Below are 142109 nucleotides of genomic sequence, written 5' to 3'. Positions count from 1 at the left end.
CAATCTTGGCTCATATGTCATTTCTAAGTCAAGAAAGATCAGTAGGCCGGGTGCAGTGGCTCACGCCCGTAATCCCAGCACTTTGGGAGGCTAAGGCGAATCACAAGGTAAGGAGATTGAGACCATCCTGGCCAACACAGTGAAACCCCGTCTCTACTAAAATACAAAAAATTAGCTGGGCATGGTGGTGCGTGCCTATAGTCCCAGCTACTGGGGAGGCTGAGGCAAGGAAACCATTTGAACCCAGGAGGCAGAGGTCACAGTGAGCCGAGATCATGCCATTGCACTCCAGCCTGGTGACAGAGCAAAACTCCGTCTCAAAAAAAAAAAAAATCAGTAAATATTGCCTCTGATGTGCTGGAATGAATAATCATCAGTATGAATGCACTTGACTTAAAATAATGAAAGTATCAAGCTTCCCTTTTACTTGTACAGTGTCTTTCTATCCTCCACTCATCCTCATTTCCTTAAAATTTAGGGCTGAGACTATTAAAATAAGTCAACAAGGCCAGGCGCAGTGGTTCTCACCTGTAATCTCAGCACTTTGGGAGGCCAAGGTGGGCAGATCACAAAGACAGGAGTTCGAGACCAGAATGGGCAATATGATGAAACCCTGTCTCTACTAAAAATACAAAAATTAGCTGGGCATGGTGGTGGGTGCCTGTAACCCCAGCTACTCAGGAGGCTGAGGCATGAGAATTGCTGGGTGTGGTGGCAAGCACCTGTAGTCCTGGCTACTCAGGAGGCTGAGGCAGGAGAATCGCTTAAGCCCGAAAGGCGGAGGTTGCAGTGAACCAAGATCATGCCACTGCACTTCAGCCTAGACGACAGAGTGAGACTCTGTCTTAAAAAAAAAAAAAAAAGCCGGGCGCGGTGGCTCAAGCCTGTAATCCCAGCACTTTGGGAGGCCGACACGGGCGGATCACAAGGTCAGGAGATTGAGACCATCCTGGCTAACACAGTGAAACCCCATCTCTACTAAAAAATGCAAAAAAACTAGCCGGGCGGGTTGGCGGGCGCCTGTAGTCCCAGCTATACCGGAGGCTGAGGTAGGAGAATGGCGTAAACCTGGGAGGCGGAGCTTGCAGTGAGCTGAGATCCGGCCACTGCACCCCAGCCTGGGCGACAGAGCAAGACTCCGTCTCAAAAAAAAAAAAAAAAAAAGGCCGGGCGCGGTGGCTCAAGCCTGTAATCCCAGCACTTTGGGAGGCCGAGACGGGCAGATCACGAGGTCAGGAGATCGTGACCATCCTGGGTAACACAGTGAAACCCCGTCTCTACTAAAAATACAAAAACTTAGCCGGGCGAGGTGGCAGGCACCTGTAGTCCCAGCTACTCGGGAGGCTGAGGCAGGAGAATGGCGTGAACCCGGGAGGCGGAGCTTGCAGTGAGCTGAGATCCGGCCACTGCGCTCCAGCCTGGGTGACATAGCGAGACTCCGTCTCAAAAAAAAAAAAAAAAAAAAAAAAAAAAAAAAAAAAATTTGTCTTGTTGAGGAAACTGACACGTTATATTAGTTGATAAGTTCTTAATGAAATAGAATCAAATTTGATTTTTTCAAAGAAAGAATGTCAACTGGTGATTATCTGAATAGGAAAAAAAGAAAAAGAAATAAAAATAAGTAGAAGGCCAGGTGTGTTGGCTCACGCCTGGAATCCCAGCACTTTGGGAGGCCAAGTCAGGTGGATCATCTAAGGTCCTGAGTTTGAGACTAGCCTGGCCAACATGGTGAAACCCCATCTCTAGTAAAAATACAAAAATCAGCCGGGCATGGTGGTGCATGCCTGTAATCACAGCTACTTAGGAGGCTGAGGCAGGAGAATCTTTTGATCCCAGGAGGCAGCAGTTGCAGTGAGCTGAGGTCGTGCCACTGTACTCCAGCCTGGGCAATACAGCAAGACTCCATCTCAAAAATAATAATAATAATAATAAGTAAAAAAAAAAAATGGTCTCTAAGATAAAAATAGTAATGACCTGCCTAATAAAAGATAGTTTGAAGGAATAGTTTCAACAGTCCTGTTCAACTCTTAAAACCAAAAGTTTGGCCGGGCGTGGTGGCTCAAGCCTGTAATCCCAGCACTTTGGGAGGCCGAGGCGGGTGGATCACGAGGTCAGGAGATCGAGACTATCCTGGCTAACATGGTGAAACCCCGTCTCTACTAAAAATACAAAAAACTAGCCGGGCGTGGTGGCGGGCGCCTGTAGTCTCAGCTACTTGGGAGGCTGAGGCAGGAGAATAGCGTGAACCCGGGAGGCGGAGCTTGCAGTGAGCCGAGATCACGCCACTGCACTCCAGCCTGGGAGACACAGCGAGACTTCGTCTCAAAAAAAAAAAAAAAAAACACCAAAAGTTTACTCATTTTTGTTTTCTTTGTATAGGAAAGAAAAGCATGAGAACTATGGAACATTCACTGTATATTATAGGATTTTCATAATAAACCACTGATTTGTGTATGTGTGTTTATCTAGAGTTAACGAGATATAACAAGGATGTTAGTAAGCCATAGTTAGAACTCCTGGGACAAGAAGAAACTTGACACTAATAACCTGGGGGAGAAAAAAAACCACCTGTGCCAAAGTGGAAATATCTAAACCTGAATTTTGGGAGGCCTATGTCTGGAAAAAAACTATTACGGTTGTTTTTCAGACTGTGGGACAAGTTGTTTTACATTTAACTTTAAACAAATGTGAAGTAAGTTGCCATTTATTGAGGAACCTGTCCATACAACAATCATAAACAGTAATGTTAGTTACTATTAGTATTAGTCAACCCCCTCAAATACTTCTCACTGAATCTCAAAGATACTAAGTAACTCCCCCACCATTACACCATCCCACAAAGGAGAGAGCTGGAGTTTAAACCCAGCTATAGGGGACTCAAAACCCCTCGTTTTCCAGTATGACTAAACTATCCAAGCTGTCTTTCTGGAACCCCAGAGTTTCAGGAAGCTACCCTCAGGAAGAAGAGGAGGCTGCAATATGGTGGGCTCTGCATTCCTATTTGCTTTCATCTGAAATTTTCTACTTGTGCCCATTTTATAATTTGTTTGAAGATAATGGTTCTACTTGATAAAAAGAATTTTTTTGAAAACCACTACAGTATACTCTGCTGTCTTCCGAAGTCTGATAATGAGAAATAACCAGCTAAAATAGCACCAATAGTGTATTCTGGGATATACTCATTTCAAAATTTGATGGCATTAAAAACAAACCTGGGCCGGGCACGGGGACTCACACCTGTAATCTCAGCACTTTGAGAGGCCAAGGCGGGCGGATCACGAGGTCATGAGATCGAGACCATCCTGGCCAACATGGGGAAACCCCCATCTCTACTAAAAACAAAAAAAAATTAGCCAGGCTTGGTGGCGGACGCCTGTAGTCCCAGCTACTTGAGAGGCTGAGGCAGGAGAATGGTGTGAATCCAGGAAGTGGAGCTTGCAATGAACCTGAGCCGAGATCACGCCACTGCACTCCAGCCTGGATGACAGAGTGAGACTCCATCTCAAAAAAAAACCAAAAAACAAAACCTGGCCGAGTGCGGTGGCTCTCGCCTGTAATCCCAGCACTTTGGGAGGCCGAGGTCAAGGTGGGCAGATCACGAGGTCAGGAGATCAAGAACATCCTGGCTAATACGGTGAAACCCCGTCTCTATTAAAATACAAAAAATTAGCCGGGCGTGGTGGCAGGCACCTGTAATCCTAGCTACTCTGGAGGCTAAGGCAGAAGAATCGCTTGAACCTGGGAGGCGGAGGTTGCAGTGAGCTGAGATTGCGACACAGTGTCACTGCACTCCAGCCTTGGTGAGAGAGTGAGACTCCGTCTCAAAAAATAAAATAATTAATTCAATAAAATAAAAAATAAAAACCTATGATAAGATTAATGAAGATTACTTTGTTTCATGGTAATGAAATGCAGATGAAAAAGATCATTCTGGTCGGGTGCGGTGGCTCATGCCTGTAATCCCAGCATTTTGGGAGGCCCAGGCAGGCATATCACCACAGGTCAGGAGTTCAAGACCAGCCTGACCAACATGGAGAAACCCCGTCTCTACTAAAAGTACAAAATGAGCCAAGCGTGATGGCGCATGCCTGTAATCCCAGCTACTGGGGAGGCTGAGGCAGGAGAATCGCTTGAACCCAGGAGGCGGAGGTTGCAGTGAGCCAAGATCACAACATTGTACTCCAGCCTGGGCAACAAGAGCAAAACTCCATCTCAAAAAAAGAAAAAGAATATGAAAAAGATAATTCTGTAAATATCTCATGCATGCCCTGCCCAGAAAAAAAAAATTAGTTTTGCTGATAATACCACTAAACTTTGTGTGAACTTAGGTTTTCTTCATTTTCTAGGGAAAAAAAACAGCATTATTATGTCATTGTACTTCATAAATCATGTCAACATGATCATTAGGGTCAACCTGTCAGGTATTATCATCACTTCTTTTTTTTTCTTTTTGAGACTGAGTCTGACTCTGTCACTCAGGCTGGAGTACAGTGGTATGATCTTGGCTCACTGCAACCTCCGCCTCCCAGGTTTGAGTGATTCTCCTGCCTCAGCCTCCCGAATAGCTGGGATTACAGGCATGCACCACCAGGCCTGGCTAATTTTGTATTTTTTAGTACAGATGGGGTTTTATCATGTTAGTCAGGCTGGTCTTGAACTCCCGACCTCAGGTGATCCGCCCACCTCGGCCTCCCAAAGTGCTGGGATTCAGGCATGTGCCATCCTACCCAGCCATCACTTCTATAATACTACTATAGTCTGGATTTCCATTCAAAGTTTATAAATTAACCTTTATTTTGCAATTGCTAATTTACTACTTTTTTTTTTTTTTTTTTTTTGAGACAGTCTTGTTCTGTTGCCTAGGCTGGACTGCAGTGGCGCGATCTCGGCTCACTGCAAACTCTGCCTCCTGGGTTCACACCATTCTCCTGCCTCAGCCTCCAGAGTAGCTGGGACTACAGGCGCCCACTACCACGCCTGGCTAATTTTTTTGTATTTTTAGTAGAGACGGGGTTTCACCGTGTTAGCCATGATGGTCTCGATCTCCTGGCCTCGTGATCCGCCCACCTCGGCCTACCAAAGTGCTGGGATTATAGGCGTGAGCCACCGGGTCCAGTCACTAATTTACTACTGTTAAGTAGAACAAATTAAGAGATGCAGACCTTTATTTTTAGCTATTTATTGTTATTACACATATTGTTATTTTCATAATACAATTTTATTTATTTATTTATTTATTTTTAGACAGAGTCTCATTCTGTTGCCCAGGCTGGAGTGCACTGCAGCCTGGGCAACAAGAGCTAAACTCTGTCTCAGAACAACAACAACAACAACAACAAAACATATTTAGGGCCGGCACCGTGGCTTAGGCCTGTAATCCCAGCACTTTGGGAGGCTGAGGCGGGCAGATCACAATGTCAGGAGTTCGAGACCAGCCTGGCCAACATAGTGAAATCCCGTCTCTACTAAAAATACAAAAATTAGCCAGGCTTGATGGCACATGCCTGTAGTCCCAGGTACTCGGGAGGCTGAGGCAGGAGAATCGCTTGAAGCCAGGAGGCAGAGATTGCTGTGAGTGGATATCACTCCACTGCACTCTAGCCTGGGCAACAGAGCCAGACTCTGTCTCAAAAAGAAAACAAAAAACTTATTTAGGGTTTAGAAGTACAGATTTCCTAAAGGCATATATTATGTAGTGCTGAAGTCTAAACTTTAATGTAGGTTCTTATTAAAGTTACCTCAGTTCTTTTTTTTTTTTTTTTTGAGACGGAGTCTCTGCCGCCCCCGCTGGAGTGCAGTGGCCGGATCTCAGCTCACTGCAAGCTCCGCCTCCCGGGTTCACGCCATTCTCCTGCCTCAGCCTCCCGAGTAGCTGGGACTACAGGCGCCCGCCACCTCGCCCGGCTAGTTTTTTGTGTTTTTTAGTAGAGACGGGGTTTCACCATGTTAGCCAGGATGGTCTCGATCTCCTGACCTCGTGATCCGCCCGTCTCGGCCTCCCAAAGTGCTGGGATTACAGGTTTGAGCCACCGCGCCCGGCCTACCTCAGTTCTTTAATTCTGAGAACTCACAGACATCACTTTCCAGTGTGCAATACCAAAGTTAAATTCACTTTTTTCTTCTACACTAAAGTTAAATTTATACCAATGTTATTTTTCTATAGAATTATAATTTTTTTTCTTTTTTTTTGAGATGGAGTTTTGCTGGGTTGCCAGGCTGGAGTGCAGCGACACAATCTTAGCTCACTGTAATCTCTGCCTCCCGGGTTCCAGCAATTCTCCTGTCTCAGCCTCCGGAGTAGCTGGGATTACAGGCTCGCACCACCACGCCCAGCTAATTTTTGTATTTTTAGTAGAGACAGGGTTTTACCATGTTGGCCAGGATGGTCTTGACCTCCTGACCGTGTGATCCACCTGCGTTGGCCTCCCAAAGTGCTGAGATTACAGGCGTGTGCCATGGCGCCCAGCCTAGAATTGTAAGTTTTATAAAACTTGGGTTCCATTTTTGATTCCTGAATTATCCAAAAACAAAAGACAAGTGCTGTTATCTTCTAATGGGTGCAAAAAAGGGTTACAAATTTAGCTCAAAACATGTCAAGTGATATAGAAGAGTTCCTGGTAAGAAAATATACAACAGTTAGGAAGTGAAACAAAATTAAAAACTAAACTTTACATTACACTTACCATGTAGTAATTTAACAGTTATCTTTTTTTTTTTTGAGACGGAGTTTCATTCTTTTTGCCCTGGCTGGAGTGCAATGGTGCCATCTTGGCTCACTGCAACCTCTGCCTCCCAGGTTCAAGCGCTTCTCCTGCCTCAGCCTCTCAAGCAGCTGGGATTACAGCACGTGCCACCACACCAGGCTAATTTTTTGTATTTTTAGTAGAGATGGGGTTTCACCATATTGGCCAGGCTGGTCTCGAACTCCTGACCTCAGGTGACCCACCCACTTTGACCTTGCAAAGTGCTGGGATTATAGGCATGAGCCACCACGTCCGGCCTTGTTTGATGTTTTTCTAATGATTAGAGTTGAGTTTTAGGTTTTATGGAGGGAGATCACAAAAGTGAAGTACCATTGTCATCACACCATATCCAGGGTATTTGGTATCCATATGATTGTCATTATTGACATTAATCTTGATCACCTGGCAACATTTGTCAACCGTCTCCATATTTTTCTCTCCTGTACTCTTTGGAAGCAAGTCCCCAAGTGTAGCACCACACTCAAGGTGTGGTAATAGCGCTTGTGGTGGTGAATTAAGTTCTGTCACCTTGATGGCTAAGTATCTGTATGAATAATTTAGAATTCTTTTGTGAAGTGGATATTTATCTTCTCTTCCATTTCTGTATTTATTCAATACTTTATATCAGTATGGATTCATGGATATTTATTTTATACTTTGGAGTATAATCTAATACTATCTTTTTAATTTTTTTTTTTTTTTTTTGAGACAGGGTCTAGCTCTGTGGCTCAGGCTGGAGTGCAGTGGCGCAATCTTGGCTCACTGCAACCTCTGCCTCTCAGGTTCAAGTGATTCTCCTGCCTCAATCTCCAGAATAGCTACAATTACAGGCACCTGCCACCACACCCAGCTAATTTTTTTGTTTGTTTTTGCTTGAGACAGTTTTGCTCTTGGTCCCCAGGCTGGAGTGCAATGGCACAATCTCAGCTCACCACAAACTGCCTCCCAGGTGCAAGCGATTCTCCTTCCTCAGCCTCCTGAGTAACTGGGATTACAGGCGTGTGCCACCATGTCCCGCTAATTTTGTATTTTTAGTAGAGACGGGGTTTCTCCATGTTGGTCAGACTGGTCTCGAACTCCCGACCTGAGGTTATCTGCCCACCTCAGCCTCCCAGAGTGCTGGGATTACTGAGCCACCGCACCCAGCTAATTTTTTTTTTTTTTTTTTTTTTTGGTATTTTTGTAGAGACAGGGTTTCACCACATTGGCCAGGCTGCTGCCTAGGCCTCCCAAAGTGCTGGGATTACAGACATGAGCCACCATGCCCAGACTCTTTTTTATTTTGATATTCAGATGGTTACTACTGTGGCCACTGGGAGATCTTTTAGTTAGCTCCTGTGCCACGCTGACATGCCTTCATCAGTGCGGCTTTAAGCACTTTTCTACTTTCTAGTACTACAAATACACCAGCCACATCTTGTATAATCCCTACTCCAATCCTTGAGGAGCCATTTCTCCAAAGAGTCCTAGTTCCTTTATTGGAGAATGATATTGTGCCCAGAATTGGTTCCCTCCAGTGGGTTCTTGGTCCCACCAACTTCAAGAACCAAACCGCAGACCCTTGCGGTGAGTGTTACAGTTCTTAAAGATGGTGTGTCCAGAGTTTGTTCCTTCAGATGTTCAGATGTGTCTGGAATGTCTTCCTTCTGGTGGGTTCGTGCTCTTGCTGACTTCAGGTGTGAAGCCACAGACCTTCAGAGTGAGTGTTACAGCTCTTAAAAGTAGTGCATCCGGCCGGGCGCGGTGGCTCAAGCCTGTAATCCCAGCACTTTGGGAGGCCGAGGCGGGCGGATCACAAGGTCAGGAGATCGAGACCACAGTGAAACCCCGTCTCTACTAAAAATACAAAAAAAAAAATTAGCCGGGCGCGGTGGCGGGCGCCTGTAGTCCCAGCTACTCAGGAGGCTGAGGCAGGAGAATGGCGGGAACCCGGGAGGCGGAGCTTGCAGTGAGCCGAGATCGCGCCACTGCACTCCAGCCTGGGCAACAGCGTGAGACTCCGTCTCAAAAAAAAAAAAAAAAAAAAAAAAAAAAAAAAGTAGTGCATCCGGGCCGGGCGCAGTGGCTCAAGCCTGTAATCCCAGCACTTTGGGAGGCCGAGACGGGCGGATCACGAGGTCAGGAGATCGAGACCATCCTGGCTAACACGGTGAAACCTGGTCTCTACTAAAAATACAAAAAACTAGCCGGGCTAGGTGGCGGGGGCCTGTAGTCCCAGCTACTCGCGAGGCTGAGGCAGGAGAATGGCTTGAACTCGGGAGGCGGAGCTTGCAGTGAGCTGAGATCCGGCCACTGCACTCCAGCCTGGGCGACAGAGCAAGACTCTGTCTCAAAAAAAAAAAAAAAAAAAGTAGTGCATCCGAAGCTAGTTGGTCCTCCTGGTGGGCTGGTGGCTTCATTGGCTTCAGGAGTGAAGCTGCAGACCTTCTCAGTGACTGCTGGCACTCATAAAGGTAGTATGGACCCAAAGAGTGAGCAGCAGCAAGATTTATTGCAAGAGCAAAAGGACAACACTTCCACAGGAGGGAAGGGGACCAGAGCAGGTTGTCCCTGAGCAGGTGGCCTGCTTTTACTCCCTTATTTGGCCCCACCCACATCCTGCTGATTGGTCCATTTTACAGAGTGTTGATTGGTCCGTTTCATAGAGTGCTGATTGGTGCGTTTACAATCCTTTAGCTAGACACAAAAGTTCTCCAAGTCCCCACCAAATTAGCTAGACACAAAGCACTGATTGGTGTGTTTAAAAACCGTTGGCTAGGCCGGGCGCGGTGGCTCAAGCCTGTAATCCCAGCACTTTGGAAGGCCGAGACGGGTGGATCACGAGGTCAGGAGATCCAGACCATCCTGGCTAACACGGTGAAACCCCGTCTCCACTAAAAAATACAAAAAACTAGCCGGGCAAAGTGGCGGGCGCCTGTAGTCCCAGCTACTCGGGAGGCTGAGGCGGGAGAATGGCGTGAACCTGGGAGGCGGAGCTTGCAGTGAGCTGAGATCCGGCCACGGCACTCCAGCCTGGGCAACAGAGCAAGACTCCGTCTCAAAACAAACAAACAAACAAACAAACAAACAAACAAAAAAACCGTTGGCTAGACACAGAGTGCTGATTGGTGTGTTTACAACCTCCTAGACAGAAAAGTTCTCCAAGTGCCCAGCCTACCCAGAAGCCCTGCCAGCTTCAGTATTAGAAACCTAGATGTGAGGGCAGGAGTGGTGGCTCATGCCTGTAATCCCAGCACTTTGGAGGGCCAAGGGGAGCAGATCACTTAAGGTCAGGAGTTTAAGACTCACCTGGCCAACATGGTGAAACCCCATCTCTACTCAAAATACAAAGTTAGCCGAGTGTGGTGGCACATGCCTGTAATCCCACCTACTCCAGAGGCTGAGGAGGAGAATCACTTGAACCCGGGAGGCAGAGGTTGCAGTGACCCGAGATCATACCACTGCACTCCAGCCTGGGCAACAGAGTGAAGTAGTGTCTCAAAATAGAAAAAAAAAAAAAATTACATGGCCAGGCACGGTGGCTCATGTCTGTAATCCCAGCACTTTGGGAGGTTGAGGCAGGTGGATCATGAGGTCAGGAAATCAAGACCATCCTGGCTAACACGATGAAACCCCATCTCTACCAAAAGTACAAAAAATTATCAGGGCATGGTGGCGGGCACCTGTAGACCCAGCTACTTGGAAAGGTGAGGCAGGAGAACGGCGTGAACCAGGGAGGTGGAGCTTGCAGTGAGCAGAGATCACGCCACTGCACTCCAGCCTGAGCAACAGAGCGAGACTCCATCTCAAAAAATAAAAAAATAAAAATAAAAAGAAACCAAGGCCTGGTGCAATGACTCATCTCAAAAAAAAAAAAAAAAAAAAAAAAAGAAACCAAGATGTGGTTGCTGGGTATACTCATTGCTTCTGGGGTGTCAGTGCTTCTAGGCTCTCCAGTAGACAGAGCTAAAATATATGTATGTATACTAACCCATATATACACACAAATCTATAATTATTTCTGTAAATATCCATCTCTATAGTAAGCTAAACATGAGTTGTAGTAATCCAGTAGCCTTTTTCTTTTTTTCTTTTTTTTTTTTTGAGATAGACTCTCAGTATGGTGACTAGGCTGGCCTCAAACCCTGGGCTCAAGGGATCCTCCTGCCTCACTCAGGCTCCTGTGGTGCACTGCCACCATGCCCAGATGTGGTCTTTGTTTTTTTAATGAGAGTAATCATATTCTTTTTTTTTTTTTTGAGACGGAGTCTTGCTCTGTAGCCCAGGCTGGAGTGCAGTGGCCGGATCTCAGCTCACTGCAAGCTCCGCCTCCCGGGTTTAGGCCATTCTCCTGCCTCAGCCTCCGGAGTAGCTGGGACTACAGGCGCCCGCCACCTCGCCCGGCTAGTTTTTTGTATTTTTAGTAGAGACGGGGTTTCACGGTGTTAGCCAGGATGGTCTCGATCTCCTGACCTCGTGATCCGCCCGTCTCGGCCTCCCAAAGTGCTGGGATTACAGGCTTGAGCCACCGCGCCCGGCCCAGTAATCATACTCTTTTTCAATCTGTCTCTTTTTTTCCAGAGTACTTACTCCAGTGGATCCAAGTTTGTGCTATTAATATAATTACTCATGTGTTTAACAATTGTTGCCGGCCGGGCGCGGTGGCTCACGCCTGTAATCCCAGCGCTTTGGGAGGCCGAGGCGGGCGGATCACAAGGTCAGGAGATCGAGACCACGGTGAAACCCCGTCTCTACTAAAAATACAAAAAATTAGCCGGGCGCGGTTGTGGGCGCCTGTAGTCCCAGCTACTCGGGAGGCTGAGGCAGGAGAATGGCGTGAACCCGGGAGGCGGAGCTTGCAGTGAGCCGAGATCGCGCCACTGCACTCCAGCCTGGGTGACAGAGCGAGACTCTGTCTCAAAAAAAAAAAAAAAAAATTGTTGCCACTTTTATTTTATTTTATTTTATTTTATTTTATTTTATTTATGTATTAGTGTTGTGACAGAGTCTCACTCTGTCGCCCAGACTGGATCGCAGTGGTGCGATCTCAGATCACTGCAACCTCCACTTCCCAGGCCCAAGCGATTCTCCTACTTTAGCCTCCTGAGTAACTTGGATTACAGGCATGCACCACCATGGCACGCCTGTAATTTTTGTATTTCTAGTAGAGACGGCATTTCACTATGTTCGCAAGGCTGGTCTTGAACTCCTGATCTCAAATGATCCACTTGCCTCGGCCTCCCAAAGTGGCCTCCCAAAGTGCTGGGATTACAGGCATGAGCCACTGTGCCCAGCCCTGTTGCAACATTTTAGTGAGGAAGAACTAATTTCATTTTCCCAGGAATCTTGAAATGTTAGGGAGGTAAGAGATGACAACCAAATCCTAGAGGAAAAGGAAAGCTGGAACCAGGTGCCATGGCTCATGCCTATGAGAGGCCAAGTCAGGAGGATCACTTGAAACCAGGAGTTTGAGACCAGCCTGAACAACACAGCAGAACCCTCCCTTCCTTCCTTCTTCCCTCCCTCCCTCCCTCTCTCTCTCTCTTTCTTTCCTTCTTTTTTTTTTTTTTTTTTTTTTTGAGACAGTCTTACTCTGTTGCCCAGGCTAGAGTGCAGTGGTGAAGTCTTGGCTCACTGCAACCTCTGCCTCCAGGGTTCAAGTGCTTCTCCTGCCTCAGCCTCCCGAGTAGCTGGGATTACAGGTGCATGCCACCACGCCCAGCTAATTTTTATTTTTAATAGAGAGGGGTTTCTCCATGTTGGTCAGGCTGGTCTCAAACTCCTGACCTCAGGTGATCTGCCCGCCTTGGCCTCCCAAAATGCTGGAATTACAGGTGTGAGACACTCATTTCTACAAAAAATAAAAGAAGACTGGGTGCAGTGGCTCATGTCTGTAGTCTCAGCTACTTGGGAGGCTGAGGTGGGAGAATCTCTGGAGCCCAGGAAGTCAAGGCTGCAGTGAGCCGTTATCACTCCATTGCACTCTAGCCTATATGATGGAGCAAGACCCTATCTCAAAAAAAAAAAAAAAATTAAATTAAATTAAAATTAAAATTAAAACAAAAAATAAATAAAGGAAAGGGGGCACTGCTCATTGCCCTTCCCAACAAATGTTGTTGAAAGAGGAGATGAGGGGCCAGGTGCCACGGCTTATACCTGTAATCCTAGTACTTTGGGAGGCTGAGATGGGCGGATCACCTGAGGTCGGGAGTTCGAGACCAGCCTTCAACATGGTGAAACCCTGTCCCTACTAAAATACAAAAACTAGCTGGGCGTGGTGGCGCATACCTGTAATCCCAACTACTTGGGAGGCTGAGGCAGGAGAATCACCTGAACCGGGAGGCGGAAGTTGCAGTGAGCTGAGATTGCCCCACTGCACTCCAGCTTGAGCAACAAAGTAACACTCCATCTCAGGGAAAAAAAAAGATAAGAAAATCATATGAGCCCAGGAGTTTGAGGCTACAGTGAGCCATGACTGTACTACTGTGTTCCAGCCTGGGTGACAGAGTGAGACCAAGAGAAAAAAAAAAAAGCACAGTTCCCTTTTCCTCATTAGAAGCTACTTTTCATTTCTTATAAATCTTTAAATTTTACTAATGTGTCTTAGTGGAAGAAGAAAGAACAGAATACGTCATGAATAGACATTGAGTTCACCATAAAACTCCCAAACAGAATTGGGGAACTTGTTATATTCTGTAACTCTGTTACATCAAGAGTTTTTCAGAGAAGTATGACTTGTAATAAATAGTTTGGAAATCTGAGTCTTAAAGACCTTTTCAAGAGCCTAAGCGACTGACTCCTCCTTCAAAGAACACTAAGATGGAGCATTCTGCAAGTAAATAAATATCCCTAATTTCTCAGATAAAGGCATTGCAAAATGACTGCTTCCTACCTTCTTAACTCCTTCCCTTCCTGGCCATACTGCTTTTCAGTCATACTAGTTTCAGCATTATTCCATGAACATTTTCTACATTTTCTTAATAAGCCTAGAATACTTTCATTTCCTCATCAAAGTTCTACTTATTCATTGCTTTAACTCAGATGTTATCTCTGACATGAAAATATCCTCTCAATCTTCCCAGATAGAATGAATTACCTGTAATGTATGTGCTTGTCTCTTCCATTAGCTAATGAAGGTTGGAAATGCATCTAATTCATCTGTGCATCTCCAGAGCGCATTGTAGAATAGGCATTCAATAAATGTTTGTCAACTAATTGACAGAGGAATTCCCATATTGACAAAAAGTTGTTTCAGATACTGTTTGGTGAACTTTAGAACTTGCTCCTAGGTAAATGTTTGAAAAATTTAGAGAAGACACTGCAGTGGGAGCCCAGATACCTAGGTTCTCTGATCATAGCTCAGCCACCATCTACATAGCCTTAGAAAAATCACTTCAGGGCCAGGCACGGTGTCTCACGCCTGTAGTCCCATAAATTTAGGAGGCCGAGGCAGATGGATCACTTGAGGTCAGAAGTTCGAGACCATCCTGGCCAACATGGTGAAACCCCATCTCTACTAAAAATACAAAAATTAGCTGGGCGTGGTGGTGCACGCCTGTAGTCCCAGCTACTCAGGAGGCTGAGGCAGGAGGATCATTTGAACCTAGCAGGCAGAGGTTGCAGTGAGCCAAGATCCCACCACTGCACTCCAGCCTGGTAATGGGGCAAGATTCCGTTTAAAAAAAAAAAAAAAAGTTGGCACTTAACTGTATAAACTAGCAGTTTTCTGAGGACATATCTTGTAGATTAAAAACAAATTGGCTGGCCGGGCGCGGTGGCTCAAGCCTGTAATCCCAGCACTTTGGGAGGCCGAGGCGGGCGGATCACAAGGTCAGGAGATCGAGACCACAGTGAAACCCCGTCTCTACTAAAAATACAAAAAAAAAATTAGCCGGGCGCGGTGGCGGGCGCCTGTAGTCCCAGCTACTCAGGAGGCTGAGGCAGGAGAATGGCGGGAACCCGGGAGGCGGAGCTTGCAGTGAGCCGGGATCGCGCCACTGCACTCCAGCCTGGGCAACAGCGTGAGACTCCGTCTCAAAAAAAAAAAAAAAAAAAAAAAAAAAAACAAATTGGCCGGGCGCAGTGGCTTAAGCCTGTAATCCCAGCACTTTGGGAGGCCGAGACGGGTGGATCATGAGGTCAGGAGATCGAGACCATCCTGGCTAACACGGTGAAACCTCGTCTCTACTAAAAAAATAAAAAAACCTAGCTGAGCGAGGTGGCGGGCGCCTGTAGTCCCAGCTACTCGGGAGGCTGAGGCAGAAGAATGGCATAAAACCGGGAGGAGGAGCTTGCAGTGAGCTGAGATCCAGCCACTGCACTCCAGCCTGGGTGACAGAGCAAGACTCCGTCTCAAAAAAAAAAAAAACCAAAATTGACTATCAGTCTTTGAAATGAACACTATACTTTACCTTTATGGCTTGTATTGAGAAAAGTATATAATGCTTAATAAAATAAAAACCTCAGCTGGGTGTGGTGGCTCATGCCTATAATCCCAGCACTTTGGGAGGCCCAGGCAGGCAGATCACCTGAGGTTGGGAGTTCGAGACCAGCCTGATCAACATGGAAAAACCTCATCTCTACTAAAAATACAAAATTAGCTGGGCATGGTGGCGCATGCTGTAATCCCAGCTACTTGGGAGGTTGAGGCAGGAGAATCACTTGAACCAAGGAGGCAGACATTGCAGTGAGCCGATATCGCACCATTGCACTCCAGCCTGGGCAACAAGAGCAAAACTCCGTCTCAAAATAAAATGAAATAAAATAAAAACCCCAACCCACTAGAAGACCTAAAAGACAAGGGAAGGCCGGGCGCGGTGGCTCAAGCCTGTAATCCCAGCACTTTGGGAGGCCGAGACGGGCGGATCACGAGGTCAGGAGATCGAGACCATCCTGGCTAACACAGTGAAACCCCGTCTCTACTAAAAATACAAAAAACTTAGCCGGGCGAGGTGGCAGGCGCCTGTAGTCCCAGCTACTCGGGAGACTGAGGCAGGAGAATGGCGTAAACCCGGGAGGCGGAGCTTGCGGTGAGCTGAGATCCGCCCACTGCACTCCAGCCTGGGTGACAGAGCAAGACTCCGTCTCAAAAAAAAAAAAAAAAAAAAAAGACAAGGGAAGACATGCTAGGTTTTTCCATGGCAGATTCCTCCAAGCAGAATTAGTCATTTGCAAGGCATTCCTATAATAGGTTGTGCATATCTTTTTCATGTTCTTATCACATTGAGTAATACATAGTTAAGTTTCTCCTACTACACCATGGAGTGCCTTAAAGAAAAGAAATGGCCAGGCGTGGTGGACCACGCCTATAATCCCAGCACTTTGGGAGGCCAAGGTGGGCGGATCACATGGTGAGGAGTTCAAGACCAGCCTGGCCAACATGGTGCTCCGTCTCCACTAAAAACACAAAAATTAGCCGGGCGTGGTGGCACATGCCTGTGATCCCAGCTACTCAGGGGACTGAGGCAGGAGACCTGCTTGAACCTGGGAGGCAGAAGTTGAAGTGAGCCAAGACCAGGCCATTGCACTGCAGCCTGGGTGACAGAGTGAGACTCCATCTCAAAAAAAAAAAAAAAGAAAAAAAGAAAAGAAATGTATATTACTCATCCTTGTATCCTCAGCAGCTTGCTTAAGACCTTGCCCATAGCAGATACCTAATCAATATTTGTTTGATGAACTAATAAGAAAGGTGGAATGTGAATTGAGCCTTGAGGGTTTCAGTAAGCAGAGAAGCAATAGAACGCTTTACTCAAGGGAGTGACAAGATCAGAACTGCGTTTGGAAGATTATCTGATTTACTTTTTTTTTTTTTTTTTTTGAGACGGAGTCTTGCTCTGTCACCCAGGCTGGAGTGCGGTGGCGCAATCTCGGCTCACTGCAAGCTCCACCTCCCAGGTTCACGCCATTCTCCTGCCTCAGCCTCCCAAGTAGCTGGGACTACAGGTGCCCGCCACCTCGCCTGGCTAATTTTTTGTATTTTTAGTAGAGACGGGGTTTCACCGTGTTAGCCAGGATGGTCTCGATCTCCTGACCTCATGATCTGCCCGCCTCGGCCTCCCAAAGTGCTGGGATTACAAGCGTGAGCCACCACACCTGGCCGACCATGATTAGTTTGAAGCAATAGTTTACAAGAGCTGGCTCATACCAGCCTGGTATGACTGGGCGATTGAGTGAGACTCGTCTCAAAAAACAAACAAACAAACAAACAAACAAAAAAGGTATACAGTTATGTTCTTTTGTAAGGAAGGATTTCCTTAGACTTCTCAGCAATAACACAGAAATGAGAAGACAAGTCATAGTTCTAAGGAAAAATGGAGTCCAACCTAGAATTATGTAACCAGACAAATTATCACATACAGAATCAACTGTTGAATTTTTTTTTTTTTTTTGAGACGGAGTCTCGCTCTGTCACCCAGGCTGGAGTGCAGTGGCCGGATCTCAGCTCACTGCAAGCTCCGCCTCCCGGGTTCACGCCATTCTCCTGCCTCAGCCTCCCGAGTAGCTGGGACTATAGGCGCCCGCCACCTCGCCCGGCTAGTTTTTTGTATTTTTTAGTAGAGACGGGGTTTCACCGTGTTAGCCAGGATGGTCTCGATCTCCTGACCTCGTGATCCGCCCGTCTCAGCCTCCCAAAGTGCTGGGATTACAGGTGTGAGCCACCGCGTCCGGCCAACTGTTGAATTTTTATAAAATTTTAAAAGCCAGTTGTTAAAACACTGTCACTGTTAAATTATTATGTAGTTACAATTAAATCAATTATATTAAAAACCAAAATAAATAATCAAAACTCATTACTTCCAAATTATTATTATTATTATTGGAGACGGAGCTTCACTGTTGTTGTCTAGACTGGAGGGCAATGGCATGATCTTGGCTCCCGGCAACCTCCACCTCCCGGGTTCAAGCAATTCTCCTGCCTCAGCCTCCCGAGTAGCTGGGATTACAGGCACCCGCCACCGTGGTTGGCTAATTTTTGTATTTTGAGTAGAGACAGAGTTTCACCATGTTGGCCAGGCTCATCTCAAACTCCTGACCTCAGGTGATCCGCCCACCTCGGCCTCCCAAAGTGCTGGGATTACAAACGTGAGCCACTGCGTCCAGCTCCAAATTATTTTTCTACATTGTATTGTTATCTATGCACTTGAGATTATTTACGTGTATTCTATCTATATGGTGGGAATGCTAATATGCTACTGTGCATCTCTTCCTGACTCCACCTTCAGTGATATAATGTTAGTAGCTTGAAAGCAGCCATGATGGAAATATTTGCACTATCAAAATGGGCAAACACTACAAATCAAGGCTTTCTTCCCCCTGCTTCTGAGAGTTGGTTGTTAGAAATGTACTAGCACATCGGCCGGGCGAGGTGGCTCACACTTGTAATCCCAGCACTTTGGGAGGCTGAGGTGGGCGGATCACGAGGTCAGGAGATCGAGGCCATCCTGGCTAACACAGTGAAACCCCGTCTCTACTAAAAATACAAAAAATTAGCTGGGCGAGGTGGCAGGCGCCTGTAGTCCCAGCTACTCTGGAGGCTGAGGCAGAAGAATGGCATGAACCCGGGAGGCGGAGCTTGCAGTGAGACTCTGCCTCAAAAAAAAAAAAAAAAGAAATTTATTAGCACATCATTGTTTTTTGTTTTTTGGTTTTTTTTTGAGACAGAGTCTCACTTTTGTTGCCCAGACTGGAGTGCAATGGCACAATCTCGAGTCACCACAACCTCAGCCTCCTGGATTCAAGCAATTCTCCTGACTCAGCCTCCCGAGTTGCTGGGATTACAGGCATGGGCCACCATGCCCGACTAATTTTCATATCTTTAGTAGTGGTGGAGTTTCTCCATGTTGGTCAGGCTGGTCTTGAACTCCCGACCTCAGTTGATCCACCCACCTCAGCCTCCCAGAGTGCTGGGATTACAGGCATGAGCCACTGCTCCCGGCCTAGCATACTATTGTTTAGAAGGCAACATTGATCAAAGGGCAATGAAAAGTTTGGAAAATAGAGTTGAGGAAATTTGCAGACAGTGGGGGAAAAAAGAAAGATAAGTGTGAAAGAAAAGATGAGAGAATTAGACTTACTTGGATATTCCAATATACAAAAGTAACAGGAATTTAAGAAAGAAAGAACAAAGATGGATGGGGTGGAGCACAGTGGGGTACGAGTGTCTGGAGGTAGAAGATATGAGTAATGCAAGAGAAATAAAGCAAAAAAAATTCCAGAACTGAGGGCAACATTTTCTAAATTGAAAGGGCTCTCTGTCTGGCACAATGAGTGAAAATGCACATCAAAGCATGGCATGTCACTTGCATTTTCTTTTTCTGTTTTTTTTTTTTTTTTGAGATGGAGTTTTGCTTTTGTCATTCAGGCTGGGGTCCAATGGCGTGCTCTTGGCTCACTGCAACCACCTCTTCCCAGGTGCAAGCGATTCTCCTGCCTCAGCCTCCTGAGTAGCTGGGATTACAGGTGCCTGCCACCGTGTCCGGCTAATTTTTGTAGTTTTAGTAGAAACGGGGCTTCGCCATGTTGGCCAGGCTGGTCTCAAAGTCCTGACCTCAGGTCATCTACCTGCCTTGGCCTCCCAAAGTGCTGGGATTACAGGCGTGAGCCACCGTGCCTGGCCTGTCACTTGCATTTTCAAAACATCATAGAAAGAAGATCCTCAAAGCTTCCAGAATTAATAATAAAAATAGGGTCATACAAAAAGTATACAGTTGTGTTAGCTGGGTGCAGTGGCAGGCGCGTGTAATCCCAGCTACTCGAGATGCTGAGGCAGGAGAATCGCTTGAACCCAGGCAGCAGAGGTTGCAATGAGCTGAGATCGCGCTCCTGCACTCCAGCCTGGGCGACTGAGTGAGACTCGTCTCAAAAAACAAACAAACAAACAAAAAAGGTACACAGTTATGTTCTTTTGTAAGTAAGGATTTCCCTAGACTTCTCAGTAATACAGAAATTAGAAGACAAGTCATACTTCTAAGGAAAAATGGATTCCAACTTAGAATTATGTAACCAGACAAATTATCACATTAATCAAGTGAGATCAAATAAAGATATATTTCACCCAGGAGGCTGAGACAGGAGGATGGCTTGAGGCCAGGAGTTTGAGGCTGCAGTGGCTATGCTGGTACCTGTGAATAGCCACTGCATTCCAGCCCGGGCAACATGGCAATACTTTGTCCTTTAAAAAAAAAAAAAGATATTTTCAGGCATGCAACATCTCAAAAAATTTTCCCCTTCACCACACCCTTTGTCAGAAAGCTACTGGAGGACATATTCTACCAAAGTGAGGGAGAAAAACAAACATGGAACCCAGGACAAAGGGGACTCACAGAAAGAGGTAAAGAAAATTCCCAGGATGATGAAGAAGGGAATTCCCAGAACAGCTGTGCAGTTTGTCTAGTGAGCAACAGTTAAGATTCACATGGGAGGAATATTTCCAAGAAAAAACAAAATAGATGTATTATCTGATGAGTTTGAGTGAACGGAGCCTATCGGTTCTGGCAAAGCATTTGGGGGTGGGGGGATTAATGATGGGTACATAGAAGCCTTAACAAACAAACTGTTAAGACAATCACTAACCCCAAGGAAAAGAAAAAAAAAAGTCTGATAAGAAAGGAGATATGGCTGGGGACGATGGCTCACGCCTGTAATCCCAGCACTTTGGGAGGCCGAGGCGGGCACATCACTTGAGGTCAGGAGTTCGAGACCAGCCTGGCCAACATGGTGAAAACCCATTTCTACTAAAAATACAAAAATTAGTAGGGTGTGCTGCTGAACCCCCGTAATCCCAGCTACTCAGGAGGCTGAGGCAAGAGAATCGTTTGAACCCGGGAGGCGCAGGTTGTGGTGAGCCGAGATCCAGCTACTGCAATCCAGCCTGGGGAACAGAGCAAGACTCCGTCTCAAAAAAAAAAAAAAAAAAAAAAAAGGAAATGTAATCATAGTATATTACACAAACGAACTGGGAAAAGTATTTTCTTTATCTTTTTTTTTTTTTTGGAGATCGAGTTTCGCTCTTGTTGCCCAGGCTGGCGTGAAGTGGCGCAATCTCGTCTCACCTCAACCTCTGCCTGCTGGGTTCAAGCGATTCTCCCGCCTCAGCCTCCCTGAGTAGCTGGGATTACAGGCATAGCGCCACCACATCCGGCTAATTTTGTATTTTTAGTAGAGACGGGGTTTCTCCATGTTGGTCGGGCTGGTCTCAAACTCCTGACCTCAGACGATCCGCCCGCCTCAGCCTCACAAAGTGTTGGGATTACAGGCTTGAGCCACCGCGTTTGGCCAGGAAAATTATTTTCAAACTCATAATAACATAAATTTAAAATCAGTTTATCCCACAATTTGGGAAGGTTAGGGGATGAGTGTGTGTAGGGACGGGGCAGGTAGAGTTGGTGAGAGGCCAAAAAGAGGATGATACCACACTTAGTGGGAAACAGACCCCCCACCATAAAGATAAAGGAGATCGCCCTCAGAAACTGCTCAAGTCCTGGATCCTCTCAGACGGATAATGGAGTGAGAAAGGGGGTCAGGAGGGAGGAGTGGAGAGGGCTAGTGGCGGGGGGTTGTTTGGAGCAAGGCTTCCGTGTTGTGACCCCTTCCCTCTTTGGAGGAAGAGGTATGGAGTGCCCCCCTCAAATCAGAGCTCCAGGAGGGGCCTTGGAACGGTAACGCGCGAGCTGGGAAACCTGAAGCCCTGGTGCCCTCCCCACGAAAGCCAGAGGCCGGCTGTGACCTGGGCCGGATTCCCTCCCTGTGGACAGGGAGGCCAACTCCTTGCCTGGGGACAGGACAAGGTTGTGGGGTTGGTCTGGAGCTGCAGGCATGGAGTTACCGCGGTGAGGGAGGCCTGCTTCGGCAGCCCAGAGGCCGGACAGGGGCGCGGGGACCCGGCTGCAGCGGCGGCGGTCGTCCTTTCCGCGGCAGCTGCTGCCGCCCTGTCGAGCGCCCCCAGGAAACCTCCAGAAAGCCCCGGCCGCCGCCGGGCAGGGCAGCGCCCACTTCCATCTGCCGCCCGCCCGGAGTCCCGGCCGCTCCGCCAAACAAGGAGAAAGTCCTGACGCTCCCAGCCCCGACCTGGGTCCTCGCCCTGCGACTCCCACTCCTGTCCCAGTCCCCTACCACACGGACCTCGGCCCCAACCACGACGGTCACCTCGGACCCCGGCTCTCGCTCCCCGACCCTCGCTCTCTGACAAGGAGTCTGGGGCGAGGTCGTGGAGCCGCGGGCGGCGGGAGGCGACCGCTCAGCCGCGGTGCGGGGTCCCGGGGGTGGGGTCGCTGAGCCCGGGCCGGGCTGGCTGGGGCTGCGCAGCCCAGCGTGCACGCGGCGGGCGAAAGCCTGTGCCCCACCTAGAGCGGAGCCCGCGGCATGTGCACCTAGGCCAAAGAGGTGACCCCGGGAATGAAATCTAAGGAATAGAAGGAGTTAACTGTAGAGTGCCGTTTTGGTTACATCGTAGTTAAATCTGTGCCACACACCAGTTAAACCGGTTATTTAGAAAGATGGCGGGAAACCAGTAGAAATACCTGAAAAAAATACCACATGATTGCACAGGAAAGTTACAATTCCAGAGAGGGGATGCATGGGGGAGGGGAATGCCATTTTTCTTTACAAGTCTTAGAGTGCTGTTTGGGTTTTAAAACTAATTAATTAAAATTGGCCGGGCGCGGTGGCTCAAGCCTGTAATCCCAGCACTTTGGGAGGCCGAGGCGGGCGGATCACAAGGTCAGGAGATCGAGACCACAGTGAAACCCCGTCTCTACTAAAAATACAAAAAGTTAGCCGGGCGCGGTGGCGGGCGCCTGTAGTCCTAGCTACTCCGGAGGCTGAGGCAGGAGAATGGCGTGAACCCAGGAGGCGGAGCTTGCAGTGAGCCGAGATCGCGCCACTGCACTCCAGCCTGGGCAACAGCGTGAGACTCCGTCTCAAAAAAAAAAAAAAAAAAAAAAAAAAAAAATTAATTAAAATTTTCCTGGTGGGGCGCGGTGGCCCACGCCTGTAATCCCAGCATTTGGGAGGTGGAGGTGGGCGGATCACCTGAGATCAGGAGTTCGAGACCAGCCCGGCCAACATGGTGCATTTTGTAAAAATGCAAAAATTAGCTGGGAATGGTGGCGGGAACCTGTAAGCCCAACTACTTCGGAGGCTGTGGAGGGAGAATGGCTTGAACCCGGGAGGCGTAGGTTACAGCGAGCCGAGATCCCGCCACTGTACTCCCACCTGGGCGACAGAGTGAGACCGTGTCTCTAAATAAATAAATAATAAAATAAAATTTTATTTAAAAAAGAACCGTAGTGACCTTTAGTTACCCCGAATCCTAGATTTCCCAGCAGGCTCCCCAATTCACTGGCTGTGAGATCTTGGTCAAGCCATTTTATCCTTTGGAGCCTTGGTTTGCTTATCTGTTTTTTTTTTTTTTTTTTTTTTTTTTTTTTTTGAGACAGAGTCTCGCTGTGTCTCCCAGGCTGGAGTGCAGTGGCGTGATCTCGGCTCACTGCAAGCTCCGCCTCCCGGGTTCACGCCATTCTCCCGCCTCAGCCTCCCAAGTAGCTGAGACTACAGGCGCCCGCCACCACGCCCGGCTAGTTTTTTTTTGTATTTTTAGTAGAGACGGGGTTTCACCATGTTAGCCAGGATAGTCTCGATCTCCTGACCTCGTGATCCACCCGCCTCGGCCTCCCAAAGTGCTGGGATTACAGGCTTGAGCCACCGCGCCCGGCCTGCTTATCTGTTAAATGACACTAGTAACACCCAACCAGAGTTGCTGTAAGGATTAGTGACAAGTTCCACGAAGTGCTTTGTCAGGGCCTGTGATGGGCAGAAACCAGCTGTTCAATGAACCTTATGAATGAAGTTATTTTAAATGAATAAGGGGGTTTGTAGCCAAAAGCGGCCTCTTGCCTACAATACCTGTGTGCTTAAGGGCTGGAGTTTATGTGATCCAATTTGAATGTGGGTTTTTGAGCAGACCAAGGCTGTAAAGGAAAGCAATAATAGAACTATTTGTGTGAACAACTTGAGGGCTTTTTAAATGTTAATTGGTACCTGGATAGCTCCCAGGTTGTGGACTCTTGAAGTGAGATGCAGAGAAAAGGGGGTGGAATTTGCGAAAGAGAGAATATGCTATATTTATTATCGTATTAGCAAATAGAAAAATTAGGGAAATGATTCACTTTACAAAAAGGGTTCCTTACATGAAAAATGGATCACAAGCCCCTTAAGAGGGAGTCGTCTCTGGTGCTTAAAAACAATGTATAAGAGAAAACCTTAGATATTTCAGTCATTTGCTGTGAAGTGACAATCAGAAGTTAAGGTAAAGGAAATTTTCATCTTAATATCCCACTGAACCCTAAAAAGTTGATGGAACTAGGATTTGAATCAGTTTGATTCTGAAGCCTATTTTTACTTTTTTTTTTTTGGTCTCCATTAAAAGGTTTTATTTAAATAGAAATTACAGGCCAGGCACGGTGGCTCATACCTGTAATCCCAGTACTTTGGGAGGCCGAGGTGGGGAGATCACCTGAGGTCAGGAATTCAAGACCAGCCTGACCAACAAGTAAAAATACAAAATTAGCTGGGCGTGGTGGTACATGCCTGTAATCCTTGCTACTCAGGAGGCTGAGGCAGGAGAATCACTTGAACCTGGGAGGTGGAGGTTGCGGTGAGCTGAGATAGCGCGACTGCACTCCAGCCTGGGCAACAAAAGTGAAACGCTGTCTCAAAAAATAATAATAATAGGCCGGGCGCAGTGGCTCATGCCTGTAATCCCAGAACTTTGGGAGGCTAAGGCAGGTGAATCACGAGGGTAAGAGACCGAGACATCCTGGCCAACATGGTGAAACTCCATCTCTACTAAAAATACAAAAATTAACTGGGTGTGGTGGCGCATGCCTGTAGTCCCAGTTATTTGGGAGGCTGAGGCAGGATAATCTTGAACCTGAGAGGCAGAGGTTGCAATGAGCCGAGATCACGCCACTGCACTCCAACCTGGTGACGGAGTGAGACTCCATCTCAAAAAAAAAATTAATAAATAAATACTACAAAAATGATATGCCTTTGTTATATTACTCAACAATATAGCAAGGTGTAAAGTTCTTTTTCCACTTCCCAGAGTTTATCAATCTGAATGATTTGGTGGGCAATCCTCCAATCTTTTTTTTTTGAGATGGAGTCTTACTCTTTGTCCCGGCTAGAGTGCAGTGGTGAGATCTCGGCTCACTGCAACCTCCTTCTCCAAGGGTTCAAGCAATTCTCCTGCCTCAGCCTCCCTAGTGGGAGGCACCTGCCACCACACCCGGCTAATTTTTGTATTTTTGGTAGAGAGGGAGTCTCACCATCTTGGCTAGGCTAGTCTTGAACTCCTGACCTGGTGATCCACCTCCCCCACCGCCAGGTCTCTCAAAGTGCTGGGATTACATGCGTGAGCCAGTGTGCCCAGCCACTTTTTTTTTTTTAATGACACATACACATATTTAAAATGGATTATTCAATATACTGTTCTGCAACTTGCCTTTTTTTTTTTTTTAAGATGGAGTCTGGCTCTGTCACCCAGGCTGGAGTGCAGTGGCGCAATCTTGGCTCACTGCAAGCTCCGCCTCCCGGCTTCACGCCATTTTCCTGCCTCAGCCTCCCAAGTAGCTGGGACTACAGGCGCCTGCCACCACGCCTGGCTAATTTTTTGTATTTTTAGTAGAGACGGGGTTTCACCGTGTTAGCCAGGATGGTCTCGATCTCCTGACCTCGTGATCTGCCCGCCTCGGCCTCCCAAAGTGCTGGGATTACAGGCGTGAGCCACAGTGCCCGGCCTGCAACTTACCTTTCTAAAATTTAGCAACGTAAAATAAGCCTATTTCCATCCCATTAGATATACACACTCCTTACTTTCTTTAATGGTTGCATAGTATACCATTGCATGGATGTACTATAATTTATTTAACCACTTTTCTTTCTTTCTTTATTTTTTTTTGAGACGGAGTCTCGCTCTGTCACCCAGGCTGGAGTACAGTGGCCGGATCTCAGCTCACTGCAAGCTCCGCCTCCCGGGTTCACGCCATTCTCCTGCCTCAGCCTCCCGAGTAGCTGGGACTACAGGCGCCCGCCACCTCGCCCGGCTAGTTTTTTGTATTTTTTAGTAGAGACGGGGTTTCACCGTGTTATCCAGGACGGTCTCGATCTCCTGACCTCGTGATCCGCCCGTCTCGGCCTCCCTAAGTGCTGGGATTACAGGCTTGAGCCACCGCGCCCGGCCTTAACCACTTTTCTTATACACCATTTGGGATCTTTCAAATTTTTTGCTCTTATCAACATTGCTTCAGTGACCATTCTTATATATGTTTGTGCACTTTTGTTAGTATTTCTGTACAATAGATTTGTAAATGTTAGAATTATTGGGCCTTAAAGTATGTATGTTTAAAATAGTGGTAGATACTGCCAAAGTATACTTAAAATAAAGCTGGTGGTCTTAACCGTTATGCCCCACTGCCCCTCAAGCAAAGTAGTGAATACATTTTAAAATAGCTGGCTTCCTTTGTGGTGGTGGCAGCTGTGTGGGCTCATAGGGGTGAGCTTCTCATGGAGAAGGAAAAAGAGAAAGACCGTGAACAAGTCTTTGAAGCAGAAAGCCCTTTTCCTTAGATATTTTGTGTTTATCCAAGACAATGGTATTAACTGAAACTGTGCAGGTTAACTTTGGGTTTGTGGCCCTCTTGTGGTTCGTAAATTCTCACTATTCAAAAGAACATGGTATTTTAATTTCTTTTAAATTCTCACTATTCAAAATACAAGGTATTTGAATTTCTTTCTTTTTTTTTTTTTTTTTTTTGAGACGGAGTCTCACTCTGTCACCCAGGCTGGAGAGCAGCGGCGCGATATCGGCTCACTGCAGCCTCCGCTTCCCAGGTTTAAGCGATTCTCCTGCCTCAGCCTCCTGAGTAGCTGGGATTACAGATGTGTGCAACCATGCCTGGCTAATTTTTGTATTTTTATTAGAGACAGGGTTTTGCCATGTTGGTCTGGCTGGTCTCAATCTCCTGACCTCGTGATCTGCCTGCCTCGGCCTCCCAAAGTACTGGGATTACAGCATGAGCCACTGTGCCCAGCCGGTATTAGAATTTCTAACAGTATATTACTTTTGTGATAATATAAATAAATAATTGTTAAAAGTGGCTGAATGATTTGTTGCTGTAAATCCAGAGTTTCGAACTTGTTTAAAGCAAGGTGCATTCACACTGTAAGTGTATTCTAGCTTGCCTTTAAAGGAGAACCAAATGGCTGCAAAGAGCACACTCCTTTGTGTTTCCTAATAAGTGTTCAAAGCTCCAAGGGTCGATCACCTTAGGCTTTGAAGAATATCGCCAACGTATCATTTGGCAGAAAATATGAAAATGAAATACCCTGGCTCTTCTAGATGTGGCAGCAATTATGTAAACTAAGAACGGCATTTTTGTTAGGTTTTGGGAGTTGTAAAGAACAGAGACACTCCCTTAAGACACCTCAAGCAATTTGGCATTATTGTAAATTGACACAGAGAATAACAAGAAGCACAAAGCTTCTTGTTGGATTCGAAACAGCTCAAATGAGACCTTAACTGCAGTTTGTGGATCCTCACTCCAGGGTGCTCTTATTAATGTGATTCATTGACTCTCCATTTTTTCTTAGGTACTGTGTTCCTTTTTCCTGTACTTTGTCCTGTATATCATTTCTATACTTCATAGTTTCTACATACTCATACTTATTGCTTCCTTACATCTTTGCCTTGTCAAGCTCCTCAATCTCCAACTAATGGTAATTCAGAGTCCAGAGAGGGAGAGTTAGATTAGTTCAGTTCATCTTTTCTTTTTTTTTTTTTTTTTTTTTTTTTTTTGAGACGGAGTCTCGCTCTGTCGCCCAGGCTGGAGTGCAGTGTCCGGATCTCAGCGCACTGCAAGCTCCGCCTCCCGGGTTTACGCCATTCTCCTGCCTCAGCCTCCCGAGTAGCTGGGACTACAGGCGCCCGCCACCTCGCCCGGCTAAGTTTTTGTATTTTTTTTAGCAGAGACGGGGTTTCACCTTGTCAGCCAGGATGGTCTCGATCTCCTGACCTCGTGATCCGCCCGTCTCGGCCTCCCAAAGTGCTGGGATTACAGGCTTGAGCCACCGCGCCCGGCCCAGTTCATCTTTTCATACCAGGGAACATTATAGGATTTTGGCCAAACAGTGGATTGGTTGCCCTTGAGCCAAGAGCTTACCTGTGATCCAATCAATAGTGGCAAATTGCCCAGGATCAAGTGGTCAGAATAAAGTAGCTGTAGGTTCATCAGTTTCCTTCAGGAAGTGTTTTAGGCATATTAGACACTGGGATTCTTATAATAAGTGGTGTGCTGAATGTCCAGTAGTTTCTTTTCAGAGAATGTTTATTGAGTACATACCTAATGTTTTCCAATGCTAGGTTTTGGGGAATTCAAGGATAAATAAAGTACCCATGGAATTCACAGTATCACAAAATACAGACATATGGATTCAAGAAATGTAATCCCAGGACTTTGGGAGGCCAAGGCGGGTGGATCACTTTTTTTTTTTTTTTTTTTTTTTTTTGAGACGGAGTCTTGCTGTGCCCCAGGCTGGAGTGCAGTGGCGGGATCTCGGCTCACTGCAAGCTCCGCCCCGCCGGTTTCACGCCATTCTCCTGCCTCAGCCTCCCAAGTAGCTGGGACTACAGGCGCCCGCCACCTCGCCCGGCTAATTTTCTTGTATTTTTAGTAGAGACGGGGTTTCACCGGGTTAGCCAGGATGGTCTCGATCTCCTGACCTCGTGATCCGCCCATCTCGGCCTCCCAAAGTGCTGGGATTACAGGCTTGAGCCACCGCACCCGGCCTAGATCACTTGAGGTTAGGAGTTTGAGACCAGCCTGGCCAACATGGTGAAACCCCGTCTCTACTAAAAATGCAAAAATTAACTGGGTGTGGTGGCAGGCTGGAATCCTAGCTTCTCGGGAGGTTGAGACAGGAGAATTGCTTGAACCCAGGAGATAGAGGTTGCAGTGAGCCAAGATCACACCACTGCACTCCAGCCTGGGCTACAGAGCAAGATTCCGTCTCAAAAAAAATCACAAACAAACAAACAAAAAACCCACAAATGTTGTAATAGGCAGTGGCTCATGCCTGTAATCCCAGCACTTTGAGACGCTGAGGCGGGCAGATCACCTCAGGTCAGGAGTTCGAGACTAGCCTGGCCAACAGGGTGGAACCCCATCTCTATAAAAATACAAAAATTAGCCAGGCATGGTGATGCATGCTTGTAACCCAGATATTCAGGCAGCTGAGGCAGGAGAATTGCTTGAACCTGGGAGGCAGAGGCTGCAGTGAGCTGATATCAAACCACTGTATTCCAGCCTGGGCAACAGAACGAGACACCATCTCAAAAAAAAAAAAAAAAAAAAAAAAAAAAGTTATAATACAAGCTAAATAGTACTGTAAAATTATACAAATATACATTCAAAACTTTCAGTTCTGGCCAGGCTCAGAGGTTCAGCCTGTAATCCCAGCACTTTGGGAGGCTGAGGTAGGTGGATCATCTGAGCTCAGGAGTTTGAGACCAGCCTGGCCAACATGGTGAAACCCGTCTCTACTAAAAATACAAAAATTAGCTAGGCATGGTGGCAGATGCCTGTAATCCCAGCTACTCCGGAGGCTGAGGCAGGAGAATTGCTTGAACCCAGGAGATGGAGGCTATTGTGAACCAAGATCATGCCATTGCATTCCAGCCTGGGTGACAACAGCAAAAATCCCTCTCAAAAAAAAAAAAAAAAAAAAAAAAAAGGCCAGGCACGGTGGCTCACGCCCTATAATCTGAACACTTTGAGAGGCTGAGGTGGGCGGATCATGAGGTCAGGAGATCGAGACCATTCTGGCTAACACGGTAAAACCCCGTCTCTATTAAAAATACAAAAAAGGGCCGGGCGCGGTGGCTCAAGCCTGTAATCCCAGCACTTTGGGAGGCCGAGACGGGTGGATCACGAGGTCAGGAGATCGAGACCATCCTGGCGAACACGGTGAAACCCCGTCTCTACTAAAAAATATAAAAAAACTAGCCGGGCGAGGTGGCGGGCGCCTGTAGTCCCAGCTACTCGGGAGGCTGAGGCAGGAGAATGGCGTGAACCCGGGAGGCAGAGCTTGCAGTGAGCCGAGATCTGGCCACTGCACTCCAGCCTGGGTGACAGAGCAAGACTCCGTCTCAAAAAAAAAAAAAAAAAAAAAAAAAAAAAAAAAAAGTAGCCGGGCATGGTGGTGGGTGCCTGTAGTCCCAGCTACTCGGGAAGCTGAGGCAGGAGAATGGCGTGAACCTGGGAGGCGGAGCTTGCAATGAGCCAAGATTGCACCGCTCACTCCAGCCTGGGCGACAGAGCAAGACTCCATCTTGAAAAAAAAAAATTCAGTTTCATGGAGCTTATGCTTTAATGTACATATGAGGAGAGACAATAAACACTATTATAGTATGTTAGATGGTGATCAGTGATATGGAGAAACAAAAAGTAGGAATGTAGAATAAGAAGTATTGAGGTGAGGGGCTGCAATTGGTAATAGGAGAGGTCTCCCTGAGAGAGTGACATTTGAGAATAATCTGAAGGAGGTGAGGGAATAAGCCATAAATTTATCTGGGGAAGAGAATTCCAGGCAGGGAACAGCCAGGGCAAAGGCCCTGCATTGCCATGTTGAAGGGATACCAAAGAGGCTAGTGGATCTGGAGTGGAGGGAGCAAGGGATCAGAGTGGGAAATAAAGTAAGATCTGGCAGGAGTGTGGTGCCGGGACCAGATCATATGGGAACTTTTCTGCAAATGAAAAGGTTTTTTTTTTTTTTTTTTTTTTTTTTTTTTTTTTTTTTTTTTGAGACAGCATTTCACTCTTGTTTCCCAGGCTGGAGTGCAATGGTGCAATCTTGACTCACTGCAAACTCTGCCTCTCGGGTTCAAGCGATTCTCCTGCCTCAGCCTCCCGAGTAGCTGGGATTATAGGCATGTGCCACCATGCCTGCCTAATTTTGTATTTTTAGTGGAGACGGGGTTTCTCCGTGTTTATCAGGCTGGTCTCGAACTCCCGACCTCAGGTGATCTGCCCGCCTCGGCCTCCCAAAGTGCTGGGATTACAGGAGTGAGCCACTGCACCTGGCCATGAAAAGGTTTTAGTTTTTGCTTTGAGTCAGTCAACCACAGCAGGGCTTTAAGCAAGAGAATGCTGTCCTCTGACATATTTTAACAAAATAATTTTGGCTGCTGTGTTAAGAATAGACTTAAAGGGGCCAGAGTGAAAGCAGGGAGACCAGTTGAAGACTACTGGAATAATCCAGGTGAAAGATTATGGTGGCTTGAACTAGGGTGACAGCAGTAGCTGTGATGAGGAGTGGTCATATTTTGGCTATATTTTGTACAGCAGACAGGATCGCTGATTAATTAAATATAGAGTCAGGGACAACTCCAAGGCTTTTGGGCTGAGAAACTGGAAGAACGGAGTTGCCTTTCACTGAGATGGGGAAGATTATGGAAGAAGATTTGTGGGAGAGCATCAGGCACTTGTTTTTAGACATACTAATTTTGGAATGCCTGTAAGCTTCCAAGTGCAGATGTTGAGTAGGCAGTTGGATATACTGGCATGAGTCTGGAGTTCAGGGAACAGTTATGAATTGGCGCTACTAATGTATCTGGAAGTTATATAGGTCAGTGTTGTCCAACATGGCAGCCATTAACTACATGTGACAATTTAAATTTAAATTCATTAAATGAAATTAAAACTTCAGTTCTCGGCTGGGTGCAGTGGCTCACGCCTGCAATTCCAGCACTTTGGGAAGCTGTGGTGGACGGATCACTTGAGGTCAAGAGTTTGAGACCAGCTCAGCCAACTTGGTCATGGAAACCCCATCTCCACTAAAAATACAAAAATTAGCTGAGTGTGGTATTGGGTGTCTGTAATCCTAGCTACCCAGGAGGCTAAGGCAGGGGAATCACTTGAACTCGGGAGGCGGAGGTTGCCGTGAGCCGAGATCACACCACTGCACTCCAGCCTGGGCGACAGAGTGAGATTCTGCCAAAAAGAAAAAAAATTCAGTTATCAGTTGCTCTAGCCACATTTCAAGTACTCCATAGCCACATGTAGCTAGTGCCTACTGTATTTACTGTATTGGATAGTGCAGATGTGGGACACTTTCATTATTACACAAAATTCTATTGAACAGCACTGATGTAGATGACATTTGAAGTCATGGGTCTGGAAAAGATCACTTACACAATTAATAAAGGGAAAAAGAGAATCAAAGGCTGAACCCTTTATGTTTCTGCACTTAAATATACAAATTGGTGGTGAGGGTGGGATGATGAGGTGGTAAGGGCATGCTTCCTTTTTAATTTTTTTTTTTTAAATGAGCTGTGCTTGCTAAGTGGATAAGGGGGCAAAAGACATTCCAGGCAAAGGGAATAGTGTGTGTTAATAGAGGTATAAAATGGTATGATTGGGGAACTGTAAGAATGCTGGCATTTCTGGAGCAAAGCCACATTATTTTGGTATAGTTACACACACACACACACACACACACACACCCAACTCCAAACCTCTTCTTTGCTTCAACACTTTGAGACTGAGTATGTGGTGCTGAGGCTAATCAGTTTAGGTCTAATTGGAAGGCAGAATGAGAAGGGGAAAAAGAATTTTCCTTGTCACTTGTAAATTGTGAATGAGAACAGATGTAAGAATTAAGTTTAAAGGCCGGGTGCGGTGGCTCACGCCTGTAATCCCAGCACTTTGGGAGGCCGAGGCGGGCGGATCACAAGGTCAGGAGATCGAGACCACGGTGAAACCCCGTCTCTTGCCGGGCGCGGTGGCTCACGCCTGTAATCCCAGCACTTTGGGAGGCCGAGGCGGGCGGATCACAAGGTCAGGAGATCGAGACCACGGTGAAACCCCGTCTCTACCAAAAATACAAAAAAAATTAGCCGGGCGCGGTTGTGGGCGCCTGTAGTCCCAGCTACTCGGGAGGCTGAGGCAGGAGAATGGCGTGAACCCGGGAGGCGGAGCTTGCAGTGAGCCGAGATCGCGCCACTGCACTCCAGCCTGGGCGACAGAGCGAGACTCCGTCTCAAAAAAAAAAAAAAAAAAAAAAAAAAAAAAAAGAAACCCCGTCTCTACTAAAAATACAAAAAATTAGCCGGGCGCGGTGGCGGGCGCCTGTAGTCCCAGCTACTCAGGAGGCTGAGGCAGGAGAATGGCGTAAACCCAGGAGGCGGAGCTTGCAGTGAGCCGAGATCGCGCCACTGCACTCCAGCCCGGGTGACAGAGCGAGACTCCGTCTCAAAAAAAAAAAAAAAAAAAAAAAAAAAAGAATTAAGTTTAGAGAAACAAATACTGCCTCCTAACAAGTTTTTTCAGTGATAGAAATCAAATGTGATAGTCGTTTTTAATTTTAGGAAGTCTTGTTCAAATAAGACCTAAAAGTTATTTAAGCTGGAACCGGATTTCTATCTGGACTGGGGCAAACTGAAGTTAAGTTGATGTAGCTAATCAGCTATGGCTTTGATGAGACGTATTCACACACACAACAATCGCCAGGCCCCATTCTGGAAGGCCAATCATTTCAGAACATGTTTTTTCAAGATGTCAGTTTGTTTTAATAGTAGGTTGTTATACCCAAACTACCATATTCTTAGTTTTCCTTTTTTGTATTTTTTTTTCAGGTTTACAAAAAGCAGTAACTTAAGCCACAGGGAAAAAAGCACAAAACTGTTTTTCACCAATTAAAAGGAACCCTTTCTATTTACATGTGTTTTAAACTAAGATAGCCTTAAAAAAGGTAAAGATTTCATTAGAATAAAAAAAGCTTAAAAGTAGAATCTATTAAAATCTTGCGTTATCATTCAATGCTCTTTGCAGTTAAAGATCATGTCATTATTTCCATTATACTTACCTCCTATTTTTCTGGGCTTATTAGCCTGGCTGTAGAAACTTGCTCCAGTTGAAATTTGGCAAGCTGACAAGGCTGCGTGCCAGAAGTAATTTACTATCCAGTGCGGTTTGCAAAGTAAAAGACGCTATAAATAATAGAAAAAGAAATGAAAAGTTACTGGTTCCAAATATTTTAATGTGTGTAATGTGTGTCACCTCAAACTTTTCAGCTTTTTGTTGTCAACATGAGATAACATGAAAGGTTTGAAAAGTACAGATGCTTTGCATTCGCATCAAACTGAGGGCTCTGATGTTCTTAGGCATCAAAGACCAGTCTGCGTCTATCACTTCTCTGACTTTGAAGTCTATGAGGGCTCTCTGTATGGGAGAATCAGGCAGGGTACTTAGAACAAGGCAGGGGGAGGGGATTCCAGGTGCCTTGCCTCTTATTATGGCTCGAACTAGGTACTTCCCTGGTACTTCCCTTTATCAAATAATAATAATGAAAAAACAACAACAAAAACCACGGAGTTGTCTGAGAACTTCAAATGTGACAATGTGAACATTCCAAGGAACAGTTCAAGTTTACTTTGAAGTTTACATTTAAGTACTTTGAAGGCAAGAACAGAAATTTTAACTTAATTTGCAAACATCTGGCAGACTTCTTTAAAGATTCTCTTGGCACCCTGAGACCCTCTCATTTTCCAGACTGGCTTGTGAGCACCACAGTAGGGACCAAGTGTTTCTCCAAACCATGGGGTGATCAGGGTACATCTTTCTGTGATCAATCTTACAATCTGGAAAAAAAAAAATTACATTAGAGCAAATGCTAACATATCATGGGCTAGAATGCAAAATTATCATAAACTCTTTTGGAAAGGGAAAAATACATCGATCATTTGAGTTTCAATATTTCTGACCCTGCCACACACATAGAAATAACAATTGAAGCTCTTGAAGAGAATGACACGTTCAAAGAGAGAGTCTGGTAAGTAATTTTTTCTTAATTGAAGTGTAACTTCCATAAAGTGTAGATCTTTTTTTTTTTGGAGATGTGAAGGGGTGGCCTGCCCCTCCACACCTGTAGGTGTTTCTCGTTAGGTGGAACGAGAGACTTGAGAAAAGAAATAAGACACAGACAAAGTATAGAGAAAGAAAAGCGGGGGCCCAGGGAACCGGCGCTCAGCTTACAGAGGACCCACGCCGGCACCGGCCTCTGAGTTCCCTTAATATTTATAGATAATTATCTTTACCATCTTAAAGATAAGGGAGTGGCAGGACAATAGGATCGTTTTTAGGGAGGAAATTAGCAGTAAGACATAAGAACAAGGATCTCTGTGACATGAATAAGTTTAAAGGAAAATCCTGTGCCTTGAGATAAACCTTTTAGCAACATTGTTTCATCCTATCACATGGGGATAAACCTTGGACAATACCTAGCTTTTCTAGGAACAAAGACACACCCTGCACGCCCAAAATCCATTAAACCTTGAGTTACCACAGCACATGTCTCTTGCAAGGACAAGGTTGGGGGTAGGGTCACAGATTAACAGCATCTCAAATACAGAACAAAATGGAGTCTCTTATGTCTACTTCTTTCTATATAGACACAGTAACAGGCTGATCTCTTTCTTTTCCCCACAAGATGGAGTCTCGATCGGTCGCCCAGGCTGGAGTGTAGTGGCACGGTGGCTCATGCCTATAATCCCAGCACTGCAACCACCTCCTGGGTTCAAGCAATTCTCCTGCCTCAGCCCCCTGAGTAGCTGGGATTACAGGCGTGCGCCACCGTACACGGTTAATTTTTATATTTGTAGTAGAGACGGGGTTTCACCATGTTGGTCAGGCTGGTCTCAAACTCCTGACCTCAGGTGATCCACTGGCCTCGGGCTCCCAAAGTGCTGGGATTACAGGCGTGAGTCAGTGAGCCTGGCCAGGATTTTGAGACATTGTGGGCTTTATGCAGTTTCTTCTTCTGTCTTGGGGTTTCTCCAGTAGATACTTTTTTTTTTTGAGGAGGATTTTCACCTTGTTGCCTAGGCGGGAGTGCAGTGGTACAATCTCAGGTACTATATCTCTTTTTGAAGGCTTCTTCTTAGTTGATATTTCAAAATATTTATGTGATGCTATTAGGTGAGTTAATACATAAAGGACTGGCCAGGCGCAGTGGCTTGTGCCTATAATCCCAGTACTTTGGGGGGCCAAGGCGGGTGGATCACCTGAGGTCAGAAGTTCAAGACCAGCCTGGTCAACACGGTGAAGCCTCGTCTGTACTAAATATACAAAAATTAGCCAGGTGTGGTGGTGGGCGCCTGTAGTCTCAGCTACTTGGGAGGCTGAGGCAGGAGAATCACTTGAACCTGGGAGACCGAGGTTGCAGTAAGCTGAGATCACGCCATTGTGCTCCAGCCTGGGCAAAAAGAGCGAAACTTCGTCTGAAAAAAAAAAAAAACCATAAAGGACTTAGACCAGTGCAATAGTAGCTGGGCACACAATAAGCCCTACGTAATGACAGCTTTTTTTTTTTTTTTGAGACAGAGTCTTGGGGTTTCACCATGCTGGCCATGCTGGTCTCGAACTCCTGACATTGTGATCCACCGACCTCAGCCTCCCAAAGTGCTGGGATTACAGGCGTGAGCCACTGCGCCGGGCCAATGACAGCTATTATTATGAGATGCAGAAGTGAAAAGAAGGCTTTGTCATTTCCATCATAATTATTTTTTTTTGAGACAGATTCTCATTCTGTTGCCCAGGCTGGAGTGCAGTGGCACAATCTCGACTCACTGCAGTCTCTGCCTCCCGGGTTCAAGCGATTCTTGTGCCTCAGCCTCCCAAGTATCCACCATGGTGGCATGTGTCACCATGCCCGGCTATATATATATATTCTTTTTTTTTTTGAGACGGAGTCTCGCTCTGTCTCCCAGGCTGGAGTACAGTGGCGCGATCTCGGCTGACTACAACCTCCGCCTCCCAGGTTCAAGTGATTCTCCTACCTTTGCCTCCTGAGTAGCTGGGATTACAGGTGCCTGCCACCACATCCAGTGAATTTTTGTATTTTTAGTAGAGACAGGGTTTTGCTATGTTGGCCAGGCTGGTTTTTTTTTTTTTTTTTTTTTTTTTTTTTTGAGACGGAGTCTCGCTCTGTCGCCCGGGCTGGAGTACAGTGGCCGGATCTCAGCTCACTGCAAGCTCCGCCTCCCGGGTTCACGCCATTCTCCTGCCTCAGCCTCCCGAGTAGCTGGGACTACAGGCGCCCGTCACCTCGCCCGGCTAGTTTTTTGTATTTTTTTAGTAGAGACGGGGTTTCACTGTGTTAGCCAGGATGGTCTCGATCTCCTGACCTCGTGATCCGCCCGTCTCAGCCTCCCAAAGTGCTGGGATTACAGGCTTGAGCCACCGCGCCCGGCCTTAGGCTGGTTTTTTGTACTTTTAGTAGAGAAGGGGTTTTGCCATGTTGGCCAGGCTGGTCTCAAACTCCTGGCCTGAAGCAATCCACCTGCCTTGGCCTCCCAAAGTAGTGGGATTACAGGCATGAGCCACCGTACCAGGCCCATCGTAATATTTTGTTTGTTTGTCTGTTTGTTTTTTGAGACGGAGTCTTGCTCTGTCTCCCAGGCTGGAGTGTAGTGGCATGATCTTGGCTCACTACAACTTCCGCCTCCCGGGTTTGAGCAATTTTCCTGCCTCAGCCTCCAGAGTAGCTGGGATTATAGGCACCCACCACCATGCCCAGCTAATTTGTGTATTTTTAGTAGCGGGGGTGTTTCACCATGTTGGCCAGGCTGGTTGCAAACTCCTGGCCTCAGCTGATCCGCCTGCCTCGGCCTCCCAAACATCATAATAACTCTTTTTTTTTTTTTTTTTTTTTTTAACCCGAGACGGAGTGTCGGTCTGTTGCCCAGGCTGGAGTGCAGTGGCGCGATCTTGGCTCACTGCAACCTCCGCCTTCCGGTTTAAACTATTCTCCTGCCTCAGCCGCCTGAGTAGCTGGGACTACAGGCACGTGCCACCACGCCTGGCTAATATTGTATTTTTAGTAGAGATGGGGTTTCACCATGTTGGCCGGGCTGGTCTTGAATTCCTGATCTTGTGATCCACCTGCCTCCACCTCCCAAAGTGCTGGGATTACAGATCTGAACCACCCCGCCTGGCCTAGCTTTTATATTTACCTTCAAGAATTATTATGATGGGCCGGGCGCATCAACAACAACAAGAATATATGTGTAAAAGCTAAATTTCGGCCAGGCGTGTTGGCTCACGCCTATAATCCCATCACTTTGGGAAGCCGAGGTGGGTGGATCACCTGAGGTTAGGAGTTTGAGACCAGCTTGGCCAACATAGTGAAACTCCATCTCTATTGAAACAATAATTAGCTGGTCGTGGTGGCGGATGCCTGTAATCCCAGCTACTCGGGAGGCTGAGGCAGGAGAATCACTAGAATCTGGGAGGCTGAAGTTGCAGTGAGCCGAGATCATGCCACTGCACTCCAGCCCGGGTAACAAGAGCGAAACTCCATCCCTCCCACAAAAAAGAAAGCTAAATGTCAAAATAAGGGAGGATTGCTGGGTGTGGTGGCTCATGCCTGTAATCCCAGAATTTGGAGAAGTGGAAACAAGAGGATCACTTGAGGCCAGGAGTTCAAGACTCATGGTGACAATACAGTGTTTGTTTACGAAAACAAAACACCATCCTAGGCAACATAGTGAGACCCCTGTCTCTACAAAAAAGAAAAAAGGAAAATTAGCCAGGTGCGGTAGGGCACACTTGTAGCCCCAGCTACTTAGGAGGCAGGGGTGGGAGGATTGCTGGAGCCCAGGAGGTTGAGGCTGCAGTGAGCTGTTGTCACACTACTGCACTCCTGCCTGGGTAACATAGTGAGACCCTGTCTCAAAACGAAACAAAAACATAATTGGCCGGCCATGGTGGCCCATGCCTGTCATCCCAGCTACTCGGGGAATCGCTTGAACCCAGGAGGTGGAAGTTGCAGTGAGCCGAGATCCCACCACTGCCCTCCCCACTAGGCAACAGAGAGGCTCTGTCTTTTTTTTTTTTTTTTTTGAGGCGGAGTTGGTCTGTCCCCAGGCTGGAGTGCAGCGGTGGGATCTTGGCTCACTGCAACCACCGCCTCCCGGGTTCAAGTAACTCTCCTGCCTCAGCCTCCCTAGTAGCTGGGACTACAGGCACGTGCCACCAGGTCCGGCTAATTTTTTTGTATTTTTAGTAGAGACGGGGTTTCTCCATGTCGGCCAGGCTGGCCTTGAATTCCTGACCTCAGGATATCCGCCGGCCTGGGCTGCCCAGACTGCTGTGATGACAGGCATGAGCCACTGCACCTGGCCAGCGAGGCTGTCTTAAAAACAACAACAAAACAAAACAAAACAAAATAAAGGAGGAGCATATTTATAGTTAGTTTGATTTAAAAATTGGGCGAGCACGGTGGCTTACACCTGGAGTCCCAGCACTTTGGGATGCTGAGGCGGGTGGATCATGAGGTCAGGAGATTGAGACCATCCTGGCCAACATGATGAAACCCCATCTCTAAGAAAAACACAAAAATTAGCTGGGTGCGGTGGCACGTGCCTGTAGTCCCAGCTACTCCGGAGGCTAAGGCAGGAGAATCGCTTGAATCAGGAAGTTGGAGGTTGTGATGAGCCGAGATCATGCCACTGCACTCCAGCCTGGAGACAGAGGGAGACTCTGTCTCTAAAAAAAAAACCAAAAAACAAAAAACACATGGTTAATTTGTCAAGGTCTCTATCAAATTTACTTTGAAATGATTACAGTCTGTCAGAGCTTGCTGACTTCCTTGTACCTAAAGAAATTTAGCAAGTGTCTTTTCTTAGTGTCATGCATTTATTAACTGAGTACTTATTATATGGTAGGCACTGCTATAAGCTATAGAGTATCTACCCAGCCAAACAGGAAAAAATTCCCTGCCCACATAGAGTTCACTATCTAGTGTCATCTCCACTCTTACTGTTAACACAGCCCCAGAGATTTTTCTTTTACAAATAAATTCTCTCTTTGTCTTACATTCATGATTTCCTTCCACTTCTCTCATGTCTTACAGCTGAAGGATTCAAGAAATGGTGTAGCACAAGCCAACCCTCGTCTCAGTTCTGAGATGAGTGGGGTAAAATGTGAAAGGAAAGAAAGAAATGAAAGGCACAGAGGTGGAATATCGTTTTGCTGGGCCCATTCTCCTTTCATAAATCACACACAGGATCACGGTGCGAATGTAAATGTTGAAATAAGCAGGTCTAGCAAGAACTGCTGCTTTGGCTTTTTATATCCAGAACTAAAAAAGAACTGAACCATGTAGTTATCATTTGAGGTTTACTAACTATACCAGCAATATTGCCTCCAAGCTGTGTTGCCTGGTGGTTCTCTTAGAGATGCTAAGTTGCTTGGGCAATGGTTTAAGGAGGGTGTCTATACCTTAGTGATTTATTTTGGTAATTCCCACACTTTTCAATACAAAAATCTGCTTTTCTGGAAAGAATTTATAGTGTCTGATATTCACCTAGGGACATACATTTTTATTGTATTTTATTTTATTTTTTTGAGACGGAGTCTAGCTTTGTCACCCAGGCTGGAGTGCAGTGGCCAGATCTCAGCTCACTGCAAGCTCCGCCTCCCGGGTTCACGCCATTCTCCCGCCTCAGCCTCCCGAGTAGCTGGGACTACAGGCGCCCGCCACCTCGCCAGGCTAGTTTTTTGTATTTTTTAGTACAGACGGGGTTTCACCGTGTTCGCCAGGATGGTCTCGATCTGCTGACCTCGTGATCCGCCCGTCTCGGCCTCCCAAAGTGCTGGGATTACAGGCTTGAGCCACCGCGCCCGGCCTGGGACATACATTTTTAAAGCTATTACTTACAAATCCAAGATATTGATTTAAATAATCAACAATTCTATTATTTATTTATTTAGAGACGGAGTTTTGCTCTTGTTGCCCAAGCTGGAGTGCAATGGCGCGATCTCGGCCTCCCGGGTTCAAGCGATTCTCCTTCCTCAGCCTCCCGAGTAGCTGGGATTACAGGCGCATGCCAGCAAGCCCAGCTAATTTTTTTTTTTTTTTTTTTTTGAGACGGAGTCTCGCCCTGTCGCCCAGGCTGGAGTGCGGTGACCGGATCTCAGCTCACTGCAAGCTCCGCCTCCCGGGTTCACGCCATTCTCCTGCCTCAGCCTCCCGAGTAGCTGGGACTACAGGCGCCGCCACCTCGCCCGGCTAGTTTTTTGTATTTTTTAGTAGAGACAGGGTTTCACCGTGTAGGCCAGGATGGTCTCGATCTCCTGACCTGGTGATCCGCCCGTCTCGGCCTCCCAAAGTGCTGGGATTACAGGCTTGAGCCACCGCGCCCGGCCAATTTTTTTTTTTACAATTTTTAGTAGAAACGGGGTTTCATCATGTTAGCCACGATGGTCTCGAACTCCTGACCTCAGGTGATCCGCTCGCCTGAGCCTCCTAAAGTGCTGGGATTACAGGCGTGAGCCACCGCGACCGGCTTTCAAAAATGTTTAATTGTAAAATATCCTCCTTTGCTTTTTTTTATTGTTCTTGGTGTTGGGAAGTCAGGACGTGGAATGGGAGCACAATGAAAATAGACAATATTCTGCAGAAAATGCATCTTGTGTCCCTTTTAGGCTTTGGTAGCCCACCTCTCCATACCCGGAGACGCTTTTCCCGATCGCGGTCCAAGTCTAGCGGCGCGCGCGCACTTAGCCCCGCCTCCCGTCTAGCCCCGCCCCTCAACTCCTGTCCGCTAGAGTCGTCCGGCCCAAGACCAGGGGGGATTCTCGCTGCAATCCCACAATCGGCCACAGGGAGGGGACAGTGGCTGTAGAAGGCGAAGGGCCTTCCCCTACGGCGGAGGCGGCGGAAGCGGAAAAGGCGGGACCTAAGGAGCACGTTACGTCTGGACGCGTAGGTGGTAGGGCTGGATCTCCGAACCTGAAATCCGGAGCTTGGTACTCGTGTTCGTTGTTGAGGAGCTCCCCACCGGGTTGTAGAGTTCGGACCTCATGGCAGAGATAATTCAGGAGCGCATAGAAGATCGGCTCCCGGAATTGGAACAGCTGGAGCGCATTGGACTGTTCAGTCATGCGGAGATTAAGTGAGAGAGGGTTGGGGAGAGGGAAGAGCTAAGGCGGCCTGAGGGGAGGTTGGGAGTATGTGGCAGGGGCCAGGTGTGGGGACACTCGACCTGTGTTTATTTTTCCTAACGTGGCGGAAGCCCATTTCCCGTTTTCGGTGATGTCCAGAATTTTTCATTCGTTGCAAGGTTATCCGTCCGTCTACTTACCCATCCGACATATTGACAAGCCTTTCATGGAGCCGGATCTTAGGGTCGTAACGGTGATTAAACCAAGGATTCCTGCTCATTAGGAGCTAATTGGGCCGTGTGTGGTGGGGGAGACAGACAAATTAAATATTTTGATAACAGGGTACTGTAAGGTGATTGCAGTAGCTTGTACTGCTGTAGGGATGGGAACAGAGTGCAGCGGGAGTGAATAAGTTTCTAACTAGACTTGACGGTGGGGACCGTTGAAATCAGTTTCATATGCTACTCCAGAGCCTAACTACAGCGCCTGGCACATAGTAGACATTCAGTTGCGTGTTAAAATTATGTTTAATAGTTTCTGTGATTGTTGCTTTGTTTCGCAACGTCTGAATGTAGTAATGCGACTCAGAGCTTCAAAGTAAGCATTCGTTACTGAAACACAGAACATAGTGTGGATGCTTAGAAAGTGCTCAGTAAATGTTGTTGTTACCATTACTAAAGACACCTGTCTTGCATATCTTGCATTAAATTCTCCTGAAGTGTGCTTGTCATGTGTTCTCTCCTTAGCTAAGGACTCTGAATCTTCTCCCATAAGTCCTTCGTAGTAATAAACCTTTTAAGGCAGACACAATTTAGAGTTTTTAAAAAATTTACATGTTGAGAACTCAGAAATAAGAGGAATTTCGGAAAGAGATTTATTATTAAAATCAAAGTGACCTGAACTCGGTGTAAAAGAAGTCTTTATTGATGCCAGCCAGGCGCGGTGGCTCACGCCTGTAATCCCAGCACTTTGGGAGGCCGAGGCGGGCGGATCACGTGAGATCAGGAGTTCGAGACCAGCCTGGCCAATATGGTGAAACCCCATCTCTACTAAAAAGACAAAAATTAGCCGAGCGTGGTGGCGGGCGCCTGTAGTCCCAGCTACTCAGATGGCTAAGGCAGGAGAATCGCTTGAACCCAGGAGGCGGAAGTTGCAGTGAGCTGTGATCATGCCACTGCTCTCCAGTCTGGGTCGACAGAGTGAGGCACTGTCTCAAAAAAAAAAGAAAAAGAAAGAAGAAAAAAATACCATGCATAAATGGTATAAAGTTCTTAATTATATTTGCTTTGCTGGTGGGAATGTCATTGGTTTTGGGAGTTGATTTAGGTGATTTTCCTGAAAGTTTAAAAATACATCCTGATACCCTTAAGAACACAAAAGTAATTGTGTAAGAGAATACTTTTTTTTCCTTTTTTTTTTTGAGACGGAGTCTGGCTCTGTCACCAGGCTGGAGTGCAGTGGCAGGATCTCGGCTTACTGCAACCTCCGCCTCCCAGGTTCAAGCAATTTTCCTGCCTCAGTTTCCCGAGTAGCTGGGACTACAGGCGCGCACCACCACGCCCAGCTAACTTTTGTTTTTTTAGTAGAGATGGAGTTTTACCATGTTGGCCAGGGTGGTCTCAATCTCTTGACCTTGTGATCTACCCACCTCAGCCTCCCAAAGTGCTGGGATTCCAGGCGTGAGCCACTGAGCCTGGCCGGTGTATTTTCTTATGAAGGATAACTCTAGGAATTTTGTATTTTGAAAAACGTGTTTTAAATATATTCAAAATAAAGTTAAACATTTAATTTTTGCAGTTTTCAAGTGAAGTTTAAATGGTTTTCTCCTCAGGGCTATCATTAAGAAGGCTTCTGATCTAGAGTACAAAATCCAGAGAAGAACCCTTTTCAAGGAAGACTTTATCAATTATGTTCAAGTAAGTGTGTAATTAATAATTTTTTTTTTTTTTTGTGAGATGGGGTCTCTGTCACCCAGGTTGGAGTGCAGTGGTGTGAATGGTGTGATCTTTGCTCACTGCAACCTCTGCCTTCCAGGCTCAAGCAATTCTCCTACCTCAGCCTCCTGGGTAGCTGGGACCACAGGTGCATGCCACCTTGCCTGGCTAATTTTTTTTTTTTTTTTTTTTTTTTTTTTTTGAGACGGAGTCTCGCTCTGTTGCCCAGGCTGGAGTGCAGTGGCCGGATCTCGGCTCACTGCAAGCTCTGCCTCCCGGGTTCACGCCATTCTCCTGCCTCAGCCTCCCCAGTAGCTGGGACTACAGGTGCCCGCCACCTCGCCCGGCTAGTTTTTTGTATTTTTTAGTAGAGACGGGGTTTCACCGTGTCAGCCAGGATGGTCTCGATCTCCTGACCTCGTGATCCGCCCGCCTCGGCCTCCCAAAGTGCTGGGATTACAGGCTTGAGCCACCGCGCCCGGCCTGCCTGGCTAATTTTTTATACTTTTTGGTAGACACTGGGTTTTGCCATGTTGCCCAGGCTGGTCTGGAATTCCTGAGCTCAAGGGATCCATGCCTTGGCCTCTCAAAGTGCTGGGCTTACAGGTGTGAACCACAATGCCTGGCCAATAATTAATAATTTTATTACTTTTTTTTTTTTTTTTTTTTTTTTTTGAGACGGAGTCTCACGCTGTTGCCCAGGCTGGAGTGCAGTGGCGCGATCTCGGCTCACTGCAAGCTCCGCCTCCTGGGTTCACGCCATTCTCCTGCCTCAGCCTCCTGAGTAGCTAGGACTACAGGCGCCCGCCACCGCGCCCGGCTAATTTTTTGTATTTTTAGTAGAGACGGGGTTTCACTGTGGTCTCAATCTCCTGACCTTGTGATCCGCCCGCCTCGGCCTCCCAAAGTGCTGGGATTACAGGCTTGAGCCACCGCGCCCGGCCTATTACTTTTTTTTGAGGCAGGGTCTCACCTTTCACTCAGGCTGAAGTCCAGTGGTCCTATCATGGCTCAGTGTAGCTTCTACGTCCTGGGCTGGAGCCATCCTCCCACCTCAGCCTCTGGAGTAGCTGGGACTACAGATGTGTGACACTATGTGTGGCTAGTTTTTGTGTTTTTTGTAGAGACGGGGTGTTGGCATGTTTCCCACGCCCAAAATGCTGGGATTACAAGTGTTTGTGAGCCACCGGGCCTAGTCTTTCTTTTGTTTTGTTTTGTTTTTGAGACAAGAGTCTTGCTTTTTCGTCCAGGCTGGAGTTCAGTGGTGCGATCTTGGCTCACTGCAACCACCACCACCCGGGTTCTAGTGGTTCTTAAGTCTCAGCCTCCCCAGTAGCTGGGATTACAGGCGTGTGGCACCACGCCCAGCTACTTGTAGTAGAAACTGGGTTTTGCCATGTTGGCCAGTCTGGTCTCAAACTCCTGGCCTCAAGCAGTCCACCTGCATTGGCCTCCCAAAGTGAGTGCTATGATTACAGGTATGAGGCACCATGCCCGGCCCTAGCCTTACTTTAATCCCTTCACAAATTGATTGATTGGTTGATTAATTGAGATGGAGTCTCTCTGTGTCACCCAGGCTGGAGTGCAGTTGCGCAGTCTCTGCTCACTGCAACCTCTGCCTCCTGGCTTCAAGTGATTCTCTTGCCTCAGCCTCCCATCCTTTCACAAATTTAAAATCAGTTCTAGAATGATTAGCTTAACATCAATTTATTTTTTTTGAGACGGAGTTTCACTCTTGTTGCCCAGGCTGGAGTGCAGTGGTGTGATCTCAACTCACTGCAACCTCCGCCTCCCGGGTTTAAGCAGTTCTGTGCCTCAACCTCCTGAGTAGCTAGGATTACAGGCGCATGCCACCACGCCAGGCTAATTTTTGTATTTTTAGTAGAGTCAGTGTTTCACCATCTTGACCAGGCTGGTCTTGAACTCCTGATCTCGTGATCCACCCACCTCGGCCTCCCAAAGTGCTAGGATTACAGGTGGGAGCCACTGCGCCCGGCCAACATCAATTTTAAAAAAAATTTTTAGGCTGGGTGCGGTGGCTCACACCTGTCATCCCAGGACTTTGGGAGGCCACGGAAGGTGGATCACTTGAGGTCAGAAGTTCAAGACCCGCCTGACCAACATGGTGAAACCCTGTCTCTACTAAAAATACAAAAATTAGCCGGGCATGGTGGCGGGTGCCTGTAATCCCGGCTACTCAGGAGGCTGAGGCAGGAGAATCTCTTGAACTCGGGAGGTGGAGGTTGCAGGAGCCGAGATCGCGCCATTGCACTCCAACCTGGGCAACAGAGTGAGACTCCGTCTCAAAAAAAAAAAATTATTTTTTTCTAAAATTCCAGAAAGGTGCATTAGATAGATATTTCTGAACAGGAGTAACATTGGGAATAGCATTACTCCACTAAGACTTTAGTCCTTGCCAAACTGAACTTACTTTTCCCCTCTCTTTCTCTCTTTTCATTTTCTTTCTTTTTTTTTTTTCTACTGGGTTTGTAGATCAGAGATTGTCAGAGACATTGTGTATCAGGACTTCAGCAAGAGATTTGCCTCTTGGTGAGCAAGATAGAGGAGAGTGAATTTGATGATTGTAGAGAATTGAAAAGTTACTAGTTTATCTGTTGTCTGTCCACCTGGAAAGAGGTGTGCTGCAAGATTTTTTCATCTTGTAAATGCATGGAAGGTTTGAATAAAGATAAATCATGTCAGATCAATTTTCCAATGGGGGAGAATAGCTAATATGTTGGATGACGAAATCAGGATTCAGAAAGAACCAATAACAAGATGAAATGTTTATAAGACTAGAAGTTTTGGGTGGGCATAGTGGCTTATGCTGTAATCCCAGCACTTTGGGAGACTGAGGTGGGCAGATCACCTGAGGTCAGGAGTTCGAGATCAGCCTGGCCAACATGGGGAAACCGCGTCTCCGCTAAAAAAGCAAAAATTACCTGGGTATGGTGGTGGGCACCTGTAATCCTAGCTACTCAGGAGGCTGAGGCAGGAGAAATGCTTGAACTCAGGAGGTGGAGGTTGCAGTGAGCCAAGATTGTGCCATTGTACTCCCAGCCTGGGTGACAAGAGTGAAACTCCATCTCAAAAAAAAAAAAAAAAAAAAAGACTAGAAGTTTTGAGCTTAGATTTCAAAAGACAGCTGAACAAATGATATATGAACCTTGGCTAAGCTATTGTTTTTGGAAGAGGTCCTATAAGTAGACTGCTCACTCAAAATGAGTCAAGACCATATTATGTCAAAAATACAATTTTTTTTTTCAAGTAATACACTCTTGCCTAGGCTGGAGTGCAATGGTGCGAGCATCACTCATTACAACCTCGAACTTCTAGGCTTAGGTGAGCCTCCTGCCTCAGCCTCCCAAGTAGGTAGGACTACAGGCTTGTGCCAGATGGCTGGCTAATTTTCTTATTTTTGGTAGAGATAGGGTCTCTTTATGTTGCCCAGGCTGGTCTTGAACTCCTGGGCTCAAGTGATCCTCCTGCCTTGACCTACCAGAGTGTTGGGATTACAGGCTTGAGCCAATGTGCCCAGCCAAAAGATTTCTTTTTTTTTTTTTTTAGACAGAGTCTTGCTCTGTCGCCCAGGCTGGAGTGCAGTGGCCGGATCTCGGCTCACTGCAAGCTCTGCCTCCCGGGTTTACGCCATTCTCCTGCCTCAGCCTCCCGAGTAGCTGGGACTACAGACGCCCGCTACCTCGCCCGGCTAGTTTTTTTTTTTTTTTTTTTTTTTGAGACGGAGTCTCGCTCTGCCGCCCAGGCTGGAGTGCAGTGGCCGGATCTCAGCTCACTGCAAGCTCCGCCTCCCGGGTTTACGCCATTCTCCTGCCTCAGCCTCCCGAGTAGCTGGGACTACAGGCGCCCGCCACCTCGCCCGGCTAGTTTTTTGTATTTTTTAGTAGAGACGGGGTTTCACCGTGTTAGCCAGGATGGTCTCGATCTCCTGACCTCGTGATCCGCCCGTCTCGGCCTCCCAAAGTGCTGGGATTACAGGCTTGAGCCACCGCGCCCGGCCTACGGCTAGTTTTTTGTATTTTTTTTAGTAGGGACGGGGTTTCACCGTGTTAGCCAGGATGGTCTCGATCTCCTGACCTCGTGATCCGCCCGTCTCGGCCTCCCAAAGTGCTGGGATTACAGGCTTGAGCCACCGTGCCTGGCCAAAAGATTTCTTAAAGCTAAATGAGACTGTGAAAGCACAAACCATAGGAGAAAAGATCGATTGATTTGTGTTCAAAATACAAATTTCCGGAGGGGCGTGGTGGCTCACTGTAAGACAGGCAGATCGCTTGAACTGAGGAGTTCAAGACCAGCCTAGGCAACATGGCAAACCCCATCTCTACAAAAAAATACAAAAATTAGCTGGGCATGGTGGTGCACGCCTGTAGTCCTAGCTACTCTGGAGGTTGAGGTTGGAGGATCAGTTGAACCTGGGAGGTGGAAGCTGTAGCGAGCCATGATGTTGCCATTGCACTTCAGTCTGGGTGATAAGAGACCCTGTCTCAAAAAAAAAAAAAATTTTTTTTCTGTGCAAAAAAGACACTACAAATAATGTGAAAATACAAGCCACAAAATGTGAGAAAATATTTGCAACACATAATTGGAACTACATATACACATGTATAAAGAACTGTAAATCGAGAAGAAAATGACAACTGAAAAGAAAAATGGGCAAATCATGTGAACGTGAAAGTCACAAAGGGGAAACATCACTTGTAGTTAAACTTATGAAAAGATGTCAGCCGCATCAGTAATTATTTAAATAAAGATTAAAACCAGGTGTAGGGGCCGGGCGTGGTGGCTCACGCCTGTAATCCCAGCACTTTGGGAGGCCGAGGTGGGCGGATCACAAGGTCAGGAGATCGAGACCATGGTGAAACCCCGTCTCTACTAAAAATAGAAAAAATTAGCCGGGCGCAGGGGCGGGCGCCTGTAGTCCCAGCTACTCGGGAGGCTGAGGCAGGAGAATGGCGTGAACCCGGGAGGCGGAGCTTGCAGTGAGCCGAGATTGCGCCACTGCACTCCAGCCTGGGCGACAGAGCGAGACTCCGTCTCAAAAAAAAAAAAAAAAAAAAACCAGGTGTAGGGTCCGGGCATGGTAGCTCACGCCTGTAATCCTAGCGCTTTGGGAGGCTGAGGCGGGTGGATTACTTGAGGTTGGGAGTTGGAGATCAGCCTGGTCAACATGGTGGAACCCCATCTCTACTAAAAATACAAAAATTAGCCAGGCATAGTAGCACGTGCCTGTAATCCCAGCTACTGGGGAGGCCGAGGCCAGAAAATTACTTGAACCTGGGAGGCGGAGGTTGCAGTGAGCCTAGATTTTGCCACTGCACTTCAGCCTTGGCGACAGAGCGAGATTCCATCTCAAAAAAAAAAAACAAGAAAACCCAGGACTGCTTTATAGTCCTGCTTTTTAGGACTGCTTTATATTCATCATAAGAGCAAATCTTTTTTTTTTGTTTTGAGATGGAGTCTCCCTCTGTCACCCAGGCTGAAGTGCAGTGGCATAATCTCAGCTCACTGCAACCTCCGCCTCCTGAGTGTTTGTTTTTTTGTCTCAAACAAACAAAAAACAACGAAAAACCTATGGATTGATAGATGTAGCATGATACCGTTTATGTAAAATTTAAAAGCATTCAAGACATCATTATAATAAAGTTCAAAATCATGTTTGGGAATGATAACAAAGTCAAGGTAATTCCTGCCTCTGGAGAGGGAGAAGAGTAGAATCAGAGATGGGTACATAGGTGGCTTCATTTTTATACTGTTTTATTTCTTTTTTTTTTTTTTTTTTTTTTTTGAGACGGAGTCTGGCTCTGTCGCCCAGGCTGGAGTGCAGTGGCGCGATCTCGGCTCACTGCAAGCTCCGCCTCCCGGGTTCACGCCATTCTCCTGCCTCAGCCTCCCGAGTAGCTGGGACTACAGGCGCCCACAACCGCGCCCGGCTAATTTTTTGTATTTTTAGTAGAGACGGGGTTTCACCGTGGTCTCGATCTCCTGACCTTGTGATCCGCCCGCCTCGGCCTCCCAAAGTGCTGGGATTACAGGCGTGAGCCACCGCGCCCGGCTATACTGTTTTATTTCTAAAAAAGATTTGAAGCAAATGTAGTGCAATGTAGGTTTTGATGTAGCTGTATTGTAGCTGCATGGGGTGTTTTATAAGCTTAATATTTCATGGAATAGTTTTTAAGTGAAGCATATAATTATAAGCTTGTTAATTATTTTGTTTAAGTTTTATAGCTAAGTGAATTTTAAGTGAATTCTAGACATTTATTGTAAATTATGCTTATGTGATAGCACATTATTTTTTATTTTATATTGTTGAGTTTTGTTTTATGACTAACTAAATTTCCAGTATGTAAAAGGTTTTAGATTTTCTAGCTTCTAATTTTTTTGTATGTTTTTCTTTCATAGTATGAAATTAATCTTTTGGAGCTGATCCAAAGAAGAAGAACAGTAAGTAGAGGATTTTCTAGAAGTTGGAAAAAAATACAGAACTAAGCAGTATGACTGACGGTATAGTTAGGACTTGTGTTTGGGAGACAGTGTGGATAAAACTCTGTGGTGATATGCCTGTAATGGATATTTGTAATTATTTGTTTGCTTCATCAGTACCATTCAGTGGTCAAGTAGGAATGCTGTTTTGGACAAATGTGATTAAGCTGAGGCTTTGTTTTTTATGTCCCCCTTTAGCGCATTGGATATTCATTTAAGAAGGATGAGATTGAGAATTCTATTGTACACCGGGTACAAGGTGTTTTCCAGCGTGCCTCAGCAAAATGGAAAGTAAGTGATCAGGCCATCCTTAACTTTATGAGATGTGAAGATAAGTATTATAGATATTGTATTAGGAATTCAACTGCAGTTTTCTATTTTTATCTTGGGTATCTTTATACTTATTCTAATGATGGTATCATTGCTCAAAACATTTTTTGAGCCACTTAGCAAACCAGTAAGAAAATTGATCTTATTACCTTATAGTTATTCTGTGAGGATAGTGCTGAAAATAGTGTATTTGATACATTACTAAGGATTGGAAATTTGGGAGATACTTGTATATATCTGTGAGTACACTGAAGACTTAGAGCCTGAAGATAAATGGTTATGTAGGGGCAATACCTCAGAAACTTGATTTTTTTTCTTTTCTTTTTTTTTTTTGAGATAAAGTCTCACTGTGTTGCCCAGGCTAGAGTACGGTAGAGTGATCTCAGTTCACTGCAACCTCTGCCTCCCAGGCTCAAATGATTCTCCCACCTCAGCCTCCCCAGTAGCTGGGATCACAGGCACATGCCACCATGCCTGGCTAATTTTTGTATTTTTGGTAGACACAGGGTTTTGTCATGTTGCTCAGGCTGGGCTCAAGTGATCTGCCCACCTCAGCCTCCCAAAGTGCTGGGATTACAGGACTCTTTGGGATTGGATATATTATATGAGAAGTATTTTGGATTCTTGGGAATGACAAATTTTATATTGCTACCTCAGATTGAGATCCTTTAAGAACTGCATTAAACAAATTGGATAGATAACAAAGTTTTTTTGGGGCATTGTGAGTGGGAGTTGGGGGAAAGATTGAATTATCATAGTTAAGAGATCTGAGCCTTTGTGAGGGAAAGCCAGATAGGATGAGAGGTGATTGGATTTTCTGAAATCTGCTTTTTTTTTTTTTTTTGGGATGGAGTCTTACTCTGTCGCCCAGGCTAGAGTGCAATGGTGTGATCTGTGATCTTGGCTCACTACAAACTCTGCCTCCCAGGTTGAAGTAATTCTCCTGCCTCAGCCTCCCCAGTACCTGGGACTACAGGCACAAGCCACCACGCCTGGCTAATTTTTGTATTTTTAGTAGTCAGGGTTTCGCCATCTTGTCCAGGCTGGTCTCGAACTCCTGACCTCAGGTGATCCACCTGCCTCAGCCTCCAAAAGTGCTGGGATTACAGGCCTGAGCCATTGCGCCTGGCTTTTTTTTTTTGAGATGGAGTCTTGCTCTGTCACCCAGGCTGGAGTGCAGTGGCACAATCTTGGCAGCTCACTGTAACCTTCACCTCCGAGGTTCAAGTGATTCTTCTGCCTCAGCCTCCCTAGTAGCTGGGATTACAGGCACATACCAGCACACTTGGCTAATTTTTTTTTTTTTTTGAGATGGAGCCTCCCTCTGTTGCCCAGGCTGGAGTGCAGTGGCACGATCTCGGCCTCCTGGGTTCAAGCGATTCTCGTGTCTCAGCTTCCCGAGTAGCTGAGATTACAGGGGTCTGCACCACGCCCGGCTAATTTTTTTGTATTTTTAGTAGAGACGGGGTTTCACCATATTGGCTAGGCTGGTTTTGAACTCCCGACCTCAAGTGATCCACCCACCTCGGCCTCCTAATAATCTTTGTAATTTTGTTGAGGTGGGGTTTCACCATGTTGGCCAGGCTGGTTTCGATCTCCTGACCTCAAGTGATCCGTCCACTTTGGCCTCACAAAGTGTTGGGATTACAGGCGTGAGCCACTGCACCCAACCTGAAATCAGCTTGTTTTTAGCAAAGTTAATTAATGCGAAGGTGTATTATATGTAAAGGTCAAATTCGGGCAGCTTACTACATTGCTTTTCTTGCAGGATGATGTTCAACTTTGGCTCTCCTATGTGGTTTTTTGTAAGAAGTGGGTAAGTAAAGCCATGCATGTCTTACTTCCTCTGGCCATATTTTTGTTAATCTGCCCTTTAAGCTTCATGTCAGATGTTTTTTCCTGAAGTGTAGGGTTAACAAATGAAAAAAGAACCCAAGAAGGCGGAACATCAATATAACATTGGATATCTAAATGACTCTTCATGGTTTCCAAGTCAATTGAAAAGAATATAATTTTTTTTTTTTTTTTTTTTTTTTTGAGACGGAGTCTCGCTCTGTCGCCCAGGCTGGAGTGCAGTGGCGCGATCTCGGCTCACTGCAAGCTCCGCCTCCCGGGTTCACGCCATTCTCCTGCCTCAGCCTCCCGAGTAGCTGGGACTACAGGCGCCCACAACCGCGCCCGGCTAATTTTTTGTATTTTTAGTAGAGACGGGGTTTCACCGTGGTCTCGATCTCCTGACCTTGTGATCCGCCTGCCTCGGCCTCCCAAAGTGCTGGGATTACAGGCGTGAGCCACCGCGCCCGGCAAGAATATAATTTTTACGTGTATTTGTTCAATACAGCTGATTTTTTAAAGAGATTTAAAGTGTTTTGTGGTTTAATTGAGGTAGAAAATTATGAGGGTCTGTGTTCGTTTGTATGTCCCTAGCAATAGTATGTCATGCTTCATTGGATTTTACAGTTGGTAAAGTTAGGGTTCACATTACTTAGCGAGTAAGAGCAATGATTTATCTGTGCAGGAAGTAGAAATATTTTGCTTTTTTACAGGCTACTAAAACTCAACTTAGCAAGGTATTCTCTGCCATGTTGGCGATTCATTCCAACAAACCAGGTATGGTGAAATCTTTGTCAATTTTTCTACATTTTATTTAGACTCAAGCCATTTTGGATTTTATTTCACTTGATGAATCTAAGAGATTATTTTGAGGACTTGAGCTTAGGTAGTTGGTCTCAGCAGTTTTTGTTACTGACATAGCTGCCTCATAGTTCACCCCTGCCTACTATATACTAGTTACTGTCCTAGGTGTTGTATCTGCAGGCAAGAAGGACTGTATTTCTTTTTTTTTTTGAGACAGAGTCTCGCTCTCACCCAGGCAGGAGGGCAGTGGCACAATCTCAGCTCACTGCAACCTCCGCCTCCTGGGTTCAAGCAGTTCTCCTGCCTCAGCCTCCTGAGTAGCTGGGATTACAGGTGTCTGCCACCACGCCCAGCTACTTTTTGTATTTTTAGTAGAGATGGGGTTTCACCATGTTGGTCAGGCTGGTCGTGAACCCCTGACCTCGTGATCCACCCACCTCGGCCTCCCAAAGTGCTGGGATTACAGGTGTGAGCCACCGTGCCCGTCCAGACTATATTTCTTTTTAGATGATGGCAGAATAAACTTTTGAATCCTTTGAGGGACATTTTATTTGAAGGCAGTCAAATCTGAGGAATTTTAGAAGCTTAAAGGGGAAAATATCAATATAAATTTTAGAAGAGTGCTGGTACAGAGTAGACTCATGTTTTGTAAAAGAAATATTTCTCTTGTGAATAATGTATAAATGGTCTAGTTGATAGTGGAGGGGCCTCAGTACCTATTCTCAGGGTATTAGGCTTAATCAGACATCTTACACCACACAAGACTCAAATAGACGACATTTGCTACCAGTTTACTCAGAAATATAGCAGGATAGCCTTAGGTATGTTTCTTCTGCAGAATGCTCTTAGCAGAATACAGGTAGCCTCTGGTTCCTAAGGTGACTGTTCAGGTATGAGGAGATGAGATCATATCAGTGGGTAGGGGATCCACTCTGGCTTAGAAGCCCCATGGATGGGCATGGCTTCTACAGATCCTAGAAAGATCATGCTCAATTTTAGGAGTCACATGTTCAAGAAAGCTCAAAGGAATTTCTTGCCACCATTGCTGACCCTCCTATTCCAAGTGTGGTTACCAGCCAGATGTCATTTTTAACAAAAGCAATCTTGCTTGTTAAGATAGCTGACCTTTGTTAAGTTTCTAGGGAAATAGCTAGAATGTTAACTCAGAGTTAATTTCCCATGTAGAAGGATAAAGGATTTTAAAGAAAATTACAAATTAGAATTTATTTTGTTTTTTATTTTTTTGAGACAGTCTTGCCTCTGTTGCCTAGGCTTCAGTGCAGTGGTACTATCTCGGCTCTCTGAAACCTCTGTCTCCTGGGTTCAAGTGATTCTTATGCCTCAGCCTCCTAAGTAGTTGGGATTACAGATGTGCACCACCACGCCCGGCTAATTTTTGTATTTTAGTACAGATGGGGTTTTGCTGTGTTGGCTAGACTGGTCTCGAACTCCTGACCTCAAATGATCTGCTCACCTCAGCCTCCCAAAGTGCTGGGATTACAGGAGTAAGCCACTGTTCCTGGCCCTAGAATTTCTCTAAATATTGAAAAAAGAACAAAAAATAATTCATTCATTGTAAGATAAGCAGTTTTTTCTGTCGCCCAGGCTGGGGTGCAGTGGTGTGACCTCAGCTCACTGCAGCCTCCACCTCCCAGGTTAAAGTGACTCTTCTGCCTCAGCCTCCCTAATAGCTGGGACTACAGGAGGGTGCCACCACATCCGGCTAATTTTTTGTATTTTTTAGTAGAAACGAGGATTCATCATGTTGGCCAGGCTGATCTCAAACTCCTGACTTCAAGTGATCTGCCTGCCTCAGCCTCCCAAAGTGCTGGGATTACAGGTGTGAGCCACCGCGCCTCGCCTTTTTCTGGCATTTTACTACCTTTAAAATTTGTATGTGGGCCAGGCACGGTGGCTCATGTCTATAATTCCAGCACTTTGGGAAGCCGAGGCAGGCAGATCATTTGAGATCAGGAGTTTGAGACCAGCCTGGGCAACATGGTGAAAACCTGTCTCTACAAAAACTACAAAATTTAGCTGGGCGTGATGGTGTGTGCCCATAGTCCCAGCTACTTGAGGGGTAAGGTGGGATCCTGGGAGGTAGAGACTGCAGTGAGCTGTGTTTGTGCCACTGCAGCCTGAGCATCAGAGCGAGACCCTGTCTCAAAAAAAAAAAAAGGGGCCGGGCGCGGTGGCTCAAGCCTGTAATCCCAGCACTTTGGGAGGCCGAGATGGGCGGATCACAAGGTCAGGAGATCGAGACCATCCTGGCTAACACGGTGAAACCCCATCTCTACTAAAAAATACAAAAACCTAGCCGGGCGAGGTGGTGGGCGCCTGTAGTCCCAGCTACTCAGGAGGCTGAGGCAGGAGAATGGCGTGAACCCGGGAGGCGGAGCTTGCAGTGAGCTGAGATCCGGCCACTGCACTCCAGGCTGGGCGACAAAGCAAGACTGTCTCAACAAAAAAAAAAAAAAAAAAAAAAAAGTGTATGACTTAAAATAATGTCCTTCGATCTAATGAAATATAGTAACAGACACTTAGGTACTCATCCTCTAAATTAACATTTGTTATCATTTACTTATTTGCTTCAGAGTACTGTTTCTAATTTTAGATAATGTAACCAAGCTTTGCAGTTAGAAACAGTCTGTCGGAACTGCATCCCCTTTTGTTAAGGGTTTTTTAAAAAAATTGTTTGAGTAGGCTGGGCGCAGTGGCTCATGCCTGTAATCCCAGCACTTTGGGAGGCCAAGGGGTGGCGGATCACGAGGTCAGGAGATCGAGACCATCCTGGCTAACACGGTGAAACCCTCTCTCTACTAAAAATACAAAAAAGAATTGGCCGGGTGTGGTGGTGGGCGCCTGTAGTCCCAGCTACTCAGGAGGCTGAGGCAGGAGAATGGCATGAACCTGGGAAGCGGAGCTTGCAGTGAGTCAAGATCGCACCACTGCACTCCACCTGGGCGACAGAGTGAGACTCCATCTTAAAAAAAAAAAATGTGGCCAGGCGCGGTGGCTCAAGCCTGTAATCCCAGCACTTTGGGAGGCCGAGACGGGCGGATCACGAGGTCAGGAGATCGAGACCATCCTGGCTAACGCGGTGAAACCCCGTCTCTACTAAAAAGAAATACAAAAAACTAGCCGGGTAAGGTGGCGGGCGCCTGTAGTCCCAGCTACTCGGGAGGCTGAGGCAGGAGAATGGCGCAAACCCGGGAGGCGGAGCTTGCAGTGAGCTGAGATCTGGCCACTGCACTCCAGCCTGGGCAACAGAGCGAGACTCCGTCTCAAAAAAAAAAAAAAAAAAAAAAAAAGTGTGAGTATTAAAATTGGATCATCTGGTTCTTTTCTTGTCTGACTTGATTAATTTATTGAAATGAAATCTGATGTTTTTTCACTTACAGCTTTGTGGATTATGGCAGCCAAATGGGAAATGGAAGATCGATTGTCTTCAGAAAGCGCAAGGCAACTCTTTCTTCGGGCACTGCGCTTTCATCCAGAGTGCGCAAAACTTTATAAAGAAGTAAGTGTGTGTGCACATGGGATGAGATGGTGATGTCTCAGTTTGGTCCTCTGGAGACATATATTGTTTTTTTTTCCTGGATTCAAGCAATTCTTATACCTCAGCCTCCTGAGTAGCTGAGATTACAGGTGCCCGCTACCACACCCGGCTATTTTTTGTATTTTTAGTAGTGATGAGGTTTTGCCTTGTTGGCCAGGCTGGAGACACACACACACACACACACACACTTTTTTTTGAGACAGAGTCTCGCTCTGTCGCCCAAGCTGGAGTGCAGTGGCGCAGTCTTGGCTCACTGCAAGCTCTGCCTCCCAGGTTCACGCCATTCTCCTGCCTCAGCCTCCCGGGTAGCTGGGACTATAGGTGCCTGCCACCACGCCCAGCTAATTTTTTGTATTTTTTAGTAGAGATGGTGTTTCACCGAGTTAACCAGGATGGTCTCGATCTCCTCACCTCGTGATCTGCCTGCCTTGGCCTCCCAAAGTGCTGGGATTACAGGTGTGAGCCACTGTTCCCGGCCCATGTATTCTTTATTAAATAAAAAAGGCTTCAATTTATGGAGACTAGGAATAAGTGTGGAGGTGTGGGTAAGGAAAAGCCTCTTTTTTTTCTGGAGACGGAGTTTCGCTCTGGTGCCCAGGCTGGAGTACAGTGGCCCAGTCTTGGCTCATTGCAACCTCTACCTCCTGGGTTCAAGCGATTCTCCTGCCTCAGCCTCCCAAGTAGCTGGGATCACAGAGGCCCCTCATCACGTCTGGCTAATTTTTGTATTTTTAGTAGAGATGGGGTTTTGCCCTCTTGGGCAGGCTAGTCTCGAACTACCAACCTCAGGTGATCCACCCGCCTCAGCCTCCCAAAGTGGTGGGATTACAGGTGTGAGCCACCGTGCCCGGCCAGGGAAAAACATCTTTTTATTTTTTGGCCAGTGGTAGGTGTTGACACTGCAGCTTCTAAGTTAGTTGAGAGGTTAGAACCCCCACCTCCTTCCTGTGGTTGGAAGGAATAGGGAACTAGACTCTAACATTTTTTTAGTTGGGAGCCAGATTTAGCCTCTTTATACTTTTGTTTTTATTTTTTTTCTTTTTCCCCTTGTTCCCTTGGTTCTCCAAAGAAGCCCTCTTCTGGCTTCTTTGCCTTGTCTTCCTCTTTTCTCCACGTTCTTTCTGTCTCCTTTTCTTGAGATAGATACCTGGCACTACTTCCTTTCCCTCTTTCGGGACTTACTCCCTTATGGACGGTGGCGTAGAACATTTGAGGGCCAAGCTTTAGATGAAAATCCCAAATAATAGAAAGGATGTATTGGAAGCTGCACTGTTTGAGTCATTTGTCAGGATAAAAGAGAAACTGCTATTTAATTATTATTTTTTTTGAGATGGAGTCTCACTCTATCACTCAGGCAGGAGTTCAATGGTGTGTTCCTGGCTCACTGCAGCCTCCGCCTCCGGGGTTCAAACTATTCTCCTGCCTCAGCCCCTGAAGTAGCTGGGATTATAGGTGTGCGCCACCATGCCCTACTAATTTTTGTATTTTTAGTAGAGATGGGGTTTCACAATGTTGGGCAGGCTGGTCTCAAACTCCTGACCTCAAGTGATCCGCCGACCTCGGCCTCCCAAAGTGTTGGGATTACAGGCATGCCCAGCCTGCTATTTAATTCTTTTTTTTTTTTTTTTTTTGAGACTGAGTCTGGCTCTGTCGCCCAGGCTGGAGTGCAGTGGCCGGATCTCAGCTCACTGCAAGCTCCGCCTCCCGGGTTTACGCCATTCTCCTGCCTCAGCCTCCGGAGTAGCTGGGACCACAGGCGCCCGCCACCTCACCCGGCTAGTTTTTTGTATTTTTTTTAGTAGAGACGAGATTTCACCGTGTTAGCCAGGATGGGCTCGATCTCCTGACCTTGTGGTCCGTCCGTCTCAGCCTCCCAAAGTGCTGGGATTACAGGCTTGAGCCACCGTGCCCGGCTGCTATTTAATTCTTAAATGAAAATTAAGGCTGGATGTGGTGGCTCATGCCTTTAATCCCAGCACTTTGGGAGGCTGAGGCAGGAGGATCACTTGAGGTCAGTTGTTTGAGGCCAGGCAGCAACGTAGCAAGACCCTGTCTCTCCAAAAAATAAAAATAAAAAAATTACCTGAGTGTGATGGGATGTGCCTCTAATCCTAGCTACTCAGGAGGCTGAGGCAAGGGGATCACTTGAGCACAGGAATTCGTGGCCGAAATGAGCTGTGATCACCAGTGCACTCCAGCCTGGGTGACAGAGCAAGACCCTGTCTCAAAAAAATTTAAAAAAGCATCTCCAAAGATTTTCAGTTTATTTCCCTTCTGTAGTACTTTAGGATGGAGCTGATGCATGCGGAAAAACTGAGGAAAGAGAAGGAAGAATTTGAAAAAGCCAGTATGGATGTGGTAAGGTTCTAATTATTTTATTTTCACTTGCTAACAATGTATAGCATTTTGAGCCTACTTAGGAGTAAGAGAAAATATTTGGAATATATTTTTCTTTTTTTTTTTGAGACGGAGTCTTGTTCTGCCACATAGGCTGGAGTGCAGTGGCACTGTCTCGGCTCACTGCAAGCTCTGCCTCCCGGTTCAAGCTTTAATGTTTAATGTTGTTCCATTTTGAAACTTCCAGATGAGTTAGTGTTAATTATAAGTGGACTTAGGAAAGTGAAGCTTTATGCTATAAAAATAGATATTTGGACTAATTAATGTGGTCCTCAAAATTGTTACTTACAGAATAGCCAAATGCTATTCTTTAACACTGTATGATCTCATAAAGTGATATATTAATGGATTCAAGGAGCTTGAGAAAGGTTGTGAAATGTGTGGTTTCCTGGCCTTCTTTCTTTCCCTTTTTATATAATTTCTTATGTGACAGAATAATTAAAAGATTTAGAATGTTAGACCTGAGAAGAAACTTTGCTATTGTCTATTATTGTGGTTTCCAGCTTAGAACTTTTTTCTCAGATGGAGTCTTGCTCTTGTTGCCCAGGGTGGAGTGCAATGGCACGATCTTGGCTCACTGCAACCTCCGCCTCCCGGGTTCAAGTGATTGTCTTGCCTTAGCCTCCTGAGTAGCTGGGATTACAGGCGCCCTGCCACCATGCCTGGCTAATTTTTGTATTTTTAGTAGAGATGGGGTTTCACTGTGTTGGCCAGGCTGGTCTTGAACTCCTGACCTGAAGTGATCCACCCGCCTCAGCTTCCTAAAGTGCTGGGATTGTAGGCGCTAGCCACTGCGCCAGGCCGGGACTTTTTTATTCAAATAAAATGTTACACAGAAGCGTAAATAAGACATGTAAAATCTGACTTGTTTTGGTCCAAGTGGAGAGTGAGGCCTTAAGCTGTGTGATCTTGCCACCACTCTTGGAGCCTGAAAGAACACAGTTGGAAGATCAGTGATCTTGTTCAAGCTGCATACTTTACAAGTGAGGGAACTGGCCTGGAGAGAGAGACATGATTTGCCAGTGGTCATATGGCACAGATAGTCTAGGATTGTTAATTTTCGTCCTAGTGCTTTTCCTCCTTGTACTACCTATTAAGTTACATTTGATATAACACTCTTTAGGAGCATCCTGATTATTCTGAAGAAATCCTTAAGGGCGAGTTGGCACGGATCATCTACAAAAATTCTGTAAGCATAATTAAAGGTAGGTATCTTTTGAACATTATTTTTGGTAGGAAAGTGAAACATTCTTTTCCTAATGATGATCTTTACCTAGTTTTGAAATTTTCCAGTAGAATGTATATAAAACTCTGTAGGAATAGTGTCCTGTTTCTTTCAGAAAATACTTATTTTTCCTAGGCTATAATTGAACATTTCAGTAACTTATTTACTTCTTTTTTGAGATGGAGTTTCGATCTGTTGCCCAGGCTGGAGTGCAGTGGGGCAATCTCGGCTCACCACAGCCTCTGCCTCCTGTGTTCAAGTGATTCTCCTGCCTCAGCCTCCCAAGTTGCTGGGACTATAGGCGCGCACCACCCTGCCTGGCTAATTTTTGTATTTTTAGGAGAGACATGGTTTCACTATGTTGGCCAGGCTGGTCTTGTACTCCTGACCTCGTGATCTGCCCCCCTCGGCCTCTCAAAGTGCTGGGATTACAGGCGTGAGCCACCATGCCCGGCATAAGTCTCTTTTTTAAATTTATATTCTACTCCCATTTTTATTCCTTAAATTTCAATAGGTTTGGGCCAGGTGCGGTGGCTCATGCCTGTAATCCCAGCACTTTGGGAGGTCGAGGCAGGTGGATCACCTGAGGTCAGGAGTTCATGAGTAGCCTGACCAACAAGGTGAAACCCCGTTTCTACTAAAAATACAAAAATTAACTGGGTGTGGTGGTGGGCGCCTATAATCCCAGCTACTTAGGAGGCTGAGGCAGGAGAATCGCTTGAACCTGGGAGGTGGAGGTTGCAGTGACTGAGCTGAGAGAGCGCCTAGGCAACAGAGCGAGACTTCATCTCACAAAAATAAAAATGTCAGTAGGTTTTTGGGGAACAGGTTTAGTGGTGATTTTTGAGATTTTGGTGCACCCATTAGCGAGCAGTGTACACTGTACCCAGTGTGTAGTCATTTATCCTTCCATTTATTTTTTTTTGAGACAGGGTCTCACTCTGTCACCCACGCAGGAGTGCAATGGTACAATCATGGCTCACTGTAGTCTCGACTTCATGGGCTCAGGCGATTCTCCCACTTCAGCCTCCTGAGTAGCTGGGCATGGACCTCTATGCCTGGCTAATTTTTGTGCTTTTAGTAGAGATGAGGTTTCACCGTGTTGTCCAGGCTAGTCTTGAACTCCTGAGCTCAAGTGATCTTCCTGCCTTGGCCTCCCAAAGTGATGACATTACTGGCGTGAGCCATTGCACAGTTCTCATGAAGTAATTAAATAATGTGGGGAGTTGAAAATTAGTTCTATTTTTATGAATACTTCAAAGATATTAACAATAGCTTTGCTTGAGTAGGGGGACCCTGAGGTGAGGGGACTATGGGATGACTTTTCTTCTATTTTGTTCTGTTTCTCATTTAAAAAACAAAAAGATTAACTCTAGTACATGAGAAGAATGCTACTTTTAAAGTAAAGTGACTCTTATTGGCAATAAACGTCTCCTTCCTTGCTTTTTAAATTTAGGTGCAGAATTTCACGTGTCACTGCTTTCAATTGCACAGCTATTTGACTTTGCCAAAGATCTACAAAAAGAGATTTATGATGAGTAAGTAACATTAGTAGAAAGGTGAAGATATCTATTTCTGATCTTGAGATTAAGGGTTTGAGGTTGGATATTTAGTAGAAGAGAAAGAAGATACCACACTAAATCCCTGGAATAAAAGCTAATATTAGCCGGATGCAGTGGCTCACAACTGTAATCCCAGCACTTTGGGAGGTTGAGGTGGGTGGATCACTAGAGATCAGGAGTTCGAGACCAGCCTGAACAACATGGTGAAACCCTGTCACTACTAAAAATAAAAAATTAGCTGGGTGTGGTGATGCATGCCTGTAATCCCAGCTACTTGGGAGGCTGAGTCAGGTGAGACTCTCTTGAACCTGGGAGGCGGAGGTTGCAGTGAGCCAAGATTCCACAATTGCACTCCAGCCTGGGCGACAAGAGCGAAACTCCATCTCAAAAAAACAAAACAAAACAAAACAAAAAAAAACAACCTAATATCATATTATGTTAAAAAATTTTTTTCCTGGCCCAGTGCGGTAGCTCACACTTTGGGATCCCAGCATTTTGGGAGACCAAGGCAGGTGGATCATTTCAGCTCAGGAGTTTGAGAGCAGCCTGGGCAACATAGTGAAACCCTGTCTCTACAAAAATAAGCTAGGTATGGTGGTGCATTCTTGTAGTCTTAGCTACTCTGGAGGCTGAGGTGGGAAGATCACCTGAGTCCGGGAGGTTGAAGCTGGAGTGAGCTGTGATCCTGCCACTGCACTCCTGTCTGGGTCACAGAGTGAGACTGTGTCTCAGAAGAAAAAAAGTATCTTCCTGATTAAGTTCTTTGATTCACTTATTGGGGGAAATAGTTTATTCAATTAAAAAAAAAATCTAAAGCTTATATAAAATTGTAAATTCTATTTTCCTGGCATTTATCCATAAAATGGGAGTTATATGTTTATAGTTGAGTGCTGGTAATTCTTTTTATTTCTTTATTATATTTTTATTTATTTACATTTTTAATTATAGAGATGAGGTCTCACTATGTTGCCCAGGTTGGTCTTGAACTCCTGAGCTCAAGTGATCCTCCTGCGTTAGCCTCCCAAAGTGCAAGGATTACAGATGTGAGCCATTACACATGGCTGGTAATTTTATTCTTTAATATCTGATTATATGGTTTAACAGTTATTTGTAAGCTTTGGCAACATGGTGAGATCTTGTTTTTACCAAAAATAACAATAAAATTAGCTGGGTATGGTGTTGTGTGCCTGTAGTCCCAGCTACTTGCAGGACTGAGGTGGGAGGATCCCTTGAGCCTGTGAGGTTGAGGCTGCCGTGACCTGTTATTGCGTCACCGCACCCCAACCTGGGTGACAGTGAGACCATTAAATTTTTAATGAAAAAAAAATTATTTGTAGCCTACCTTGTGGGTACTTGCGTTCTTTGGTAGCACCTCTTCCTTTGACAGGAGGAGAAATAGAACTTGAATCAGTTTGTTTGGGTATCTTCAGGGTTTTGAGAGAGGAATAGGTTGTGCTTTTTCTGTATTATTTAGAAAATGAAGAACCTTGGGCCGGGCACGGTGGCTCACACCTGTAATCGCAGCACTTTTGGAGGCCAAGGTGGGCGGATCACCTGAGATCGAGAGATTGAGACCATCCTGGCCAACATGGTGAAACCCCGTCTCTACTGAAAATACAAAAATTAGCTTGGTGTGGTGGCATGCACCTGTAATCCTAGCTACTTGGGAGGCTGAGGCAGGAGAATCACTTGAACCTGGGAGGTGGAGGTTGCAGTGAGCTGAGATCACGCCACTGCACTCCATCCTGGTGATGGAGCAAGACTGTCTCCAAAAAAAAAAGCTGGGTGCAGTGGCTCTTGCCTGTAATCCCAGCATTTGGGAATGCCGAGGTGGGCGGATCACCTGAGGTCAGGAGTTTGAAACCAGTCTGGCCGACATGGTGAAACCCCACCTCTACTAAAAATACAAAAATTAGCTGGGTGTGGTGTCACATGCCTGTAATCCCAGGTGCTCGGGAGACTGAGGCAGGAGAATCGCTTGAACCCAGGAGGCGGAGGTTATAGTGAACTGAGATTGTGCCACTACACTCCAGCTTGGGCAACAAGAGAGAAACTGTCTGAAAACACACACACACTGAAAATGAAGAGCTCAGATATAATGAAGTTCTTTAGGTTGGGCACAGGGGCTGTAATCCCAACATTTTGGGATGGACGATTGCTTGAGCCCCCAGGAGTTGGAGACTATCCTGGGCAACATGGCAAAACTGTACAATAAAACTACCAAAATTAGCTGGGTATGGTGGCATGCACTTACAGTACCAGCTACATGGGAGGCTGAGGTGGGAGGATCACCTGAGCCTGGGAGGTGGAGGCTGCAGTGAGCCATGATGGCACCACTGCACTCCAGCCTGGGTGACAGACCCTATCTCAAAAACAAAAAAAAGTTCTTCAGGTCTCTTGGAGTCTTGTGTTGTCACAGATAACTGCTGATTTGAGTTTGAGAGCTAACTTGAAAGTTAGCATTTGTGAATGATACCTGAAATATTCTGAAACTCAATAAATGTGGGACAACTCTGGCCAGGTGCGGTGGCTCACACCTGTAATCCCACCCAGCACTTTGGGAGGCTGAGGCAGGAGGATCACTTGAGGTCAAGAGTTCGAGACCAGTCTGGCCAACATGGTGAAAACTTGTCTCTCAAAAAAAAATACAAAAATGAGCCAGGTGTGGTGGTGTGCATCTGTAATTCTAGCTCCTTGGGAGGCTGAGGCAGGAGAATTGCTTGAATCCGGGAGGTGGGGGTTACAGTGAGCTGAGATCACGCCACTGCAGTCCAGCCTTGGTGACAGTGAGATTCTGGCTCAATAAACAACAACAGAAAAAAAAGATGGGACAATTCTGATCCATTGACAAAATTTCTACAATGAGTGAAGATATTCTGGAGAGCCTGTTGGGAAATAGATTTTTTCGTGTTTTTTTTTTTTTTTTTTTTTGAGACGGAGTCTCGCTCTACCGCCCAGGCTGGAGTGCAGTGGCCGGATCTCAGCTCACTGCAAGCACCGCCTCCCGGGTTCACGCCATTCTCCTGCCTCAGCCTCCCGAGTAGCTGGGACTACAGGCGCCTGCCACCGCGCCCGGCTAGTTTTTTGTATTTTTTAGTAGAGACGGGGTTTCACGGTGTTAGCCAGGATGGTCTCGATCTCCTGACCTCGTGATCCGCCCGTCTCGGCCTCCCAAAGTGCTGGGATTACAGGCTTGTGCCACCGCGCCCGGCCTGTTTTTTTTTTTTTTGAGATGGAGTCTCGCTCTGTCACCCAGGCTGGAGTGCAGTGGCCGGATCTCAGCTCACTGCAAGCTCCGCCTCCCGGGTTTATGCCATTCTCCTGCCTCAGCCTCCCGAGTAGCTGGGACTACAGGCGCCCGCCACCTCGCCCGGCTAGTTTTTTGTATTTTTTAATAGAGACGGGGTTTCACCGTGTTAGCCAGGATGGTCTCAATCTCCTGACCTCGTAATCCGCCCATCTCAGCCTCCCAAAGTGCTGGGATCACAGGCTTGAGCCACCGCACCCGGCCTGGTGTGTTTTTTCTTTTTTTTTTTTATGAGACAGAGTCTCGCTTTGTCACCCAGGCTGGAGTGATACGATCTTGGCTCACTGCAACTTCCGCTTCATGGGTTCAAGCAATTCTCCTGTCTCAGCCTCTCTAGTAGCTCGGACTACAGTCACACACCACCATGCCCGGCTTATTTTTGTATTTTTAGTAGTGATGGGGTTTCACCATATTGGTCAGGCTGGTCTCGAACTCCTGACCTCAGGTGATCCACCCACCTCGGACTCCCAAAGTTCTGATCTCCAAAAGGCGTGACCCACTGGGCCCGGTCTGGGAAATAGTTTTTATGGTACTGCAGTTGTTACAGGGATGTCCTGTGTAGATTTTTTAAGCATAGGTAACTGTTTCTCTGATACTCCGAGTTAGTTTCTTGTTGTGGGATAGATACAGGTAAGTTGTATTTTTCAGCCTTCAGACTCTACACACAGATGATCCTCTCACTTGGGATTATGTAGCAAGGCGAGAATTAGAGATCGAGTCACAGACAGGAGAAGAGCAGCCCACAACGAAACAAGCCAAAGCAGTGGAGGTTGGCCGGAAGGAGGAGAGATGCTGTGCTGTATATGAAGAGGCAGTGAAGACTCTGCCAACAGGTGAGTTGCCAAAATCAATATTGGGGATCTCTCTGTAGTATAGTTAACGATGTGCCTGACTTTCTGGTTTTTTTTTTTTTTTTTTTTTTTTGGGAGACGGAGTCTCGTTCTGTCACCCAGGCTGGAGTTCAGTGGCTTGATCTAGGCTCACTGCAACCTCTGCCTCCCGGGTTCAAGCAATTCTTCTGCCTCAGCCTCCCGAGTAGCTGGGACTACAGGTGCCTGCCACCATGCCCAGCTAATTTTTTTGTATTTTAGTAGAGACGGGGTTTCACCGTGTTGCTCAGGCTGGTCGTGAACACCTGAGCTCAGGTGATCCACTCGCCTTGGCTTCCCAAAGTGCTAGGATTACAGGATTACAGGTATGAGCCACCGCGTCTGGCTTTGTTTTTTTTTTTTTTTTTTGAGACAAAGTCTCACTCTTGCCCAAGCTGGAGTGCAATGTCACAATCTGGGCTCACTGCAGCCTCTGCCTCCTGGGTTCAGGCGATTCTCCTGCATCATCCTCCCGAGTAGCTGGGATTACAGGCATGTGCCACAATGCCCGGCTAATTTTTGTATTTTCAGTAGAGATGGAGTTTCACCATGTTGGCCAGGCTGGTCTTGAACTCCTGACCTCAGGTGATTTGCCCACTTTGGCCTCCTAAAGTGCTGGGATTACATGCGTGAGCCACCGCATTTGGCCGTGCCTGGCTTTCTAACTTGGTCTTTGTCTGATGGTAATGGAGCTTTTATGACCTTCCTCCATAGTAGTGGTATTTATGTTCATTTATTTTGGGGGAAACTTAGGAAATAATTCCTAAGATTCTTAAATTATTACTCCTTAATTACCTTTTCTTTTTTTTTTTTTTTTGAGACAGGATCCTGCTGCGTCACCCAGGCTGGGGTGCAGTGGCACGTTTGCAGCTCACTCCAACCTCTGCCTCCTGGGTTGAAGCAGTCCTCCCACCTCCGCCCCGAATAGTTGGGTCTACAGGCACGTGCCACCATGCCAGGCCAATTTTAATGTATTTTTTGTAGAGATGAAGTTTCGTCACATTGCCCAGGCTGGTCTTGAACTGCTGGAATCAAGCGATCTGCATGCCTCGGCCTCCCAAAGTGCTAGGATTACTGACGTCCTTAATTATTTATTTACTTTTTCTTTTTGAGACAAGAGTCTCACTCTGTGACATGATCTCGGGTTACTGCAACCTCTTCCTCCCAGGTTTAAGCAATTCTCCTGCCTCAGCCTCCTGAGTAGCTGGGATTACAGGTGTATGCCACCATGCGCCACTGATTTTTGTATTTTTAGTAGAGATGAGGTTTCACCATGTTGGCCAGGCTGGTCTTGAACTCCTGACCTCAAGTGATCTGCCTGCCTCAGCCTCCCAAAGTGATGGGATTACAGGCGTGAACCACTGTGTCCGGCCCTTAATTATCTTTTGATAGTGATTTAATTTTTATTTTGTAATAATGTAGAATAAAGGCAGAGGGGATATATAACCTAGATAAGGCTTTCAATTTTTATGTTTAAGCTGTTACTCAGTTGTTTTCCCCCAATATTTGAGGTGTTTTATTGGTTGTAGTCAAAATAACACTTTTTAAAATCAGGCTAATTTAAACTCTTCTTCAGAAGAGAGTTTTCCCCTCAAAGAAAAGATGTATGATGACTGTTGTTTTCCTTCTCTTTTAATAACTTTGATGTGATGAATGTTGAACTAAGTGATCTGATCAGCATAATCTTTGACTTTTCCAGAGGCCATGTGGAAGTGTTACATCACCTTTTGCTTGGAAAGATTTACTAAGAAGTCAAATAGTGGGTTCCTTAGAGGGAAGGTGAGGTTGTTACATGGTTACATGGTTACAGTGGTTGACTAGATGGTAACTGTCTTCTGAAAGAACAGAAGCACAGCTCTTTTGGTGTCTGGCATAGCTTCTGAAAACTTGTATGCTTAGCCACTCTCTCTCCCCTTGTGGGCGACGTGTTATTCTAAAGGTCTGGGTCTGGTTTGCTGCCAGGTTAGGAGGGGCTCTCATGTGACTGGGCTCTGTTCGGTGCAGCTGCCTAGTGCATCTATTCATAAGTGAAAGCACCATGCAGGAGCAAGTCAGCTTTGAATTCTCAGAAATGTGCAAAACTGCTTTTGTTCATGTCAGAGGCCAGAGGCCCCTGCTGGGATCTTTGTAATGAACTGAGGGATTTTTCTGTTTTCAGAGGTTGGAAAGAACCATGACTTCATTCAGGAAGGCACATGAACTGAAGCTTCTGTCAGAATGCCAATACAAGCAGTTGGTAAGGACGTGGAGAAAATATTTTCTGCCAGTTACAAATACCTTATTCCAGTTGTTTTGTGCCACAGTCATATTTTAAATATATATAGTCTTAAGATGAAGGCCATTCGGGAGTTTGGTATGTAAAGTGTGTTTATATGTGTTTGCCAGTATTTGGCATATGCTAAAAATGAAATCTGTACTAGCAAAGGGAGGAATATTATATAATGAAAAACACTTAGAACAAGAATCATGATTTGGGTTTGTTTTACCACCCATTCCTTTTTTTTGAGACAAGTGTCTCACTCTCTTTCCCCAGGCTGGAGCACAGTGGCGCGATCTCAGCTCACTACAACCTCTGCCTCTTGGGTTCAGGTGATTCTTCTGCCTCAGCCTCCCAAGTAGCTGGGATCACAGGTGCATGCCACCACACCTGGCTAATTTTTGTATTTTGGTAGAGATGGGGTTTTACCATCTTAGCCAGGCTGGTCTCTAACTCCTGACCTCAAGTGATCTACCTGCCTCGGCCTCCCAAAGTGCTGGGACTACAGGCGTGAGCCATCACGCCTGGCCAAATTTTTGTATTTTTAGTAGAGACGGAGTTTCACTATGTTGGCCAGGCTGGTCTTGAACTCCTGACCTCAAGCGATCTGACTGCCTCAGCCTCCCAAAGTGCTGAGATTACAGGTGTGATCCACTGCTCCTGGCTGTGCCTGGTTTTCTAACTTGGTCTTTCAGGCGTGAGCCACCATGCCCAGCCTAGATGATTCATTTTCCGTCAGAAGAAACGTATCAAACCATTTCATCTCTTAGACTGGAGGCTCTGGTTGGTAGGGAGTGTACCTGATTTGCTCACTGTTGAATCTAGCATATATAGTGTGCAATAAAAATGCTTGCTGAGTGTACTGATTATATACTGCCATTTAATGTTTCACACATTTGTACAATTGGATTGGTTTTAGGTTTTTTTTTTTTCTCTTTTTCAAATAATGTAGATATAAGCATTTTGAACAGGTAAGGTTTCCTTTCATTCGTGTATTTTTTGGCCCACATTTGTTAATGTAAAAGTCCTAAATTGAAGTGTTGAGCACTTTCATGACTCTTGCTACAAACTGTCAAATTGAATTTCAGAAAAATTGCATTAGTTTATGTTATGTCCAACTCTGAATGAATATACCTGTTTCTTTGACACACCACAAATACTGATTTTGTATTTATTAAGTTTTAAAAAATTTTTTGGAGACAGAGTCTTGCTCTGTCACCCAGCCTGGAGTGTAGGCATGATCTCGGCCCACTGCAACTTCCTCCTCCCAGGTTTAAGTGATTCTCCCACCGCATCCTCCTGAGTAGCTGGGATTACAGGCGTGCGCCAACACACTTGGCTAATTTTTGTATTTTTAGTAGAGACAAGGTTTCACCATGCTGGCCAAGCTGATCTCGTGGTCCTGACCTCAGGTGATCCGCCTGTCTCGGCCTCCGAAAGTGCTGGGGTTACAGGCGTGAGCCACTGAGCCTGGCCTATTTGTTAATTTTCATCCTCTGTTGGGCGAGCATGTGTTCTGGCATAGTGAACTGTTTTGTTTTTATTTATTTATTTATTTTTTGAGATGGAGTTTTGCTCTTGTTGCCTAGGCTGGAGTGCAATGGCACGATCTCGGCTCACCTCAACCTCCGCCTCCTGGATTCAAGTGATTCTCCTGACTCAGCTTCCCGAGTAGCTGGAATTATAAGCATGCACCACCATGCCTGGCTAATTTTGTATTTTTAGTAGCGACAGGGTTTTTCCATGTTGGTCAGGCTGGTGTCGAACTCCCGACCTTAGGTGATCTGCCTGCCTCAGCCTCCCAAAGTGCTGGGATTACAGGCGTGAGCCACCGCGCCCGGCTATGAACTGTTTTATTAAAAACTTATGCCGGGCATGGTGGCTCATGCCTGTAATCCCAGCACTTTGGGAGGCCAAGGCAGGCAGATCATCTGAGGTCAGGAGTTCGAGACCAGCCTGGCCAACGTGGTGAAACCCCATCTCTACTAAAATACAAAAAATTAGCCGGGTGTGGCAGCAGGCGCCTGTCATCCCAGCTACTTGGGAGGCCGAGGCAGGATAATTGCTTGAACCCGGGAGGCGGAGGTTGCAGTGAGTGGAGATCATCGCGCCACTGCACTCCAGGCTGGGCTACAGAGCGAGACTCCGTCTCCAAAAAAAAAAAAAAAAAACACCTAACTTACAGTCTAAATTATTTATGTTCTCTGGTTTTTACGTCTTCCCTGTTTTTGGATAACCCTCATGGGTATCATGGGTAGGAGCAGTGAAAAGAGGAGAAATTCTAAATTGTTCACTTTGTGCCTGTTTAACAGCCATGGAAAATTTGTTTTGATACCTATGAATTATCACATAGCTCTTTTCTTTTCTTTTCTTTTGTTTTTTTTTTGAAATGAAGTCTTGCTCTGTTGCCGAGGTTGGAGTGCAGTGGCGTGATCTCAGCGTACTGCAATCTCCCTCCTGGGTTCAAGTGATTCTCCTGTTTCAGCCTCCTGAGTAGCTGGGATTACAGACGCCCACTGCCACAACCAGATAATTTTTGTATTTTTTTTTTTTTTTTTTGAGACGGAGTCTCGCTCTGCCGCCCAGGCTGGAGTGCAGTGGCCGGATCTCAGCTCACTGCAAGCTCCGCCTCCCGGGTTTACGCCATTCTCCTGCCTCAGCCTCCCGAGTAGCTGGGACTACAGGCGCCCGCCACCTCGCCCGGCTAGTTTTTTGTATTTTTTTTAGTAGAGACGGGGTTTCACCATGTTAGCCAGGATGGTCTCGATCTCCCGACCTCGTGATCCGCCCGTCTCGGCCTCCCAAAGTGCTGGGATTACAGGCTTGAGCCACCGCGCCCGGCAATTTTTGTATTTTTAGTGGAGACGGGGTTTACCATGTTGGCCAGGATGGTCTCGATCTCCTGACCTCGTGGTCTGCCTGCCTCGGCCTCCCAAAGTGCTGGGGTTACAGGTGTGAGCCACCATGCGTGGCCTCTTTTTTATTTTAAATTGTAGTGGAAAGGTTGGTGAAATTCTTGCCTCAAATGAGGTGTTTATTTGTCTCCATTTATATAGATTGTTTGGGTTTCAGTAATTAATTTACCAGTCATCCTTCGTCTTGTCTAGATTGTTTCGTTGCTGTGTCATAAATTCCTGAGGGAAGCTCTGGAAGTGGCAGTAGCTGGAACTGAATTGTTTAGAGACTCTGGGACAATGTGGCAGCTGAAGCTGCGGGTGCTGATCGAGTCAAAGAGTCCTGACATAGCCATGCTTTTTGAAGAAGCCTTTGTGCACCTGAAACCCCAGGTCAGTGAGCTGGATCTTTTGTATTCATTATATTTGGGAAACCTTTTAAGACTAGCCAAAGCTCATTTGGAATATACTTATCTGTTGAGAGCCAATTCTAGAGTGGCATTTGTTATTAAGTGGTGATGGTTCATAGGTTAAGAGTAGAAGAAGTTGCCTGTATTTAATATTCTTTATTTGAAAGTTGACCAAATTATATAAAACTTCCTATTCTATTTAGGAATAGAATGGTATTTCTTATAAAGTCAGAAATACCAGTAAAATATTAATGTCACTTGCTGAATATAAGCCCAACTTTTTTTTTTTTTTTTTTTGGGATGGAGTCTTGCTCTGTTGCCCAGGCTGGAGTACAGTGGTGTGATCTCAGCTCACTGCAGTCTCCACCTCCCGGGTTCAAGCAATTCTCCTGCCTCAGCCTCCCGAGTAGCTGGGACTACAGGTGCGTGCCATCACACCCGGCTAATATTTTCTATTTTAGTAGAGACAGAATTTCTCCATGTTGGCCAGGCTGGTCTGGAACTCCTAGCCTCAAGTGATCTGCCCTCCTGGGCCTCCCAAAGTGCTGAGATTATAGGTGTGAGCCATGCATGGTGTATGGCCAGATTCACTTTGCAGTGAATTTTTTGTATTAGTAGGAAAAATGTATTCCAGAAGATAAAGTAGGAAAAAAATTACTGCTCACTTGGTGGTGTTTTCTTTTTCCTTTTTTTTTTTGAGATGAAGTCTTGTTCTCTTGCCCAGGCTGGAGTGCATTGGTGCAATCTTGGCTCACTGCAACCTCCGCCTCCTAGGTTCAAGCGATTCTCTTGCCTCAGCCTCCCAAGTAGTAGAAGCGCCTGCCACCATGCTCAGCTAATTTTTGTATTTTTAGTAGAGACAGGGTTTTGCCATGTTGGCCAGGCTGATCTTGAACTCCTGGCCTCAAGTGTTCAAAGTTCTGGGATTACAAACGTGCGCCACCATGCCTAACCTCCGTCTTCAAAGTTCTGGGATTACAAATGTGCCACCATGCCTAACCTTTGCTGCTCATTTGTATGTATCTCTGGGACATGAATGAAGATCAGATAGTTCAGCCTAGATTAATTAGTTCTTGTGGGTCTTAGACAGCAGAGACATGACCTGGGTAGCTGTGGATCTAACTATGTGGGCTGTTAATTGCTTACTTAACTAAAAGATGATTGATGATAACTACATGAAATATTTCCCAATAGAAAGGAACTAAAATTCACAGAAGAGCGTTGCTCTGAGTGACTTGGTCAGAAGGCTGACTGTGTTCTGGCATGCCATTCCTGCTGGGCAATGAGAATTCTGTCACAATGAGAACTGTTTGGGAATGAATCCCTATTTTACATGTCGATTATCTTAGGAGGAACCTGCCTTTTTAACTAGTTTTCAGAGCATAGGACTAAACTGTCATTTTATAGCTTTAAAAAAATTGATACATAATATTTTACATATTTATAGGGTACATGCGATCTTTTGTTATATGCTATTTTCTAACATTTTTTAAACTGGGAGTAGGTTTGTCTGCCATTGTGGATTTCCTGGGCAGAGTGGAGTGAAGATGCCAAAAGCCAAGAAGACACTGAGGCAGTCTTTAAGGTATAGGCACCGTGTTCCAAGTCTCGTGGTGTGGGGAATGGCAGAAGGTTCCCTGGTTGGCCAGCTCTAGTGTTGCAGGTGCGCCTAAAGCACTATGGAGTGGCCTCAGGTGGTTCTGGGAAAATCTGTTTTGATACCTGTAAGTTTTCTCACATAGCTCCTTTTTTCTTTTAAATTGTAGAAAGCTCTCTTAGCTGTTATAGGTGCCGACTCAGTAACCCTGAAGAATAAGTACCTGGATTGGGCTTATCGAAGTGGTGGCTACAGAAAGGCCAGAGCTGTGTTTAAAAGGTACTCACAGACGTTCATAGTTGTTGCTGGTCTCTCCACCCCATACTCAGCCACTCATACCCAGATTATTTGTATCACAAATAGCATCTGAGGGAGTAATCCAATACACTTTTTCTTTTTTTTTTTCTTTTTTGGATGGAGTCTCAGGCTGGGCGTGGTGGCTCACGCCTGTAATCCCAGCACTTTGGGAGGGCGAGGCGGGTGGATCACCTGAGGTCAGGAGTTCAAGACCAGTCTGACCAAAATGGAGAAACCCCGTCTCTACTAAAAATACAAAATTAGCCAGGCATGGTAGTACATGCCTGTAACCCCAGGTACTCGGGAGGCTGAGACAGGAGAATAGTTAAAACCCAAAAGGCGGAGGTTGCAGTGAGCTGAGATTGAGCCATTGCACTCCAGCCTGGGCAACAAGAGCGAAACTCCATCTCCAAACAAACAAACAGACAAAAAAAAAAGATGGAGTCGCATGTCTCGCTCTATTTCCCAGACTGGAGTGCAGTGGCACAATCTCGGCTCACTGCAACCGCCTCCTGCGTTATAGTGATTCTCCTGCCTCAGCTTCCCGAGTAGCTGGGATTACAGATGCCTGTCACCACGCCTAGCTAATTTTTAACTTTTACATTTTAAAGACAAGGTTTCACCATGTTGACCAGGCTGGTCTCAAACTCCTGACCTCAGGTGATCTGCCCGCATCAGCCTCCCCAAAGTATAGGGATTACAGGCATGAGGCACTGCACGTGACCCAATACACTGTTTCATTTTCCTTTTTTTTTTTTATTGTTTGTGTTTTTGAGACAGAGTTTCACTCTTGTCACCCAGGCTGGAGTACAGTGGCAAGATCTCAGCTCACTGCAATGTCCACTTCCCAGGTTTAAGGGATTCTTCTGCCTTAGCCTCCTGAGTAGCTGGGATTACAGATGTGCGACACCATGCCTGGCTAAATTTTGTAATTTAGTAGTGACAGGGTTTCATCATGTTGGCCAGATTGGTCTCCAACTCTGGTCTCAAGTGATTTGCTTGTCTTGGCCTCTCAAAATGCTGGGATTGCAGGCATGAGCCAGTGCATTCGGCTTCCAATAAACTTTTTCAAAAAGTAAAGTTCCTTTTTCTTTTTCAGACAGGTTCTCACTCTGTCACCCAGGTTAGAGTGCAGTGGCATAAGCATGGTTCACTGAAGCCTTGAGCTTCTGGGCTCCAGCAGTCCTCCCACCTCAGCCTCCCAAATGTCTGGGTTTACAGGAATGTACCACCATGTCCAGCTAACTTAAAACATTTTTTTTTCGTAGAGACTGAGTCTCACAGCATTGTTCAGCCTGGTCTCAAACTCCTGGGCTCAAGCAGTCTTCCTGCTTCAGCCTCCCAAAGTATTAGGATTATAAGTGTAAGCCACCATGCTTGGCCTTCTTTTTCTTTTTTTCGAACAATAAAAGCAGTTCATTGTGGTGGGGGAAAACATAGCCATGATAATTTATTATATCAAAGGAAGAATTACTGTTAACATATAATTTTAAAATTTGTTTTTGGCCGGGCGCGGTGGCTCAAGCCTGTAATCCCAGCACTTTGGGAGGCCGAGACGGGCGGATCACGAGGTCAGGAGATCGAGACCATCCTGGCTAACACGGTGAAACCCTGTCTCTACTAAAAAATACAAAAAAACTAGCCGGGTGAGGTGGCGGGCGCCTGTAGTCCCAGCTACTCAGGAGGCTGAGGCAGGAGAATGGCGTGAACCCGGGAGGCGGAGCTTGCAGTGAGCTGAGATCCGGTCACAGCACTCCAGCCTGGGTGACAGAGCGAGACTCCGTCTCAAAAAAAAAAAAAAAAAAAAAAAATTGTTTTTATGTAGTTGAGATTATAGTGTAACCGTAATTTTATTTACGATTAAAAAAAATTTTTTTTTTTTTTTTGAGATGAAGTCTCGCTCTGCTGCCCAGACTGGAGTGCAGTGGTATAGTCTTGGCTCACTGCAACTTCTGCCTCCCGGGTTCAAGTGATTCTCCTGCCTCAGCCTCCCAAGTAGCTGGGATTACAGGCATGTGCCACGACGCCTGGCTAATTTTTTATATTTTTAGTAGATATGGGTTTTTGCCATGTTGGCCAGGCTGGTCTCAAACTCCTGACCTTTGGTGACCCGCCTGCCTCGGCCTCCCAACGTGCTGGGATTACAGGTGTGAGTCACGGTGCCCGGCCTAAATATTTTTTTTTCTTTGAGACAGAGTCTTGTTCTGTTGCCCAGGCTGAGTGTAGTGGCCCCATCTTGGCTCACTGCAAACTCTGCCTCCCTGGTTCAAGCAATTCTTGTGCCTTAGCTTCCCAAGTAGCTGGGACTGCAGGTATTGCACCACCACACCCAGGTAATTTTTTTATTTTTAGTAGAGATGGGGTTTTACTCTGTTGCCCAGGCTGGTCTTGAACTCCTGGGCCCAAGCAGTCTGCCCAGCTGAGTCTCCCAAAGTGCTGGGATTACAGGCATGAGTTACCATGCCTGGCCATGCCCAGCTAATTCTTAAATTTTTTTGTAGAGTCGGGGTCTCGCTTTGTTGCTTAAACTGATCTTGACCTTATGGCTTCCAGTGATCTTCCTGCCTTGGCCTCCCAAAGGGCTGGGATTGTAGGTGTGAGGCACTGTGCCCAGCCAAAAATTTTTTATAAACATCATTTATTAAACATCGCCATATGAGCTGGGCACACTGGGTCAAGGCCTGTAATCTCAGGACTTTGGGAGACTGAGACAAGAGGATTGCTTGAGCCCAAGCGTTTTGAGACCAGCCTGGGCAACACAGTGAGACTTCATTTCTATTAAAAGTTAAAAGAAAAAAAGTTGGGTGTCATGGCATGTGCCTGTGATTTTAGCTCTTTGGGAAGCTGAAGTGGGAGGATCACTTGAGTCCAGGTGGTTGAGGCCGTAGTAAGCCGTGTTTGTGCTACTACATTCCAGCTTTGGTGATAGAGTGAAAACCTATCTCAAAACAAAAACAAAAACAGGCCGTGGCTCACACCTGTAATCCCAGCACTTTGCGGGGCCAAGGCAGGCGGATCATGAGGTCAGGCGATCAAGACCATGCTGGCTAACACAGTGAAACCCCCATCTCTATTAAAATTCAAAAAAAATTAGCCGGACGTGGTGGTGGGCGCCTGTAGTCCCAGCTACTCGGGAGGCTGAGGCAGGAGAATGGCGTGAACCTGGGAGGCAGAGCTTGCAGCGAGCCTATACCGCGCCACTGCACTCCAGCCTGGGTGACAGAGTGAGACTCCATCTCAAAAACAAAACAAAAACAACAACAGAAACAAAAAAACCCAAAACAAAACAAATATAATAGCTGTATTGAAGGCAGCCAACATACATATGAAAAAATGCTCAAGATGACTAACCCTTAGAGAAATGCAAATCAAAACCACAATGAGATACCATCTCACTAGTCAGAATGGCTATTATTAAAAAGTCATAAAATTATAGATATTGGCAAGGCTGCAGGAAAAACCTTATACACTGTTGGTGGGAATGTAAATTAGTTCAGCTCCTGTGGAAATCAGCTGGAGATTTCTGGAAGAACTTAAAACAAATCTACCATTCATCTCAGCAATTCCATTACTAGGTATATACCCAAAGGAAAACAATTCTCCCAAAGAGACATGTACTCGTATGTTCATCAAAGCACTATTCACAACATTAAGGACATGGAATCAACCCAGGTGCTTATGGACAGTTGATTGGAAAAAGACACATGTGGCACATATACTCTATGGAATACTGTGCAGCCATAAAAAAGAACAAAATCATGTTCTTGGCAGTAGCGTGGATACAGCTGGAGGCCATTGTCCTCAGCAGGTTATCACAGGAACAGAAAACCAAATACCACATGTTCTTACTTAAAATTATAGCTAAACATTGGGTACACGTGGACATAAAGACAAATAGTAGACACTACATGGTGGGGGAAGGAGGGTAGGAGAAACGGAGGAAAGGGCTGAAAATCTGCCTATTGATTACTATGCTCATTATCTAGGTTACGGGGTCAGTCTACCCCAAACCTCAGTGTCACGCAATATACCCACATAGCAAACCTGCACATGTACTCCCCTGAATCTAAAATAAAAGTTGAAATTAAAATAATACATGGCTGATGGGTCAGGCACTGTGGCTCACACCTGTAATCCCAGTGCTTTAGGAGACCGAGGTGGGAGAATTGCTTGAGCCCAGGAGTTTGAGGCTTCAGTGAGCTATGATTGTGCCACTAAACTCCAGCCTGGGCAACAGAGGGAGAGCCTGTCTCAAAAAATAAAAAAAAAATAAAGAGGCCAGGCATGGTGGCTCATGCCATTCCTGTAATCCCAGCACTCTGGGAAGCCAAGGCTGAGGTGGGAGGATTGCTTGGGCCCAGGAATTGAAGACCAGCCTGGGCAACATAGTGAGACCCTTTCTCTACTAAAAATGAAAAACAATTAGCCAGACACGGTTTTTACCTATGGTCTCAGCTATTCCAAAGGCTGGGGCGGGAGTACTGCTTGAGCCCAGGAATTCTAGGCCGCAGTGAGTTATGATCTCAACACTGTACTCCAGCCTGGGTGACAGAGGTAGACTTTATCTAAAAGGGAAAAAAAAAAAAAAAGAGAGAAAGCTGTATGATATACTGCTCTGTGGATGCAGTATAACTTTTTTTTTTTTTTTTTTTTTGAGACGGAGTCTCACTCTGTTGCCCAGGTTGGAGTGCAATGGCTTGATCTGAGCTCACTGCAACCTCCGCCTCCCAGGTTCAAGTGATTCTCCTGCCTCAGCCTCCCAAGTAGTTGGGATTATAGGTGCCCGCCACCACACCCAGCTAATTTTTGTATTTTTGGTAGAGACAGGGTTTCACCATGTTGGTCAGGCTGGTCTTGAACTCCTGACCTCAGGTGATCTACCCGCCTTGGCCTCAGAAAATGCTGGGATTACAGGCGTGAGCCACTGTGCCCAGCCGTGGGTGCAATATAACTTTTTTGGCCACAGTAATACTGTTTTGATGAATATTTCTGCACAAATATTTGTCCATATTAGAAATCATTTCCTTAGAATATATTCCTAGAAATGGAATTACTGATTTCCCAAAAGACTTTGACATGTAGTTGAGGGAACTTGAAAACTCTATAATTGAGAAAGAAGAGTACAGTAAGTAAGAAAATTGAACCAGGCATGGTGGCTCACACCTGTGATTCTAGCACTTTGGAAGGCTGAGGCGGGAGGATTGCTTGAGCCCGGGAGTTTGAGACTAGCCTGAGAAACCTAGTGAGACCTCTTCTCTACAAAAAATTTGAAAAATAAGCTGTGTGTGGTTTTGTATACCTGTAGTCACAGCTACTGTAGAGGCTAAGGCAGGAGGATTGCTTGAGCCTGGGAATTCAGGGCTGCAGTGAGCTATGATTGCAACATTGCACTCCTGCACTCCAACCTGGGTGACAAAGTGAGACTCTGTCTCAAGGAAAAAAAAAAAAAAGGAACTAAGAACTGGGTATGAAGAGAAAGTGGTCATTGAATTGTAAGAGTGACTGGCCATCAGGTCAAGTCCTTGCATTGATTTGAAGTCAAGTCTTTATTAAACCATGTGTTGTGGAGGCACTGGTCTGGGTATTTACATTTATGAGATGTAAGAGGCTTTTTGTCATTGCTGAAGATAACATTTTCTCCTTCCTTTTTAGTTTACAGGAGAGCCGTCCATTTTCAGTTGACTTTTTCAGGAAAATGATTCAGTTTGAAAAGGAGCAAGTAAGTATTCTGTTTCAGCATTTCTTGTCTGGGAAAATGGATAAGTGGTTACTAATCTATCGGACTTTTTTTTTTTTTTTCCCCTGAGGCAGAGTCTCACTCTGTCGCCAGGCTGGAGTGCAGTGGCGCGATCTTGGCTCACCGCAACCTCCATCTCCCAGGTTCAAGCGATTCTCCTGCCTCAGCCTCCTGAGTAGCTGGGACTACAGGCGTGCGCCACCAGGCCCAGCCAATTTTTGTATTTTTAGTAGAGATGGGGTTTTACCATGTTGGCCAGGATGGTCTCTATCTGTTGACCTCGTGATCTGCCTGCTTCTGCCTCCCAAAATGTTGGGATTACAGGTGTGAGCCACTGTGCCCAGCCTGGGAGTGTTTTGTTATGTAAAAAGCTCTCATTATAATACAGTATAAATTTCTGATCCCTTGGACTAACCCCTTTTCCATAGAGCTGGTTTAGGATTGGTAATCAAGCAAAGAGAAAGTATGTGTTTGGAGGATAGAAAACTTAGATGTTACTTTTTTTTTGAGATAGAGTCTTACTCTTGCCCAGGCTGGGGTGCAGTGGTGTGATCTTGGCTCACTGCAAACTCTGCATCCTGAGTTCAAGCGATTCTCCTGCCACACCCTCCCGAGTAGCTGGGATTACAGGCACATGCCGCCACGCCCGGCCAAATTTGTATTTTCAGTAGAGACACAGTTTCGCCATGTTGGCCAAGCTGGTCTCAAACTCCTGACTTCAGGTGATCCCTCAGCCTCCCAAAGTGCTGGAATTATAGGCGTGAGCCACTGTGCCCGGCAAGCCAAGTATCTGTTCTTATTCTACTGTATAAGACAGTTTTATAGTACAGGAGATAGTCTAGCCTAATATTTAATAGCCAGGCTTTGGATTTATAACATGATAATTATGTGCCTTGAGCAAGTCACTTAATTCTAAGCTTCCCATCCTCATCTGTAAAGGTTATTATACCTGTTTCAGGGGTGTGAGAGTTGTAAGGCCAAATGGGACACTGGATAGAAAGGATGTTGCATAATGCCGTGCACATATGAGCCGTTAAACAGGTGTGATCTGTTTTTCGTGCATGTCTAAAATATGAGGTTAAATTGACTTTTTTTTTTTTTTTTTTTTTTGGAGACAGAGTCTCACTGTCTGTTGCCTAGGCTGGAGTGCAGTGGCATAATCTTGGCTCACTGCAACCTCCACATCCCAGGTTCAAGCGATTCTCCTGCGTCAGCCTCCTGAGTAGCTGGGATTACAGGCGCCTGCCACTGCACCTGGCTAATTTTTTTTTTTTTTTTTGAGACAGAGTCTCGCTCTGTTGCCCAGGCTGGAGTGCAGTGGCACACTCTTGGCTCACTACAACCTCTGCCTCCCAGATTTAAGCAGTTCTCCTGCCTCAGCCTTTTGAGTAGCTAGGATTATAGGCATGCACCACCATGCCTGGCTAAGTTTTGTATTTTTAGTAGGGACAGAGTTTCACCATGTTGGCCAGGCTGGTCTCAAACCCCTGACCTTGTGATCTGCCCGCCTTGGGCTCCCAAAGTGCTGGGATTATAGGCGTGAGCCACCGCGCCCGGCAAGAATACTTTTTTTTTTTTTTTGAGACAGAGTCTCACCCAGGCTGGAGTGCAGTGGCACCATCTTGGCTCACTACACGCTCTGCCTCCCGGGTTCATGCCATTCTCCTGCCTCAGCCTCCTCAGTAGCTGGGACTACAGGCGCCCACCACCACACCCAGCTAATGTTTTGTATTTTTAGTGGAGACAGGGTTTCACTGTGTTAGCCAGGATGGTCTTGATCTCCTGACCTTGTGATCCGCCCGCCTTGGCGTCCCAAAGTGCTGGGATTACAGGTGTGAGCCATGGCGCCCGGCAAGAATACATTTTAAAAATAGGTGGAGAATGAGCAGTTTTTGGTTGTAAAGTTAGTTACAGCTATTCTGCTAGGTACATAATTCATCAGCATTTTAATCTAATACTTATAGTTGTGCTAAGATATTATGCTTGTTTTATAGGTGAGGAAGTGTTTAAGGTCAAAGGGTTTAAAAACTTGCTGAAGGTTATATAACTAGTATTTATTTTAAGTGGATATAGCAAATAAGTACCAGAGCCCAGATATTCAAAAGGAAGAAATCCTTACTCAAAACAATTAGAACCTTCGCTGTTTATTTAATTCCCACTCATTCCTCAAGACTTTCAAATACTGTTTTCTGTGAAGCTGCCCATGTCCCCCACTTTTTTCTAATAGCGCTTTTTTCCATGCTACTACAGCAAAGTGCTTTTATGTTTCACATGTACTTCACTCTGTTGAGTGGCTTTGATTCTTTCCTGGAAAAGTTGAGAGCCAAGTTGTGTTCATGTTAAACTCTTCCCCTTCAAATACCTGACAGACAATAGCTGCTTAACAATATGGTTGGAATGAATTGTTATGTTATAAATCAGGCTTTTGAGGCAAGATTGTCTATCTTTGTCAGGAATCCTGCAATATGGCGAACATAAGAGAATATTATGAGAGAGCTTTGAGAGAATTTGGATCCACAGATTCTGGTAAGTAAACCCTTAATTTGTGACCAATTAGTGTGGTTAGAACAGTATTTCTTGGCTGAGCACAGTGGTTCATGCCTGTAATCCCAGCACTTTGGGAGGCCAAGGCAGGCAGATCACCTGAGGTCAGGAGTTTGAGACCAGCCTGGCCAGTATGGTGAAACCCTGTCTCTACTAAAATACAAATTAGCCAGACATGCTGGTGCGCACCTGTAATCCCAGCCTGGGAAGGCTGAGGCAGGAGAATTGCTTGAGCCTGGGAGATGGAGGTTGCAGTGAGCTGAGATTGCGCCATTGCACTCCAGCATGGGCAACAACAGTGAAACTCCATCTCAAAAATAAACAAAACTGTTTTCTTAGTTTTTTTTTGCATCATAACCCTCTTTTAAAATAAAACTTGTTTCCTTCCTCTGCCTCCTCAGTTGCTTTGTGTATACTAATTTTGTTTATCATTTCAAGATCATAAGTTCAGGGGTCCATGGGTTGTCTGTTAAGAACTCTGGATTTCTCAGGAGTCTGAGACCAGCCTGGGCAACATTATTTAGACCCTCATCTCTACAAACAAACACGAAAAAGTAGCTGCATATGGTAGTGCATGCCTGTGGTCCCAGCTACACAGGAGGCTGAGGTGTGAGGGTTGTTTGGACCCCAGGAGGTTGAGTCTCAATGACCGTGATGCCACCACTGTACTCCAGCCTGGGTGATACAATGAGACCCTGTCTCAAAACCAGAAACCAAAAACACCCCCTCTGGATTAGAGAAAGATTTGCATGGTTTTGTTCTCTTAAAAAAATGTATTTAGAGTTACATGAAAGGGGTAAACGTGAGATGCTAATTGGCATCTGTTATTGACTGTCTCCACATTGCCCTCATTTGTAGGACTTGTAGAACGTACTTCTGGGTACAGGTATGTCATGTAAAATCTGTGGACTTTATTTATGAACTCATAAACATTGATTTGTTTATTTTTATTTTGTTTTGAGTCGGTGTCTCACTCTGTCACCTAGGCTGGAGTGCAGTGGCACAATCTCGGCTCACTGCAACCTCTGCCTCCCAGGTTCAAGCGATTCTCGTGCCTCTGCCTCCCAAGTAGCTGGGAGTACAGGCACGCGTGCCACCATGCCCGGCTAATTTTTGTATTTTCAGTTGAGATGGAGTTTTGCCATGCTGGCTAGGCTGGTCTTGAACTCTTCACCTCAGGTGATCCGCCTACCTTGGCCTCCCAAAGTGCTGGGATTACAGGTATGAGCAACTGTGCCTAGCCAAAAAGTTTAGTATTTTTGAGTTAATTAAATAAAACAGACTTTTATGATTGATGTGAAGGTTTTCTACTGGGAAAAAAAAAAAAACCTGGCGAGGTGCAGTGTCTCACACCTGTAATCCCAGCACTTTGGAAGGCCAAGGTAGAAGGATTGCTTTAGCCCAGGAGTTCAAGACTAGCCTGGGCAATATGGTGAAACCCTCTTTCTACAAAATATTAAAAAATTAGCCAAATATGGTGGTGTGCCTGTGGTCCCAGCTGCCCTGGAGGCTGAGGCAGGAGGGTCACTTGAACTCAGGAAGTTGAGACTATAGTAAGCCATGTTCTCACTACTACGTTCTAACCTGGGCAACACAGTAAGACCCTGTCTCAAAAAAAAAAAACCAAAATCTGCCACTATAGTTTAAAGAAGCTAAGAGAGGTATTGTTAAACAAAGCATCCTAGGGAAGTAACAGTGAGAAGTTAAGTTTCTTAGAAATCTTGAGTTGAATTGATATTTAATAAGGTTACCTAATAACAGTCCTGTCAGTTATCTAATTGTATGTTTTGTTTTTTTTTTTAAAGATCTTTGGATGGATTATATGAAAGAAGAATTGAACCACCCCCTTGGTAGACCTGAGAACTGTGGACAGATCTACTGGCGAGCGATGAAAATGTTGCAGGGAGAGTCAGCAGAGGCATTTGTAGCTAAACATGCTATGCATCAGACTGGCCATTTGTGAAGAGGAAGAATACAGCCTGCTTTGTGAAACAGTATTGCAAGCAAGCCCTGGGGGCAAATTTGTATTATGAGTCCATCTGTAATTTGCTCAGTGATGGCAGACAAGATGGCTATCTGGTTTTGAGACACACTTTATTTTATGTTAACTTGTTAATCTTTTTTAAAAATTAAAAATTTTTTATGATTGAGACAGGATCTTGCTCTGTTGCCCTGGCTGGTCTTGACCTCCTGGACTCAAGTGACCTTCTTACCTCAGACTCCTGAGTAGCTGGAATTATAGGTGTATGACACCGTGCTCAGCTTGATGTGCTAATATCTGATTCTGGGAAAGAGAACTGCTGATTTAATGTTGAGGCCCGATCTACCACAGGTCCTAAATGTTCCCCAAAATATATGGAAAGCATACGACTATTTTTTTTTTTTTTTTATTATCTGGGGTCAAGCACTAATATCTCTAATCTCGATTTAAGAGCCAGTTAAAATGAAGGAGAAAGTGGCCAGGCGTGGTGGCTCACACCTGTAATCCCAGCACTTTGGGAAGGCTGAGGCAGGCAAATCATCTGAGGTCAGGAGTTTGAGACCAGCCTGGCCAACGTGGTGAAACCCCATCTCTACAGAAAATACAAAAAATAGCCGGGCGTGGTGTTGGGTGCCTGTAATCCCAGCTACTTGGGAGGCTGAGGCAGGAGAATCGCTTGAACCTGGGAGGCGGAGGTTGCAGTGAGCCGAGATCATGCCATTGCACTCCAGCCTGGGCAAGAAGAGCAAAACTCCTTCTCGAGAAAAAAAAGGAGAAGGTACAGTTTTGTTAGTTTATTCTCATTGTAAAAGATACGTGGTATGCATTTGTTCTGGAAAATATGGAGGAAATAGAATAGTGTGGCGAAAAAAATCAAAGCATCCTGTAATCTAGAGTTAAACTTAGTAATTTGATTTCCTTTATCAGAATTGGATTTATACTCTTAGATTATTTACCCATTCATTCATTCAAGAAATATTTGAGTGCCCATTATGTGCAGGAAAGAAGGGAGGCCTTTGGGGATAGAAGTGGGGGTTGCAGAAACAGCTGAATGTCCTAAGAAAGTTGATTGGATCAGCAGCAAAGGAATTGCTGGATATTGGGAAAATTTGTCCTTCAAGAAGGTGAAAACCATAAAAAAGTGTCTTCTGTCTTCTGGAACTGATGATCAGAGAAGTGTTTGCAATTGAGGCGATCCACCAACAAAAGAAGGGAAGGGGTAGGGAATAGATTCAAGTGCAGAGAAGCCTTAGCAGTGAGGAGTGGAAGGCAGGCTTGGAGCAAAAAAATAAAAACATTCCAGGAGCAGGATGTAACTGTTTGAATTGTATCCTGTAGCTTAATACCATGTCACTGGGAGAAGCTTTCAGTGTGGCTTATTGTTAGTTTCACTTAGTATTGTTTTTCTGTGTCATTAAATAGCCTTAAAAACATTTAATGAATTCATAACATTACATTGTAAAAATAAGCCATAATGTATTTTACTAATCCTCTGGTTGGACTGTCTTTTTTTGTTTGTTTGTTTGAGATGGAGTCTTGCTCTGTTGCCCAGGCTGGAGTGCAGTGGCCCTATCTCGGCTCACTGCAACCTCCACCTCCTGGGTTCAAGTGGTTCTGGCTCAGCCTCCCGAGCAGCTGGGTGGGACTACAGGCACCCGCCACCACACCCAGCTAATTTTTGTATTTTTAGTAGAGGGGGTTTTACCATATTGGCCAGGCTGGTTTCGAACTCCTGACCTCATGATCCATCCGTCTTGGTCTCCCAAAGTGTTGGAATTACAGGCGTGAGCCACCGAGCGCGGCCTAGACTGTCATTTCTCATTTTTAAAAAAATTATATAAATGCTGTTGATGAAGATTCTTGTCAATCTTTGTTCACATCCCTGGCTATTTCCTTAGGAGATTGACATCTGACAGTGGAATTACTGGATCAAAGGATACTGCTTTTAGAGAATATTGATATGTATTGCTGGTTTGCTCCTTCTTTTAAGCAATAGATGAAAGTGTCAATACCATTACCTGTACTGGTGTAATTATATTTTTATTTTTACCATTTTATAGGTGAAATGTTTCAACATACTTTTCTTTGATATTAGTGAAGTTAGTGTATTTTATGTTTCTCATCTTTTTACATCCTTAGACTATTTTAAACACTTTTTTCTTACTAATTTATGAGTTCATTTTTTTTTTTTTTAATTGGACAAGGTCTTGCTCTGTCATCTAGGCTACAGTGCAGTGGTGTGATCATGGCTCACTACAACCTTAAATTCTGGGCTCAAGAGATCCTCCTGCCTCAGCCTCCTGAGTAGCTGGGACTACAGGCACACACCACCACGCCTGGTTAATTAAAAAATTTTTTTGTAGAGACTGGTCTCACTATGTTGCCAGGGCTGGTCTCTTAAAGGGTTGGCCTCAAGCAATCCTACCTCAACCTCCCAAAGTACTGGTATTACAGGCATGAGCCATTGTGCCTGGGCAGAGTTTTTAAAAACATATTAAGTATATTAATATCTTGTTTCTAATTTGTTGCAAATAATTTTACCCCTAGCTTTTCTTGTGGCAATTTTTTTTTTTTTTTAAATTGAGACAGAGTCTTGCTCTGTGGCCCAGGCTGGAGTGCAGTGGTCACTGCAACCTCTGCCTCCTAGGTTCAAGCAGTTCTCCCTGCCTCAGCCTCCCAAGTAGCTGGGATTATATAAGCGCCCACCTTTTCTGGCAATTTTTGATGCCCAGAGGTATTTTGTGTGTGTGTGCGTGTGTGTGTGTGTGTGTGTGTGTGTGTGTGTGTGAGATACTTGTTTTTACAATGCTTTGAAAGCTCTTCCTGGTGCTGAGAAGACTCTTTTTCCCCAAGCAGTTAATTAATTTTTCCAACACTATTTGGCCAGTTACGTTTCTCTCTGCTGATTTGTGATGTTACCTTTATTATATGTTAAATTTCTATGAGTATTAGAGTCTACTTTAGAATATTTTTATTTTGAGCTTTTGTACTGTTTTTCTTTGTGTGTGTGTGTTTTTTTTTTTGTTTGTTTTTTGTTTTTTTTTTGACCAAGTCTCACTCTGTCTCCCAGAGTGGAGTGCCGTGGGACAATCTCTGCTCACTGCAACCTCCACCTCCTGGGCTCAAGGGATTCTCCTGCCTCAGCCTCCCGAGTAGCTGAGATTATAGGTGTGCGCCACCACGCCTGGCTAATTTTTGTATTTTTGGTAGAGACGGGGTTTCACCATGTTGGCCAGGATAGCCTTGAACTGACCTCAAGTAATACGCCTGCCTCAGCCTCCCAAAGTGCTGAGATTACAGGAGTGAGCCACCGCGGCCAGCCTGTTTTCTTGTCATTTGTTTTAAAATAAGAAAAAAATTCCTCTTTTTCCTGTCCCTTAAGTCCTGGGATGTTTAACCCTCTAAATCTTATTTGGCACTTTAATTTTACAAAAGAGATATGTGTTGTAAATAGAGTAGGGAGCAAAGAGGATAGTGGTAGTCTCCTTAACACAAAGCTATATAAAAGTGGTCACCTGGGCTCATCACGTCCCCTGTATCTGATTCTCACTATTGCAGGTTATGAAAACGCATCTAGCTAGTACACCTAGAGTTGCACTGTTAGAAACAGTAGCTCCTAGGCAGATGTAGCAATTTAAATTTATTAGAATTATTCAATTTATTCATATTGGCCACATTTTAAGTGCTCAGTAGGTATATGGTTACTATATTGGACAGCACAGATAGTAGAACTTTTCACCATTAACGAAGGTTCTTTTTTGTTGTTGTTGTTGAGACAGTCTCGCTTTTGTTGCCCAGACTGGAGTGCAGTGGCCGGATCTCAGCTCACTGCAAGCTCCGCCTCCCGGGTTCACGCCATTCTCCTGCCTCAGCCTCCCGAGTAGCTGGGACTACAGACGCCCGCCACCTCGCCCGGCTAGGTTTTTTTAAAAATATTTTTTAGTAGAGACGGGGTTTCACCATGTTAGCCAGGATGGTCTCGATCTCCTGACCTCGTGATCAACCCGTCTCGGCCTCCCGAAGTGCTGGGATTACAGGCTTGAGCCACCGCGCCCGGCCCATTAACGACGGTTCTATTGGACACTGCTGACCTAGAGGCAGTTAGCCTTGGGGATACTGACTTCTGCGTAGGAACATCTACAGAGAGAAAAATAATATCGAATATTGTGTGTCAGTTTTTTTTTTTTTTTTGAGACGGAGTCTCACGCTGTTGCCCAGGCTGGAGTTCAGTGGCGCGATCTCGGCTCACTGCAAGCTCCGCCTCCCGGGTTCCCGCCATTCTCCTGCCTCAGCCTCCTGAGTAGCTGGGACTACAGGCGCCCGCCACCGCGCCCGGCTAATTTTTTTTGTATTTTTAGTAGAGACGGGGTTTCACTGTGGTCTCGATCTCCTGACCTTGTGATCCGCCCGCCTCGGCCTCCCAAAGTGCTGGGATTACAGGCTTGAGCCACCGCGCCCGGCCGTGTGTCAGTTTTATGCTAAATTTTTTCAAATGCCTTTTGTGTTGTACAAACAACACAGTCTTTGAGGGGGATGAAAGAAGAGGGTCTCATGTCCTGATGTTGACGTGATTAGCACGCCTTGAGCTGGTTTGTTACTAGAGGTTAGGCACTGTGGGGAAGGCAGGGAAGGCTGTCTTTCCAATTGGGTTGTTCCCAGCTCAGGCCCTGCCTATCCCCAGAAGCCACCTTTCGAGGCAAAATGGGAAATAATTAGGTTGCTGAGTATCAGGCGTTGAGCATGGAAATACAGGAACCCGAATGTTCAGGATTATTATGAGTAAGCGTCGTGGCCTCTATTCTGTGTCCACCGCACATTGCAGTTTGTGTCTTATCCTGGTTTCTCTAATGGATTATCTTCAAAGACGATCATTATCTCAAGGTGGAGGTCACTAAGTTGCTGATGTGTCTTACCCACGCGGGGTTTTGAAGCTGGAGCACACCCCGAGTGGCTGCGTAGGGTACGCTTGGCGTTTCACACCCAGCTAGTCGTCCAGGCTTGGGATCTGCACCAAAATCAGTCCCCAAGATTGTTTCAGATTTCGCGCTGGCAGGCAGGGGCGGGCTCCGCGAGGCCGCACGCCCCACCCCCTGCGCCGCACCGCCTCCGCTTCCTCGTGACCCCCCCGGCGCCCCGCCCTCTTGGCCGGGACCCTCCCCAGGCTGATTGGCCCCTAGGCGGCGGATCCTCGGGCTGGCGGCCGACAGGCGCGCGTCACGTGGCCCACGGCTTCCAGGGCGCCGAGCCGCGGGCAGCCGGGCATGGACCCTCAGGCCGCCAGGGCCCAGGCACGGCGGGCCGCGGAGCCGTCTCGGGGCCCGCCGCTGCCTAGCGCGCAGGAGGCGCCCCCCAGCCCGGAGGTAAGCGCCGCGTGGGGGCCGGGAGCAACAACCAGCCGTATCCTGGGGCGGGAAGTCGCGGGGCCGGGCTGGGCGGGGGCCGCGGGGCCGGGGAAGCGCCTCTGGCCGGCCTCGGGCCGCCCCGCGACCTGGAGCGCTGTTTGGCCTCGCGCTCGAGCTCAAAACTGCCAGGCCGAGGGGCCGCGGGGCTGCGGCGCTGCGGGGCGGGGAACGCCGAGGGCTTGGGTGGGCGCGCCGGGTCAGTGGGGAAGGCCGTCCCCTCGCTGGGCGCCGCTGCGAATTTGGTAAATGGGAGGTGACGCTGGTGACCGAGAGCCGGGGCCCGCTGCCAGGAGCCTGGGCAAGGGCCAGGTGAGAGCGGCGAGGAGAGGGACTTGACTTAACAGACCTGTGGACCTCTGTGCGTTGGTGGGGATGCCCGCTAACCCTGAACCCCAGATGATGTCACATGCGCACTCCCCCTTCTTATTGAAACCAAAAAGGCCCTGTTTGACGCAGGGTTTCCAGAAACTTGTTTTCATGTACGCTAAACAGCACCCGGTTTTCTCGAGAACGTTACAGACCGTTATTACAGTCATTACCTGCCCTTGTTTACTGTCAGTACCGGCTAGGTGCTGAGGTAGGAACCCTCTGTTAGGGCTGTTTGCCCAGCCTAGCATAGTGCCTGGCACAGGAGATAGACATGCTGACTGGATGAATGATGCCTCAAAGATGGTACTTAGCCAAAGTAAGATATGAAAAATGCAGCGACACTTATACAGAAAATTACTTTGTGGTACAGAATAGAATGGGACTAATTTTGTCTGGGCATAGCAGGAAAGGATCAAGGTGAGAGGCTGGTGGTGTCTGCAGAGGCGTGGAGATGAGAAAGTGTAGGGCACATGACCTGGAGTTGGGTCTCAGAGCATGCAGAGAACTATGCTCAACAGGTTGATGGGAGTTGGGGACGTGGGGACGTGCGAATGCCATGGCTAATTTTGCGCTCCCTCAGTGGAGGGCTGTTGAAGATTTAGAGCAGAGTAGTGATTAATTCTGTAAGGCTGGGCCAGATGGCTGGATGGGAAGGTGGTTAGGAGGCTGTGGCAGTGGTTTAGGCGAGAGGTCTGAATTCTCCTTGGGCGGCAGTGATCAGAAGTTGTCACTAAAGGGAGTGGAATTGAATTATTAAACCCAGACATAACTAGATAATGAATGCTGATTGGAGCAGGTGCCAAGTGCAGTTTAGATGTAGCAGAAAAGATGAATTTAAATTCAAGAAATGTTACATTCTTGCCACATGCCAGGTGTTTTCATAAATGGTATCTCATCATAAGTCCCCTGCAGGGTCAGAACAGTCACCCCCAATTTCTGGAGAAGAAAACTCAGGCACGGTAATTGAAGTGATGTGTTCAAGGTCACAATCTAAATGGATGGTAGAGCTGGGATCAAAATCAAGTCTTTTTATGCAGGCAGGGAAGATTTCGTGATTCATTAGAAAGAGGTCTTGGAGGTCATAGGGTTTCAGGAACTTCTGAGTGATAGGAGCAGAGAAGCATTTGGTTGGCCGTGCGGGAAGATTTTCAGTTAGATTAGAAATACTGCCTTCAGTGCTCAGCATTGCAGAGGAGCTATAAAGCTTCCCCCACCTCAATGTGTCGGTGAGGAAACAGAATTCGATAGAGTTGTTTGCTAACTATAAAGTTGTTAAGTAACTGAAAAGGTAAAACGTATACCTGGGGGTGGCAACCGCAGGGAAGAGCTACCAACCTATGGCTGGAGGAACAAAGAGATGAAGTTGATTAACATTTAAAAGCTTAGAGGAAAGGCTCTGTAGAGCTGAAATTCCAACCTTTAAGGAGGAGGCACTGCCTCAGCTGATGTAGGGGGTCTCTGAGCTTGGAGGAGAGTCCTGGGATCCAGACCTCTAAAGAGAAGGTGCAGTGATAAGGCTGGCTCTGCAAGAGTTCGCAGAACTGTATACTGGATTCTGTGGCCGCTATAGGAAGGCATTCCTGCTGCCATGGTGAAGTGTCATAAGGTGATGCCAACGTGAATAGGAAGGAATAGTCCGTCTCCTTCCAGCCTTGCGCAGTTTAACAGGGCAAAGCAGAAATGTGGGTGGCAGAGTCCCAGCCCTGCATCACCAAGGGGAGTATGGAAGAATGGGTGGGGTTGAGGTGCAATAGCTGAATACTGGGCATACCCCAGATACCCAAGTCCTTGGTAATCGTTTCTTCTTCCTGCAGGCTGGCTTTGCTACAGCTGACCACTCCAGTCAGGAGAGAGAGACTGAGAAGGCTATGGATCGACTAGGCAAGTAGATGGCAGAGACGGTAGAAGCTGGGGAGACCAAGGACGTGAGGAGAGGGATAGTCCCTCTGTCTCATTTACCTTTTATTTTAGCCAGTCCTCTCTGCTGCTTGGTGGCCTCTGCCCAGGGTTGAACAGTACCCTCCTTTGGAAGCCTTGCTTGGAGCTTCCTTAAGGGAAGTCCTGGGACTTTCCTTATGTTCAAACCCATCCTTCTACCGAGAGAAACAGCTTGAAACAGTGAAAATAGTACAGCAGTCTCCCCTTATTCCTAGGGGATACATTCTAAGACCCCCCCCCCCAGTGGATGCTGAAACTGCTTTTTTTCCCCCTATATATACTATTTCTGATACAGTTTAATTTATAAATTATGCATATGTGATTAATAACCATATTAATGTAGAACAATTATGCCAATATACTGAAAGTTATGTGAATGTGTTCTCTCTCAAAATATCTTTTTTTTTTGAAATGGAGTCTTGCTCTGTCACCAGGCTGGAGTACAGTGGCACAATCTCAGCTCACTGCAACCTCTGCCTCCCAGGTTAAAGCAATTCTCCTGCCTCAGCCTCCCGAGTAGCTGGAACTACAGGCATGTGCCACCACACCCAGCTAATTTTTGTATTTTTAGTAGCTATGGGGTTTCACCATGTTGTCCAGGCTGGTCTAGAACTCCTGATCTCAAGTGATCCGCCCACCTAGGCCTCCCAAAGTGCTGGGATTACAGGCATGAGCCACTGTGCCCGGCCCCCTGCCTTTTTTTTTTTTTTTTTTTGAGAGGGAGTTTCGCTCTTGTTGCCCAGGCTGGAGCACAGTGGCACAATCTTGGCTCACTACAGTCTCTACCTCCTGGATTCAAGCATTCTCCTGCCTCAGCCTCCCAAGTAGCTGGATTACAGGCATATGCCACCATGCCCGGCTGATTTTTGTGTTTTTAGTAGAGATGGGGTTTCACCATGTTGGCCAGGCTGGTCTTGAGCTCCTGACCTCACGTGACCCATCTGCCTCAGCCTCTCAAAGTGCTGGGATTACAGGTGTGAGCTGCCGTGCGGCCCCTTTTTTTTTCTTTTTTTTTTTGTTTTTTTTTTGCTTTTTTTTTTTTTGAGATGGAGTCTCACTCTGTCACCCAGGCTCACTGCAACCTCTGTCTCCTGGGTTCAAGTGGTTCTCGTGCCTCAGCCTCCTGAGTAGCTGGGATTACAGGCGCGCACAACGGTGCCTGGCTAATTTTTGTATTTATTTATTTATTGTTTGAGACAGAGTCTCGCTCTGTCTCCCAGGCAGTGGTGCGATCTCGGCTCACTGCAAGCTCCGCCTCCCAGGTTCATGCCATTCTCCTGCCTCAGCCTCCCGAGTAGCTGGAACCACAGGCACCTGCCACCATGCCTGGCTAATTTTTTGTGTTTTTAGTAGAGACAGGGTTTCAGGATGGTCTCGATCTCCTGACCTTGTGATCTGCCTGCCTTGACCTCCCAAAGTGCTGGGACTACAGGCATGAGCCACCACGCCCAGCCTAATTTTTGTATTTTTAGTGGAGAGGGGCTTTCACTGTGTTGGCCAGGCTGGTCTCGAACTCCTGACCTCAGGTGATCTGCCCACCTCGGCCTCCCAAAGTATTGGGATTACAGGTGTGAGCCACCACGCCTGGCCCTTTTTTTTCCTTTTAAAGTAACTCTCACAACAACCCTATCTTCATTTTACAGATGTGGAAATTGAGGCACAGAATAGTTAAATAAAAACAATTTAAAAATTGTGGTAAAAGATACCTAACATAAATTTACCATTTAACCATTTTACAGCATATAATTCAGTGGCCTTTTAGCACAATGGCAGTGTTGTGCAACCATCACCAGTACCTAGTTCCAGAATCTTTTCATCACCCTAAAAGGAAACCCTGTGCTCACCAAGTAGTCATTCTCCATTCCTTCCTTCCCTGAGTTCTTGGCAACCACTAATTTGCTTTCTGTCTCTGTGGATTTATCTATTCTGGATAGGCAAATGTGAGTTGCCTGTAAATGGAATCATAACAACATGTGCCTTTTGTGTATGGCTTCTTCCACTTAGCGTATTTTCAAGGTGCATCCATGCCATAGCATGTATCAGCACTGCATTCCTTTTTATGGCTGAATAATTCCATCATACGCATATACCACATTTTGTTTTCCCATTCATCCATTGATGGACATTTGTGTTGTTTCTCCCTTTTGGTGATTGTAAGTAGTGCTGCTGTCAGTATCCTTGTTTTATTTGAACACCTCTTTTCAGTTCTTTTGGGTATATGTTTAGGACTGGGATTGCTGGGTCATATGGTAATTCTGTATTTATGTTATGGAACTAGTTAAGTAAATTTCAGCTCAGTCACACTTTTTTTTTGTTTGTTTGAGACAGGGTCTCACTCTGTGCAATGGCACGATCTTGGCTCACTGCAGCCTGTGCCTCCCAGGCTCAAGTGATCCTCCCACCTCAGCCTCCTGAGTAGCTGGGATTACAGGTGAATGCCACTGCACCCAGCTAAATTTTTTGAAGTTTTTGTAGAGACAAGGTTTTGCCACATTGTTCAGGCTGGTCTTGAACTTCTGAGCTCAAGCAGTCTGCTTGCCTCGGCCTCCCAAAGTGCTAGGTTTACAGGGGTGAGCTACCGCGCCCTGCCCAGTCCCATGTTTAGTACTTGGCAAAACAGGGATTTGAAACCAGGCAGTCTGGCTTTAGACCCCTTGCTCTGAACTATCACTTTATTGCTTATCACTGTTACTGTTGTTCCAGTATTAAGAGCATGGCTGTTTTAGGCTGATTGCCTTCTCTCCTGGGACCTGGCATCACCAAAGCACTGTGCTCGGAAATCCATTATCTTTCCCCAGTCTTTCCTCTCTTATTGTGAGACCTTTTGCAAATGTACCTTCCAGCCTCCCCACTGTCAGAAGGAGGCACTAGGTGCTGCCCATTGTAACTAGACAGGCTCTGGTCTGTCTGCAGTGCCCCTGCTCTCCTTTGTCCCTGTGCTCACCTCTAACATGCTCTTTGAGGCTGAAGGGAGGAATAAAAGAGCAAAAACGGCCGGGCGTGGTGGCTTACGTCTGTAATCCCAGCACTTTGGGAGGCTGAGGCGGATGGATCACAAGGTCAGGAGTTCAAGACCAGCCTGGCCAAGATGGTGAAACCCCATCTCTACTAAAAATACAAAAAAATTAACTGGGCATGGTGGCGGGCACCTGTAATCCCAGCTTCTCAGGAGGCCGAGGCAGATAATTGCGTGAACCTGGGAGGTAGAGGTTGCAGTGAGCTGAGATGGAGCCACTGCACTCCAACCTGGGCTACAGAGTGAGACTGTCTCAAAAAAAAAAAAAAAAAAAAAGCAAAAACTTAATTCAAGCTTGTATTGTGAAAGCGTATTATTTATCAGAGGCCCTTTGCCTCAGTGACAGACATGCAAACCACCTGAAAATGTTAACTGTCCCTAGCTCTCTTTGTAAATTAAAGGACCTGGCAATTAATGGTCTTGTATAAGACAAAACATCTTATTGAAAATAAGTTGGCCGGGCGCGGTGGCTCAAGCCTGTAATCCCAGCACTTTGGGAGGCCGAGACGGGCGGATCACGAGGTCAGGAGATCGAGACCATCCTGGATAACACGGTGAAACCCCGTCTCTACTAAGAAATACAAAAAAATAGCCGGGCGAGGTGGCAGGCGCCTGTAGTCCCAGCTACGCGGGAGGCTGAGGCAGGAGAATGGCGGGAACCCGGGAGGCGGAGCTTGCAGTGAGCTGAGATCCGGCCACTGCACTCCAGCCTGGGCGACAGCGCGAGACTCCGCCCCCCCCCCAAAAAAAAAAAAAAAAAAAGTTATCAGGTCTTTTAAAAACATACACAGAAGAGCATTTTTAAAAAAGTGCTCAGGTGGCGAAAGAAGACTCTGTGTACTTGCTTTACTACCTTCCTAGTAAGTCTGCCCAAAATTGACTGAGCACACAGCAGGTCCTCTTTGGTTTGTCACTAAGGCCATCTTCTCTTTGTCGATTTAGCCCGTGGAGCACAGAGCGTCCCTAATGACAGTCCTGCCCGGGGTGAGGGCACCCATTCTGAAGAGGAAGGTTTTGCCATGGATGAGGAGGACTCTGATGGAGAACTGAATACCTGGGAGCTGTCAGAAGGGACAAACTGTCCACCCAAGGAACAGCCTGGTGATATTTTTAATGAGGACTGGGACTTGGAGTTGAAAGCAGATCAAGGGAATCCATATGGTAGGTGTAGAGTCTCTGGGGGTCCTGAACCAGGCCTTCTCAGACACACCTGTCAGACTAGCGCTGAAGGCAGACAGTTTGGAACAGGGGTCCACATCTATGAGCTTAGGCTGGTATCTGTTACAGGTCTGCAATTTCTGTGACACCTCTTTTATATTGAAAAAATACATTTGACTTCGTAATGTATCACTGTTTTAACATCAAAACTGTCAGTGTCTCCAAAAATGTCTGCTATGAATTGAGCAGCTGCAGATAGAAGTGCTGTGTTATCCAGTTTGCTTCCTCTCCACTGCTAAGAACCCTTGTCTGAGAAGCACAGCTTCTCAGCTGTTCAGAATGAATGCATTTACAATTCTTCAGGAAAGGAGAACTGTGTGTGTTTTTAAACAAAATAAGTGCAAGGATCTGTCCCCTAGGCATACTTTGTGGCTGTCCATTTTTACCTTCCTTCCTTCCCTCCTTCCTTCCCTTAATCTGTCTTTTAAAACTGCCTGCAGATGCTGACGACATCCAGGAGAGCATTTCTCAAGAGCTCAAACCTTGGGTGTGCTGTGCCCCACAAGGAGATATGATCTATGACCCCAGCTGGCACCATCCGCCTCCACTGATACCCCATTATTCCAAGATGGTCTTTGAAACAGGACAGTTTGACGATGCTGAAGATTGAGTGTGGAGCTTTCTGCCTTGTAGGTGGGCGGGCCTCCACGTCAAGATCTCTTTTCCTGTCTTGGAGGTGAAAAGTGGTATCTGAGAAAACGTTCTCAGTGACCCCTAGTCTGCAGTACACAGACTAGTTCTTTATTGAACAGTGTTCAATAAGGCCCCGTCGTTCTCCCCAGTCTGTTGTTGTTACTAATGGGCTCCTCCTTGGAATGTGTATGTTTGTGTCAAGAGGAGTTGTGTTCTTTGTAAATAAAGGTTAAAAAAAGAAACTAGTATGCTTCGTCTGCTTTTTTCCCATTTATTTATTTATGGAGACAGTCTCACTGTGTCAGCCAGGCTGGAGTGCAGTAGCACAAACTTGGCTCATTGGAACCTCCACCTCCTGGGTTTAAGCGATTTTTGTGCCTCAGCCTCCCGAGTAGCTGGGACTGTAGGTGCATGCCACCACACCCGGCTAATTTTTTGTGTTTTTAGTAGAGACGGGGTTTCACCACGTTGGCCAATCTGGTCTTGAATTCCTGGCCTCAAGTGATCCACCCACCTTGGCCTCCCAAAGTGCTGGGATTACAGGTGTGAGACACTATGCCCAGCCTTCACTCCTTCATTTAAAGTCCCTGAATGACGTTTTAAAGATTCAAACGCTTGGAGGCTTAAAACTACTTTGTGAAAGAAAAAAAAAATTGCCAGGCGCAGTGGCTCAAGCCAGTAATCCCAGCACTTTGGGAGGCTGAGACGGGCGGATCACGAGGTCAGGAGATCGAGACCATCCTGGGTAACATGGTGAAACCCTGTCTCTACTAAAAAATACAAAAAACTAGCCGGGCGAGGTGGCGGGCGCCTGTAGTCCCAGCTACTCGGGAGGCTGAGGCAGGAGAATGGTGTGAACCCGGGAGGCGGAGCTTGCAGTGAGCTGAGATCCGGCCACTGCACTCCAGCCTGGGTGACAGAGCGAGACTCCGTCTCAAAAAAAAAAAAAAAAATTTAGTTTTGCTTCTGTAGATCTGGCACTGTTGACCAAGGATTGAAATCCAAGAGACATTGGTGATTTTGTAGCTGATTGTTTTCCTGTTGGTAGAAAATGGAACATTTACTTAGTTAACAGGCTTTTCCCTAGGCTGAAAACTAAATGGGAAATTAGTTAAACCAGCAATTGCATAATCCTTAATTGACACTAAACTCAGTTTTCCATTTAATATTTTAATCCTTATGTGAAGTCTCTTAAAAATTTACCTCATTTTGGCTGGGCACGGTGGCTCACACCTGTAATCCTAGCACTTTGGGAGGCTGAGTTGGGCGGATCACCTGAGGTCAGGAGTTCAAGACTAGCTGGCCAACACGGAGAAACCCTGTCTCTACTAAACAAAAATTAGCCAGGTGTCATGGTGCACACCTGTAATCCCAGCTACTTGGGAGGCTGAGGCAGGAGAATTGCTTGAATCTGGGAGGCAGAGGTTTTGGTGAGCCGAGATCATGCCGTTGCGCTCCAGCCTGGACAACAAGAGTGAAACTCCATCTGCAAAACAAAACAAAACAAAAAAACCCCCAACTTTACCTCATTTTAGAGATAAGGAATGCAAGACTCAAAGTTTTGACCAGGCCGGGCATGGTGGCTCACGCCTGTAATCCCAGCACTTTGGGAGGCTGAGGCGGGTGGATCACCTGAGGTCAGGAGTTGGAGACCAGCCTGGCCAACACAGTGAAACCCCGTCTGTACTAAAAATACAAAAATTAGCCAGGTGTGGTAGTGGGTGCCTGTAATCCCAGCTATTTTGGAAACTGAAGCAGGAGAATAGCTTGAACCTGGGAGGCAAAGGTTGCCGTGAGCCATGATCATGCCACTGCACTCCAGCCTGGGCAACAGGGCAAGACTCCGTCTCAAAAAAAAAAAAAAAAAAAAAGTTTTGACCTCTTCAAGATCACACAGTGAGCAGCAGAACTGGGACCTAGATGCACATGTTACTCTGAGGTCCATTTTTGGCCCTGCGTGTGTGAGAAGATAGCACCATCTGGGGCCACGCCTTGGCAGGTCTGGGATCCATTAGAGTAAGTCACCTTTGTGTCTGACGGACTCAGGGATTGTTTCTTCCTGCCTCCTTACTGAAGCTGACTCAAGAAAAGCTTTTAGATGTGAAATTTTAGTCTACTCCTTAGCAGTTAATTGAGCATTTAACCATGTAAACATTTTCAAAGGCCCCACAAGGTGTGTGAACAAGGCAGAACCTTGTGAGGGAATGCAGTGGCTTTTGCGGTGAGGGGAGTCATGGCCAAGGCTGTCGTAGGGAGGAAAAAAATGCCCCTTCCGCTGTCTTTGTTAAAAGGGCAGTTGTAGATCATATCACCACATCCCCCTTTCTTCCTCCTTGCAAGGTCATAGATGATGAGACCATGAGTATGTCTGACATGAAAAGGTAAACTTGAGAAACAGAGCCAAGAGATATTAGGGGTTTGAGGAGGATGGCAGAATTGCTGAAATGTCATGTTATTGAAAGGTTGTGTTGGCCCATGTGTGAGCAGGAGTTATGAGGCAGCTGAAACTATGAGTAAAGGCGGAAGTTGTGAGTTGGGGTATTATATATATAGGGGGGCGGGAGGGAGAGAAGAAAAAAATAGTATGAAGAACATATGTGCATGAGTAGCTAAGTACAGAAAATTCACACAGCGTTGCTGCTGTGATCCGTGGAGGAGTTGTGAATCTAGGCCTGTTTTGCTATTTATTTATTATTTATTTATTTATTTATTTATGAGACGGAGTCTCACTCTGTTGCCCAAGCTGGAGTGCAGTGGCATGGCCTTGGCTCAGTGCAAGCTCTGCCTCCTGGACTCACGCTGTTCTCCTGCCTCAGCCTCCTGAGTAGCTGGGACTATAGGCGCCTGCCACCATGCCTGAATAATTTTTTGTATTTTTAGTAGAGACGGGGTTTCACCCTGTTAGCCAGGATGGTCTCGATCTCCTGACCTCGTGATCCACCCACCTCTGCCTCCCAAAGTGCTGGGATCGCAGGTGTGAGCCACTGCGCCCAGCCATTTATTTATTTATTTAGAGATGGAGTTTCACTTTTGTTGCCCAGGCTGGAGTGCAGTGGCACTATCTCGGCTCACTGCAACCTCTGCCTCCTGGGTTCAAGCGATTCTCCTGCCTAAGCCTCCCAAATATCTGGGATTACAGGTGTCCATCACCACACCCGGCTAATTTTTGTATTTTTAGTAGAGATGGGGTTTCACTATGTTGGCCAGGCTGGTCTTGAACTCCTGACCTCAGGTGATCCGCCTGCCTCAGCTTCCCAAAGTGCTGGGATTACAGGCGTGAGCCACTGTGCCTGGCCCAATTGTTCTGCTTTGAATATTATTCTGGTACCCTACCATTGGGTGATGCAATCAAGGTAAAGAAGATGTAGAATATTGGTTATCTCAAGGGGATGAAGTGGGAATAAGAAAAAAAAGTGAAATGGAAAAATACTAATGATATAAGATGTGAAAAGGTGGACTTTCAAACTACTTTCATAATATTGCATGTATGAAATAATTGCATGTATACGTATAAAGATTAGAAGGTAAGATGGAGAATTGGAAACAATTTGATTAAATGATGGAAGTGTAGATAATTTTGCTTTTACATTTTTGTTATTTTAAGATTTTGCAATTAGGTATTATTTTTAAACCTTTCAATAGTTTTTGGGGAACAGGTGGTTTTTGGTTACATAGATAAGTTATTTAGTGGTGATTTCTGAGATTTTGGTGCGCTCATTACCAAGCAGTGTACACTGTACCCAGTGTGTAGTCCCTTATCCCTCACCCCCCTGCAGTTAGGTATTTAAACAAGACTTTATTTATTTTATTTTATTTATTTTTTTTTTTTTGAGACGGAGTCTCACGCTGTCGCCCAGGCTGGAGTGCAGTGGCGCGATCTCGGCTCACTGCAAGCTCCGCCTCCCGGGTTCCCGCCATTCTCCTGCCTCAGCCTCCTGAGTAGCTGGGACTACAGGCGCCCGCCACCGCGCCCGGCTAATTTTTTGTATTTTTAGTAGAGACGGGGTTTCACTGTGGTCTCGATCTCCTGACCTTGTGATCCGCCCGCCTCGGCCTCCCAAAGTGCTGGGATTACAGGCTTGAGCCACCGCGCCCGGCCAAGACTTTATTTTTTTTATTTTTATTTTTTTGAGACAGGTTGTTGCTCTGTCGCTCAGGCTGGAGTGCAGCGGCATGATCTTGGCGGTTCACTGCAACCTCTGCCTCCTGAGTTCAAGAGATTCTTCTGCCTCAGCCTCCCAAGTAGCTGGGATTACAGGCATGTGCCACCACACATGACTCATTTTTGTATTTTTAGTAGAGACAGGGTTTCACCATGTTGGCCAGGCTGCTCTTGAACTCCTGACCTCATACGATCCGCCCACCTTGACCTCCCAAAGTGCTGATATTACAGGAGTGAGCCACCGCACCCGGCCAAGACCTTAGTCATAAGTGTCCTCTGTCTAGGCTTCCCTGTTCTTGCTGACAAACATCACAATACTTACCTTACTCTACTGTGCTCATTGGCTCACGGGTCTGCCTCCCTCTTTAGGCCAAGAGCTCTTTGAGGGCAGGACTTTAGCCCAAGAGCTTTTTGAGGGCAGGACTATGATTTACTCAACATCCCTGTTTCACACATACTGGGCATGGGGCCCAGCATGAAAATGCTCAGTGAATATCGCTACAAATTCCTTTACCTTCAGTAACAATGCAATATTTGCCTTGACCGTATTTAGGGTTGCCTGATAACATCCCTGGCTGGTGATGAAAAAAGAGCAAGGTATTTGAAGAACCTTTAAAAAGTCTTTGTGTTAAATTGGATTTGGATTTAATTATAATTCCTTATCTATTAACTTTTTTTTTTTTTTTTCTTGAGACTGAGTCTCATTCTGTTGCCCATGCTGGAGTGCAGTGGCGCGATCTCAGCTCACTGCAACCTCCGCCTCTCAGATTCAAGCAATTCTCTGCCCTAGCCTTCTGAGTAGCTGGGATTATAGGCGCCCACCACCATGCCCAGCTAATTTTTTTTTTTTTTTGTATTTTTAGTAGATACAGGGTGTCACCATCTTGGCCAGGCTGGTCTTGAACTCCTGACCTCATGAACCACCTGCCTTGGCCTCCCAAAGTGCTGGGATTACAGGCGAGAGCCACCACGCCTGGCCTAATTTACTATTTTTAAAAACAGTGTATGGGGATAGAATGGAGAGAAATGTCCAGAAGCGGTGTGTTTGCAACTGTGCTTTAATCTGAAAGCCTTCAATCAGTGACCAAGTAAATTTTGTTCTCTAAAAACTAGTGTACGTATGGTAAGACAAATGAGTTTGTAATGCAAAGTATGGCCAGGCATGGTGGCTCACCCTTGTAATCCCAGCACTTTGGGAGGCCGAGGCGGGTGGATATCCTGAGCCCAGGAGTTTGAGACCAGCCTGGGCAACATGTTGAAACCCCATCTCTACCAAAAATACAGAACAACAACAACAAAAAAAATCAGCTGGGCATGGTGGCGCACACCTGTAGTTCCAGCTACTTGGGAGGCTGAGGTGGGAGGATCGCTTGAGCCCAAGAGGCAGAGGTTGTAGTGAGCTGAGGTTGTGCCACTGCACTCCAGCCTGGGTGACAGAATGAGATCCCATCTCAAAACAAACCCCAAAACCAAAGTATTTATTTGATAAACAACAAATCATGATTATTAAAAAAATCAATAAAAAGAAAATATCACAATGATTTCTAACCAGTGTCCTATATTGAAGAATTGTAATTTTAGGTACTCAATAAAATGAAAAATCTTTTATTTATCTGAACCTCTACTGAGCTGAGAAGTCTCAATCTGAGAATGGGGGAAAACAGATGTTGCTTAGTTTGGCCTTGTGCCATCTGCAGAAATCCTCTGTGCCTACTTCTAGTCGCAGGGATCTCACTACCTCAGAAGGATCCCCTGTGTTAGCCCCTGTGTTAGCCCCTGGCTAGTGTTTGTTAGAAAAGTCTTCAGTGTAGGACGGGCATGGTGGCTCACGCCTGTAATCCTAGCACTTTGGGAGGCCGAGGTGGGTGGATCACCTGAGGTCAGGAATTCGAGACCAGCCTGGCCAACATGACAAAAATCCACCTCTACTAAAACTACAAAAATTAGCCTGGTACAGTGGTGCACACCTGTAATCCAAGCTACTAGGAAGACTGAGACGTGAGAATCGCTTGAACCCGGGAGGTAGAGGTTATAGTGAGCCGAGATCTCACCACTGCACTCTGGCCTAGGTGACAGAGCCAGACTCCATCTCAAAAAAATAAATAAATAAATAAATAAAATAAAAATAAAAATAAAAAAAGGAAAGTCCTCAGTGTGCTGAGCTGAAATCCACCCATTTGGTTCTGGCCTACTCTGTGGTCTGACACTCTTTCAAATATTGGAAATTAGCCATCTTGTCCTCTCTCTAGCTTTTTGTTTTCCAGGCTAAACAGTCAACAGGCGGTTGCATATACATGTGTAGAATCAGAGGGAGAGGGATGCTGGAGGTGCGAATTTGGGAATTGTTGAGGTCTCAGTAGGTGTTACAACACTGAGAGAGGTTAAGGGTGTTCAGTGAGGGCACGCGGAGAGAGAAGGGGGTCGAGGACAGAACTCTGGGGAGCAATGGCAGTGAAAGGGTAGGTGGAAGGATCTGGCCACAAAGGCAGGCTGTGGCCGCAGAGGAGAAGGAAGACCAGGTGGGTGGAGGTGCCTTTCAAGCCAAATCTAATAATAATAAGATTTTTAAGGAAGAGGGAGCAGCCAACTTTGATAGAAAGAGGCCAAGTAAGATGAAGGCTAAAAGGGGTATTTTGGGATGTGGAAATTAGGAAGTACTCACATGGTGTCATGACTGGGGAGGGGGAACAGGCAGGTACACTGTGGGCTGAAATGGGATGTGTGTGGCCACCTGAGCTGCTGCCTTTGTTATCATTGCTTCTCTTGACTGGGGAAATGGTGACTTCTGGCCAGCTCCTCTCAGAATGTCAGACTGAGAAGAGACAGTGATGGGAGAGAAAAGGAAGGAACAGAAGGAGGACAAAGGTCGACAGAGGCTATTGAGAAATAAGGTACTAAGGGCCTGTTAGGAGGAACAAAAGAGTAACTTTTTTTCTGACTTTTCTTTCAAACAATATTGTTCATCAAGGAAGAAACCACAGCTGACTACAGCCAAAATCTTGAGTGATGGGAGAGGAAATGTGTGTGGATCAAACGTCTGGATGATCATTCGAGATGTGTATTTGGCTTTCCCTCCTTTATTCCCCTCTCCATGCAAGCAGGCAGTTGGCTGTCCGTCATTGCCTGAGTGGAGTCATGCGGCAGAGTCTAAAGCAGCCAAGAAATCTTTCTGGCTTTTATTTTACAAAATGGATTTACTGATTTGTTTTTTGGTAAGGAGGCAAAGGGGTTTTGGGCCAACAGACTGTGCATCTTGAAGAAATTTGGAAGAAAATAATTTTCCCCAGGACCCCCCGACCCCAACAAAAAAAATCTCTTGGGTTGCGAGATATGGTAGAGAAGAGAGAAGAGAGAGATGGGGGAATGCTAAGGGCAGGTGGAACAGGAGCCCTGCTTCTTGGAGTGTCCCTGGGGAGCTAGGTCCTCAGAGAGTGATAGATGTTAGTGCTTGCAGGCAGTTGGGACTGTCTTGCAATGTCCAGGCCTTGGCTGGGCACAGTGGTTCACGCCTGTAATCCCAGCACTTTGGGAGGCTGAGGCGGGTGGATCACTTGAGGTCAGGAGTTCAAGACCAGCCTGGCTAGCATGGCGAAACCCCGTTTCTACCACAAATACAGAAATTAGCTGGGTGTGGTGGTGGGCGCCTGTAATCCCAGCTACTTGGGAGGCTGAGGCAGGAGAAATGTTTGAACCCAGGAGGCAAAGGTTGCAATGAGCAGTGAGCCGAGATCACACCACCGCACTCCAGCCTGGACGAGGCTCTGTTTAAAAAAAAAAAAAAAGATGCCCAGGCCTTAAGCATTCTGAGAAGCTGATGGACCTGGAGGGCCCAGGGAAGAGTTCTGAAGGTGGACGGCAGATAACCTGATGGCCACCCCCACTTACCTCCTTGGCATAATTCTAAGTAAGTGAGGGGAACCCAGAAGGCCTGGATGGAAGCTCAGGGTCAGAAATTAGGATCATTAGAAGGACAGAATTGCTTCTTGTGAACCCCCAAGATGCAAGAGATGCCAAGCTGCAGAAGCCTGGATGTGAGTGTTACAGTTTGGTCCTGGGGGCATCATCAACTAGGTCAAGATGATATATTTACGGTATCATCATTGGTTGATTAATACCAGAGTGCTAATACTTTTTGGTTTTATTTGCTATTTTGATGAAAAACTTGCAATTTCTGTACTGTACTGGAACCAACAGAATTGTGCTGTTCACAATTTGTATAGGTAGTTTTATGGGTGGTTTTTTTTTTTTTTTTTTTTGAGAGAGTCTCGCTCTGTTGCCCAGGCTGGAGTGCAGTGGCGGGTTCTCAGCTCAATGCAACCTCTGCCTACCGGATTCAAGTGATTCTCCTGCCTCAGCCTCCCAAGTAGCTGGGACTACAGGTGCCTCCGCCCCATGCCTGGCTAATTTTTGTATTTTTAGTAGAGACAGAATTTCACCATATCAGCCAGGCTGGTCTTGAACTCCTGATCTCAGGCAATCCGCCCGCCTCGGCCTCCGAAAGTGCTGGGATTACAGGCGTGAGCCACCGCACCCAGCCAATTTTTGTATTTTTAGTAGAGACTGGGTTTTGCCATGTTGGCCAAACTGGTCTTGAACTCCTGGCCTCAGGTTATCCGCCCGCCTTGGCCTCCCAAAGTGCAGGGATTACAGGCGTAAGCCACCGCATCCAGCCAGTTTTGTGTATTTTTGATGGCTCCCACTTGTTTCTGTCTGTTTTATGGCTTTTTTCCTTTTGGGAAATTCTGGGGCAATGTAGCCCTTCATCCCGGCCCAACTTAGCTTGGTGCTTTGTTTCCAGTGGGGTTGGTGGTCATAAGACCTCTGGAGGGTGTGGTGGGTGGTGCTTCCCCAGGTTTTACTCTCCACACTTGTGTGCCTGGGCTAAGACGAGCCTTTCCAGAGAGGCTTTCTTTGTCTTCTCCGAAGCAGATTGTGTAGAGGCTGCAGAGACCACACTCTCTATGTCCAGAAGCAACCGGCTGGATTCAGCAAAGCCCTGCTGCCTTGAGGAAATCTGAGACTGCCTCCTTGGGAGATGGAAGTAAACTCATGGGCTAAGTAAATATCTTGGTGCTGCACTGCCCTTGGTTTTCCGGAGTTTGCATTCTTGGGCCCAACTTTTCACAGGATGGTTGGAATATGGAGAAAGAAAAAATAACCCTGGCTGTGGCCCATCTGGATTCTGCCTCCCAGTTTTCCCAGAACAGATTTTCCACCCAAATAAATGAGAAGGATGGAATGGAGGACTCTGCGTGTGTGTGTGTGTGTGTGTGTGTGTGCACTCCTGAGTGTGGCAGGCCAAGGAGAAGAACCACCGGGTAGAGGGAAGAGAAGTTGGAGGGTGGAATAGGAAGGCAGGAGGCAGGGCTGGCTCCCACTTTGTTGACTTAACAAGTCTGGCTGCAAACCCAAGGCCTTTGGAAAGAACGGCCTCCCTGCTTTGGGCAGTTTTCCAGGACTGAGCTAGATCCTGCCTTGTTTATGGGCAGGACAGTTCAGTTGGATTCCTGCGCACCAAGGTTTGGAGAATATCACCAGGATCTGCCCTTTGTGATGGCCCACGGAGTAAAGCATGACCATGGTTTTACAAGAAGATACTTCCTCTCACCTCACAGGGTTTTCTGGTCCTTCTCGCCTTTGAGTTAGAAAGAGAAATTTTCCCTGGAGGTACGCTCCACGTTGTAACCTTTGCAAGGTGCAGTGGGTTTTCCTATTCTTTCCTTTTTTTCTGGATAGGTGGTTTTTATTTCAAAAGCAATCTCCTCTGACACCCTCTCATTAGCTGTTGAAGAAATGTGGCAGATATAAGTTAGAGCCGTGCATTTGGCTGCTCCAGGCAGGCGCCTGAATTTCTCTGGGCTGCTGTCTGTGGCCTTATCCTGTTTGTCCAGCAGGTGACAGTAAAGACCCACCTTCTCCTCTGTCTCTGGTGCGACCCACATCCAGGGGCTTTGGAGGAGAGGCTGAGGCTGGTTCAGCGTTACCTTCCTGTTAGTTGGCTTCCTGCTGGCTGGGAAACCCACCTGTGAATCCTCAGGATTTACTCTGGATTTACAGCTGAGTGTTCTCAGAAGCGGTTACTGTGAAACCCGGGGTCAGGGTCGTCATCATTACCCCCAGCACCTGCCTGGATCTGGCACGTGGTAACTGTTTCACAGATGCCTGCCATCATCAGCCAGAATGTGTGCATATGGGAAGGAAGGTGGAAGGCGTTGTACTGCGTCCCTCTGCCGGGTCACATGCTAGGTGTTTTTCTTTTGAAGTAGGGTTTATAATTCCCACTTCAGAAACAGAAATTGAGGCTCAGGGAGGTGAAATAACTGACCAAAGGTCACAAATATAGGATGTGACCCAAGTCAGCTGACTCCAAGTTTTCAGCCTTGTATGCTTGCTGTACTGAGGTGGGAAACATTTAGATTCAGCAAGAGTCTGGGATGAATTTATTTTCAGAAAAGCAAGGGAATTTAGTGTAGGTGTGATCTTTATTCATTAACATATTTCTGGGCACCTGCCATATGCTGTGTACTGAGGAGGAAGAGGTAGAGGCTGTAGTTCCTGCTTTCATGGAACTCAGAGTGGAGAGGGGAGGCAATGGCACACAGGTCATTACAACACCATCCGTGAACTATGGAAAGGGTAAGCCCGGGGTGTGGGGGAACCCAGAAGGGGTGGGGGGGATAAAGGAGACCCCTCAAAGGAGACGGTCTCTCAGCTGAATTTTTTTTTTTTTTTTTTTTTTGAGACAGTCTTTCTCTGTTGCCCAGGCTGGAGTGCAGTGGCATGATCTCGACTCACTGCAACCTCTGCCTCCCTGGTTCAAGTGATTTTCCTGCCTCAGCCTCCCGAGTAGCTGGGATTAGAGGCTCCTGCCACCATGCCCAGCTAATTTTTGTATTTTTAGTAGAGATGGGGTTTCGCCATGTTGGTCAGGCTGGTCTCGAACTCCTGACCTCAAGAGATCCGCCTGCCGTGGCCTCCCAAAGTGCTGGGATTACAGGCTTGAGCCACTGCACCAGACTCAGCTGAATTCTTGAGGACTTGCTGGGCAAGTAGTGGTGGGGGTGTCATCTAGGCAGAGAGAGCTGTGTGTGCAAAGATCCCAGGTGTGAGAGGAGTTGAAGTGTTCGGGGGAACTGGCAAGGGAGGTGGTGAGGGATGAAGTCTGGTAATCACAGGACCTTGAAAGTCATGCTGAGGGGCTTGAAAGGTTTTTAACAGGCATGTGACATGGGCAGATTTTCATTTTTGGAAGATTCTTCTAGTTTCTGGTAGGGAGTGGCAGGGAAAGGCTGAGACTGAAGGCAGGGAGGCCAGGCTGGGGGCTATAGTCTAGCAAGAAAGGATGGTGACCTAAACTAGAGTAATGGCTATGGAGATGGAAGGAGGTGTACAGATCGGAACTATTTATAGAAGGTAGAGCTGACAGGAGTGGGGATAGATTGCCTGCGAGGGGAGGGCGAGGGAGAGAGAAGAGTCTGGGATGACCCTGGGGTCCTGGGTTGCGCAACCAGGTGGATGGAATAACCTCTTAAATGTGAATGATCTTTATAATTCATATGCACTTGCTTTCTTTTTCTTTTCTTTTCTTTTCTTTTCTTTTCTGAGGTGAAGTCTTGCTCTGTTGCCCAGGCTGGAGTGCAGTGGCGCGATCTTGGCTCACTGCAAGCTCCGCTTCCCAGGTCAAGGGATTCTTCTGCCTCAGCCTCCCCAGTAGCTGGGATTATAAGCGCGCACCACCACACCAGGCTAATTTTTGTATTTTTAGCAGAGGTGGGGTTTCACCATATTGGCCAGGCTGGAGGCTGGTCTTGTACTCCTGACCTTGTGATCCGCCTGCCTCAGCCTCCCAAAGTGCTGGGATTATAGGCATGAGCCACCGTGCCCAGACTCATATGCACTTTCACATCCACTCTTTCAAGAGGATGGTGCTCCATGTTCCAGATGTACCACTGCATTCTCAGGGTTTGGAAGACTCGCCTTCACCTCCAGGACAGTGTAGTCCTGAGCCTTGACCTTGTCCAGGTCTGGCCCCTAGGTTCCTGTTTTTCCTATGCTCTCCTCTCTCCCAGGGCAGATGCTCAGGGAATGGCACTTTTCTTGCACAGGGTGCCTGGAGTGGACACTCTGCTTGCCTCCCCCATATTCATTCCCCTTCTCTTGGTGACCATACCTTTCCCATGCAGCCCATGAGCTTTGGGAAAGCTAATCCCACCCCTGCACATAAGGGCAGGGCATAGGGCTCAGGACTCAGCTAATTCTCATAATTGCAGTCCTTGTCCTCCGTATTCATTTCCTAGGCCTGCCATAACAAATTACCACAAATTTGGCAGCTTAAGACAATAGAAATGTATTCTCCCATAGTTCTGGAGGGCAAAAATCTGAAATCAGGGTATTGGCAGGGCTGTGCTCCCTCCAGAGGTTCTAGGGGAGTCTGTTTATAGCCTCTTCCAGCTCCTGATGGCTGCTGGCCCTCCTTGGCTTATGGCTGCTTCCAATCACTGCTTCATATTTATGTGGCTTTCCCCTCTGTCTTCTCTCTCTCTCTCTTTTTTTTTTTTTTTTGAGACTGAGTCTTGCTCTGTCACCCAGGCTAGAGTGCAGTGGTGTGATCTTGGTTCAGTGCAACCTCCACCTCCCAGGTTCAAGCAATTCTCCTGCCTCAGCCTCCCCAGTAGCTGGGATTACAGGTGCCCACCACCATGCCTGGGTAATTTTTGTATTTTTAGTAGAGACGGGGTTTCACCATGTTGGCCAGGCTGGTCTCGAACTCCTGACCTTGTGATCTACCTGCCTCAGCCTCCCAAAGTGCTGGGATTACAGGCATGAGCCACCGTACCCGGCCTCCTCTATCTCTTACAAGGATACTTGTCACTGGATTTAGGGCCCACTTAGGTAATCCAGGACGATTTCATCTCAAGACTCTTAATTACACTTGGAAAAACGCTTTTTCCAAATCAGGTCACATTCACAGGTTCCGGGGGTTAGGAAGTAGACATAATTTTGGGAAGGGGTTGTATTAGTCCCTTCTCACACTGCTAAAAAGAACTGCTGGAGACTGGGTAGTTTATAAGGAAAGAGGTTTAGTTGAGCTGCAGGGCCGGGGAGGCCTCAGGAAACTTACGGTCACGGTGGAAGGGGAAGCAAACACTCCTTCACATGGCTGCAGGAAGGAGAAGTGCCGAGCAAAAAGGGAGAAAAGCGCCTTATAAAACCATCAGATCTCGTGAGAACTCACTATCATGAGAACAGCATGAGGGTGACTGCCCCCATGATTAAATCACCTCCTACGGGGTCCCTTTCATGGTACGTGGGGATTATGGGAACTACAATTCAAGATGAGATTGGGGTGGGGACACAGCCAAACCATATCAGGATGCCATCCAAACGTCTACGGCCTTTGTGGATGGCAAAATAGGACAAAATTGGGACTGTGATGACACTGTTGAGCCCCTATCAACCAATCCAGAAGACTGCCTGCTTCAGGGCTTCAAGTTCTATAACTCAATAAATCCTCCTTATTGCTTTAAGTCACTTCAACACAATCTGCCGCGCCCCCATCACTAGCTGCTGAATGTGTCCTACTGATACACTGTGCCCGTCCGGAGTCCTGCATGCAGGCGGTGAGGTGTGGTGGAGATGGGAATTCTTCTTGGTTGGGCTCTATTGTGGACACTCCATGTGTCCTTGGGCAAACCGCAGCTTTGCTGAGCATCGGTTTGAATGTATAAATAGATCCTTGTCCTTGCAAAAGGCTCTTCAAAATGGAAGCCCCTGTGATTTCTGTTGTATGGCTTCTGTGTTCCAAGAGAGACGTAACAGGACTGGAAAAGGGCCAGACAATGGAGTGATGAAGGGCTTTTACCAGGGCTCCGCAATTAGAATTCTCCAGCCGGAAGAGATGGAGGCTGAGCAGGGAGTGTAACTAAATCCTTTTCTATGGTATAGCATATCCACAAGGCGGATCAGACTCACCAATTCCAGAATCCATATATAGTAGTCAGATATAGCAGCACAGCCATTATCTATATATACATACACACACGCACACACACACACACCCTGTATATATTACCTCTTTCTTGGAATGCAGAAGCCATATAACAGAAACCACAGTGGCTTCCATTTTATATACATATGGGGTGTGTGTGTGTGTGTGTATGTGTGTGTGTATAGTCTATACAAAGAGAGGCATTTGTGAAAGTTTGAGAAGTCGTTTTAGGGCAAACAATAGAAACCACCGTGTTCCACGGTGGAGCTGAGCTCAAGGCACTCGGGCAGCCTGGCGTAGTACACCTGGAATCCAGGAGAACTTGGCTCCACCTCTGGCTTCAGTTGTGTGATGGTGAGCAAACCCCTCTTCTCCCTGAGTCTAAGATTGTGCGTTGGTAAATTGGGGGTAATAATCTTGGTAACAAACCAGAAGTGAGCTGCCACAGATGCCCACTGCTCTACCTGCCCGCCACCACAGGCAGCCCTGTGCCTCATGCCTCCTGCTGGTCCTCTCGATGGCCAGTTGAGGATCTCCCCACTTAGGCGTGAGGCCTCATCCCCTCTCGTTGCTCAAGGACTGCTCAAGCGATTCTCTCCCGTCTTTCCCACATCACCCATTTGCCCCTCTCTACTAGATTACTCTCACATACACAAAACACTATGATTTCTTCTATCTTAAAACCACCCTCCCTTGAGTCCACTCTGCCTCTAGCTGCTGCCCACGTTCACAGCTCCACTCTGCAGCAAAACTCCCTCGAAGAATCGTCTCTGCTCCTTGTCTCTTATGGCTCAATGAATCTTTACAAAATGAAGGTACCTATGGAAGGACCACCCAGATTTAAAAAAAATACTACCAGTTCCCCAGAAATCCAGCCCCTCTCTCCATCACTTACACCTCTTTATACTTTAAGGTAACTACTATCCTGATTTATTACACTATGGATTCGTTTTATCTTACTTTATTGTAAAATACACGTAAACATTACCATTTTAACCATTTTAAAAAGCACAACTCAGCAGCATTTAGTACATTCACAGTATTGAGCACCCATGACCACTCCCTAGTCACAGAACATTTTCATCACTTCAAAAGGGAAGCCCATGTCCATTAGCAGCCACTCTCCGTTCCCCATTGGCCTCAGCCCCTGGCAACCACTCATGTTCTTTTTTTTATCTCTATGGACCTGCCATTCTGGATATTTCATATAAATGGAATCATGTAATATGTAGCTTTTTGTGTCTGACTTCTTTCACTCTGCATAGTGTTTTCAAAGTTCATTCATGTTGTAGCATGTATCAATACTTCATTCTTCTTTTTTTTTTTTGTTTTGAGATGGAGTCTTACTCTGCCGCCCAGGCTGGACGGAGTGCGGTGGTGCAATCTCAGCTCACTGCAGCCTCTGCCTCCTGGGTTCAAGTAATTCTCTTGCCTCAGCCTCCCTGAGTAGCTGGAATTACCGGTGCCTGCCACCAAGCCCAGCTAATTTTTTTTTTTTTTTTGTATTTTCAGAAGAGATGGGGTTTCACTGTGTTGTCCAGGCTGGTCTTGAACTCCTGACCTCAAGTGATCCACCTGCCTTGGCCTCCCAAAGTGCTGGGATTACAGGTGTGAACCACCACGCCTGGCCTCAATATTTCATTCTTTTTTATGGCTGAATAATATTCCATCATATGGCCATACCACATTTTGTTTATTTATTTATTTTTATTTTTTGTAGAGACGGGTTTTCACCGTGATGCCCAGGCTGGTCTCAAACTCCTGAGCTCAAGTGATCCACCTGCCTCGGCCTCCCGAAATGCTGGGATTACAGGTGTGAGCCACCACAACTGATTTCTATTGTGTATTCCAAAGTAGCTAGAAGAGAGGACAATATTATACTCCCTAATATGAGATCAGGAGGTCAGGAGTTCGAGGCCAGCCTGGACAACATGGCAAAAACCCATCTCTACAAAAATATACAAAAAAAAAAAAAAAAAATAGCTGCACATGGTTGTGTGTGCCTGTAGTCCCAACTACTCAAGAGGCTGAGGTGGGAGGATTGGTTGAGGCTGGGAAGTTGAGGCTGCAGTGAGCTGTGATTGTGCCACTGCACTCCAGCTAGGTGACAGAGTGAGAACCTGTCTCAAAAAAAAAAAAAAAAAAAAAAAGAAATAGACAATAGATAGTTGTTAACTATAGTCACTCTGCTTTGCTGTCAAACAACAGAACTTACACCTTTTCCTAACTATCTGTTTGTAGCCATTAACCTGCCTCTTTTCTCCCCCATCAATATGATACTGTCTAATGTGAGATTTATCCACATTATTGCAGAGAGCAGTAGTTTTCTCACTTTCATTGCAGGGTAATACATCATTACATGAGTATATTACCATTTACTAATCTATTTTTGATGGGTTATTTCCAGTTTGCGGTTATTATGAAGAATGCTATGAATGTTTTTGTTCATGACTTCTGGTGAACATATGTATGGACTGCTATTAGAAATATACCTAGGAAGGGAATTGCTGGGTCATAGATTATAAACATGTTCAGTTTTAGTACATACTGCCAAAGGGTTCTCTTAAGATTGAACCAATTTTCACTCCCACAAGAAAAGTGTGGGCAGCCTGGTGCAGTGGTTCATGCCTGTAATCCCAGCCCTTTGGGAGGCTGAGGCAGGCCGATCACGAGGTCAGGGAGTTCGAGATCAACTTGATCAACATGGTGAAACCCAGTCTCTACTAAAAATACAAAAATTAGCTGGGCATGGTGGTGGGTGCCTGTAATCCCAGCTACTCTAGAGGCTGTGGCAGGAGAATCACTTGAACCTGAGAAGCAGAGATTGCAGTGAGCCGAGATCGCACCATTACACTCCAGCCTGGGTGACAGAGCAAGACTCTGTCAAAGAAAAAAAAAAGAAAAAAAAAAAGTGTGTGGGCCGGGTGCAGTGGCTTACGCCTGTAATCCCAACACTTTGGGAGGCTGAGGCAGACAGATAACTTGAGGCTAGGAGTTCAGGACCAGCCTGGTCAACATGATGAAACCCTGTCTCTACTAAAGATACAAAAATTATCCAGGCATGGTGGTGGGCACCTGTAATCTCAGCTACTTGGGAGGCTGAGGCATGACAGTTGCTTGAACCTGGGAGGCAGAGGTTGCAGTGAGCTGAAATTGTGCCACTGCACTCCAGCCTGGGCTATAGAAAAAGATTTTGTCTCAAAAAAAAAAAAAAAAAGTGTGTGAAAGTTTCAGTTGCTCCGCATCTTTGCCAACACACGGTATTTCATTTTTTTTTTTTTTAATTTAAAAATATCTGATGGCTGGCAATTTTCTAAGTTTACTTGAGGCCAACTCTCACCTCTTCCATTCCACCAAGACTGCTCTTGCCAACGGTCAGGGCTCAGTCATCGTCTCGTTTGACCCACCACCTTGGCAGTTTCGAGGAGTGCTGGTCAGGTATTTTGTAGGACAGGCTGCTATTGGGATTTTGTCTGCTTTTCCCACTGCAAGACTGGATACTTGATGTCTATTACTGTATGCTAAATAAGATGCTCGGTTCTGATTCAGAGATAAAGCCTAGGTTCTTTTCTTTTTATTTTTGAGATGGAGTCTTGCTCTGTTGCTCAGGCTGGAGTGCAGTGGTGCCATCTGGGCTCCTGGGCTCACTGAACTTCCAGTTCCAAGTGATTCTCCTGCCTCAGCCTCCCGAGTAGCTGAGATCACAGGCACACACCACCATGGCTGGCTCATTTTTTTTTTTCTTAGTAGAAACAGGGTTTCACCATGTTAACCAGGTTGGTCTTGAACCCCTGACCTCAGGTGATCCACCCGCCTTGGCCTCCCAAAGTGCGGGGATTACAGTCGTGAGCCACCGTGCCCAGCAAAGCCTAGTTTCTTAGCTTGCGCTCACTGAACAGCCTTGCATACCCCCTCCTTGTCTCGGTTCCCTCAGTGTGGCTTCCAGGGCCCCACACTCTCTCAGTTTTTCTTTAACCACAGCAGCTGCCCCTTTTCACCCCCTATTCTGGTTTCTCTTCTCTCTGACTTCTCTCTGTTGGTTGTGCTTCAGGGCTCGGCCTCTAACTCTTTTCTCTATATTCACTCTGCTGGTGAGCTCCTGCAGCCTCATGGCTTTAAATACCATCCATATGCCAACATCTCCCAAATTTACACCCGTAGCCTGGAATTCTCTCCTTAATTCCATATATATATATATATATATATATTTTTTTTTTTTTTTTTTTTTTTCGAGACTGGGTTTCAGTGTGTCACCCAGGCTGGAGAGCAGTGGCATGATCACAGCTCACTGAAGCCTTGACCTGTCAGGCTCAAGCAATCCTCCCTCCTCAGCCTCTGAGTAGCTGGGACTACAGACTCATGCCAGTATGCCCAGCTAAGTTTTGTGTGTTTTTTTTTGTAGAGACAGGGTTTTGCCGTGTGGCCCAGACTGGTTTTGAACTCCTGAGCTCGAATGATCCTCCTGGTTTGGCCTCCCAAAATGCTGGGATTACAGGCATATGCCACTGGGCCCAGTCAATTCCATATATCTAACTGCTGACTTGGCATTTCCCCTTGAATGTTTAATAGTTCAAATTTGGCCAGGCGTGGTGGCTCACACCTGTAATCCCAGCACTTTGGGAGGCCGAGGTGGGTGGATCATGAGGTCAGGAGTTCAAGACCAGACTGGCCAAGATGGTGAAACCCTGTCTCTACTAAAAATACAAAAATTAGCTAGGTGCAGTGGTGGCAGGCACTTGCAATCCTACTACTCGGGAAGCTGAAGCAGGAGAATTGCTTGACCCTGGGGGACAGAGGTTGCAGTGAGCTGAGATCGCGCCACTGCACTCCAGCCTGGGCAACAGAGTAATACTCTGTCTCAAAACAAAAACAAAAACAAAAACCCTCAAATTCGGCAAGTCTAAAATGTACCTTCTTCTTTTTTTTTTTTTTTTTTTGAGATGGAGTCTTGCTCTGTTCCCAGGCTGGAGTGCAATGGCATGATATCTCAGCTCACTGCAACCTCTGCCTCCCGGGTTCAAGTGATTCTCCTGTCTCAGCCTCTCAAGTAGCTGGGATTACTGGCATGTGCCACCATGCCTGGCTAACTTTGTATTTTTTTTTTTTTTTTTTTGAAATGGAGTCCTGCTCTGTCGCCCAGGCTGGCATGCAGTGATATAATCTCGGCTCACTGCAAGCTCTGCCTCCCGGGTTCATGCCATTCTCCTGCCCCAGCCTCCCAAATAGCTGGGACTACAGGCGTGTGCCCCCACGCCTGGCTAGTTTTTTTTTGTATTTTTAGTAAAGACGGGGTATCACCATGTTAGCCAGGATGGTCTCCATCTCCTGACCTCCTGATCCACCCACCTCGGCCTCCCAAAGTGCTGGGATTACAGGCAGAGCCACCGCTCCCGGCCTAATTTTGTATTTTTAGCAGAGATGGGGTTTTTCCATGTTGGTCAGGCTGGTCTCGAACTGCTTTTTTTTGAGACGGAGTCTCGCTGTGTCTCCCAGGCTGGAGTGCAGTGGCGTGATCTCGGCTCACTGCAAGCTCCGCCTCCCGGGTTCACGCCATTCTCCCGCCTCAGCCTCCCAAGTAGCTGAGACTACAGGCGCCCGCCACCACGCTCGGCTAGGCGCGCCTCGAACTGCTAACTTCAGGCGATCCTCCTGCCTCGACCTCCCAAAATGCTGGTGAAGCCAACTCTGGGTCTTGTGCAGACTTGGAGATCTTTTCTGTCTAGCTAGAGGATTGTAAACACACCAATCAGTACTCTGTGTCTAGCTAAAGGTTTGTAAACGAACCAGTCAGCACTCTGTAAAAATGGACCAATCAGCACTCTGTAAAGTGGACCAATCAGTGCTCTGTAAAATGGACCTATCAGCAGGATGTGGGCGGGGCCAAATAAAGGAATAAAAGCTGGCCACCCAAGCCGGCAACGGCAAGCTACTTGGTCTCCTTCCGCGTTGTGGTTGGTTTGTTGTTTTCCTCTTAGGCTAAATGTTGTTGCTGCTGACTGGTTGGCTCTGTGCTACATTTATGAGCTGTAACACTGTGGAGGTCTGTAGTTTCACTCGTGAAGTGAGCCAGACCATGAACCCACAGGGAGAAACAACTCTGGAGGTGCCACCTTTGAGAGCTGTGACGTTCACTGCGAAGGTCTGCCCTTAACTCATGAAGTCAGCAAGATCATGAACCCACCAGAAGGAAGAAACTCCGGATACATCTGAACGTCTGAAGGAATAAACGCTGGACACACCGTCTTTAAGAACTGTGACCCTCAGCCGGGCTCGGTGGCTCAAACCTGTAATCCCAGCACTTTGGGAGGCTGAGACGGGTGGATCACGGGGTCAGGAGATCGAGACCATCCTGGCTAACACAGTGAAATCCCGTCTCTACTAAACAATACGAAAAACTAGCCGGGCGAGGTGGCGGGCGCCTGTAGTCCCAGTTACTGGGGAGGCTGAGGCAGGAGAATGGCGTGAATCCGGGAGGTGGAGCTTGCAGTGAGCTGAGATCCGGCCGCTGCACTCCAGCCTGGGCGACAGAGCAAGACTGTCTCAAAAAAAAAACAACAAAAAAACTGTGACCCTCACTGCGAGGGTCTGTGGCTTCATTCTTGAAGTCAGCGAGACCAAGAACCCACCTGCGGGAATCAATTCTGGACACACTGGGATTACAGGCGTGGGCCACCATGACTGGATCCCCATTTTTCATACCTTACATCCAGGGTCGGGAACCGATTTGTTTTTGCCTTTCAACACATCCTTTTCTTGCTATCATCCTTGCCAGAGCCACTATTAATTTTCACGTGGATCACTGGAATAGCTTCCTATTTGGTCTTCTGCTTCCATTCATGTATTCTTAGCAGAGAAACCAGGGTGATCCTTTTATGATGTAGGATTGCACCAATTTGCACTCCCCCAGGAAGTGTGTGAAAGTTCTTCGTTAGATCTTCTTCCCTTGCTCAAACTCGTCCAGTGGCTGCATATTTCTTAGGAGTCCACGTTTTTACGATGGCACACCAGGCCTTGTACAACTGGGTCTTCTTTTACTTATGTGACTTCCATCTCTTACCTCTGCTTGGCTCTCCACACTCCACAGCTTTTTCGTGTTCCTGGGGCGAGCCAGGCATGACCCTGCCTTTGGGCCTTTGTGGTGGTTATTGCTGCTGCCTGCCTGGAATGCTCCCTCATAGTCAGTCTTATGGCTAACTCCCTTTTCTCCGTAAAGCCTTGCTTAACTGGCTTGAGGGTTTCTGCCTGGTATCTGTGAATTTAAACATAAGATCTGGCTTGTGGTTTACATAAGGGTAAACACTTTTTTTTCTCCCCCGTATGCTTTCAAAGTTTGACATGGGCCATTTTCCTTGCTCTTTTGTGGGACATGTGTCTGTTTCTAGTCTGCCGTTATTTATATTGGAGATGCGGCCCAGCTTTATAGGCGGGCTCTCCTGTTTCATCTCCAGCCTGATGGGCTGGGGTTTGTGTCCTCTTTTCATGCACTCTGTGGGGGATTAAGAGTTGAAGCGCACGATCACTTGGCTTTGATACATTTCCTCAGGGAGAAAGCCAGCTTTCACATCCTCTCTGGGTCCCTGCTTTCTCTTCTTTCTTGGCCTATACGTGTTTTTTAACCCTTTTGGGAGCTCATTTGGCGCCTTTATAGGACTGAAAACATTTTACCCAGCATTGTTAATGTTTTCAGCAGGAAACAGCGCCCAGTCTGTTTCATTGCCAGAAATAGAAGTCCATTAAATACTGCTTTAGGAAGGCAGCATGTTACAGGAGAAAATGCCAGGCAGGGCACAGGAGCCCCGGGTCCCCATCCCAGCTCAGCCTCAACCAGCTGTGATCTTAGACAAGTCACGTGGACCCCCGGGCTCAGTTTCTTACCTGGTGAAGCAAGGGCTGGGGGATAGGGTAACCTCATGGGTTCAGTGATTTTATGTTAGGGTTAGTGTTTCTCTGTTTTAATGGAGCTCGTGACACTGTGAGGCAAAATCTCCCAGTTCAGGTGGCTATTTTGTGTTTTCTCAGTGGTTTACCAGGCCCTGGTTCAGGGGAAGAGATGGCAGATACAGAATATCAAAGGTAAGAAATAGAAAATAGGCCGGGCGCGGTGGCTCAAGCCTGTAATCCCAGCACTTTGGGAGGCCGAGACGGGCGGATCACGAGGTCAGGAGATCGAGACCATCCTGGCTAACACCGTGAAACCCCGTCTCTACTAAAAAATACAAAAAACTAGCCGGGCGAGGTGGCGGGCGCCTGTAGTCCCAGCTACTCGGGAGGCTGAGGCAGGAGAATGGCATAAACCTGGGAGGCGGAGCTTGTAGTGAGCTGAGATCCGGCCACTGCACTCCAACCTGGGCGACAGAGCGAGACTCCATCTCAAAAAAAAAAAAAAAAAAAAAAAGAAATAGAAAATAAAGAACAGCTAATTAATTCCTCCCAGATCTCGAGGAGGGAGGAGCACAGAAGAGCTGACATCATGCATGAGACAAAGGCCACTGTTCATGGGTGGGTGGGTGGGTGGGTGGGGACAAGAGTATGGGCATGGTAAGTCTGTGGGTGAGGGTCTGTCACTGGGCAGGGAGCTATAACCCAGGCTCCTGGAAAGGAGGCCCTGAAGAGAGGCTCAGGGCCTGGCCAAAGAGTTTCACCCAACACGCCCCTCCAACCTGCCCTTCCCCTTAGTTTTGTTTCTTCTCTCTCTCTTTTTTTTTTTTTTTTTTTGAGCGGAGTTTCACTCTTGTTGCCCAGGCTGGAGCCCAGTGGCACGATTTCGGCTCACTGCATCCTCTGCCACCTGGATTCAACCTGGATTCAAGCGATTCTCCCGCCTCAGCCTCCCTAGTAGCTGGAATTACAAGCATGAGCCACCACGCTCTGCTAATTTTTGTATTTTTAGTAGAGATGGAGTTTCACCACGTTGGCCAGGCTGGTCTCAAACTCCTGACCTCAGGTGATCCTTCCACCCACCTCCGCCTCCCAAAGTGCTGGGATTACAGCCGTGAGCCACTGCGCCTGGCCCTCCCCTTAGTTTTTTGGTTCTTAGTCTCTTTTAGCTTTCATTTGAAATATATGTATATATAAAATAATAATATATAAATACAATCCATTCATTAAAATTATATCTGTATATCCATATGTAATTTTAATGAATATGAATTTTAATAGGAATCTTTTAATGAGTGAATTATAAAATTATCTTTAACATATATAATTTTAATGATTTTTTCTGAAAATCTAAAGTAAAATATATTTATTAAAATTATATATATTAGGCTGGGTGTGGTGGCTCATGCCTGTAATCCCAACACTTTGGGAGGCTGAGGCAGGCGGATCACTTGAGGTCAGGCATTTGTGACCAGCCTGGCCAACATGGTGAAACCCCGTCTCTACTAAAAATACAAAATTAGCCGGGCATGGTGGTGCGCACCTGTAGTCTCAGCTACTCAGGAGGCTGAGGTGGGAGGATCACTTGAGCCTAGGAGGCAGAGGTTGCAGTGAGCTGAGATCACGCCACTGCACTCCAGCCTGAGCAACAGAGCGAGACATTGTGCCCCCCCAAAAAATTATGTATATCCATATATAATTTTAATGAATAGATTTTATTTTAGATTTTCAGAAAAATTGAGAAGATAGCTCCACAACAGTGTGAATGTGCGTAATGCCCAAAACTGTGCACTTGAAAGTGATTAAAATGGAAAATTTTATGTTATATGTGTTTTGCCATTGTTTTCAAAAATCAGACAAAAAAGCCAGGCACAGTGGCTCATGTCTATAATTCTAGCACTTTGGGAGGCTGAGGCAGGAGGATTGCTTGAGCCCAGGAGTTTGAGACTGGTCAGGGCAACATAGTGAGACCCCATCTCTACAAAAAGTAAAAACATTAGCTGGGCATGGTGGCACGTACCTGCAGTTGCAGCTACTTTGGGAGGGTGATGTGGGAGGATTGCTTGAGCCTGAGACTGCAGTGAACCATGATTGCGCCACTGGACTCCAGCCTGGGCAACAGACCAAGACCCTGTCTCAAAAAAAAAAAAAAAAAAAAAAAAAATCATCAGACAAAACAATGAAGAAAAGTCTGAGAAACCACTGCACAGAGTTCCCAAATGCCCTACACCAATTTCCTCTATTATTAACATCTTACATTAGTATAATACATTGGTTAGAATTAATGCACCAAGAATGATACATTATGATTAACTGGAGTCCATGGTTTATTTAGATTTCCTTACATTTTACCTGGTCTCTTTTCACTTTCAGGATCCTGTCCAGGATACCTCGTTACAATTAGTTGTATCCCTTTAGCCTTCTTGGTGGTTTCTCAGACTTTTTTTGATTGGTTATTTTGTTTTGTTTGATTTTTAAAATTTAGGCCGGGTGCGGTGGCTCACACCTGTAATCCCAGCACTTTGGGAGGTTGAGGCAGGCGGATCACTTTAGGTCAGGAGTTTGAGACCAGCCTGGCCAACAGGGTGAAACCCCGTCTCTAATAAAAATACAAAAATTAGCCATGCGTGGTGGCGTGTGCCTGTAATCCCAGCTACTTGGGAGGCTGAGACATTAGAATCACTTGAACATGGGAGGTGGAGGTTGCAGTGAACTGAGATGGCGCCACTGCACTCCAGCCTGGGTGACAGAGCGAGACCCTGTCTCAAAAAAAAAAAAAAAAAAAAAAAAAAAGGGTAAAACGTGTAACATAAAATTTACCATTTTAACAGTTTTTTTTTTTTTTTTTTTTTTGAGACGGAGTCTGGCTCTGTGGCCCGGGCTGGAGTGCAGTGGCCGGATCTCAGCTCACTGCAAGCTCCGCCCCCCGGGTTTACGCCATTCTCCTGCCTCAGCCTCCCGAGTAGCTGGGACTACAGGCGCCCGCCACCTCGCCCGGCTAGTTTTTTGTGTTTTTTAGTAGAGACGGGGTTTCACCGTGTTAGCCAGGATGGTCTCGATCTCCTGACCTCGTGATCCGCCCGTCTCGGCCTCCCAAAGTGCTGGGATTACAGGCTTGAGCCACCGCGCCCGGCCCATTTTAACAGTTTTTAAGCGTAGAGTTCAGTGGCACATTCACATTGTGTAAAGCCATCACCACATCCATCTCCAGAACTTTTTTATCACCTCCAATTGAAACTTGGTACCCATCAAACACTCCTGTTTCCTCTTGCCCCTCCTGTGGTAAGCATGCCTCTTCCGTCTTTGACTATTCTAGGTACCCTATGTAAGTGGAATCATTACAGATTTGTTCTCTTCTTCTTCTTCTTGTATTTGTTGACCTTGACAATTTTGAGGAGTCCTGGTCAGATATTTTGTAAGATTTCCCACTATTGGGATTTGTCTGTTTTTGTCACAACAAGACCGATGCTTGATGTCTATTTATTACTGTCTGCCAAGTAAGATGCTAAGTGCTGGGGTTTCAGAGACAAAGCCTAGGTTCTCAGCTTATGCTCATTTTGCAGATGGGGACTTGACTCTCAGAGAGTTTTAGTTACTTGCCCAGGGTCACATAGTCAATAAATGGCCAAGATGGGATTTGAACTTATCCTTCTGATTTAGACCTGCACCTTCTCCTCCACACTCCTTTTATGCAGGCCAATCAGAGCCCGTGTCCCTACCCTCCTCTTGGACCATTCACAATCAGTGGGGCTGGTTGGAGCCAGGCAGGTACTGGGTGCTGGGCCACCTCCATGGAGCAGGCAGTAGCTGTCCGCTGAGATTTTTCTTTTTTTTTTTTTCTTTTTTTTTTTTTGTTGAGACGGAGTCTCTGCCGCCCGGGCTGGAGTGCAGTGGCCGGATCTCAGCTCACTGCAAGCTCCGCCTCCCGGGTTCACACCATTCTCCTGCCTCAGCCTCCCGAGTAGTTGGGACTACAGGCGCCCGCCACCTCGCCCGGCTAGTTTTTTGTATTTTTTAGTAGAGACAGGGTTTCACTGTGTTAGCCAGGATGGTCTCGATCTCCTGACCTCGTGATCCGCCCATCTCAGCCTCCCAAAGTGCTGGGATTACAGGCTTGAGCCACTGCGCCCGGCCCCGCTGAGATTTTTCTTAAATTTTTTAAAAATTTATTTATGAGACAGGGTGTCCCTGTGTCACCCAGGCTGGAGTGCAGGGGCACTATCATGGCTCAATGCAGCCTCAGCTTCCCTGGCTCACGTGATCCTCTTGAGTTGCTGGGACTACAGGCGCATGCCACCACACCCGGCTAATTTTTGTATTTTTCGTAGAGATTGTGTTTTGCCATGTTTCCCAGGCTGGTCTTGAACTCTTGGGCCCAAGCAATCCTCCCACCTACGTCTCCCAAAGTGCTGGGATTATAGGTGTGAGCCACTGTGCCTGGTCTTTCTTAAAAAAAAAAAAACTTAAAACATTTTTTTTTCTTAATTTTAAACAATTTGAAACATTTTATACATACATCAGTGTATATAGCACATGGGGTCAGTTAAAGGATAATAATAAAAATAAATGCCCGTGTTCCCAGCACTAACTGAACAATTCCATGTTTCCAATACTTTCTAAACCCCCCTGGATGCTTCCCTCCCCTTAAAAGTTCCACCTTTTCCCCTTGTCCCTGGCAGGTCATCACCATCCTGAATTTTTTGTCTGTCAGTCTCTTGTTTTTCTCTATGGTTTTACCACATAGGCATACGCTGCATAAGTCAATATGTTGTTTAGTCTGGAGAGATTGTTGGGCTTCTATTGAATGAGATCACAATGCGTATGTTATGTTATGATTTGGCTTTTTCAGTCAACATTGTGTTTATGGGATTCATTCATTCAGTTGTAGCTTATTCATTTTCACCACTATGTAGTATTTCATTGTATGAATATGGTGTGTATTTTTAAATCCATTCTCATGGTCATGGAGGTTTGGGCTGTTTGCAGTTTTTGTCTTTATAAGCAGTGCTGCTAAGAACATTCTGCGGCCCATGTGGTGGGAGAGTTTCTCCAGCTGTGTTACGAAGAGTGGATTTACTGGATCATAGAGTATATGTGTTCCAGATGATACCAAACTGTTTTCCAAAGGCTTGGGTCCATCTCCACTCCCACCAGTCGTGTATGAGGGTCCTCGCCCCTCCATATCCTCAGAGCCATCTTTGGTGCTGGTCTGTCTTTCACCTCAGCTATGTCCACATCTTAGAGGCCCTTGGCCGTACTCAGCACTCAGGCCTTAGTTGGCTTCTGGCCTGAGTATCTCTGGTTTAGTCACTTGGACTTCCTGCTTCCCTGAGTGTTTAAGCCCGTGCTTCTATTGTTGGCTCCAGCCCTGGCTCCAGATTCTGGGTTCCGGTAGGGCTCTGTGTCTCCAGAGTGGTCAAGGAAGTTAGACCCAAGCAAGGTGGCACTGGAATTTTCCATCATGCAGGAGACGGTGTCTTCCCATCCCCTGACCTTCTTCCCGCCCTGAGAACCAGTAATCCTTAAGAGAGCTTTAAAAAAAAATTTTTTTTTTGAGGCCTTTTGGCAGGTGAACACCAGAACTGTCAGTACTGGCAGGAGGACGTGACATCTGTGCTGGCCCTAGGCCAGATCACATGGACGTCTCTGTACAGAGCCAGCTCATCCAGCCCCAGGCCTCAGGTGCACGGGTATGCACAGAGCCAGGCCCCACCCAGTTCAGGATAGCCCCAGAGCCCACTCCTTTTGCCTTCACCTTCCTATCAGATGCTCCTATTTTTTAAAAAAAATTTATTTATTTGTAAAGATGAGGGTCTCACTAGGTGTCCCAGGCTGGTCGCAAACTCCTGGCCTCAAGCAATCTTCCCACTTCAGCCTTCCAAAGTGCTGGGATGATAGGCATGAGCCACTGTGGCTGGCCCAGATGCTCCTTTTTCTGATGGTGGCTGCACCAGGGATGGGGCCCTATGTCCCAGACTCAGTTTCTGGGTTTTCCTTGTCTTGGTAACCATGACAGCATAGTGGCTACCAACACAGACCAACCTAGGTTTGAATCCCAGTTCTACTTCTGACTAACTTTGGCATCTAGTACTGGTAATGTGACTTCCCTTAGCTGCTGTTTCCCCATTATAAAATGAGGATACCATCTACATCTACAGGATTATTGAATGAGAAGATGTGCACGGAGTGTTAGCACCCTTCCTGGCCCGCCCAGGACCCCAAGAACTGTTTTGGGTGGTTATTGTGATGTGGTGGACCTGGGTTTCAGTCCTGATGCTGTCACCTCTGAGTTGTGTCCTTTAGCCTGTCTGGGCCTCAGTTTTCCCATTCGCAGATGGTAGTAAGGATTTTTACTTCATTTGGCTCATTGATCTAAAATATGTAAAGGGCACAAAGTTGCTCAATAAATATTAGCAACTGTTATTACATGAGATGCAAGGACTTACTTTTTTTTCTTAAAGGAAATAGGTGACATAGAGAAGATTCATTTCCTGTGGAATACTCCAGACTTCACATTTTCAAGTATTTATAAACATTATTATTTGAAAAAAGAATACATGATAAACATTTTGGAGAAGAGAAAAGGAGCGGGAAAAGTCACTTGCGATCCCACCACCTGAGTGCAGGCACTGTGAGCAAGCGTGTTGCTGCACTTCCTTCCAGGGTTTCCACATGCATTTTATTAAGTGGCCATAATTACAGGATATATGCAGTTTTGTATTCTTTTTCTTCTACTTAGCGGCATATCATAAACATTACCCCATGTGGCTACATGTTATTGGCAATTGTGATTTTTTTTTTATGGCTGCATACCATCCTTAATTAAGACCTTTATGAATAAAGTTCTCCAGCATTTCACGTTTTTTTCCTGAGGATGGATTCCAGAAGTCAAGTTACTGGGTCAGACGGTGTAAACACTTTTTATAGCTTCAGATTCGTATAGCCAAATTGCTTTCCAAAAGGGTGGTATCAATTTGCAATGTAGTAATGCCTGTAAATGCTCATCCAACTGCATATTTATTGGTATTGGGTATTATAAATACAGTTTTTTTGGGGGTGGGGGCTGACTTATGTGCTATGTCTTGTGTTTATCAGCAGCAGTTGCCAAACCAGAAAAAAGTTAAAAGGAGTTGAGAAACTGCAACAAACTTCATTAGTACAGAATCATGGTGTTGAAAAAGAACTTGAGCAGAATATTAACTTTTTCTTCCCCCTGATTTTTACCATCTGCCACTGAACTATAAAGGTGGATGTATATTATATTTTAATTTAACATAATTTTTAAAAAGTTTATTTTTTCCTTTACAAAAGTAAAATTTGCAAGCCTGGACAATATGGCAAAACCCCTTCTCTACAAAAAAATAAAAAATTAGCTGGGTGCGGTGGCGTGTGCCTGTAGTCCTAGATACTTGGGAGGCTGAGATGGGAGGACAACTTGAGCCTGGGAGGCAGAGGTTGCTGTGAGCTGTGTTTGTGCCGCTGTTCTCCAGCCTGGGTGACAGAGCAAGACCCTGACTCAAACAAACAAAAAAAGTAAAATGTGATTAGTAAAGACATGTTGGAAACTATAGAAAAAGTTGGAAATACATGCAATCAGTGATCATCCCAAGGCTAACATTTTGGTACATATCCTCATTTTCTTCCAATGTTTTTTGTTTGTTTTTTGAAACAGAGTCTTTATTGCCCAGGCTGGAGTGCAGTGGCACAATCTCGGCTCACTGCAATGTCTGCCTCCTGGGTTCAAGTGATTCTCCCACCTCAGCCTCCTGAGTAGTTGGGATTACAGGTGCATGCCACCACACCTGACTAGTTTTTGTATTTTTAGTAGAGCTGGGATTTCACCATGGTGGCCAGGCTGCTTTCGAACTCCTGGCCTCAAGTGATCCACCTCCCTTGGCCTCCCAAAGTGCTGGGATTACAGGTGTGAGCCACCTTGCCCAGCTCTCTTCCAATGTTTTATCTCCAAACATTTTTCTCCTTTCATATAGCTGTGACTATACTATATAAACAATTTTCATTTTATCTTTTTTCATTTAACATAAAAATACAGGTATTTAATTATAAGCACATATAGATATCCTTTTGACAGCCCATGTATTTTGTTATTTTTATTTTCTTTATGGAAAGAAAATTTTACCCATGATTTTAAAAAATTCAAATAGTGCAGAGTGAACAATGAAAAGTCTCCTTCTCACCCTTGGCTTCAGTAATTCTCCCCTAAGAGACTGTGGTCACCATTTCCTTGTGGCTCCGGAGATGTTCTATGCAAATACAAACAGAAGCGAGCTTTTCTACGCAAATAAATATTGGAATACCATTCATCTTGCTTTGCACCTTGCTTTCTTGTCTTTCTCATTTAATATATTTTAGACACCATCCCACATGGTTTTAACGTGGACTTTTTTTTTAATAGTTAATAGTATATATTGTGTGGATGTACCATAATGTATTATCCAGTCCTTGCTTTTGTTTCTATAGACCATGTTGCAAGTAACAGTCTTGCCCTTTAGGCACATGTGTGAGTAGTCTCTGTAGGATAAGTTCCTAGCACTGAAATTTTGCTAGGTCAGCAAATGCATTTTAAAATGTACATTTTATATTTTGGAAGACATTGTCAGATTGCCTTCTGTAGCAGTGGTACTGATTTAAACTCTACCCGACAATGTATGAAAGTGCCTGTTTCTCCGTACCAATAGAGGGTAAACAACGTCTTTGATCTTTGACAAACTGAAAGGTAAAACTGGAATTCCTATTTGGTTTTAATGTAAGTTTTTCTTATAGGAAAGACTGAATAGACCGGGCGCGGTGGCTCACGCCTGTAATCCCAGTACTTTGGGAGGCCGAGGCGGGCGGATCAGGAGGTCAGGAGATCGAGACCATCCTGGCTAACACAGTGAAACCCCATCTCTATTAAAAATACAAAAAATTAGCCAGGTGTGGTGGCAGGCGCCTGTAGTCCCAGCTACTCAGGAGGCTGAGGCAGGAGAATGGCGTGAACCCGGAAGGCGAAGCTTCCAGTGAGCTGAAATTGCACCACTGCACTCCGGCCTGAGCGAGACTCCGTCTCAAAAAAAGAAAGAAAAAAAAAACAAAAACCCAAGCGTGGTAGTGCGCACCCCGTAATCCCAGCTACTCAGGAGGCTGAGGCCGGATGATTGCTTGAAATCAGGATGCGGAGGTTGCAGTGAGCCAAGATCGTGCCACTGCACTCCAGCCTGGGCAACGGAGCAAGACTCCATCTCAGGAGAAAAAAAAAAAAAGGCTGAATAATCTTTCAAAGCCACTTACATTTTGATTTCTGTGAACTGACTAGACATCGTTCTTAACTGCTGAGGAATACCCCATGGCTATTTTGAGATTTATCAAAATGTATCTAATAATTCTTTTATGTTGTTTCAAAACTTTCACTGTTATCAATAATACCTAGTGTCATCTTTTTGCATATATTTTCTATCTGCTTCAGTTTTTTTGGATCCTTTTCTTTCTTTCTTTCTTTTTCTTTCTTTCTTTCCTTCTTTCTTTCTTTCTTTTTTTTTTTTTTTCTTTTTTTTTTTTTTGAGAGTCTCACTCTGACTTGTCCAGGCTGGAATGCAGTGGCACAATCTCAGCTCACTGCAATCTCTGCCTCCCAGGTTCAAGCGATTCTCCTGTCTCAGCCTCCCGAGTAGCTGGGACTACAGGAGTGTGCCACCACACCCAGCTAATTTTGTATTTTTAGTGGAGGCGGGGTTTCACCATGTTGGCCAGGTTGGTCTCGAACTCCTGACCTCAGGTGATCCACCCACCTTGGTCTGGATTTTTTTTTTTTTTAATTTGTTTTTGGAGACGGAGTTTTGCTCTGACACCCAGGCTAGAGTGCAGTGGCACAATCTCAGCTCACTGCAACCTCTGTCTCCCAGGTTCAAGCGATTCTCCTGCCTCAGCCTCCCGAGTTGCTGGGACTACAGGTGTGTGCCACCACTTCTGGCTCATTTTTGTATTTTTGGTAGAGATGGAGTTTCCATGCTAGCCAGGCTGGTCTAAAAACTCCTGATCTCAGGCAATCCACCCGCCTCGGCCTCCCAAAGTGCTGGGATTACAGGCGTAAGCCAGCGCGCCCAGCCCATTTTCTCAGAACGGATTGTTAGAAATGAAATTTGTTCTTCAAATGGTATTGGAATTTTAAGGACACGATTGCCAAATTGCTCTTGGAAAGACTTATACTTCTTTACAACTCCACCAACGACATATATGTGTACTTAATTCCCTTTCCATTGCCATTTTTTTTTTTTTTACCATATTTAAAAAAAAATCTCCCAGGATGCAGCTTCTGTAGATTTATTCTGTCCTCTAATCTAGTATTAACCTAATTTTTAAAGCCAGGAGACTTTTCCCCCTTTGTATTGCAAAACAAATCCTTCCTGTCAAATTGAGGCCTGACTTAATTCTGGAAGAACTTAGAAGTTCTGCATCAGAGATGTTGATGTCTATTTTCCTTCCTTTGTAAAGTCCCATGGCCAAGTTTGTATGAATCATTATAGAAAAAAAAAAAAAAAGATTGCCATTGTTCCAATAAGTGCTCAAGTGCTTCTCAACTGGATTACCAACTGGAATGGATTACCTATGGCCATGGAGATGTGGGGCGGCACAGGTGTCAGGCTCTGACTAGGAAGGTGCTGTCTGATTCAGTCTCACTGGGATGTGGCAAAGTCAGCAAGGGTGACACTAGGGAAGGGTCTTGTGTGCTGGGCTGTATCAGAACGGGTGTTACCTGAAATCATAGATACTTGTTCATATCTGCTCGATATCTCTTTCTTCTTCTCACGAGAGGGGCTTCTTTCTTCCTTTCAAACTACTGTATCATGAGCTAGCCCTGACCTACCAGAATCCCCTTTCCTCTTGGCTGCAGTGACTGACTCATGGGTGGGTGTGACCGAGGAATGACCAGTCCCGGGCCTTCCTGAGATTTGACACATGTATGCTGAGAGAAAGAAACTTAGTTTTCCCGTGAAGTTTGGTAATGGGGGATGATTTAGGTCTAAGCTGTTGGTGGTCTCGCTCTGTTTTTTTGAGACAGGGTTTGACTTTGTCACCCAGGCTGGAGTGCTGTGGCATGATCACAGTTCACTGCAACCTCCACCTTCCAGGCTCAAGTGATCCTCCCATCTCAGCCTCCCAAGCAGCTAGGACTACAGGTGTGTGCCACCACGCCCAACTAACTTTTGTTTTTTTTTTGGTAGAGACAGGGTTTCACCATGTAGCCCAGGCTGGTGTCGAACTCCTGAGCTCAAGCCATCCACCCACCTCGGTCCCTCAAAGTGTTGGGATTACGGGCGTGAGCCGCCGTGCCTGGCTGGTCTCTTTTCCTCCATGTGGAAAAAGCTGCCTGCAGTAGAAGCCTGGGAATATGAAACTAAGAAAAGGCACACTGGTGAGGCAGGAGAGGGGGAAGGGGATGGTCTTTATGCCCGTCATTTGAGTGCTCATCGACCTGGATTTCCTTCTGCACTTATTATGGAAGAACTCTGGTGCACCAGGGGAGGCCAGAGAACTTCACGTCTGAGATGAGCACAGCGAGTTGTAGAGAGGGAACCAAGGGTTGGTACTAGGAGAAAATATCCCTTGTCAGATTCAAACATCTCAGATATTTGAAATGATAGGATGAGGCAAGGTAAGAACTGGTGCTGGGAATATGAGAAGCAAGTCAGGAAGTATAAAGGCAGGGAAGAGAAAGGAGTCGATTATATTCATCTGGGCGCAGGATGATCTTGAGCCAGGTTGGCAGTGGAATGGTGTGGAATGGTGAAGAATGCTTGCAAGGAGAATTGCAATGGAAGAATTGATAGGACTTGGTGACTGGTTGGCTGGCTGTATTAGTCGGCTTAGCCGGCCATCACAAAATAACCACAGACTAGGTGGCTTAAATTATAGAAATTCATTTTCTCATGGTTCTGAAGGTTTGGAAAGTCCAACATTAAGGTGCCAGCAGAGTTGGTTTCTGCTGATGTCTCAGCTTGCACATGATGCCTTCTCACTGTGTCCTCACGTGGCCTTTTCTCAGTGCTTGTGTGGAGAGAGATCACTGGTGTCGCTTCCTCTTCTTACAAGGACACCAGTTGTGTGGTATTAGGTCCCACCCCTATGACCTCATTAACCCTCATGTACCTCCTTAAAGGCGGTCTCTCAAAATGCAGTTACATTAGTGGTTAGTGCTTCAACATATGAATTTGTGGGAAGACACAATTCAACCCCTGACACTAACAAAGTAGGAATAAATTTTTGGGGTAGAATGATTAATTTGTTTGAGTTTATTTTTCTCTCGTGTCTTAAAAAGATATTTGTAACCATAGGTACATGTGATTTAAAAAACTCTCTTCTTTTCATTTATCAGTGTATTTTAAGCATTTTCCCATATGGCTAGGTAGCTTTTTTTTTCTTTTGAGATGGAGTCTCACTCTGTTGCCCAGGCTGGAGTGCAGTGGTGTGACCTTGGCTCACTGCAAGCTCCACCTCCCAGGTTCAGTCGATTTTCCTGCCTCAGCCTGCCAAGCAGCTGGGATTGCAGGTGCATGCCACCATGCTGGCTTATTTTTGCATTTTTAGTAGAGACGGGTTTTTACCATGTTGGCCAGGCTGGTTTCAAACTCCTGACCTCAAGTGATCCTCCCGCCTCGGCCCCTGAAGTGCTGGGATTATAGGCATGAGCCACCACGCCCAGTCATATTGCTATGTAGTTCTTTTAACTATCATTCTTTTTTCTAACTGCTCCTTCTGGAGCAGGGCTGCCCCACAGGCAGTGTGACCAGGGAAGCCTATAACTATCATTTGTAAAGGCTACAAGGCCTTTGTGGCGGTACCCTAGTATTATTCTGAGTCTTTATTTATTTATTTATTTATTTATTTCTGAGACAGAGTGTTGCGCTGTCGCCCAGGCTGGAGTGCAGTGGTGAGACCTTGGCTCACTGCAGTCTGCCTCTTGGGTTCAAGTGATTCTTGCGTCTCAGCCTCCCTAGTAGCTGGAATTACAGGTGCCTGCCACCGCGTCTGGCTAAGTTTTGTATTTTTAGTAGAGACAGGGTTTCACCATGTTGGCCGGGCTGGTCTCAAACTCTTGACCTCAAGTGATCCACCCGCCTCGGCCTCCCAAAGTGCTAGGATTACAGGTGTGAGCCACCAGGCCTGGCCTCTGGTCTTTATCTTAACTAGTTTCCCTCGACTAGGCAACCAGCTGTGAGCCTATTCCATCCGTCTTTTCCCAGCTCCTGTAATCATCCTTTCTTCCCTATCTGACTGCCAACAGCCTGCCTTAAGGCCAGATCATTGCATGCTGGGCACTTCCTCACTGGCCCATTGTCACCCCGCCCCTAGTTGTGCTCCTTCCATTCACCTGGCACAGAGGAGACAAATGAAGCTTAAAGCTGTGCTTTTCATGTCACTCCTCTGCCCTTAAAATGAATGGGATGATGAACGCCAAACTCGTTGGTTTGGCGGGGCACAGTGGTGCATGCCTGTAATCCCAGCACTTTGGAAGGCCAAGGTAGGCAGATTGCTTCAGCCCAGGAGTTTGAGGGCTGGGGAATGTAGTGAGACCTTGTCTCTGCAAAAAATTGAAAAATTAGTTGGGCATGGTGGTGTGCACTTGTGGTCCCAGCTGCTCAGGAGGCTGAGGTGGGAGGATTGCTTGAGCCTAGGAGATCAAGGCTGCAGTGAGCTATGGTCACGCCACGGCACTCAAGCCTGGGTGACAGAGCAAGACCCTGTCTCAAAAAAAAAAAAAAAAAAAAAAAAAAAAATATATATATATATATATATATATATATATATATATAAAAGAAACAATATGTAAAGTTCTGTAATTCACATTACTGAAATTGGAAAAATAGTCAATATGACCAAACTTAATCATAATTGTGTCTGGATGTTCTGTAAATGGGTCAGTGATGTTTGAATGAATATAATAAAAACATAAAAAATTAAAATTGTTTTAATATGTGTTTCCAAAAGTTAATTTTGAATAGTTTATTTTAGTTTTTTGAGACGGAGTTCCGCTCTTGTCTCCCAGCCTGGAGTGCAATGGCACAATCTCGGCTCACTGCACCTCTGCCTCCTGGGTTCAAGTGATTCTCCTGCCTCAGCCTCCCCAGTAACTGGGATTACAGGTGTGCATCACCATGCCTGGTTAATTTTTGTATTTTTAGTAGAGATGGGGTTTTACCATGTTGTCTAGGCTGGTCTTGAACTCCTGACCTCACATGATCCACCTGCCTCAGCCTCCCAAAGTGCTGGGATTACAGGCGTGAGCCACCATGCCCAGCTTTAATTTTGAATATTTTAGAAGAAAGTATATTAAAATTAAAATATATCCAGGAAGCTCCACATTTATTTAGTTTTCTTCAATGACTTTCAAAAGGATTTTATAATTTTCTCCATAAATCACTTTTGTTAGATTTACTCATTTCAGTTTATCTTTTTAGCATGATTATCTTTTTTTTATTTTCAAGGAATGGGGTATTGGTATGTTGCCCAGGCTGTACTCAAATTCCTGGGCTTAAGCAATCTTCCCACCTCAGCCTCCTGAGTAAAGACAAGGGCAGGTGCCACTGTGCCCAACCGATGATTATCTTTTTAAAAATTACTTTGTAATTTGTTGCTGGTTATAGAAATTCATTGACTGTTGTATATTAATTTTTTTATTCAGCAACTTACTAAACTCTCTTATTAAAGCTGATAATTTATCTATAGATTTTTGTGTTTTCTATGTAGCCCAATCATATAAATGAATAATGAGTATTCTTTTCTAATTCTTATGCCTTTATTTTTCTTCTCTTCATCCAATATAATGTTGAATAAAAATGTTATAAGCAGGCACTCTTTTCTTTGGTCTTAAAGGGAGAGTATTCAATGCTTCACCATTAGATGAGATTTCTGTATTTTTAAATTGTCATTGGAGAAAGTGGTCTGTAGGATACCAGTATACCAATCCTTTGAAATTTGTTGAGACCTGAATGTAATTAAATTTCTTAAATGTTCCATGTATTTCTGAGAAATGTATATTCTAAAATAGATGGGTGCAGTGATTTATATCATTTTAAAAAGTTAAACATCCTATATATAAGAAAACTTCCAAACTGTTTTCTAAAGAGGTTGCACCATTTTACACACCCACCAGCATCGTATGAAAGTTTCAGTTTTTCCATATCATTGCCAACACTTGGAATAGCTATTATTGTTATTATTATTATTATTATTATTATTTTTTTTTTTTTGAGACGGAGTCTCGCTCTGTCGCCCAGGCTGGAGTGCAGTGGCTGGATCTCGCTCACTGCAAGCACCGCCTCCCGGGTTCACGCCATTCTCCTAGCTCAGCCTCCCGAGTAGCTGGGACTACAGGCGCCCGCCACCTCGCCCGGCTAGTTTTTTGTATTTTTTAGTAGAGATGGGGGTTTCACCGTGTTAGCCAGGATGGTCTCGATCTCCTGACCTCGTGATCCACCCATCTCGGCCTCCCAAAGTGCTGGGATTACAGGCTTGAGCCACCGCGCCTGGCCTATTATTATTATTTTTTTGAGACGTAGTATCACTCTGCCGCCCAGGCTGGAGTGCAGTGGCGTGATCTTGGCTCACTGCAACCTCTGCCTCTCGGGTTTGAGCAATTCTCTGTTTCAGTCTCCTGAGTAGCTAAGATTACAGGTGCCCGCCACCACGCCCAGCTCATCTTTTTGTATTTTTAGTAGAGACGGGGTTTCACCATCTTGCCAGGTTGGTCTTGAACTCCTGACTTTGTGATCCACCTGCCTCGGCCTCCCAAAGTGCTGGGATTATAGGCGTGAGCCACCATGCCCGGCTTGAAATAGTATTTTTAATGTTAGTCATTCTAGTGGTGTGTGTGGTATCTCATGGTGGTTTATTTGAATTTGCCTAATGATAAATGATGTTGAACCTCTTCTCATGGGCTTGTTTGCCATCTGTATATCTTCTTTGGTGAAGTGTCTGTTCAAATCTCTTGCCCATTTTCTTTCTTTCTCTTTTTTTTTTTTTTGAGATGGAGTCTCGCTTTGTTGCCCAGGCTGGAGTGCAGTGGTGTGATCTCTGCTCACTGCAAGCTCCGCCTCCTGAGTTCACGCCATTCTCCTGCCTTGGCCTCCCAAAAAGCTGGGACTACAGGCATGTGCCATCACGCCCGGCTAATTTTTTGTATTTTTAGTAGAGACGGGGTTTCACTATGTTAACCAGGATGGTCTCGATCTCCTGACCTCGTGATCCACCTGCCTCGGCCTCCCAAAGTGCTGGGATTACAGGCATGAGCCACCGTGCCCGGCCTCTCTTGCCCATTTTCTAACTAATTGTTTGTCTTATTACTGAGTTACAAGAGTTCTTTATTCTAGATATAAAAATTTTGTCAAATATATGCTTTGTAATATTTTCTCCTGGTCTTACCTCCTACTGTGGCAATAGGACTAGTTCAGGAACCATCAATGACATGTGAGTGGAAGTGATATGTGTGACTCTTCAGTCAACTTTTAAGAAATAATGAAGATTTTCCACTTTTTTGTTATCTTTACATTGGCTATAAAGAGGCCCCAGGGGACAGTAGAGCCACAGGAAGGAGCCTGTGTCCCTTAAACCCCACATGGAGAAAAGCTGCCTGTCCACCAGTGCTGCTGAAACTAACAGTAGTGAGAAATACATTTCTATTGTGTTAAGACACTGACATTCTGGAGTCTATGTGTTAGTCTATGTGGAGACTACAAATAAATTTCTAGGCAGGGCACGAGGGCTCACGCTTGTAATCCCAGCACTTTGGGAGGCCGAGGTGGGTGGATCACTTGAGGTCGGGAGTTTGAAACCAGCCTGGCGAACATGGTGAAACCCTCGTCTCAACAATTGGCTGGGCATGGTGGTATGTGCCTGTAATTGCAGCTACTTGGGAGGCTGAGGCACGAGAATCACTTGAACCCAGGAGGCGGAGGCTGCAGTGAGCTGAGATTGTGCCACTGCACTCCAGCTTGAGTGACAGAGTGAGACTCTGTCTCTAAATAAATAAATAAATTTCTAATCACACTGATATATGTGACTTCTGTTCAATGCATTTTTGTTTCAAGAGATCATCTGAAGCAATTTCCAGAATTTGTTCTTCTAACCAGATCAATTTATTAGTTAAGGAGTGATGATAATCTAGTTTGGGGAAATATGTATTTAAACATTTTATTAAGTCTTTCAAGTGTTTCTTTGTAAATTTTTTTTTTTTTTTTTTTTTTTTTTGAGACAGGATCTTGCTCTGTCATCCAGGCTGGAGTGCAGTGGCACGAACATGGCTCACTGCAGCCTCCACCTTCTGGGCTCAAGTGATTCTCCTGTCTCAGCCTGCTGTGTAGCTGGGGCCACAGGTACATGCTACCATAGCTGGCTAATTTTTTGATTTTTTTTGTAGGTACAGTGTCCCACTATGTTGCCCAGGCTGGTCTTGAACTCTTGGGCTCAACTGATCCTCCTGCCTCGGCTTCCCAAAGTGCTAGGAGTACAGGTGTGAGCCACTGCACCCACCCTCCTTTATAATGTTAAAATAATTTCAGTGAGTTCTTTTTCTTTTTTTTTGAGACTGAGTCTTGCTCTGTCACCCAGGCTGGAGTGCAGTGGTGCCATCACTGCTCACTGCAACCTCCACCTCCTAGGTTCGAGGAATTCTCCTGGCTCAGCCTCCCAAGTAGCGGGGATTACAGGTGCCCGCTACAACACGCGGCTAATTTTTGTATTTTTAGTAGGGATGGGGTTTCACCATGTTGGCCCGGCTGGTCTTGAGCTCCTGACCTCAAGTGATCTTCCTGCCTCGGCCTCCCAAAGTGCTGGGATTACAGGTGCAAGCCACCACGCCTTGCCCATTTCAGTGAGTTCTTCTAATGAGTTCACAACCAGGTTCATGGTGGAAATGTTCTCAGTATTTGTTCATGGGTTGGTTCAATGAAGTTGCTTCTGGAGCCTTAGGAGGGCTGTGGTAGATGGAGCCTCCATCTAGTGAGCACACACTCCATCTGGTTATCACTTCATATAGATTTTTCTCTCAGCCCTTGTCATACCATCAAGAGGTAGAAAATAGAATTCCCATTGTAAAGCTAGGGAAACTGAGGCTTACTTGTATAAGGCTGTACCAAGACTCAAACCTGGGTGTGTCCAGTTCCAGACTTGCCCTCTGCTATCCTGATGGGAGTGAGACTGAACTAGAGGCTATAGTTCTGCCTCATTTTCCCCCAGGTACCTGGTCCTAGGCTCCTCACAGGGGGGCCTCAGCCATCAGCCAGATGCTTCTCAGGCCAAGAGCCTGGGGCTGCCTCAACAACCAGTTCCTTCTTTCTTGTGGACTCCATTCTGAAGGAGCCATGGGGAGGTGATAGAGCCTCAGCATGGAGGGACTGTGCACCTGTGCTTGGGTGCACCAATGTCCCCACGCCAGGATAAAGGAAACAGACAGCCATTAGCTTTCTCTTTTCCAAGCCTCCTCTCCCACCACCACCATGCCATGGCTGTCCTGCCTTCACATCTACCAGAGAGTTGGAGGCTTCCCACCCTGGGGGAAGCACAGCTGAATGTCTGGAGAAGAATCACAGAGTCCATTTTGCTCCTGTGCATTGCCAAGGGGGCATCTGGATTTGGGGGACTTGTCTTCAGAAGGCATAGGGTTTATACGTGATAATTACAAGTAGGTTAAAAACATAAGGAAGAAGTGAGGTTATGAGGTTCTTTATTAATTTTCAAAATTTTCTGTCATGTGACTTGTATGAGTCCGTTTTCATGCTGCTGATAAAGACATACCTGAGACTGGGCAATTTACAAAAGAAAGAGGTTTATTGGACTTACAGTTCCACTTGGCTGGGGAAGCCTCACAATGATGGCGGAAGGTGAAAGTCACGTCTCACATGGCAGCAGAGAAGAGAAGAGAGCTTGTGCAGGGAAGCCTTTCTTTTGTCTTTTTTGAGATTTTTTTTGTCTTTTTTGAGAAGGAGTCTTGCTCTGTTGCCCAGGCTAGAGTGCAGTGGCACAATCTTGGCTCACTGCAACCTCCACCTCCTGGGTTTGAGTGATTCTCCTGCCTCAGCCTCCCATGTAGCTGGGATGACAGGCATGTGCCACCATGCCTGGGTAATTGTTGTATTTTTAGTAGAGATGGGGTTTCACCATGTTGGCCAGGCTGGTCTCGATCTCCTGAACCAGGTGATCCACCCGCCTTGGTCTCCCAAAGTGGTGGGATTACAGGTGTGAGCCACTGTGCCTGGCCTCCTTTTTAAAACCATCAGATCTCATGAGACTTACTACTGAGAACAGTATGGGAGAAACCACCCCCATGATTCAATTATCTCCCACCAGGTCCCTCCCACAATGGGAATTATGGGAGTACAATTCAAGGTGAGATTTGGGTGGGGACACAGAGCCAAACCATATCATGACTTTCTTATTTTTATAATTGAATTTATAAAAATTGCAATGAATTTCACAAGTTGCTTCTCTATATGAGAAATACCTTTTGTAGCTCAGCTTTATTTCCTGCATGTGTTTCAAATAATAATATTGTGTTGAGACCAGGTGCAGTGGCTTATGCCTGTAATCACAGCACTTTAGGAGGCCAAGGCAGAAGGATCACTTGAGCTCAGGAATTTGAGGCCAACCTGGGCAACATGGAGAAACCCTTATTCTACCAACTGCCCCCCTCCAAATCAAAAAATAACAAAAATTAGCCAGGCGTGGTGGCCCCAGCTACTCAGGAGGCTGAGGTGGGAGGCTCACTTGAGCCTGGGGAGGTAGAGGTTGCAGTGGGTTGAGATTGTGCCACTGCACTGCAGCCTGGGTAACAGAGCAAGACACTGTCTCAATAATAATAATATTAATAATAATGCTGCATTGTAAGGAGGCTTTTAAAAATTATTTTAAAATTTTTGGTAAAATATGCATAACGTAAAATGTACCATTTTAACCGCCCCCTCCCTTTTTTTGAGACAGACTCTTGCTCTGTCACTCAGACTGGAGTGCAGTGGCATGATCCCAGCTCACTGCAACTTCTGCCTCCCAAGTTCAAGTGATTCTCTTACCTCAGCCTCTCGAGTGGCTGAGATTATAGGCGCCTGCCACCATGTCTGGCTAATTTTTTTTCTATTTTTAGTAGAAACGGGGTTTCACCATGTTAGCCAGGCTGATCTTGAACTCCTGACCTCAGGTGATCTGCCCACGTTGGCCTCCCAAACTGCTGGGATTACAGGCGTGAACCACCACGCCTGGCTCATTTTTTTTTTTTTTTTTTGAGATGGAGTCTCAATCTGTCACCAGGCTGGAGTGCAGTGGCCTGATCTCAGTTCACTGCAAGCTCCGCCTCCTGGGTTCAAGCGATTCTCCTGCCTCAGCCTCCCGAGTAGCTGGGACTACAGGCGCTCGCCAGCACGCCCAGCTAATTTTTGTATTTTTAGCAGAGTCGGGGTTTCACCATGTTGGCCAGGATGGTTTCAATCTCTTGACCTCGTGATCCTCCCGCCTCTGCCTCCCAAAGTGGTGGGATTACAGGCGTGAACCACGGCCTTAATAATTTTTAAGTGTACAGTTGAGTGGCATTAAGTACATTCACATAGTTGTACAACCATCACCACTGTTCATCTCCATAACTTTTCTTATCATCCCAAACTGCAACTTTATTCCATCTGACACTAACTTCCCTTTTCCTCCTCCCCCAGTCCTTGGCAACCTCTATTCTACTTTCTATCTCTATGAATTTGACTATGTGAGGTTCCTCATGTAAATGGAAACATACCATTTGTCCTTTTTTGTCTGGCTCATTTCACTTGATGCAATGTCCTCAAGCTCCATCTATGTTGTAGTGTGTGTCAACATGCATCCTTTCTCAGGCCAAACACAATATCACTGTGTGTACATAGCATATTTTGTTTATCCAATAAACATTTGGATTGTTTCTACTTTTTGGCTACTGGGAATAATGCTGCTAAGAACATGGGCATACAAAGATATTTGACTCCTTGCTTTCCATTATTTTGGGTATATACCTACTGCCAAAGAGCTTTTTAGAACTCATTCTGGGGACTTTCACAGGTCATTATTTTGAATTTCTTCAGCTATGGCCACTGTCTATCTTTTGAATGTAGATTCAATTTTTAGAAACTCCCAGCACAAAATGGAATGAGAGGGCTTACCCACACTGCATCTTCTAATAAAGCAGTGCGAAGAAGGAAGGACACATAACTTCCTTTCCAGAGGAAGGAAATTGAGGCTGAGAGAGGGTAAGGGTCTGCCCAGTGTGCAGGGTTGGAGTAATAGGGCTGGGGTTCAAGCTCCGTTCTGTCTGAATGCAAAGCCTATGCTTGGTCGTTGACCATGTTCTTTCTCTTGGAAGCAATTTGTTGAGCTACTAAATTGGGGAATATAATTTTAGATTAAAAAGTGTTATTATGGTGACTGATTTAAAAATATTCATTATGTATTTTTCTCTTCAAAAAGAAAATTATCATTTTTAAAAATTTGAGATATAAAGAAAAGCAGAAAGAAACAAGTTACCCATGTTTCCACCACTGTTCATCAATTATATCTCTCTATAAAATGTTTGATTCTTGGCTGGGCATGGTGTCTCATGCCTGTAATCCCAGTACTTTGGGAGTCCGAGGCAGGTGGATCACGAGGTCATGAGTTTGAGACCAGCCTGGCCAACATGGTGAAACTCCATCTCTACTAAAAAACCAAAATACAAATTTAGCCAGGTGTGGTGGCAGGCACTTGTAATCCCAGCTACTTGGGAGGCTGAGGCAGGAGAATCGCTTGAACCCGGGGGGTGGAGGTTGCAGTGAGCCGAGAACGTGCCACTGCACTCCAGCCTGGGCAACAAAAGTGAGACTCTGTCTCAAAAAAAAAAAAAAAAAGTTTGATTGCATTCCCCCAGTTCAGCTGGGCATGGTATTCACTTGATCACTCCAGGCCAAGAATAGACAAGCATTTAGTAACCTTAGGAAGCTGTGCCTTTTCACTTACAAAGGCTTACATTGGCAGATGGGAAGAGGCAATGTGGGAGCCATGGAAGAGCATTGCTGGGATCTCCTTTCAAGAACGAACTTGCCATTCAGCTGCAAGGAATGAGGTTAGCGGATAGCCAGCAGCTGCAGCACCTTTGGGATCCTCCACAGCAGCATTTGTTTTTTGTAGAGATGAGGTCTCACTGTTTTGCCCAGGCTGGTCTCAAACTCCTAGTGTCAAGCGATCCTCCTACCTCAGCCTTCTAAAGTGCTGGGATTAGGCCGGGTGCGGTGGCTCACACCTATAATCCTAGCACTTTGGGAGGCTGAGGCAGATGGATCACTTGAGGCCTAGGAGTTCAAGACCAGCCTGGCCAACATGGTGTAAACCCCGTCTCTACTAAAAATACAAAAATTAGGCCAGGCACAGTGGCTCACGCCTTTAATCCTAGCATTTTGGGAGGCTGAGGTGGGTGGATCACCTGAGGTCAGGAGTTCGAGACCAGCCTGGCCAACATGGTGAAACCCTCTCTCTACTAAAAAAAATTACAGGCATGGTGGCATGTGCCTGTAATCTCAGCTACCCAGGAGGCTGAGGCAGGAGAATCACTGGAACCCGGGAGGCGGAGCTTGCAGTGAGCCGAGGTCGTGCCACTGCACTCCAGCCTGGGCGACAGAGCGAGACTCTGTCTCAAAAAAAAAAAAAAAAAAATTAGCTGGGTGTGGCAGCGGGCACCTGTAATCCCAGCTACTCAGAAGGCTGAGGCAGGAGAATTGCTTGAAGCTGGGAGGTAGAGGTTGCAATGAGCTGAGATTGTGCCACTGCACTCTGGCCTGGATGACAGAGCGAGACTGTCTCAAAAAAAAAAAAAAAAAAAAAAAAAGAAAAGAAAAGAAAACCAACCAACCAACCAAATAAATAAAGTGCTGGGATTATAGGGTGAGCCACCGCATTCAGCCAGTAGCAGCATTTGAGCTTAGGTCTCTCTCTTCCCAGGCAGCTCCCAAGCCAATGGCTGAACATGGCCAGGGGCACTAGAGCCTCATCATTTCTGCCCAATGTGGGAGTCTTCCACTGGGCATTTTGCTTCACTCCCCCACTGGGCTGCCGGAAGCTTTGGAAATCCTGTATTCTACCCTATTTTTCTTCCTCCCCTCTTTCTTTTCACAGGATCAGATCTGCATTGCACTTGGAATGCTTTCCCTGCACAGACCTACATCATCTACCCCCTTATCTTTGTAATTATTGCCCCCCAATAAATCTTTTCCTCCTCACTCCATCTCAGCAGCTGCTTCCTGGAGGACCCAGATTGACACAGGCAGTGACTATTGAGAAAATCCATGCATGTTTCTGAGCTTTGATTTAATCTTCGAAAGGTTAAGCTTAGAGTTTCCACATCAAATAATGTTCAACATGCCATCCATTTTGAACTTATTACAGAGCATTAAAATATTGACAAGAATTGTGTTTTCTGAGTATTTTACCTAATCAAATAATCTTGTGTTTGTATTTATTTACTTGTGTAAAATATTTTAAGAAGTACAAAAATGGGCTGGGCACGGTGGCTCACACCTGTAATCCCAGCACTTTGGGAGGCTGAGGCGGGTGGATCACGAGGTCAGGAGATTGAGACCGTCCTGGCTAACATGGTGAAACTCCATCGCTACTAAAAATACAAAAAATTAGCCAGGTGTGGTGGCGGGCGCCTGTAGTCCCAGTTACTCGGGAGGCTGAGGCAGGAGAATGGCGTGAACCCAGGAAGTGGAGCTTGCA

At 46.1% G+C, this 142109-nt stretch overlaps 2 protein-coding genes across 7 annotated transcripts; both read left to right on the top strand.

The window, feature by feature from the left end:
- Positions 1–41408: 41408 nt before the first annotated feature.
- On the top strand, positions 41409–83928 carry LOC105485201 (UTP6 small subunit processome component). Of its 4 annotated transcripts, XM_011747422.3 has the most exons (19): positions 41413–41733; positions 43554–43638; positions 50074–50115; positions 50353–50445; positions 52253–52300; positions 53031–53094; positions 56523–56641; positions 58961–59038; positions 60201–60282; positions 61759–61840; positions 65820–66004; positions 67740–67819; positions 68199–68276; positions 71405–71584; positions 73106–73186; positions 73368–73477; positions 79148–79214; positions 81686–81758; positions 83582–83928. In XM_011747422.3, exons 1-19 carry the CDS (start codon positions 41642–41644, stop codon positions 83737–83739), a joined length of 1797 nt encoding a protein of 598 aa, XP_011745724.1. In that variant the 5' UTR covers positions 41413–41641; the 3' UTR covers positions 83740–83928. The 4 variants fall into 4 exon arrangements, 3 of the variants coding, with proteins under 3 accessions (XP_070938767.1, XP_011745725.1, XP_011745724.1); XM_011747423.3 differs by lacking the exon at positions 81686–81758 and having other exon boundaries at positions 41411–41733; positions 83582–83749; XR_011615590.1 differs by lacking the exons at positions 73106–73186; positions 73368–73477 and having other exon boundaries at positions 41409–41733; positions 83582–83749.
- Positions 83929–88956: 5028 nt separating this feature from the next.
- On the top strand, positions 88957–96575 carry LOC105485202 (coordinator of PRMT5 and differentiation stimulator). 3 transcript variants are annotated; one of them, XM_011747424.3, is made up of 4 exons: positions 88957–89117; positions 91343–91409; positions 95425–95643; positions 96141–96575. In XM_011747424.3, the coding sequence occupies exons 1-4, from the start codon at positions 89019–89021 to the stop codon at positions 96308–96310; spliced, it is 555 nt and encodes a 184-aa protein (XP_011745726.1). In that variant the 5' UTR covers positions 88957–89018; the 3' UTR covers positions 96311–96575. The 3 variants fall into 3 exon arrangements, with proteins under 3 accessions (XP_011745726.1, XP_011745728.1, XP_011745729.1); XM_011747426.3 differs by lacking the exon at positions 88957–89117 and adding an exon at positions 89255–89468; XM_011747427.3 differs by lacking the exon at positions 88957–89117 and adding an exon at positions 89719–89844.
- The last annotated feature ends 45534 nt before the right edge of the window (positions 96576–142109 follow it).

The sequence above is a fragment of the Macaca nemestrina genome, chromosome 17, assembly GCF_043159975.1.
Source record: "Macaca nemestrina isolate mMacNem1 chromosome 17, mMacNem.hap1, whole genome shotgun sequence".
NCBI lineage: Eukaryota > Metazoa > Chordata > Mammalia > Primates > Cercopithecidae > Macaca > Macaca nemestrina.
Note: the sequence above shows the minus strand (reverse complement) of the source record. Positions and strands in the feature narration are given on the sequence as shown.

What these genes read in the sequence shown, in the direction of transcription:
- LOC105485201 (XM_011747422.3), top strand. Translation starts at nt 41,642, where the DNA reads ATGGCAGAGATAATTCAGGAGCGCATAGAAGATCGGCTCCCGGAATTG. An exon ending in ACTTTATCAATTATGTTCAA is followed by an intron (nt 43,639 to 50,073) that starts GTAAGTGTGTAA and finishes TTTCTTTCATAG; the next exon opens with TATGAAATTAATCTTTTGGA. An exon ending in AGTGAAGACTCTGCCAACAG is followed by an intron (nt 66,005 to 67,739) that starts GTGAGTTGCCAA and finishes TGACTTTTCCAG; the next exon opens with AGGCCATGTGGAAGTGTTAC.
- LOC105485202 (XM_011747424.3), top strand. Translation starts at nt 89,019, where the DNA reads ATGGACCCTCAGGCCGCCAGGGCCCAGGCACGGCGGGCCGCGGAGCCG. An exon ending in GAAGGCTATGGATCGACTAG is followed by an intron (nt 91,410 to 95,424) that starts GCAAGTAGATGG and finishes TTGTCGATTTAG; the next exon opens with CCCGTGGAGCACAGAGCGTC. An exon ending in AGATCAAGGGAATCCATATG is followed by an intron (nt 95,644 to 96,140) that starts GTAGGTGTAGAG and finishes AACTGCCTGCAG; the next exon opens with ATGCTGACGACATCCAGGAG.